Raw genomic sequence first — 144,179 nt, forward strand, 5'->3', positions numbered from 1 at the left:
TCAAACCCAGGGCTCCTAGTCTACCTCTTTCTCCTAACACTTGTGCCTACTTTGAAATTTACAAACATGCCCTGTGTTGGTTTTATAGATGACCCTTAACTTAATCACCTATCATACCTAGGATGGACTTTGGGAAAAAATAATTTAAGCATTACCTAGAATTTTCCCCAGGGTTACTTTTAAAGCCACTCTTAAAAATGTAAACAGGTGATCAATATCACTGTCATTTCTTAAAAAGTTAGTTATTGTCCGTATGTTGACAAGCAGCAGTACTAGTTTTCAGTGAAAATATTTGGCAACACCTTGGAGATACAAGGTTTAGTTGGCTATTGCTAACAACATCTGTGCAAAATATCTCTTTCCCCTTTCCTCTTTCCTCATTGACACAAGCTTGCTCCAGGATTAGTTCTGAATTTAAAGACTGTGGAGAACTACATAGTTTTAGTGAACATAGTTAATTTGTTTGTTCCATTCACAATCGTCTTCTAAAATGCAGGCAGGAAGGCACTCTGCAGAAGGAAGACCAAACCCTACAAAGCAAGTGGTTCAAGGTCACTCAGTGACTCTAAGACAGCTGTCACCCTGGCCCTACTCTGATGCTGCCCATTTTTGACCTGGCTTTAACGTCTGACCTGAGGCCAGGCAACAGCGACAGCCTCTGCTGGATCTGGAGGCCAATGAAGACAGACTTTGCTCACAGCACTTGGGAGAAGGAATTCTTCCTCTCCCTTGTAAAATTGTAATTTACAATTACACTTACATGTTTTAATGTCTTACAAAGTTTTAACTACATTATCAAAGGCTTTTTCTTTTTCTTCCCCTAAACCCATAGCATATGCTGTAGAACACAAATGCTGTAATTCTACAGAAGGAAGTTTCCACAATTAAATGAATTGGAAAACTGTATACTATATGTCTACTGCCAACATTCTTGGTACATCAGGAAACATATTCGTATGTAAAGGATTGAACAGTCCTGTAGTAAAGAAACACCTTTTTGTTTAACGCAAAAATAGTCCCTGAATTTATTTGGTTATGAACCATTTTTCCCCAAAGTAGTCCCCAACCATGTTTTATAGATCACACTTTTTGGGAAAGGCTCTTTTAAATGTTTATCAGCAGAGTACTCTGTAAATGTGTTACATTTAAAAAAAAGTTAATATTCTAAAATAGCACAAAAAGTTGCTAACAATGAAGAAAACGTCCAGGATATAGCTTGTAAAAGTAAAAATTTTATTTTGATTGATTTCTCAATGAATGGTTCAATATAATGCCAGTTTTTAATGGCAAAAATTTGGTTTGAAACTCCATGATGCTACAGAGAGCTACTACTTTTTCCAGGAAGTAGGTGAACAGCTGGAAACAAAGCACGACTTTAGCAGCATGGCAACTTCTTACACTGCAGACCTACCAGGCCTGCACCTTTCGTATTCAAAACGGCACAAAAATGAGCTGATGACTAAGATGAGAAGTGAGGAACAAGATGTGAACACCAAAAGGAGCAATATATGTACTGTAAAGACAGTACCAACAACAACGAAACAAATACAACTACAAGGATTTTAAGGGATAATTATAGAAAAGAGAACCAAATGTTTTACTCAAATGTTTCTTAGAGCCTTTCTGTAGAGATACAAATATATATATATTTTTATCCAAAAATATGTTTTATACAGATAAATGCTTCTCAATTAAAGATGGGACCAAAGCTATAGTTATAACATAAAGCACTGTCTTTTTTAAAGACTATTTATCCACCTGAATTTTCAATTTCTTTAAGGTTAGTGCATTAAATGTTTTCCAAATATAATTACCTGACATTCTTTTTATAGATATAAATCAAGTAGGCATTATTTTTAAAATGGGTTTGCAGGTTAAACAATGCTTTTTCTAAGATGCTGTGCATATCGAACTTATGACAAGCCCCATTAAGGATCATTATTAACAAACATATCAAAAAGGGCTACATTAGATTTTTTCTTTATAGTAAATATTTAATTTTCTCATCTCCTGTTTACAAGTGTTGAAAATGCACAAGAAAGATTTTACTTTACAAGTACTTTTATGTTAATAGATGTTTTGATTCAACAAATATGGCAATAAATCTCCACATTGTAACCAACAGCATTTTTTTTCCCCTTAAAAAAATGGGATGTAACACTAACAACCACTACCTATAAACTAAAGCAAACTATTATTTTGGTGAATTTACAAATCTTTTTTCCCTGGTGTAAAGACTACAAAATTCCTAAAAATTAGAGAACACTGAAAACATTAAAGTTTAACACCCAACCTTGTATTATTTCCGTTTTACTCTGAAAGATAACTTAAAAAATATGACCTGGCTGGAAGAGGCCATCTTGCTAATATAAAAAAATCAGTGAGAGCAAGAAATTGTATCATTGATAGGTAGAATTTTTGTAAATAGTTATCTTTCCAAATCATTAGAAAAATGTTCAAAGTTAAAAAAACAAAGTAAAATATGGTGGTGGTCCCTAAACTGTTTTAAAGGCAAGTAGCTTAGTCTAAGCTAAAATATTTTTTTTCACGCACAGTAATTATCCTCCCCCTCATTTGCCCTTTAAAAAAATGCATGAAACAGTACACCAGCAAGAACCAAAGAGCACAGACTGCATCTTAAAAACAGGAAAAAAAAAAAAAAAAAAAAAAAAGAAAACCTCTAGTGCTGAAAGATACAGTAAAAAGCAGATTTCTTTGGGGACATTAATCAATTAGATTATAATTCATTATGAAGATTTCTCTTTTCTATTACGTGGAGAGTCTGCTCCATTTGAAGTTAATGTTCCATTTACACCATTTTCTGAAAAGAGAAGAATCAGTGTCACTCTCTTTCATGAAGAAACACAAATGTCTTTATACATAAAGGGCCTTCTGAAAAGAAAATTTTAAATTCAATATTTAGTTTTATGCTCACAGGTGAAACTCATTCACCAGTGCTCAATCTTTTCTTTTAATAGTTTAAAAAATTTTTTAAGTTATTATTGTTTTATCCTTACCCTAAGACATGCTTATTGATTTCAGGAGAGAGGGGAAGGGAGGAAGAGAGAGAGGGAGAGAAACATCAATGTGAGAGAGACATCGACTGGTTGCCCTTCCAATGTGCCCTGACTGGGGACCAACCCACAACCTAGCTATGTGCCCTGCCCGGAAATCAAACCCTGTGACCTTTCGGTTTACGAAAGGATGCTCCAACCAACTGAGCCACACTGGCCAGGGTACCAGTGCTTAACCTTTACTAGCATTCAACCAATCATAAAACCTGATTTAAACACAGAATTGAAAGTAGCAAATTAAAAGTAATTATAAACATTAGATCTCAATACACAAAGAGAGAAAGTAATACTGAAAGCAGAAATACGTGAAGATAAAACTCTAAGAAACAATTACAAGAATCTGAAAATAGTCTTTAGAACAGTGCTTTTAGGAGAAATAAAGAACCTTTCACATTTGAGCAAAGTTCTTGGGAATATATTTTCTTAATACATACTAAAAGCTGGCATTTAGAATGATAACTTTTATGTTTAAGAGTGTATCATGGCCTTCTTTTTCAAACTATGATGGAATTACTGATGTCAGACTAACCTTCCCTCCAAAAAAACCTATTAAAGTTGAATACAAAAAAGGCTCTTTAAAGGTGCTTGAAAAAAACCAAGGCAGCTATGTGTATTTTTCCCTCAAGGTATTTTCCAATTACTAAATGTGCATGTACCAAGTTAGACTCACAGAACTCAAGCAGAAAGCAACTCCTAAGGAAAGTACAAAACGACACAGAGATTTGGGGAGGCTCACAAATGACAGGAAGACAAAAACCTGAATTCGGGGTCCATCAGGACGAAAGCCCTTATAAACAGTTTATGTCCTAGAAATGAGAGCAAACTAGAAACAGATCAGTTTTGATGAGACAGAATGATTTACCCAGACTCAACCCAGAACTTCTATAAATTTATCCTGAGCGTCCACACATTTTACACAAAATTTATTAGCAAAAATTAAATATTAGCAAGCATGCCAGAAAACAAGACCAAATGACTAAAAACTAAGAGGAAAAAAGTATCAAAAATAGGTCCTCAGGAGATTCAGACCTGTAGTTGTCAGATAAGAACAATGATTAATAAAAATAAATTAAAAGGATGGAGAATTTCACCAGAGAACTAAAATCTTTAATTGCAGAACTTATAAAATACAGTGATTAAATATAAATTTAATAAATGAGTTTAATAGCAGATTAGGCCCAACAGAAGAGGTTAGTGAACTAGATTAATTAATACTCAGATCAAAATAGATGAAAAAAGGATGAGAAATACAGAAAGTTATAAGAAGATATTAGTTAAGAAAAAGGGTAAAAGGGTTTGTTTAACATGTACATTGGAGTCCCAGAAAGACAGGAGAAAGAGGATGAGGCCAAAGCAATATTTGAAGAGGTAATGGTCAAGGATTTTTCCAAATATCATAAAAGAGACCAAGCCAAGATTCAAGAAGCTCTACATAACACAGAGCAGGATAAAAACAAAGAAAATCACACCCAGGTACATCACAGGATAACTGCCAAAAACAAAGACAGTAATTATTAGGCTGAGTGAAAAAAATCCAATTATATGATGTTTATAAGAGACACAAGTTATATTTAAGGACAAAGAAAGGTTTCAAGTAGAAACATATATGGAAAGATACACCATGATAATACTTTACCACAACAAAGATGGTGTAGCTCGAGTAAATTCAGACAAACTAAAGAAAGGACAAAGTCCACAGGAATTTATAAGAACCCTAAATTTTGATGAACCTGTAACACATCTTCAAAATATTTAAAGCAAAAATACAAGCTACAAGGAGAAATTGTCAATACCTTTTGCAGTAACTGGCTGAACAAGCAGAACTCCTTCCACAAAATCAGTAAAGACAGAAGACTGAACAACACAATTAAATTGGACCTGACACCTAGAGAAATATTACCCAACAAATGCAGATTATGCATCCTTTTGAAGTACAAAACTAAATACACGGTGAGCCATAATCAGAGTCTCAACAAAGTCATTCAGAGTATTTTTTTAACCAAGGTGGAATTAAGCTAGAAATCAGTAACAAAAAGAAAACTAGAAAATGCTTATATAGTTGTAAATTTAACAAGGTACTTGTATCATACATAAGCCATGGGTCATAGAAAGAAATCACAATTGGAATTACAAAATATTTTAAACTGAATAATAATGAAAAAGACCTATCAAAACTTGTGAAATCTACCTAAGCAGTGCTGAGAGGGAAAGTCTGTCCTTAACCACAAGTAATTCACATAAAGGGATAAAAATCAAAGACCTAGAGATCCATCTCAAGAAGGTAAACAATAACAAAGTAGCAAACGAAATCCAAAAAAGGAAAAGAGGAACAAAAATAAATGACACAACTAAGAAAAATCAACAAAAAAAGAGACAGGTGTTGGTTCTTCTCTGATGGAAAAAAAGAGAAAGGTATAAATTACTAACACAAGATATGAAAAATGGAAATCGCTGCTGTCCTACAGGCAGTAATAAGATAGCAAGATGATATTATGAATAATTTTACATCAATATATTTGCAAATTCAGACAAAATGAACAAATTTCTTGAAAAACACAACTTACCAAAAGAGATACACTGATAGAAAAATCTGAATAATCTATTATCTATTAAAGAATGTGAATCTGTTGTTAAAAACCTTTCTATAAAGAACACTCTAGGTGACGGAAGGAGACTCCACGGGCAGTGGTAAACACACAATACAATGTAGAGAAGACATATTATAGAATTGTACACCTGAAACCTATATAATTTTACTAACCAAGTCACCCCAATAAATAAAAAAGTTTAAAAAAAAATAATGAACACCCTAGGTTAGACAGTTTCACTGGTAAATCTCTCCAAACATTTAAATAAAAAATAATACCAATGTTACAGAAAGGACAGACTGCCCAAGATTTTCTGTAAAGCTAGCATAACTCTGGTACCAAAACCAGACAAGAATATTACAAAAGAAAAGGGATGGGGGGATGGCTCATTACAGACTCATTTTTTACATGAACACAAATGGCAAAATTCTCACAAAATATTGAAAGAAATCAATCCAGCAAAGGGGATATATTATCATCATCAACTTGGGCTTATGCAAAGAATGCAAGATTGGATTTATATTTGAGAATCGATACATTACAAAAAATATACATCAGTATTCTTTGTGAATATAGACATAAATGCTCAAAAATACTAGCACACCAACTCAAGCATTATCTGAAGATCACAGACCATGACCGTGTGAGATTTACCCCAGGAATGCGCTGTTGGCTCAACATTCAAGAATCAAACACTGTAATCTTTGACAGCAATAGAATAAAAGACAAAAGTCATTTGATGATCTCAGTATATGCAGAAAATGCAAGTGACAAAATCTAACAGCCTTTCATAATAAAAAATGCAAACTGGGAATAGAAGGGAACTTTTTCGACCTGAATAAAACCATTTAAGAAAAACCCACAGGTAACATCACACATAGTAAAAGACTGGATGCCTTCCCCCTAAGATCAAGTCCAACGGTAGAAAGTCCCCCTGCTCTTGACACTTCTATTCAACAGTTTTCTGGAGGTTTCAGCCAGGGTAATTTGGTGGGAAAAAAAGAAATAAAAGCCATCCGGACTGGACAAGAAGTAAAACATTCCCTATTTGTAGATGACACGATCCTGCATACTGAAAATGCAAAGGTATCTTCATAAATACTACTATTAAATAATAATTTAAAAACCTACTAAGTTCAGCAATGTTGCAAGAAATAAGATCAATATGCAAAAATCAGTTATATTTTTATGTACTGGTAATGAAAAATCCAAAACTGATATTAAAAAGATAGTTCTATTTACAATGGCATCAAAATGAATAAAATACTTAGAATAAATTTAACAAAAGAAGTGCAAGACTTACACAGTGAAAACTACAAAATTTAACACAAAGAAATGAAAAACCCCCTCACCCACCAAATGGAAACACATGCATATTCATACTTCCCCCCGCAAGTCAGTCTACAGATTCGAAGTAGTCCACATCAAATGCCCAAATGGTTTCTTTGCAGAAAGTGATAGGTCACTCTAAAATTCATATGGGTGCAAAGAACCCAGAATAACATGAAAAAGAACAAAACTGGATAACTCGCATTTCTTAATTTCAAAACTTACTATAAAGCTATGGTAATTAGGACAGTATGGTACTGGGATAGGAACAGATACACAGATTAAAAGAACAGAATTGAGAGTCCAGAAATAAATTCTTACTTTTATAATCAACTGATTTTCAATAAAAGCATCAAGACAATTCAAAAGATTGGTCTCTTCAACAAACAGTGCAGGGACAAATGGATATCAATATGCAAAACAATGACTGTAATAAATACCTCTATTTTTCATATTACATGGCTGGATACCTTCTGGACAGATCTCATACATTGGTCTATAGTGGCTCAAAGCAGTCAGGCAAGGAATGCTTCTGAGAGAGAAACTGAGTGGACAGCTTTTGAGAGAAATAACTGACACTTAGGGAATCACCAAACTGTAGAATGGGGAAAGATTACCTTGCCTCTAATTTTGCGTAGAAGTAGAATAAAATTTTCTTTATAGGACTTTTAAATCTTAGTAAGATATTAAATAAGACCTAAAACATTTTTTAAAAATGTTTTCTATCCCTCACTGGCGTGGCTCAGAGGATTGAGTGCCGGCCTGTGAACAAAAGGATCACCAGTTCAATTCCCAGTCAGGGCACATGCCTGAGTTGCAGGCCAGGTCCCTAGCAGGGTGCATGAGGCAACCACACATTGATGTTTCTCTCCTTCTCTTTCTCCGTCCCTTCCCCTCTGTCTAATGATAAAATAAATAAAATCTTTTAAAAAAGAAAAGAACTTAAAATGTTTTCTACCCCAGGTTTTTCACTGTTTACTGGATACAAACCTGTTCCTTTTCTAGAAGATCTGCCTTTTGTCACTGTTGGTTTCTTCTTCACAGTTGGTGCCTGAAAAGTAGAATGTTCCCTCCACCTCCGAAGCTGAAAATTAATGAACTTCCACATCATGAATGCTTGGGTAATACAAATTGATGCCAGAACAGCAATTCTGAGAATATAAAGTGGAAAAAAAAAAAAAAGTAGAATGCATCAAAACAGTGCTATTGCATAGTCTATCTTGTTTTGATAGTATTAATTTAGTGCTAAATTCCTAAGATTATGTTAATAAATAATTATCCCATTAATAACTAATCCCAGTTAAATAAATGCTTTGGTATTTAAATATGGACATATAAAACAGGTATAAATTCAAATCAAATGAGCATTTTCCCTAACCTCCGTATCTGTATGCAATTCGTATCCTTAACTACACACTATACAGCTGTACAAAGGGAGAAAGATGTTAAACTGACGTACCTTACAGCCAACACATTGAAGTTTCCAGTGCTGAAATCCAGCTTCTGGTTCTCTGCTCTTGCAAGGCCAAAGCCAACAGTGAGTACAGAGAGAATTAAAGTCAGAAGTCTTCCCAAAACAAACAGAACTGCCCACAGAGAAAATCTGGAAGAAAAATGTCATAAGTCAAATTCATAAAATTGCAACAATAAGAAAATATTCTAGTAGGAATCAGATTCTATTAAGTAGACAGCATTTCTTATTTTTCTACAAAAAGGGTTCTGCAAGTAAAATGTTTGGAAGATGCTATGTTTTATCACACTCTCACAGATAACATGTCAGCCTATTTAAAGTTCTAGAAGTCCAGTAAAGAAATGTTTATTTTTGGTTTAGCTGATCATTTTAAAAAATATAGCTACTATTAATGACCCTCAGAATTAATGGTATATATTGTAATTTTGAAAACTGCTGGACAAAACACAACAAAACCTGTGCTGTGAAAAGGACACCAATTATCATTTAAGAGTCCTAGTTTTACTCTTAAGATTTTACACTCTTTACAGTCATACCGCTTCAATTCTGTTTTCAGATGAATTTTCCCATCAAAATATTTTAATATCTTTAAGGTTATATACCTATTATTTCATTTTCTTCTCAAAGTTCACCTTCCTACTATTTCTTGTCCAAAAGAAAAACATGCATTAAGATTGGAAAAATTAGAAAAGTAAACCCCAAATGCCTTCAGAATTATAACTTCCAACATAATCTCTCTCTAGCCTAAAAAAGACTCCATTTTAGCCCTGGCCAGTGTTGCTCAGTGGATTCGGCGTCGGCCTGAGAACCAAAGAGTTGCTGGTTTGATTTCCAGTCAGGGCACAAGCCTGGGGTGCGGGCCAGGTCCCCAGTTGGGGAGGTGCAAGAGGCAACCAATTGATGTATCTCACACACTGATGTTTCGCTCCCTTTCTCCCTCACGCCCTCTCTCTCTAAAAGTAAATAAATAAAATCTTTAAGGCTGCTACTAACAACTAATAAAGTGATATAACTGCTCACAGCATGGCCCTTGGCAACACAGGCACTGGCTTTAATTACATGAAAAAAAGAATGGCTAGCCAACTTACCCTTTCTGGTACTTTTCATCAGTGAAATAAAACAGGCGGGAAATGTGGAAAAGAAATTCAACAAAATAATGTGGCACCAAAAGAACAAGTCCCAGATGATTCAAGCTGTTAAAAGAACAAATTTAAAATGTAAAAGTTACTTATCAGATAAGACAGTTTAGCATACTGTCTACCCAGTCCATATGCACAACCAAGAAAAATCCCAACTTACTTCAAAAGATAAGCTCCAGCAATGTGAAAGAGGTAAAGACCTATGTAGACAAGTTGCCGAGGAATATCCTCCTGTAAATAGAAAATTGCATCATAGATGAAACATGCTGAAACATTTCTGTTCTTCAGGAGCAATGTGATAGGGTGAAAAGCATACTATCATGGAAGACCTGAAGGCTATTCTGCCACCATACCCTACCCCAGCTGCTCATCCCAGTTAACAGCATGGTTTTCACAAGTCATTTAACTCGCCTGGCTTCAGCCACCTCATCTGTAACATGTGAAGAGTACTTGGGTTTGCTTGAGTTAGATGAACTCAAAATCCCTTTCAGTCCTAAGATCTACGGTTCTTTTTATAATAAACGTTTATTAAACGACAGTACTAATACCCATGAGAATGTCTAACATTAAAATTACTATGCTTAGCAGTAGAGATGCTTTTATGTAAAACAGTATTTACATTTTTTAGCTTATGTCTTTATTTTATTTTTAGATTTACTGATTTTAGAGAGGCAGGGGAGAGAGGGAAGGAGGTGGGGAGAGAGTGGGAGACTGATTTGTTGTTCCACTTACTTACGCACTCATTGGTTGATTCTTGCTTGTGCCCTGACTGGGGACTGCACCCATGACCTTAGCTTATCAGGATGATGCTCTAACTAACTGAGCTACCTGGGCAAGACCTAGCTCATGCCTTTAATCCCTTTAATTATCAGTTATAGTCATTAAAATCAAGGGTTAATATTGTATCTTCTCATGTAGATCCCACCTAATTATATATTCTTCCTCTTCTTAATAACCTTGTCAGCTAAATACCCACATTCTGGTTTTGTTTCTTTTATTCTTCCATAGTACCTAGCAACCTGGTTATCTTAGAAACAGTGTTGTGTTTTTTTAATGGATAATGAAATCAATTTAGGGGATCACAGTAACCTCTTTTAAAATATGAAACAGAATAGAAAACGCTACAGTGTACAGCAAGCACATTGTATTGTCTCATGAAAATTTTATTCCAGATTTTACACACACACAAACACACATACAAACACAGGGCTGTGATATAAAATCTAGTTTTCATCTTGGGTTGCAGTAAAAAATGTTCGCAAAATACAATGATGAGCCCAATACAGTTGTTAATATGAGATGCCAGTGCCTCGCATTTCTACTCTCTCTGATCTTGGCCGTTTTCCACACACAGGCGTCCCCCTGCTTTTCCGAAGGTCACTTTGTACCACTTCGCTTTTACAAAGGACTACATCAGTATCTGTTTTTTATAACTGAAAGAAATCCAAAGAGGATTGTTCAAAAAAAGGCAAGATGTGAAAAGGACGTTCAGCATGTTTGGCAGTGAGGCATGAGAGAAAAGCGGGGGCCCCACCAAGCCCTTCCCTGGGAACTACGGCCGGCACCCAGCAGCGGCTGCTGTGGCTTTGAACTGCATCTGGGAGCATCTGTACTTTATCTTGAGTTACGTTGTGCATCCGTTAGCAAGGCAAATTGCTTCTTTGCTGTATGGCATTTCATCCGATGAAGGTTTCGTAGAAATACTCTATTTTTGTAGAGTGGGGGAAACCTGGACATACATTGCTGTGTGTCATTTCAGTAGATAGTTACTTCATTGAGTCTTCTGAGAAGTAGTGTAGTTTTGAAATGGAAAACACTCCTCTAGTAACAAGGGTACAAAGATCAAGTGTTAGACGACATTAAGGCAGTTGAATAGGCCTATAGATAGTACTATGTTTGGAGACTCTCAGGGAAAATTCCCAAGACGCAATACCAAGTAGTGTTCTTCCAACTGGAGATAATTATCTCTGTGAATAATCCATCTTAAGATCCTCTCCACATAATGTTCAAACTTCGGATGAAATATTTCTCCTTACCAAAGGAGAGAGGGGAACCTCTGTCTTCTCTCATAATCATTTCGGAACTCAGTTGTAGTGTAATAAAAGTAATTCAATATGGTATATACATGCTCGAGACATGATTTGCTACAGAAGATTTTGTTATGTAAATAAACTTTTCCTACCAGGAGCCAGAAATGATGTTTTGCTTGTTTGTTTAAAGGTTAAAAGCTTTTTAATACTCAAATGGAAAAATATATAACAAAAATGAGTCATTAGAAAAGCTTTGCCAACTGCTTATATATTCTTTTTTTAAAAATCCTTACCCAAGAACCTTTTTTTTTTCATTGCTTTTAGAGAGAAAGGAAGGGAGACAGGATGTAGGGGAGGGGGAGGAGAGAAACACTCATTGGCTCTCTCCCACAAGGGCCCAGACTGGGGATCAAACCGGCAACCCTTCAGCCACAGGATGATGCTGCAACCCACTGAGCCACACGGGCCAGGGCTGCTTATATATTCTTAATGTTAATGTTCATGCAGTTTATGTAAGACTGAAGTCATGGAACAATGGTTTACAATTCTGATATTCTCATTTTCCAAGGAAAATCTATTAACTATAGAACACTAAATCAAACCAAATGCTAAAATTATAAATAATTTCAAGTGACATTTTGGTTGTTATTCCAAGAACTTTTTATTAAAAAGTTCGGCCATATACTTTAGTGAATTTCTGTATTTTTCTTAAAAAATGCTTTTCTTGCCCTGGCTGGTGTGGCTCAGTGGACTGAGCCCTAGCCTGTGAACCGAAGGGTCGCCAGTTCAATTCCCAGTCAGGGCACATGCCTGGGTTGTGGGCCAGGTCCCCAGTGGGGGATGCTTGAGAGGCAACCACGCATTGATGTTTCTCTCCCTCTCTCCTTCCCTTCCCTTCTGTCTAAAAATAAATAAAATCTTTAAAAAAAATACTTTTAAGTATACTATACTAAAAAAAACAAACTTTAAAGTGAGCATCACATATATGCCCAAATATAAGGCAAAGAGATTCCTCCTAAACCACAGATGAGCCATCTCATATTTATGTTTTCAAAGCTCTCACATTATAATAACCTATAAAACCTCAGTCAGTATCATTTCTAAATGCTTAGAGTTCTAGTGAAGAATCAGTAAGAAGATGTTACTTGGAAAAACTGAATTAGATGATTCAAAAAGTGGCTCTAGTGATAAATGATATATTAATAAGGTTGCATATGAAAAGTATAAATATAAGTTTCATGAAGTACGAGTGGGGAAAAAGGTATCATTTCTAATTTAATATACTTCATATAATAGTTTTTGTATGTATAATTAAATTAACTGAATAGCAGAAATAACACATTTGACTGTCTCATCCACATTTCCCTGAAACTTCATACATTCAATTTGGCTAAGAAATTACATTTTGAATCTTTTCATGGGCAAAATGGGGGATTGTTTATATCGAAGTGTACATATTATATGTAATTAAAATATTCTTAAGAAAAACTGAGTTATTCATGACTCAGTTTTGGTTGGTAGCACCTCTTGAACTGCTACCAACAGTGTTCCTTTCTGTCTTCATTTCTCTGTAGGATCGGCTCAACACAATCACTAGTTTCTTTCAGTAAAGAGTTCTTCCAAAAATAATTTTCAAAGTAAATTTTAGGAAACTGTTTAACACATACGCAGCTGTTACTTTCAAGTTATGTTAATTACTTGAAACAGTTACTTTTGACTGTAATATGTAGGTGTTAAAAATAGTTTCAGTTAAGTTCTAAGTTATGCAAATTATTCCATAAAAATTAGATTGCGTTTCTGGAGAAATGCCATCTGGCATGAACTGATAAGAAAAGAGCCTGGAGAACTAAAATGAACAATTACTTTGAGAGATCCCTCTTTACTAACATGGTCAATGAACAAAATATAGGCAAATGAATTAATAGCGAAACCCAGAGGTATTACAGTCCATGGGTATAAAAGTGCATGAGAAAGCTTTCAGCGTTTGAACCATGGGACTCAGACACTGAGACACTATATTTTCAGCAGCGCTGTCCCAATAACTCTCCGCAGTGATGGAAACATTTTCTATCTCTCCTATCAAAATGGTGGTGTAGCTACGTGATTCTAATGAGAAACTGAGATAGGCCTAGTGTGACCAAGAAAGTCAATTGTTTTTATTCAATTTTAATTAATTTAAATGCGACTAGTGGCTACTACTGTTTTGGACAGTGCAGCTTTAGGATATCTATGGTTCACATTGGGTGCTTATGAATATGGAAGGACTACTAGAAATTTTGAGTTTAAGAATTTTATCTTAAGACTGTTTTACATCAGCCCTGGCCAGGTGGTTTAGTTGGTTGGAGCACTGTCCCACACACCAAAAGGCTGCAGGTTTGATTCCTGGTCAGGGCACATACTGAGGTTGTGGGTTCGATCCCCAGTTGGGGTGTGTATGGAAGGCAACTGATACATATCTCTTTCCCCACCACCCCAAAAAATCAATAAACACACCGTCAGTTGAGGATTGAGAAAAAGCAAAAAAAAAAGGCAGTTCTAGATCAAAGGTTTTATGTCATTATCCTAATTCTTACAATCAATTTAAACTAGAAAAAAATTCTACTTTTTAAATCAACATAAAAAGAACTTTCGCGCCACAGTATGTGAACTTTAATTTGGTGCTATTTTTCCACCATAGCAGACAACATCAGTGATGAAAGACACATATGATACAAACACAAAACAGCAGTGAATCAAGAAACTACACTCATGAATTAACAATTTGCAGCACACACAGAAGTAAGCGATGGTGTCATTTGTGAAGACAGAGGGAAACTGGTCATTGGTTGTTAACACTTCTACTTGGGAAATCTTAAAATAAGGCAATTAAAAAATGTGTTAAATGTAGAAAAATGTAAATATGTACACAACAAACAGGGAGGTAAATGAATCCCTGTGTATCCACAACTCAGCTTCAATAGTCATTAACTCATGAGCAAACTTGCCTATCCACATCCTCACTTACGTATAACTTCATATATGGGAACTTAAAAATAATCTCTCCCCCTAAAAGGAAATAAAGGTGCTTCATTAATCTATCATAGGGAAAAGCTAATCCAGGAGAAAAAACTGATGTGCTAGCATTATAAAATTAGAGACTATTAATGTAGATCAGAGAGAGCAGAAGAAAACAGGACCAGAGGAGCTGGCACAGACGAGACACCCTTAGAGCACAGGTCAGCAGCTCGAATTTAGTTTAAAGTAACAGGGAGCTTTCTCCTCTAAAGAACAGACTTTAGAGGAGAAAGAGTTAAATAAAGTTGCTTTGTGAAATTATGGAAGTCTGACTTCAGAAGTACTGAGGGTAAAGCTAGGAAAAAGAACATTGCAGTGCTCTAGGAGTTTATTTGTCCAAATAAAACAAACACCATTCCCACATGCTAAAAAGGGAATTCTCCACCCATTTCAGGAAAAGCTTCACTGGTGAATATTTACCTATCGTTTACTTTTTTCGATACTGAATTTTTCTTTGGGAATTACACACAGAACCCTTGGTTGTAGTAAATCTGATTAATACTTATACCAATAATATGAAATTAATATCACATTGCAAAATTTACTTTAAGTTACTACTAATATAACTTCAAAATGAGCAATTAGCATGTCAAACATAGGAGGGCCCTCCTCCCAAGTTAAAACAGTGACAAAAGTTCCCCCCCATAAACACTTCAGGATACCTAGTGTTTGTGGAAAGAGAGGAGCTAGGACGAAAACGGGGGAAGAGCTGAAGTTAGAGGGAGGTTAGAGACACAAAAGGGAAAAATGACATGATAATTTAAAAATCACAAAATCCCAGCTTACTTTTTTAGTTTTCTGGAAGTAGAGCTCAGGAAAAGCATGAAACCAGTAAGCCAACTGTAATATGTAGAAAAACTTCACCTGAAATCTGTGTAACACGAGAAAGTAAAAAATACATTTTAAAGCCTGATATTTTTAAAGAATAAAGTTAAAAACAAACACTGGAAATGAGGATATACTAAGCAGTTACCTTTGTGTTCTCATTTCAGGTGCCCTTACAATAAATACTGTTTACCTTTCAACAACTCTCCCTCAGCCACTTCCCCTGTCACAGTTTCCACCATCAGTCAGTTCCTCTAGGTTAAACTGCAGGAGCAAAGACAGCGCCTGAAGAAAACCTGTTGACATGCCAGCTGGCTGGGAAGAACCAGAGTCCCTCGTCTATTAGTTAATTAATACTGATTTGTGTCATGTTAGTTACTGAACACATAAGGGACATGACTGAGGGAACCAAAGCGCAGATCTATAAGGTTTCCTCAAAAAGGAAGAGGGAAAGGCACAAGGCTGACACAAAAGCAAAGGCACACTGATTACAAGTCACCTGAAATGAGCATAATCCCAATTTAAAATATCCTGACTTTGTTTCTTAGTGAAACATGGTAACTGTACCTGGTTGGAACACTGAGAGCTCCCAGTAAGTGGAGGCAAACCAGGATTAAAGGGAGGAATGAGGCAGAGGAGGGTTCCCTGGCAGGTATATCCTAATCAGTCTGGAATCACCAGTCTCCTCTTTACACTGTACCCCTCCAGTTCTTCCACTTTCTCTTTATTCTCCCTTCTCCCTCTCCTCCAGAAGTCTAAAATAGGAAACATGAAGCTGATCTAAAATAATTTCCAGGAGAGTGAGGGAGAAATACAGTCCCACATAAATATAGTGACTACAGCCCTGGCTGGTGTGGCTCAGTGGACTGAGTGCCAGCCTGCAGACCAAAGGGTTGCCGGTTGGATTCCCACTCAGGGCACATGCCTGGGTTGCAGGCCAGGTCGCCAGTAGGGCGCGTGCAAGAGGCAAGCACACACTGATGTTTCTCTCCCTCTCTTTCTCCCTCCCTTCCCCTCTTTCTAAAAATAAATAAAATATTTTAAAAATTAAAAAAATAAATGTTTATAACCCATTCTATAAAAGTTCATTGAATTAATATAACTTTAAAGAGTTAGAATGAGTCAGCAGAGTGGATATTACTGCTGGACTGGAAGATATGCATGGTCATGGTATTCCCTTCACATCTTTTCTCCAATGCTCACATCACGGTGCATTTACTAAACAATGTGTAGATGATAAGCACCTACAGCTTGGCACGACAAAGGGCATAAAATAAAAAGCGAGAGTTTCTGTTGCAGTCCAGGCAGACAGACAGTCTCGGTGGGCATGGGCACAATGTAAGACATAAATGACACAATTATGGGACAGTCAAGAGGATGCATGGATATGACATAACATATACACCACAATAACAAATTCAGAAAAGGAAAAGATAATACAGACTAAGTACAAACAAATCTCGAATAGCTGTACTAGAGCTGGGCTTGAAGACTGAACAATTAAGTTAAATGCCTTTACAACCAATAGGCTTCTTATAGCACTGTATAAAAACTCTGGGGACTAGAAGGTGAAAAAAGAAACACCCCTACCCTCAAGCTCACAGTACAAGAGAATGAAAAATGGGAGGAGTGAAGAGAAGACAGCAAAGGTGCAAACCTATGGAGGAAACGCAGCAGTGAAGAGGAGAGAGAATGAGGGAAAAGAAAGCACAGAGAGTACTAAACTAGAGATTATTATAATCAGTATTCTCAAGCTAATAAACATACTGAAGATTATATTCATGAAAAAAAAAAACAGGAACTTTTTTTTTTTTAAATGGTAGTGGGTCTGCAAAGACATACAATTTATGAATTTGCCCAAGGTGCAAAAGAGAATAAGAATAAATTCTGCTTCAAAGTGACATGACCATGGTCCTTAACTATGAAAAGTCTGCTAGAAATGACTTACGTCATCAGGTTTGGGGGATAAGCCCTCCACAAGATAGTTGGGTCTGAGATGTAGTTTTCCTAAGAAAGAAGATATAAAAATTAGTCTGAGAGTATAATGCAAACTTCTTGTAAAATAAAGACGTATTTTTACTTCTCGCACATTTACAACTCCCCACACCAAACTCCAAAGAACCCCTGAAGTCAAACTTTTTAGTCATTGTCAACTCAGTTGAATTGCTTACTTCAGTGAAGTGAAAATGAATGAGACATACAAAGTCAAATGAGACAATTCCTGGCTTTCTAAATTCTTTCAATCCAGTGGAGTAAAAAATACATTTATACAAACAAACATGAAACAGCCAAAAAACAGAAATGGTATATAACAGAGGTATACCAGCTGTGGGAGAGATAAGATTTTATCTTGGGTCACCAGAGAGGGTTTGAGGAAAGAGGGAGCACCAGCCAGGAGACAGAAGATCAAGGTGCTGCTAAGTTTTATAGGATTATGTCCACATACTCACCAAATGAAAATTAATTTATATCTTAATCTTAGATCACAAAAGAGGGATTTTCTAAGGTTCAGGGTTAGCTTACATTAAAAAACAGGACATCATTTTCTGTTCTTGGTATATAACGTAAACACTTTAAGAGACGAAAATTTAAGCATACTTACAGATACCAGAATGAATGTGCCCCAAATACAAGAAAATAGGTAGAATGCACTAAGCTGACCAGATTCGTTAAACTTGCTGTGTTTCGTTTTGGAGAAGTGCATTCGCCTGTTAATTTTCTAAAAATAAAAACAATCAATAATTAAGATTATAAAATATATTTAATCTATGACAATCACAGTATGGAGAGCTAGTATTTTACAAAGTATAGATTTCTAAGATTGTATACTTACATCCAACACATACTCTTGAATTATGGCATGAATAATTATCGCCACTAGCATGTAGAAGAAAATTGTAGCCAAATCTTTGATACCATAGTAATAAAAAGACGCTGATTCAGTAGCTTGTTCTTCTGAAGGCCAAAAAGGACATACACAAAAATATACATGAGATTATAAAAACAGCACTAAGTACAACATAGTTATGGAAACAAACAAAAGATGACTAACCTAATAAATAAGTATTACAGAAACATTATGGTAATTTACTTTTGGACATCTTGAGTCATGGCAACAATGAAAATTGAGGAGACTATGTAGAAATAAAAAGCTTCCGAAATTACTTACAAAGATTTGACACATGTTAGTCACAGCCATTAAAAACCAAAAAACATGGGAGGGGTGGCCACACTCAGCAACTTGGGAAGACTGTAAAATTGACATTATCCCAGGCATAGAGATTAGCCCATTTGCCTGTATTTTTAAAAAACTTTGAAACTTTTTACTTTCTGCCTCTACTTTCCAACTAGACACATTATGATTCTGAAGGAAAAAGTGATTTAACCTGTATTTGATTGTTTATCTATTGGGTTGTCCAAAGTTTGCTTAGTTTTTTCCCATAAGATGGCTCTAGTAGTACTTAACTGTCTTTAATGCCATTTGAAACAATTCTGTTGATTGTATTGTGATAGCTGTCATATCAACTTGCATTTAAAAAACTTTCCAAAACTGGTGAACTTTTGTGCAGCCATTTTAACATTGAAGATGGAAGAAGATACACAACATTTTTGGTGTATTATGCTTTATTAAGAAAGGGAAAAATGCAACTGAAATGCAAAAAATATTTGTGCAGTATATGGAGAAACTGCTGTGATTGATTGAACATATCAAAAGTGGTTTGCGAAGTTTCTTGGCACTACTGACATTTGGGCCAAATGATTCTTTGCTGCGGGGCTGCCTTACGCAGTGGAAGATGTTGAGCAGCACCCCTGGCCTGTACCCACTGGAAGCCAATAGTGGGAGATGGTGAACGTACTCAAAATACCCAAATCAAAAAGTTCAGCCTGTCTCCAGCATTAAGTGTTGTGCCCTGGAAAATTTACTTTGCCTATTTACTCACTGGTGAAAATGAAAAAAAGTGCCTTTTATGGAAAAAAATTAAACGGGCTTTTTGGCCAACCCGGTATATACAGTAGAGATAGCGACAACTGCCACTTAAAATTGTTTTTAATCCTTTAAATTGTTCAGAACAAAGCTTAAATACTTGGGAATTGGTAAAAGTGCTTTTAAAATAACTTTGTGGCTTCCAGTTATTTTATATCTAACTCAAGCAAATATTTACAACACTATATAATGGAACAAAAATCCAACTCAATGTTATATAAGTTTGCTACCTGATGTGTTAATATTTTATGAACTGAATATCCCATTCCTTACCCATGTTAGTTTATTATATTACTATTTTCAACTACAATCAACTTCTGGTAACAACCTGTTTTTCACATAGTGTAATTTAGAATACTTTTTGAAATAAAACCTGAAAGTGTAGTTTGGGTGCTAATAACATCAAGAACTTACTGATATCTTCTCTAATTAAAATAATGTTATAGCTAGAACACAACAAAAAAATGAAGATAAAATATGCTTAACAGGATTGTTATTGTAGTCTAAAACATAACTCAGTTGGAAAAACTGAACCTAAACATTGTGTCTTCAGAAACCTTAACTGAACAATGATACTTAACAATGTAAAATACCTATGCTCAGAATTTTCTTATGAAAAGATCAGAGGGAAGAGAAGGTAAAAAAAAAAAGTTCTCTAATGAAATTTTAAGCCCATTTACAAAAATATAAAAAAAAACATTAAACACATATGAAACTGATTTCCATTTAATATATAGGGTGAAGTCAACCAAAAATATTAGATCTTACATTACAAAATCACCAAAATAATGTTCTAATCATGAATGAAATTTGTGAAAATTAATGAAGAACCTAGTGTTTTCATGGAAATTTCCCCATTTGTCCAAGGGAACTCCTCCACTCAAGTAGAAAATTCTAAAAGGAAACTACCTACCTGTTGCAGGGAGGGTAACATTGTACTGAAGAGTAACGAAAATGATAGCAGCTTTTGCTGTTACCTAGAAAGGAAAAGAAAAGATCAAGTCAATTTGTGACCTCCCAGATAATAGTTTGGGGGAAAATATTACAACTTCTGTCCCCAAATCTAAGAACCAAGAGCACCATAGCTCCTGTGGCACCCTGACATGCACAAATGGAATTCCTGATCACCAAATTATTGAGGGTGGTATTTCATATGATTCATCTGAGCATTCTGTAATTTAGATGAGATTGTGTAATTCACTCCTGTGTATTGTGTAAGATCGTGTAAGATTTCAAAAGAAATACTCTCTGCAGTTCTATTAAATAGTTATTTGACAGGTAGTTTCTCTAATCTAGACCTGTACAATGAACACAGTTCCTATCAAGAAAAAAACTTTAATGTAAATTAATGAAAGAAACAGAAGCACAGTTGCCATAATAAAAACGGATCAAAGGTAGGGTCTGTGGCGTGGGTGCGTGCGCGTGTGCATTCTTCTCCCACACACCTGGCATAGCTAAGTGGTCAATAAATATTTAACTGACCTGACTACTGGTAAAAGGAAAGTGGTCAGAACAGAAAACTGGAATGCTTACTGAATATTTATAGGCACCAGGGCTGTGCTAGACTAGAAAATATAATAAAGATGAATGATATAACCCCTGATGACTAGGAGCTTACTTGGGCCAGGAAGACAAAATTATCATACTGTAGAAGCATTGCCAATGGGTATTCAGTATAAGCAAACATTTTTGGTTTTTGGGTTTTTTTCCTGGGTGGGGAATGAAGCATGTTCTGGAAAGGCTTCTCAGAGGATGTGGTGACGGTGAGGGAGCTGTCTTGCTGGAAAAGAAAAGCTGACTAGGGGGATGAAGAGGGCAGCACAGGTAGCAAAGACAGAAAGTGCAAAAGTCAAGGAGCAGTAAACACAAGGCCTGGCATGGGCACAGATCAGAAACAGCAGAAGCCTAGAAAATCTATCATGTGCTAGCAAGGACCTTGTTGGTTAAGCAGTTTGGATTTTATGTGAGCATGACCAGAGAATTCTGAGAAGAGGGGGGGAAGTTCATATGTGCTCTTTGGGAGAGGGCCGACTATGGCTTACTATGTGGTCTCTCAAGCCCCCTCAGATCTATATTCCACATTGCAACCAGAATCATTTTTTGATCATGTGAACACCTCCCCCATGCTCTCCCTCCACCTGAAAATCCTTCACAGAACTCCAGTTCTTTCTAGGATAAACAAAATCTCCAAAGCGGCCCGTACAACAATACATGGTCCGACACTTCTGCTGGGCCTCCAGCCTCAACTCGGACCATTTCCTCCTGCTCCCTTGCTCCTTACATTCCTCCTGCCACAGGGTCTGATGTGCCTGTGCAACACTTGAAATACTGTTGAGAAACCTTCCCCCTTGAGACTCGAGTTCTATCATACCTTTTCACGGAAGCCTGCCCTGTCTCTTAGAGCAAGCCATGTGCTTTGTTAGATCATCTGAGTACTGCCTGACTTTCAAAACACATACTCTTGGTGTGATTATTTCGATAATTTCTGTCTCACTCACTGGAAAGTAAACCCCATTAAGAGCAGGGACTATGCCTGTTTCTGCCCATCACCATATGCTTAGGCAGCAGCGGGAGGCCTGGCACGTATTAGGTGATGGATGGATCAACATTACTGAATAAATATTAGATAAAATATAAACTGGATTAAGTATGTGAGTCAAGTATAAAATTTTTATAAGCACATGAAAGATAATAAAGCCCAAACAAGGGCAGTAGTAGTGGGACAGAGGTGGGACTTTTAAGGCAGAATAAGCCTTGATAGGTGAGAGTCAATGATTATGTATTGATGCCTGTAGCCTAACCAACTAAGTGAAGAGAAACATTATTAATAAAAATGTGGAATACAGAAGGAACAGCAGGTTTGGGGGAAAAAGAACTGAGTTCTAGATAAACTTAGATTTCTGTAGGTAGCTAAAGCCTAAGCCTGGAACTCTGCAGGGAGACTCTAGCTTAAAGATTTGGGCATCTCTATTTACAGGTAGCATTTACATGAAACTGTGGAAGTACATAAATCTATGGACAGGGTATAGTATACATACACAAGTAGGACATCAAACTGTGGAGCGGGCAGAGAAAAAGCTGGTGGCAAAGACAGAAACGATCAGAGAGGCAGAAAGAGAATGTAGAGAGTGTGACGCCCCAAAAGCCAAGGACATTTCAGAAAGGGATGGTTAATAAAGACATGTGGCAAGAAAAGAGCGCAATGGACTGGAAAATTTAAGAAGTTATCAGTGGTCACAGCTTGAGTAATTCCAACAGAGTAGTGAGGGTGAAAGCCAATCATAGCAGACTGAAAAACAGAAAAGGAACAAAGTGGTACTTAGCGACAGATGCCAGGTCAAGATTTATGTTGTCGTGTGGGGGCGACATGATTGTGTGCATTTCTCAGGCAACTTTTAACAATCCATGAATAGGGAGACACAGAAAAGGCAGATGGCAGGCTGGAAGGATGGCTGGGTATTTGCAGGGTGAATGAGGAGAAAGACCAGGAGGGAAAGGAAGCTGACGGCCTGAAGAGAGTGTGGTAAGTCAGGTCTGCAGGGAAAGCAAAGCAATGAGGGGATTAATATACCAGAGAAACGAAAAAGGGGCCAAGGGACCACAGAAGCTTGAAATAGCTGGACAGCAAGCATATGAGCAGTAGAATGAGACAAGTGATCAACAGGAAAGTTATGGCTGAGCCTCTGCTATACTAGAATTCAGGATCTGGAAATAAGTCAGGTCTGTGTGATAAAACCCAGGGCATGACACTAAAGTGAGTCGCTTACACTGTGGTAGATATATAAAGGTCACTTGAATGGTCAGTAAGGCTTCCTGTTACAATTTGAGTCATGGATGCATTAGAGTAGGATGATGGCATGAATTTCCTGGGTAACACTGCTTTCATGCAATTATTTTTAAATAAACTTAATTGATTAAGCCTCATTTTCTTAGCCTTTGTTTAGGTTTCATACACACACACACAGACACACAGATGTTTCTAGTTTAGAATATGAGGTTCTCACTTCATAGTTAAGGATCTTTTTAAGAATCCCTTACAACCCTGACTGGTGAGGTTCCAGCTGGTTGGACATCATTCCTCAAAATGAAAAGTCACCGGTTTAATTTCCGGTCAGGGCACATGCTTGGGTTGCAGGCTTGGTCCCTGGTCTGGGTACATCTGGATTGATGTTTCTCTCACAGTGATGTTTCTCTCTCTTTCTCCCTCCCTCCCTTTTTTCCACTCCCCCCCCCATGATAAGTAAAACCTTTAAAAAAAAACGATAAGTCCCTTACAAATGACAAGTACAATTCTTCAAAGGAAGATTTAGTAACAAATTCCAAAAGCAAATAAAAAAAAAATTATCCTTTAATGCTAGGCTCCCAAATAAAATTTAAAGCCTGGCCTCCAGCTAGTTTAGCTTGTGACATTAGGTAGAAAAGAGAAACAAATACAAATTACACATCCCCAAGAAGTTTATAAAAAAATTAAACCAGTTATCACATTCCTAGGCCCACTGAGCCACACACTGCAGCCAGCAGTGTTTTAAACTAATTTTACAGTTAATTAACAGTAAGACAAATTAGTTTGGAATACAATATACCATAGAAATATGTAATACATTAAAAAGTAGAAATTGCTGTTTATGACAGTTCTGGACATTTATAGCACTTTTCTCCATTCACACACACAAAAATGGCTTATTCAGATACATCCTGTGAATAGTTTACCACATTGAACTGTATTGAACTGTTTAATTCTATGTTGTATGCAACATCAGGAATATCTTAATTAAGTAGTCATCAATGGGGTTAGATTTTTTGTTGTTGCTGTTAAACAGAGACATTAACTATTTTGTACTTGTTAAAGGTTGGTGTGTGATTACTACATTGACTGGGTGCCTAAAAGATAAAAGCACAATTTCTTAAATTCCACTTGCCTACCAGTTTATATAAAATTGTTTTTCTTTAAAAAAATAAAAAAAGAAAATGTTGGCATCAAGACAAGTCATATTTAACAATAAACAAACTGCCCTAGCTGGTGTGGCTCAGTGGACTGAGCGCTGACCTGAAAACCAAAGGGTCGCAGGTTCGATTCCCTGTGTTAGGCACATGCCTGGGTTGCAGGCCAGGTCCCCAGCAGGGGGCGCGTGAGAGGCAAACACACATTGATGTTTCTCTCTCTTTCTCTGTCCCTTCCCCCTCTCTAAAAATAAATAAATAAAACTTACAGAACTATTCCAAGGGGCTTATAATTGTAAATATCTCCCAAACCTGCATGGCCCACACAACCTAGATTCCTGTACCTGGAAAGTAACTCCCTTCCAGAAGAAAATATTCATTCCTCTTCAAAACCCACAACTCCTCTTCTGTAGCCTCAGTTTTGGAAAGCTTCCCAAGTATCCTTACATTTTTCAACCTTCCTAATTCAAATATGAAGCCATTAACTATAAAACATGATTTGCACTATGCGGACAGATGTCTAAAACATGATTTTATAGTAAAAACATGATTTCAAAATTCTTAAGTAATTTTTGATAACATGAAGTTTCCTGGAAATTAAACTCTTACATTTCCCCCAAAGAGACTACTACTTCATCAATATTTTCAGTAAATGCAGGGTGGGGCAAAAGTAGGTTTATACCTGTGAGTACCCAAAACACAATTTATTCTTGTATCATCATTTATTAATTATTGTATTATTTTCCGTACAAACAACTGTAAACCTACTTGTGCCGGCCCTGTATAATCTCTTTATATGCTTATTGTTGGGTCCTTCTCTCCCATAAAACTTCTGTCTTGTATTGCCCGACTTTGACAAATATCTAAGGAATAATGAGAGTTACAATTTACAGCATATCTCCTGTATGCCAATTAACTAGGGAGGCTTTTTGTATATTAGTTAACTTTATTCTTAGAGTAAGCCAATGAGCCCATTTCACAGACAAGGAAACAATTTCTGAGAAGTTAAATGACATGCCTTAAGTCATTGCTTTATCAATTTCACCATAAATTCTGACATTTCCTCAATATAGTCACATAAAAGGCTTAACAGCTCTACTGTAAAATCATCAACTTCTCTTTCATTCTAGTACAATTACTGTTATTCTGTAACTATGTTAGCTTTTGAGATTTATCAGCAACTATTTTAAAAGTCAAACAGCAAAACTTAGTTCATTTTTTCCCATATGTAGTAATATGCTTTCAAACCCTAAAATGTTAACATATGGTGAGGAGAAATGTTCAACTTGCCCAAACTTCCTTCTCTTGTAAACTACTTTAACATTCTCTTTTGGACTGACTCTAAAAACTTTTCAGACCTCTGTTTATCTTTTTAGCTTTACAAATTTTACAGATTTACACAAAGGTGAAAATCCACTCACTGGTAACAAAATCATTAACATGTGAGAGAAAACGATACAGGTGGTGAACTTCCCTAGAAAGGCGATAAGACAATGTCTATTTTACATAAAAGCAAAGTTATATCATTTCTTTTCTTTTTCTTTTTAATCCTCACCCAAGGATATGCTTACTGATTTTTTTAGACAGAAAGGAAAGGACAGAGGGAGAAGAGGAGAGGGACAGGGCGGGAGGCAGGGAAATACTGCTCACTTGCCTCCTGCATGTGCCCTGACTGGGGATGGAACCAGCAACCTTCTGGTGTACAGGATGACGATCCAACCAACTGAGCCACCCAGCCAGGGCCAACGTTATAACACTTATTTTATTATTTTTTAATTTTATGTATAATTTTTTAAAAATTCACACCTGAGGCTATTTTTATAGATTTTTGAGAGAGCGAGGGAGGGAGGAATCAGTTGCCTCCTGTACGTGTCCCAACCAGGGATCAAACCTGCAATCTTTTGGTGTCCTAGACAGTGCTCCAACCAACTAAGCCACCTGGTCAGGGCAGGCTGTACCCTTTCTAAGTGCCAGTATTTCTGATTTATATTCCGTTACATTCAAAGCATTGTAAACGTATCTTGCAGTTAATAATACTTGTAAATTTTATATATATAGCTTGTATTTTTAAATCCTCACCCAAGGATATGCTTATTGATTTTAGAGAGAGAGAGGAAGGTGGGGAGGGGGAGAGACAGAGAGACATCACTAGTGAGAGAGAAACATGGAGCAGGTGCCTCCCTTATCCTGCCCAACCAGGGAATGAACCTGCAACCCTTTCCGTGTACGAGAGGATTCGCCAATCAACTGAGCCACCCGGCCAGGGCCTAAATTATATTTTTAAAGCCAGGAATTCTTACCATATTGGATATGGGTTATGGCAAATTTATTTTATTTTTGGGGGGAGGGTTATGGCAAATTTATACAAAAGTACTATTTTTAATAACAAAACACCTAGTATAAATAGAAAATTCAGAAAGTGAGTATAAATGTTGAGCATTCCATTTTTAATAATACCATACATTGATATAGTACTCATATGGTGCCTTCACACCATATTGTCTGAGCCTTGCATCACCAGCTGTGAGAATAACACAGGTGATGTTATTTCCTTATATAGAGCAAAAAACTGAGGCTTAGCCTTGGGCCAAGCAGTAGGTAAGTGGCGCAGGCCTAGCCTGAAGTGAGCAAGCATATGCATTGGTTAGTTCCCTTCGACCTCTCCTTCCACTGCACTTACTCCCTCCTTCACCAGGGGCTGAGTGGACATAAATGACACTATCAGGAATTTTTTAAAAAAAAATTATATTTAGACTTAGAATAGCTCATTTGAAGAAAGCAAAAATAAATTAGTAATCCAATAACAACATATACAAACCTACATGAACTACATTAAAAAATTTTACTCATCCTTCGGTACTGGCAGTCTTATTCCACTAGTTTTTTTCAAGAATTCGTAATGTAACTCATTCAACAGATTATTTTTTAAGCAGTTCCTACACCCAGGCACTGAAAATAGACTAGTAAAAACCAAAAATGTCTGCCCTTACATTCTAGGAGTGGGGGGAAACAGACAATAAATAAGTAAAATAATTAGTACATTGTTGAATAGGCCGTAGGGGCTATCGAGAAAAATGAAAAAGGGAAATAAGGTAAGGAACGGGCGTGTGTACTGGGGAGAGGAAAGAAAAACCAAAGGATGCTACGCGTTCACCTCGCAAAGTTTATACCCACATTCAACAGCTGTTAAGTCTTCAAAATACGTGGGAAGAGAATTTACACACGCCTGACATTTCCAGCCTTTCCTACTTCAAGAAACAAAAAGAAAGTCCATCACTGGACTCCTTGGCACTGCTGTTCAGAACCTCGATTTATGTATGAGATCTTAAGCAAGCGTCAGGGCAAAAAGTTCGGATAACTGGCCGGTGATACTACCAGTTTGGAGACAAGAATTTAAACAATCGCTTTGCCTTCGTGTGCCCAACCCGCGCGATCCCTCGCTTCCCCACGGGCACCGCCCTTCCAGTGGGCAGCACACGCCGGGCTCCGTTTGTTTCTCGTTCACCCTCAACTAGGTGCTACCGGGACCCCCAACCCGCACCCCGGGCCCGCGCGTTCTCCGGCCCCCGAGGCCTGGTCTCCACTTGGTCCAGCTTTCGCCAGCGGGGCGCGCCCGGGGGCTAGGCCGGCCATCACCCCCACCAACCCGCCCACCGGCCCGCAGCCAGCTCGGCAGAGCAGGAGCCGCCCCCGCGCCGCCGGCCCCTCGCCGGCTGCCACGTAACCCTTCGCGGGAAACCAGGAACTGCGCGGCCGGCGGGAGGGGGCGGCAGCGGCAACGGGAGGGGAGGGCAGCGCGTCCGAAGATGGGGCGACGCAGCGGCCCCGGGCCAGGCCCGGCTGGGCTCCGCGTCCCCAGGCCCGAACCTCAGGGGGCCAGCACCTCCTTCTGTCCCAAGCCACCGCGGTTCCTGGCCGACGGTGGCCCGGGAAAGCGGCTCCCGAGCGACTGGGATGCAGATCGGGCTCACCTCGAACATAAGCCCCAGCAGGAAGACCATCGCCACACAGGAGACGATGTCCGCGTGATTCTGCACGATGAATTCATGGCTCAGGATCGGAGGGCTCTTGGTGCTCTTCCTGCGAATCGCCATGGTGAAGCCGCCGCCCGCGCTTGCAGGTGCTCTGCCCCGGCTCGTCTCTTCCCAGCAGCTCACCGACCAGCTGCTGCCGCCGCCTCCCCCAGGCTGCTCCTCACAGCCCTGCCGCTGCCGCTCGCTTGGGCTTCACTTCCCATCCCACAGCCAGTACGCAGCCGCCGGGGCCGCCCGAAAAAAAAAAAAAAAAAAGAAAAAAAAGAAAGCGAGCCCACAGCGGGCACGAGCATGCGCGGCAGGGAGACAGCGCTCGCTTGGACCGCGGCCTCCCCTGCGAGGCCACAGCGCCGCCTGAGGATGGGAGGCCGTGGGCCCTGGCGTAGGGAGGGTAAAGGAGCTACGCGCCAGGCGGAGGGTTGAGGCGCGAGCCTCCTGTGCGTATTTAACAAGCTGAGTCTGGGTCGTTGGCGGCCACGTGCTGCGGCATGCTTTCTTGCCCTGCTGGCCACCCTGGGCTTGGGTGTCAGTGCCTGCTTCCGTATTGATTGTCATTTTTTAAATAGTTTGTTTTATTCCATTATCATTTATCCTCCTTATACCATCTTTCACCTCCGCCCACCCACTCCGATCCCCATTGTCACTTTCTTGAAAGCCACAAGCACCATCAAGGCAATATGAACGTACGACTAGAACCTAACCACACAAGAGTACTGTGATTTCTTCTGTTTTAGCATCTGCCTTACAAATTAACTTAAATTATTTTCAACATTCCTGGGGACTTTTTCCTATTCTTGGTAGGCTTGACCTAGTTTTTTTTTTTTTAAAGAACAATTCGTATCCGGTCCCACCTACTCACCCCCATCATCCACTAGGCCTCCGACTGAAGATGACCAGATCAGTTTGGGTTTACTTGCTTTATAATTATTATTAACAACACTTCTTAGTAATTTAGGGAGATGGTAAAAAGGTTTGTGGCACCTGGCTGGTGTGGCTCAGTGGATTGATGCCTGCAAACCAATAGGTCGTCAGGTTGATTCCCCATCAGGGCAGATGCCTGGGCTGTAGACTAGATCCCCAGTAGGTGGCGTGGGAGAGGCAACCGGTGGATGTACTCCCACATCGATGTTTCTCTTCCTCTCTTTCTCCTTACCTGCCCCTCTCTCTAACAATATAGGAAAGAAAGAAAGAAAAGAAAGGAAGGAAGGGAGGGAGGGAGGGAGGAAAGGAGGAAGGAAGGAAGGAAGGAAGGAAGGAAGGAAGGAAGGAAGGAAGGAAGGAAGGAAGGAAGGAAGGAAGGAAGGAAGGAAGGAAGGAAGGAAGGAAGGAAGGAAGGAAGGAAGGAAGGATCTTTTTTGGTAAACGCTTGTGAATTAGACATGTCCTCCTCCGTCTTTCTACTCAAACCAAGGCTCCTTTGCACTCTTTTTCCTGATTAATTGTACCACCATTTATTTACCCACTTGCCAAATATAGAAATCAAAGTCATGCTGGACTGATCCCTTTCAGCATCTTTCTACATCCAAATTATTATGAAACCCAGGCAATTCCGTCTGCTACCAACCCTCCCCAGCCCCCGCCCCAATGCTGCAAGAGGGGCTTACCCCTTGCCTACAATATTACAACTCTGGTTAATCACTCAGTGGCATAAGAATGTGGGTTTTTGAATCAGAATTCTGCCGCTTATTACCTGTATGATCATGGACAAGTCACTTAAACTCTATGAGACTCTATGTCCTTATTCATTTATTCAAAAATATTGGGTATCTATGCACTGGGGATATAGCACTGAATGAAAAATACAAATTAACCTATTCTTATGGGCTTTCATTCTAGAGGTGGGGAGGGAATCTTTAAACAAGATTTACAAAGTAAACCGTTAAACTGAGATGAGGGTCCCAGAGAAAAATAAAGGGGAATAGGGGCAGTTTTGGGAAGTTGCATTTGTCTAAGGACCTGAAGGAGGTAATATCATCTATAAAAATATCATTGTAGTTCCTACTTTAAAAATTAAATGAGATGATTCAGGGAAAGTGCTTAGTAGAGCATTTGGGCTCTATAAATATTAGCTATTATTTTTTCTTCTTTGCTGGTCAAATGATTACTAATTTCAGTCACTTGCCTTCCAATTTTTACATTAGAATGATGCTTCAAACAGGCTCAAAATTTTCCTGTGGTTTCCCTTTTTATTCAAGAAATGCTAGCATGTCTAGCTCATTATGATTTCGCCTCTGTCTATCCAGCCAGGCTCAAATTTTGCCTGGATAAGCCCCAGTTTCCCAATCTCCTCATACCAGCATTACTGACATCACATCCTGTATACCCTATAGCAGCTCTCTTTCTAGGATCTGGCCCCCCACCCTGGCTTTGTGTTGTGCGCTACTTTTGTCTGGAATGTTTTTTCCTCTTCCCTCAGGGCACTCGTCCTGTTCTTCATGTCTCATTCACTTGTGACCTCTTTGAAACCGTCACGGACTACTGTGACTATCTCTTATGATTTAATTGTATGTTTTAATACTTTATTGAGATATAGCATATCACATTGTTCACCTATTTTGGTTATATAATTTGATGGTTTTTAGTGTATTACAAAGTTATGCAACCATCACCATGATCTAACTTCAGAACATTTTTATTATCCCCAAAAGAAAGACTTAGTCTTTGTTCTTGAAACTCATATGCCTGGAACGGAAGACAGACAGTAAACGAGTAATTACCAATGTGATGGGTATTTTCAAGACTTGCTTGGTAAAGAGTGCAATGGGAGTGTTCTAGCTCACTTGGCAATTATTTGTCCCATTAAAGTTGTTTTTAATCCAAAATCGGCTCTTTCATACCTTAACATTTAATTATGTTTTACTTTCTTGTGAGAAAACTGGTCATTAAGTTGTATTAACCTACCATACTCTGGTCAGCCAGAGGGCCCGAGATGACCATTTGTATTTGGCAAAGTAGAGGATGTGAGGTTGTGTGATTGGGTTTTCCAGGAAACAGATGCCAAGACAGACTTAGAATGGTAAGAGATTTATTGGCAATAACCTTTGTGAATTATGAAGGGGCAAGGAGTCTGTAGGGAAAGCCTTCAGACTGCAGTGCAGCTCTGACACCTGTGAAAAGGAAGGAGGACTGGGCGGGATGAGCCTCAGACTGAGGTGCAGTCTGAGAAAGTTCCGGCCAGCCCAGCGGGGAGCTCTAGCATGCTGGGCAGAAACGGTGGGTCCTTGTACTAGTGATGTGCTCAGTCAGGGACCGCACGCTTGCCATCTTCCAGAGAAGGCTGCAGCTTGTGAAGAGGCCCTGTCCCCACAGCTCTCTCAGGCTCTGGTAACCACTCTTACTCTTGACCCTTCAGGTATGCACGTTAATAGCCTCAAGTACTGCACTATCCCTTATGGTTTCCTTACACCCTGCCCATACTTTTGAAGAGTGCTTTTATGGAAATTTCCTCAAATTACCCAATTTGAAGATGCCATTTGCTCCTGCTAGGATCCTGACTTATTGCTAAGGTTATTAGTGACCTTGAAGAGTTTTTTCTTTGGAATGGTAGAAATCAGTGGCTGATTGGTATGGGTTCAAGAGAAAATGGGAAGTAGTAAGATGGAGGCATGAGTATAAGGGGATATTTTCCTATAAGAGGAGGTAGAGAGATAGGCAAGTAGCTGGAGAGGGGTCTAGGGAAGGTTTTTCTACAGTTATGTCTTCTAAATGCAAGTGACTAAAAGTTTATCAGATTCAGAAGAAAAGCTCTAGTAACTAGGTGCACTGTGGATCATAGGAACTAGAACCAGGCACTTAACCTCATCGGGACTATTCTTTTTTTTACCCTGCATTTATTTTTATTAGCATTTATTTGATGCTGAATTTACTCCTGGGCCACAAGTTTTTGTTTCTTCAGTTCCTTCTGGAATATATTTTTCTTCTGTGCAACCTCTGCTTCTGCTTTAGGACAATCTGCTCTTTTTCAGTAGGATCCTCTATCTCAGTGTGACAGGGAGAGCTCATGGGTGGGTTTTAATCCACCCATGAGCTCTGTAAGTTCTGTCCCACATCTTGAGGGCTTTGTTCACCTGCATGTGCTCAGTGACTAGAGAATCTACATCTAAACCCTTAAGTTCACCCTTACTCTGGATTTTTAAGTGTGTGCAGCAAAAACTCAGCACTCTTTCCGGGGCTACTGACCCTGTGTTCAGCCCCACTGTTTGGCCCGGGAACACCTACCAACTCTATCCTTGTAATGACAGAATGGCACACATCACTTCGGTAAAATGACATCCTTCAGCTACTTGGTGGCTTCAAATACTTGATGGCTTGGGCAGTTTCACGAGTGTTCTTAAAGTGAACGTAAAAATTTAAACCTTTCGATTTGCATGTTTGTGGGGTTTTCTGGGTCAAGTGAAAAGTGAACCATTTTCAGAGGCCACCTCAGGCCATTTACTGGAGAGGAGGACTCTATTTCTTCATCTTTTTCTCTTTTTTCTTTCCTTGTTTTAGTTTGGCTTCATTTTTCCCTATTGTAAATGAATGTTATTTATGTGGCAGAGAATATTGTCATTTTAAGTGCTATCAGAAAAATCACAAGGGAAGACTTAGACCAGGCTGGCTTGGTTGCTTGATCATTTCTGAGTCAACTTTTATGGCCCACCTTAGTCACATGCTTTTCCCTATGGAGGGGGTGAACCTATTACTATAAGGTGTGGAAGAAGGGGCGATAGGCATTAGGGGATTAGCCTGGGAAGTCAGAGAAAAACATGAACCAACTGGTGGAAAGTTTCTGGAGGTAGAGGAATAGCAACAGCTGGCTGGACCAGGGGAGAAAAAAAAAATCCACAGTAGCATGAATATGAATGAATGAGAATAATAGATGGGTGGAGTGACCTGTATGTGAGGGAATGGCCAAGGACTTTGAAGATGTATGGTAGGGTGGACATCTGAAATAATCTCAGCATACACAAATGGGGGGTGGGATCTTAGTTTGAAGTTGTTGTTTTCAAGAGGGTCCTAAAATGGTGGTAGGTCAGTGGCTCCTGGGGTGGTTGGCACAAGCTAGACAGAGCAGCATATTTGTGGATGCTTCAAAAGACAACTGGATATTTATCTGCCAGTAAGGCCACCCAGTACATCACTTTCACCTGAAGGGAATGAGTCATTCTCTTTTTGCATCATTCTGTGCAAAATGCTTTCGTAAACTGCTTCTATAATTAGGAGGTCTTATGCCTTAGGGCATTTGTGACTGGTTGAAGTGAGTTGATATCTCTTAGCCATCAAAAAAATGGTGCATGGCTCAGTGCCTAGTAGAACCAAGGTCTTGGGAAGTGGCCAAGGATTCTTTGGAGCTGTTTTCTTGATTGCATCAGCCTAAGACAAAGCTTACAGCACAAGTGAAAACAACTGAAATGTAGACAATTCTTTGCAGTCCTCTAAACACTGTTGATATATATTATTAATTTTATCCTCACATCAACCTGGAACATAATGTTATCCTTATCTCAAATAAGGAAACAGAGGCTATGTAAAACAACTTGTTTAGGATTTTATAACTGTTACATTTTAACTCCCAAGGTGAGAATGTGAATTTTCTTATAAACTTATAGTAAGATTTTACTAAAGAATAAATACATTATTTTGTGGAGTTTAATGGTATAAGTCAAAGTGAAATAGTCATAGGGAAATATGTAAATATACTGTTAACAACAATGACAAAATAATAGCAACTAGTATTTACTGAGTGCCAAGGGTCATACTAAACACTATGAACATTTACTAACTCATTATGTTACTGGACAGGGGCCTGGTCAAGTGGGTGTGCCTAGGGCCAGCTGCAGTGTGTGGGTTCTTGACTTCGTGTAGAAAAGACTTCATGAGTCCAGGTGCCTATGAGGGTCCATTTATTAAACGGGGACAGTGAAACAAGTAAGGGCTTAGCACAGAAGCAGCAACGGGAGAGCCTGGGCTGGGCTGCCTGAGCTCACTGGGAAGTTGGAGAAAAGGGGGCCTTGGGGACGGGTTCAGGGGATTAGTCTGGGACAAGCTGCCAGCTGTCTATTGCCTTAGAGTCTAGGAAACTGATGCCTGTGAAGAAAGAAGTTGGGGGGTGGGTGGAGGGCAAGAAAAAAGTGAGAGGAGGAGGGCAGTGAAAAAGGGAATGGCTAGGGCCGCTCCCCAGAGGGAGAGCTGGGGCAGGGTTCTTTGTCTTGAGGCTTTTATCTCTTTCTTGAAGACAAGAATCTTAGGGGAGGTCTCAGGGGAGGGTTCAGTGGAATAGCCATCAGTTCTCCAGGCGCGCTCTTTCAGGGTTGTGGTCTCCAGAGAACGGGAAGCAGCAGAGCAGGGGTTCTTTAGCTGCTGTAGGGGATCCTGACATCGCCCACCTGGTTGTGCTGCTCCTCTGGGCCTGGAGCTGAAACACAACTGAGGCCTGGATGTGACCTCCTAGATGTTGTCTCCAGGGAGAAAAGGTCAGGGGTAGGGTTGCCTGGGGGTGGGGTCCTTGTTTTCCCAGTGTTGCCCCTGTCTGGCAGGAGGCCCTGGCGACCATCTGCACCTGGCTGTAAATTGCTCGGCCATTGGGTTCAGCTGTCTGTCTCAGTTTCCCTATTCCACTTGCCAAGGAATTTCCTAGCTTCTTCCCATCCTATCTCAATAACAACTCATTGAATTATTTATTATCATTTCTTTTTACAGATGAGGAATACTATTACTACACTGTTACTATCACCACCATTATGATGAATGGAAATGGGAATAGGCCATATACAAGAAAATCAATTATTAGTTTAATTTGGGAAATGAACACTAGGCCAGCGAAGAAGAGAGAAAAGGATAAGTCCCTGAGACTAAGACAAATGATAGCCTCTGTCCATATGAAGCAAGCCACCTGCATTTCCTAGGCAATTTATCACTCCTTTTGAGCATCAGCACTTTCTTGGTCTTCAGATTGAGTCTACATCCTCAAATTGTAGCGTAAATATTGCTGTGCTAAGTAGAATGGGGATTAAAAGAAATAGAAGTGACCAAGGACTAATACAGCTGGGGATATGGGAGAATGGTGATGCTATCTACCCATGAGTTGGGAAGGGCGGTAATAAGGAATATAAAATTGTGAAATAAGCAGAAGAGGTTTTTTTTTAAAAGATTTTATTTATTTACTTTCAGAAAGACAGGAAGGGAGGGAGAAAGGGAGGGAGAGAAACATCAATGTGTGGTTGCCTCTTGTGTGCCCGACCCCCGCACCGGGGACCTGGCCTGCAACCCAGGCACGTGCCGTGACTGGAAATCGAACTGGCCAACCTTTGGTTCACTGGCTGGCACTCAATCCACTGAGTCACTCCAGCCAGGGCAAGAGTTTGGTTTTAGATGTACTGAGTTTCTTCACACTGATGTTTGGACTTTGGGAGACAGGCAAATGGAGAGTTCCTGCAGATAGCAAACGATTTAGGCCTGGGTTAAGGTGAATGATTCAAGCTCAAGCACACATCTGGAAATTATTGAGCAGGGTGGTAATGGTTAACACCACTAACATGGATTTGATCTTTGAGGTGGTGAATAACAAGAAAGAAGAGCAATGTATTCAGTCTTAGGGGTGCCCATAGTGAAAGACTAAAGGGATGCCAAAAGCTTAAATATGTACATGGTATGTATTTATTTGTTTGTTTGCTTATTTCTTTATTTAATGTTACATGGGTAATGTGCCCATGTTGTAATAAGTTTTGGGGGAGGCACAACTCATACAACAGCGTGAACACTCAATCATCATGTGTATGAACGACACATTCAGTACGTATATGGCATTTAGTTGCAATGATTTTCAGAGTGCTTTTCAAACAATAATTTCCCATGAAGCCGCCATAAAATCTGAATGACGAAACTATTAGGTTCACAATATTCTTTTACTCTGTAATAGTAATAACTGATTTATTTTAGGCTTAAATGCTATTGCAAGAAATGTGATGGCCTGAAAGACAGTATTTTTTCTTTTGATTTAATTATTATTGTATTGTTTTCCATTACCATTTAATCCCTTATACCCATGTCCCTGAGTCCTTTTCAAAGGACAGTATTATTGTAAGTTATTTCCTCTGAAGTTGAAATTCATTAAAGACATATTAAATGAGAGACAATAAAATGGGGGAAAGAAAAGGAGAATAATTATATTAAAGAACTGAATTGCAAGAAAAGATGTTTTAAGACTAGCTTCCAGGAAGCCAAAGCAAAAAGCGAACATAGTGAGTTAACCAGGTACCGTCCCATAGAGTTTCTGAAACATGATTAATTGTCACTCTCACAAGGGCCCTCCCTAACCTGGAGATTCGGATAAATGGGTCTGGCTTGCAGTCTGGGAAGCTGTGCATGTTTTAAAAGTTCCCCCGGTGACTCAGAGAATTTGACAAGTACTAGTCCAACAATGGAAACACACCAGTTCATAGAACAGAAAAATGTTTTTTCCTAGCTCTGAAATCTGTTATTTTGTCCCATGGACACTGAGGGACATTGAATAATAAAACAGAACTGTCCTCAATAGCCTTAAAAAACAAAAAGCAGGTAGATATTTTACATGTGTGTACCTCATGCTGACCTTCAATACAATAAAAACCCACACAATGTTAAATTAGAATTGATGTAGGAAAAGAACCAATGGAAAAATTACATTCCTTGGTCTTCTTCAGAAATTCAGATTCAGTAAATCTGGGTAGGGACCAGAAATTTGCATTTGTAGTAAGCACTCCAGTTGAGAGTGATAAAAATGGCCCAAGATCACATTTCTGCTCTGAAAGAATGAATGGTTAACAGTATTTCTTAAAGTTTCAGGTTTAGATATAAAATCTTGAGATATGCTATTTGTGGTATACATTTTTGCAATTTTTTGAAAATTGAAGCAAGGGAATGAAGCAGGATTAATATGGTCCCACAAATTAGGCTGGGAAAACTTCTGTGATATAAAACCAGAGAGCTTTTTCTAACGAAAAATTTTCTTCAGCCCTTGGGAAAATATCGACAGTGTAGATTGTATTATATGCCAAAAGAATAGTCTCACCTTAAAAGGAAGAAATTGATACTCAATGGATTAAAATCTTACAGCATAATGGGGGGGAAAAACCATAGGAAAACTAATTAACTAGTAGTCTTTTGGTAAAGATGCATTTTACTCACAACACATAAGTACCAGAGATACCATAGTATTAATATAATCATGCACAAAATAGGGTCATATACTTGAACCCTGAATTGCTGCAGCCTAACTTATATTTGGAAACGACTGATTTATAGCAACACATGTTTTTTTCTAGATTGGTCTTCAATTTAAGTATATCAAGAATAAAATTGTTTTCTTCAGAGGCATACTTCTTTGGTTCTTTGTGATAATTAACCACCCCAAACTTCTTAAAAACTTTAGTAAAAATAAGTGAGGCGAGCCGTCATACATGTTAGCTTTCCTGCAGAATTTGTGGTGGGTAACTTCACCGACCACAGAGAAAAAGTGGTGTTGGCTGAACACTCTGAGAGAAGACAAGTCCTCTCTACTTTTTACATTGGATACATACTAAATCCTAAATTCAGTTTACATCTCAACAACAGAAATAAACTATGATAGATCTTTAATAATCTACCATATTGTGACTGGAAAACAAAGTCGGGATCTGCTTTAGAGCTACTTGCTGGATACACTAAACTTGGGTCTAGTTCTCTTTAGATGGTTTTCATACTACAGTGAAACTTTCAAACTCTCCAGTTCACCTGAATTCTCCAGGTCCTTCAGTCTAGATAATAGGTAAGGATAATTACTCTTAGGGAAAACTTTGTGCTTGAAAATTGTATCAATTAAGGAATACAAACTTAAAGATTCTGATTTTAAACCTAAGAGAACATTAAATAAGCATGTACCTCTCATTGTTTCCAGTTCCTGATAATCTTTCAGGAGAAAATTCTAGTATGAAGGTGCTTGCTCCATTGGACTAATGAGCTGGAAACTACTCATCGTGTAATGTCAGTATTTTTTGCATTATTTTATTTTTTAAGTATGTTTTATTATGATATTACAGTTGCCCTAATTTTTCCATTTGCCCCACTCCACCTGGTACCCCTACTCTCTCCAGCAATCCCCTCACTTAGTTCATGTCCACGGATCATGCATATAAGTTCTTTGGCTACTCCATTTCCTATACTGTTCTCCTCCTCCTCCTCCTCCTCCTTCTTTTTTTAAGTGATTTTAGAGAGAGGAGAAAAGAGGGAGAAAGAAAGGGAGAGAAACATGATGTGTGAGAAAAAGTGATCAGTTGCTATTCTCACACCCCCAACTGGGGACTTGGCCCACAACTCAGGCATGTTGCTTGACTGGGAATCGATCCAGCAATCTTTTGGTGTGAAGGCCGGTGCTCAATTCACTGAGCCACACCAGCCAGGGCTCCTATACTGTTCTTAACACCCCTCTGTCTATTTTGTACCTACCAATTCGTGCTTCTTAATCCCTGCACCTTTTCCCCCTCCCAGCAGTAACCTTCCAAATGATCGCCATGTCTATAATTCTGTTCCTGTTCTGCTTGTTTGCTTACTTTGTTTAGATTCAGTTGTTGATAGTTGTGAACTCATTGCCATTTTCATGTTCATAGTTTTGATCTTCTTTTTCTTACATAATTTCCTTTAACATTTCATATAATGGCTTGGTGATGATGAACTCCACTAGTTTTACCTTGTCTGGGAAGCACTTTATCTGACCTTCCATTCTAAATGATAGCTTTGCTCGATACAATAATCTTGGATGTAGGTCCTTGTTTTTCATCACTTTGAATACTCGTTGCCAGTCCCTTCTAGTCTGCAAAGTTTCTTTTGAAAAATCAGCCTTGTCATATGGGAACTTCTTTGTAGGTGACTCTGCTTTTCTCTTGCTGCTTTTAAGATTCTCTCTTTGTCTTTAACCTTTGGCATTTTAATTACGATGTGTCTTGGTGTGGTCCTCTTTGGGTCCAACTTGTTTGGGACTCTGTGCTTCTTGGACTTGTATGTCCATTTCCTTCACCAAATTAGGTATGTATTCCTTCATTTTTTCAAATAAGTTTTCAATTTCTTGCTCTTACTCTTCTCCTTCTGGCACTCCTATGATTTGAATGTTGGTACATTTAAAGTTGTTCCCGAGGTTCCTAAACCTATCCTCATTTTTTTGAATTTTTTTCTCCCTGCTCTTCTGATTAAAAGCTTTTTCCTTTGTGTTCCAAATTGTTGATTTCCTTCTTAGCTTCATCCCCTCCACTGTTGGTTCCCTGTAGATTTTTATTTCACTTGATGCAACTTTCATTTCTGCCTGGGTCTATTTTTATGCTGTTGCAGTATCCACTGGTTTTTTAAGCATCCTGATAACCAGTGTTTTGAATTCTGTATCTGATAGGTTGGCTATCTCCATTTCACTTAGTTATTATTTTTTTTTTTTTTTGTAGTTTTGATCTGTTCTTTCATTTGGGCCGTATTTCTTTGTCTCCTCAATTTGGCAGCCTCCCTGTTTGTTTCCGTGTATGAGGTAGAGCTGCTTTGATTCTGTCTTAGTAGTGTGGCCTACTGTAGAAACGGCACCTGTAAATTGTGTGGGGTAGAGCCTTAGATAATTGCCTGGGCAGGGCAACCTGTTTCACTGCTTTGTGGCTCTGTGTGGGATGAGGACTGAGAGAGGGGACAATGCCACTGCCTGGCCTCTGGAGACTGCCTGGGAGGAAGCTGTCTCCTGGCACTCACACTTGTACTTTCACCCTGTATGCCACTAATGCCCTTCCAGCTGTCGCCCTGGTACTGAATCCCAAAGATGGTGGGTCGGCCTGAGTCCTACGTCTGTTGTGGGCCCTTTAAAAGGAGTCTTTTGAGAATTCTGCAGTTTCATTGGCTGCCCTAGCCCCCACTGGTTTTTACAGCCATTAGTTATGGGGACTTATCTTCCTGGTGCTGGAACCCTGGGGCTGCATGGTCTGCCCTGGGGCTGGGATTGCTCATTCCTGATGTATCCCTCCCGATTTTTATCCACCACACGTGAATGTGGGGCTGCCCATTCTGCTGCCTCTCCACCCTACTCCATGTCTCCATGCCTCTCCACATCGCTGCCCCTCCTACCTGCTGGATTAATGTGGCTTCTTTAAATCCTTGGTTGTCGGACTCCCATAATTCTCAGCTTTCTGATGGTTCTGGGTGATATCTGCTTTGTAGTCTAGGTGTAATTTTTGCTGTAGTTGTGTGTGGAGGCCAAGTGTGTTTAGCTACCTTCTATCTTGACTGGAAGCCTCTGTGGTATCAGTATTTTGACATTAAAATGTTTGGTTTATATCAAATTAGTAAAATGTACCTAATTAAAAAAATTAAAGATTACCAACAGGAAAATTCATTCCCCCTTTGTCTTTTAAGAGTTTAACCTGATATGCTTATACTTTCATTAATTTTAGACTTCATTGACTTTGTGCATCATACGTGATGTTTTAACATTCTCAAGCTCCCACTTCCTTTTCTCTAACATAAATTTTAGTCAGTGTTTACATTATTGCCAATGTAAAAATGCAGAGGCAGATGGCATTTCATAATTATTTCCTTCACTGAATACCCTTTGTTTTTTGGAATTATTGCCTCGTTTTTGTTTTTGTTTTAAATGGGAGTATGTTCACTGGTCCTTGTTTTAGTTGCTCAGCGAGAGCTGTTTCAGGACCACCAGCAGTTTTTGCCCCCTTCAAGGCTCAAACATGCTAGGTAATCTCAGTTCCATTTCCCACCCTGGAGTACCCTGGCTGAAGCCCCCACTTGCTCCTGCCCCTAAATGAAGCACAGACTTCAAGCACACCTTTGTCTCAGAACTTCCTTTTGACATTTTTTCTGTTGAGTTTACTATTTTAATGATGCGACTTCCTTATTCTTGTTTACTTGGAGTATACTATCCAGCAATTCTCTAAAAAGAAAATAGGGGGAAAAGACTGATAATGACAAGTTTTTCTGCTCCAACAAGCCTGGAGATTGGTAGCAAGTTTCATGCTTATCCATTGCCCTGGTAAGCACACACTTGTAAGGGAGGGGTCACTGATGGATAGCACAGGCAGAATACAGAAGCAACTGCAGCTAAATCTTTTTTCATTTTCTTCGGGATTCTAGCTTCCCTGCTACTAGCCAACTTTACTTTTTCTTGAAGTGCTAATATGGAGATATACAAATACTCCCAGATAAAAGTCTTATGGAAACACTCAAAAGATTCAGGTTGCACAGAACTGGCCCAGTCATTCTGTGAGCTACTGCAGAGAATTCTATGAAGGGAGACCCCCTACCCCTAAAATAGAATTTCTTTATAAAATATTGTGTATTTATTCTTACAAGTTCAAACTTCATTCACCTTCAAAGTACTCTGCATTTGATGCAATACATCTACTGAGACTTTTTCCCACTGCTCAGAAGTTTTAACTCATTGATTTTGATGCCTTTTAGCACTTCTGCTGTTTTTTGTTTCACCTCTTCCACATTGGCAAAGTTTCCGTTTAAGGACTTCTTTCATCAGAGAAACAAACAAAAAAAAAAGTCGCTTGGGGCAAGATCAGGTGAATAGTGAGGGTGGGGCTTGGGCATCATGCCATTTATGGTCAAAAACGGCTCAATGCTCAGCAACGTGGGCAGATGTGCTCATAAATCACCCATCATTAAATGGGCAAATGCTTTGAGAGTCTTCCAACAACAAGAAAATCATCACTGAAGCCCAGCGCAGCTTCTCACGACGACAGCTGGTGCACTGAGACAAGATGGGTTCCTAGAACACTCACCTACTGGGCGAAGCCTATACTACAAGGGGCCCACCATCCAGAAGATAATTCTGTTTTTTTGGGGGGGTCCCCCCTCATATTTTATACACATTGGAAAGAAAGGAAAGCTATTCAGTAAGGAATTAATATTCGTTGAGAATCTTCCTGTGATACTCTGCTGCATCTGAGAACAGACCTCACCCAATCTGGCCACAGGGATAGGCATGAGACCGAAGCTGAGCCAAATTCACCGCTGGTTTTCTTGACCACAGGGACTGGCCTAAAGAATGGTAATCAGTTAATATAAATCACTGAGTCCTTCCCCCGGATTTTCAAAACTGAGGTTGGAAGACCCAGCTTTCCCTGCTGGTTATGGATTGGTTAGGATATGTGTCCAGAGCTGCCCATAGCCATGTCCCCTGCTGTGAGAAGTAGCCATGGTGTTTGGGGGTCTCTACTCCAAAAGAAATGAGTTGAGAGTTTTGAGGTTATATTGCTGGGAATCCAAATCCTTGCTTCTCTTCAAGCCCGGCTCCACCTTCATCCTTCTCCTATTGGGTGCTAACCAACATTCCCTTTTGCTTAAGCTAGTTGAAACTAAGTTTCTGTCACCTGCAACAAAATATATCCCATTTATGTAGCTCTAGCTCCATATATCTTAAGTGCCTACTAGTTATCGCCCTCTGGATGTTCCTTGGTACTCCAAACTCCTATCTATAGCGCAATGCATCTTTCCTCTTTTGCCCACTCTGTGCACCCCATTTCCTATATATTCTCATCCTGGTCATCAAGTCAACATCTACCCAACTGTGTAAGCCAGAAATACCGTTCTACTAGACTCGTCCCTTTCTATTTCATCCTCACCGCTCAAGATCGCCTCAGTTTCTAAGTGCTATTCCTTTTCTAAAATATTTCTCATACCTGCCACCCTGTCTTCTACCTTTGAGACCCTCCCAGTTTCCTCCTTTTTCCTTCCCTCTCTGTACTGAAAAGGCCAAGTCTCAGAATGCTTAGCCTATCCACTGCCTCTGTTGAATGGGGTACCCACCTAAGAGTTTCCTGTGACCCTTCTGGTCCCAAGTGATTAATTACGCCAATCAGGTCCTCTTCTATGAGGATATCGAAATCGGAGACACATAGAGGACCCTTCAGTTGTTGGGAAACAGAAGCTGAACGTAGAGAAGGTAGAGATGATGACAAGAATATAGCAACTGCTGAGTAAATAGTAAGTTGGTAAGCAGCGTATGAGTGACCCAGCCTTACTGGGTATACTGGAGGACAAAGTAATGGCTGCAGTGATAGAAACAAAAAGAGGAAGGACTCATGGACATGGACAACAGTGGGGTGACTGCAGGAGGAGGGAGGTTTAAGGGGACTAATGGTAATGGGAAAATGCAATAAAAATTAAAAACAAAAAACAAAAAAACAGAAAGAGGAACGAAATCACCATGACGGTTGGAGACAAACTCTTGCTGTTGAGGCGGCAACATGATTCCTAAATTATGTGTGCTCCAGCCTGTGTGAAGTGTCTCGGTGTCAGGTGTCAGCATATTAGTTCCTGTGAGATTTCTGTGTTCCCACAAGATTCTTCTCTAGGACCTCAACTCAAAGACACCATATAGGTTAGCTATATTGCTTCTTAACCATGTGATGCTCTGCTGTATCTCTGATTATGTGCACATACTATTCCAACTGGAACAATTCTCATCTCCCAAATATCCTTAATTTCTTCACCTGGCTACCACTTAACCATCTTTTAAAACTGAGCTTAGGCTTCTCTAAGCAGCTTTCTATAACCCAACCAGGTTAGATACTCTTCCTTTACTACAAACAAATTTAATGACACTGCATATTGGAAGTGTGTGTCTCCACAAATAGAATGTGAATTTCTTGTGAGATGCTGTTTTGTTCCCCTTAGTATTCCCAGTGCCTGACCCAGCACAAAGTGGATATTTAATGAATGCCATTCTTTTTGTTAAAGCTAAATTGCCTAGATACTTTCAATTACCAATGTTTGATAATTTTCCATTATCATCCCTCTTCCAATATATCCACTTGCATCTTGACATGTGTTATGGTACTTAAAAAGGACAATAGTATGGAATTATGGCTTTGTGCATGAGATTTCCTCAGTTTAGAATGCCCTTCTCACCGTTGTCCCCTCCCTCCCTCCAGGAATGGAAGCAGGAAGATCAGAGTTCAGAGTTAGTGCAGTAGTCTAGGCAAGAGAGGATGATGGCCTGGACTAAGGAGTGTCAGTGGAGTAGGAGGTAGTGATAAACGGTAGGGATGGAATAGTCAGTACTTGGTGGAAGAACTGGGTATGAGATGAGGGAGAGGAGTTTAACATAAATGAGTATGAGGTTTTCCGGTATGATCAACTGAAAGGTGTTTTTATTCAGCGATAGGAAAGAATGGAGGAGAAGCAAGTTAAGAGGTAACTAAACATTCCCATATTTATATAATAAGATTTCTTATCTAAATTTTGCTGATATGTGCTATATTTAGGGAATGGGAGTACTCATTTTTTTTTTTTTTTTTTTTGGTGCTGGTGTTGGGGAGGATATTTGCAGTTACTGTTTTTAAACTTACCATTTAACCATTTTAAGTGTATCATTCAGTGGCATTAAGTACATTCACATTTGTTGTATGTATAATCATGACCATTATCTACCTCTAAATTTTTTTTCATCCATCCAAACTCAAATTCCTTAACTTCTGAACAATTCCTCATTTCTCCCTTCCCCCAGCTCCTGACCTCCACCATTCTACTGTCTCTAGGAATTTAATTATTTTGGGTACTTCATAAATGTGGAATCATATAGTATTTTTCCTTTTGACACTGGTTTATATCACTTAAGATAATGTCTTCAGCTTCATCCATGTTGAAGCATATGTCAATTTCCTTCCTTTTTAAGGCTCAATATTACTCCAGTGTAGTTTATATAACATTTTATTTATCCATTCATCCTTCGATGGACACTTGGGTTGCTTCCACCTTTTGGCTATTGTTAATAATGCTGCCGTGAATCTGGGTGTACAAGTATCTGCTCAAGTCCCTGTTTTCAGTTCTTTTGGGTCTATAACCAGAAATGGAATTGCTGGATCATACGGTAACTTTATGTTTACTTTTTCTGAGGAACTACTATAGTGTTTCCATAGAAGTGACACCATTTCACATTCCCACCAGAAGTGCACAAGGGTTTCATTTCTCCATATCCTCCCTAACACTTGATATGGAAGTTTTCTTTCTTTTTTCTTTCTTTTTTTAAAAAATAAGTCACCCTAATGGGCATGAAGTTGTATCTCATTGTGGTTTTAATTGGCATTTCCCTAATCACTGGTAACGTTGAGCACTTTTCATGGTTTATTGGCCATTTGTATATCTTCTTTGGAGAAATTTCTATTCAAGTCCTTTGCCCATTTTTGAATTGGGTTGCTTGTTTTTTTGTTGTTGAGTTCACAGTTATTTTGTAATATGAGGTGGTTTCAGGAATACAACAGATCTTTAGGGCATGAGAATAAGTGTTTAGAATAGTATGGAAATACTAGGGTCTTGGGGAAAAGGGCAGAAAGAGGAGGAGGATGCCAAAGAAAGTAAAAAATTTAAAGTCTTATTTTTAGGAAAGAGTAAAGAAGTACACTCTTAGCATTCTGAGCTCATTTTAGTATTGTAGTTTGGAAACCAAATGGGTTCATTTTTTTTTATTTATTCATTTTAGAGAGAGAGAAGAACGAACAGAGAGACAGATACATTGATTTGTTGTTGCACTCATTTGTTGATTCTTATATGTACCCTGACAGGGGACTGAACCTGCAACGCTGGGGTACTGGGATAATGCTCCACCAACTGAGCTACTCGGCCAGGGCAGCCTTCTGTGTTAAATAAGCATTAGTGGCTACCCTGAGAGCCTAATCACCATTTAGCAACATTAGTCATATAAAAAATGCCCTGCTTTATAATACTCTAATTAAAAAAAATTTCGTACATAATTCATATATTTGATGACTATTTTTATACCAAAACCTAAACCTGGAAAGTAAGTTGTTTGTACCATGGATTACAGAAATAATTATTATATAATGACTTTAACTGGGAATGTAATATTTTTTAATTACCAAAAGCTGATGTGCATGAATCATTTACAGAATACCACTGTAAGAAAATAAACATTATAAAGAGCTACAGAATACATAATCATGACATAATTAATAGAAACATGAAAACAAAGCTGTTTTCTGTAGATATAGACAAGGGTTGCAGAAAATGTGAATTACATAGAAATGTGTGCTGTTACTGGAGAAGCTAGAGAAAATAATATTTTGGCCACTGGTAATAGAGAACCAATCTCTAAGAATAATATCCAGTTTAAATTACATAAATTTTATGATTTTTAAAGTAACCATTTTACTTAATCAATTGACAGTGGATAAATTTTTGGATCCTGAATTTTTGGTAAAATGTTGTAAGACTTAGGTTAGATAGAATATTCTAAATTTTAGATGAAAATGTAAATTATATACCTGAGGAAAAATATGTTATTTTAAAGTATATCAGATTATTTTCAGTGTTATATACTTATATTCTCTATAAATAATAGGTAAGAAGACATACCATTTTCTAAAAAAACAACAAAACTTCCATTACTCTGAAACTAAAGATGAGCTTTCCATTTCTTGTTAGGATCGTTGTTGCTGACTGTGGATAGAAAATTAGCAAACATTTAGCAGCAGATAAGCAAATTCACTGGATTTTATCTTCTGGCTAGAACAAACATTCATTGCTAAAATAATGTTATTGCTCGATATAAAGTTAGAATTGTGTTTGTAATTTTAAAAACACTGCTGAAGCTTCTACACAAAATTCAAGCTTTGAACCAGTTGATTTTAAGGATTAAGCTTCTATAAAGATTCTTAATTTGACAAATTAACCTAACACTAGCCTAAACAACTGCAGAATTACTGCTTTAATATTTTTGAGTTCACTACATCTAGTGCTGCTAAAACCTCTAGCTGTTCCCAAATCTTCTACATGTAAAATTCTTCGTGGTCTTGTGGTCTGGGAGAAGAAAAGCTATTTTCCACTACATGTCTTCGATTGTCATTCTGGTGGTTGAGGACTGGAACCTCCAAGCAAGATCCTAGTTCTTGTGGGAGTGTCTGGTTCCCACTTGTGGTGGTCCCTTGGACTTGCACTGACCTTTCCTAGTGCCTGTCTCTCCAGTGATATTCAAAGGAAGACTCTGATGGGTATTGTTTTTCCTAAAGAAAACTAATTCATATAAAAAAAAAAATTAAATGCTGTCAATAAAAGAACTAAAATTTCTAAGTATACTTACATATCATTCCATCTTTTTCTAATTTTTTCAAATGAAGCAAGAGATTTTGTTCAGCTATCCTATGTAAAGACTCAGGAGTATTCTAAAAGAAAAGACAGTAAAAGAAAACATTCCTTTTTTTAAAACAGAGTTAATCCTTTGAAACTTTAAAAAAGTGCAACAAACAAAATTTTAACTTAAATTCATTTTTATATAGAAAAGCCAAAATGATTTCAGTTTGTATATGTCTGCTTTAGGCACTATATTCTTATCTATATTCCTTTGGATAAAATAGAGTGTAAGCTCTGTAAAGATAGTAACGGTATGTTTTGTTCACTACTGAATACCCAATACTTAGCATAATGCCACACAGTAGAAATGCAGTATTTTACAAATGGATGAATAAATAAATGTAAACATTACTCTAGATAGCTTTCATGATGATATAGACATTGACCCTATGGTTTATTTATTAGGTTACATGGTAATAACTTTTCACATTTCCCTTGGTTATTCTACTTCTTTTATCATTTAGTTTTCACCTTGAATACTCTTCCTCGGACTTCTCTTAAACATTAATGTTTACAGTGCATTGTATCACTGACTCTCTTCTGTTTTTACTCACCCAATTTGCCACAGCAATATCATGCATTAATGATTCCCAGATATGAACCCCTGACCCTAAACTCTCCCTTAAGCTCCAGTACCATATACTCTCTCCACCAGTGTGATCTTCTAGATCACATTACAGGACTTTCCTAAGACCTTTGAGTGGTGGGTCATTCCCAGGTATTGGCTAAAGCTCAAATTTGTTAGCTTGACAATCAAGGCTTCCCATGATCTGATCACACCTGCCTATCCTGGCTCATTTCCTGTTATTAGAATAGGAAAAAACCCCAATGTACCAATGAATAGTCTAGAGTGACTCGACTCTAGTGTTATGAGGAAATGAACTCTTTCACAGAATTTACTATATCCTTTTGCTAATGGAACTTTTATCTTTAGCCATTTTAACCCTTCAGCCTTCCCTTTTCTTTGTTTATTTTTTTAAATCATCTTTACCTTTTAAGATAAGTACACTGAGTATGATCTGACTATTTTCTGATACTTGGGTCTATGGGATATTAAAGGTCCTGTACGAATTCTCATTGGCCCTAGGTACCTTTTCAAGCTCATCTTTAGTTACGCTCTCATGTATTTTCTGGCTGTACAGGTTGTGGTAGTGGGGTATTTAAACCCATTTAATCTAATACCAGAGCCTACATTCTTAATCTCTAAGCTATACGGCCTGCATAGCAGGTACCTAGTAAACATTCAGCAAAAAACTGAATTAAACTAATTGACCACTATATAGTGTTGGCATATAATGATGTGCTCAGAGGCCATTGAGCTGAGGGTTTCTCTCTATACACTCGATTTCTCTACTCATGTTCTTTTCCACATCTTTTCTCTGTTGTCAGGCATTGTTGCTACTGCTCATTGCTATTATCCTAGTTATCTAACAGATCATCTCTTCTCACTTGCCACCAGCTAGGACACCAGATAATCAAGATGGTTAGAGTAATACGTAAGTCATTAGAAATCTTGATCATCAGGCAGTTGGGAATGGTCTCTTCTACAGAATATAAGTATATGGTTTAATGATGGCTCTGAATGGTTATTTTTGGTTTTCCGGGCCAGGTATTCTTTAACTTTTGTGTTCTAGAAAGTTGAGGTTGCTGGTCTCAAATCTATACAAGTAGCATTATTTATAAAATTAACAGTGTTCTGGGAGGTGATAAGCTTATCATATCTATAGCTTAGCAAACAGATTATTCTAATAAAATTGTGGCTATGTACAAATAAGCTAAACAAAAAATACCTTGTAAATAATTTTTACAAGCTCCATTACTGTAAATGATTTTTCAAAATTGTCATGAAATATTGTAAGAATTTGCTTTTCTCGAGTGTTTCTGTGAGAAATGTATTCTTGAATTTTAGCTTCAGCGTTATGGATGACTGGGCCATGTCCTGAATTAAAACAATTACAAAAATTATTTCAATCAGATAAAAATATTAAGTATAACTGAAGTTAATTCACTCTGAAAATAATCCATACGATATATTGAAACAGCATACTAAATATACAACAAATAAGAATTATTTGGAAAACTACAAAACATTACACAGGTATGATACAAAACATTAGACAGTTATATCAAAATCTATACAAAATACTATTGTATACATTAAAAGGTATAAAATAAAAATATAGCAGTAATAACACGAATCACAACGGTAATGATAGGTAATAGTTATAGAGCACTTATTATTTGCCAGGCACTGGTCTAAATGCTACACATTCTTCTTATAGGAATCCCAAGAGGTAGGTACTATTATCCCTTTTTAGAAGCAGGAACTGAGGCACAAGTAGGGTAAATAACCTGCACACAGTATCAAAGCTCAAGAGTGTGGCTGGGATTCTGACTTGGGAGCTTTTAATGACTTTAGGCTCTTTCCACTTTGCAACACTTATATAAAAGATTGAAAAAGGGAATGTAAAAGTAGCTTCATGTAAGCGACCAAGAGCTATTAAAAATTCACAGGAACCACAGCAGAACTTGAAAAATCTTATGTATAGGCTTATAATTCAGAAATGTGGACAACCCAGATAAAGTTGTATTAAAATTTACATGTCCTTTAACATAGTGCAAATTAATATATAACACAAGTTTGCCAGAGGGATGTTTAAAATATTTGAGGACAAAAATATCCAGAAGCAGGCTAACCTATTATCATGTAACAAGCATGGGCTTTGGTTAGAATACCGACCATCATTTACGAGCACAAAGGTCTCTGAACTGCTTCTTTGCTATGCATGAGGACACCACTGCCTTCTGCACTGGCTTTCTGTGAGGACACAGCTAGCTGGCTGTAAAGGTCCCTGCAGGTACCTGATGGGTAGCAGGCTTTAATATATGGTAGCCATGGCTACAGAACATAATTTACATATAAGCTCCTGCTGTGCTAATAAGCCAGGTCATGGGATTCACCAAAGCTAACACTCTTAAGAGCCTTTAGTAGGCAGCCTCTTATTAGCATTGCTTGAATGTGAGTGCATTAAATGTCTATTCTCTTTGCTTTAAAAATAGCTGTCAGTTTCCATTCCTGTTATATTATAATATTAATCCACATGCCCAGGGTATGTTTCCTACCCCCTCAGAAGTAGAAACTCATGAGAGAATATGAGGGTACTGAAGATACTGTATTTACAGATCTTTCCATAACTCTTTGGTTAGGCACAAGTTAGAAGGACTTCAAAAATTAGTAACCTAGTCTCTTTTCCCTTCCGGGCCCTATTGTTGGGTCTAGTATGTTTCTTAGCTTTCATGATGGAGGGGAGATTCATATTGCAGAGTAGCGCAGTGATAGCTGAGATACTAACAACAGGCTTCTTCTGGAGAATCAAAATAAATACAGGACTTTACAGTTCATACAGAAGCTACTGATAATTGAATAGTGTGAGTTAAAACAACTAAAGCTCAGAGGTCAAATGCTATCCATGGTTACATAGCTAAAATGTGGTCCATGACAGAAATCAAGTTAACAAAGTTGAAGATAGCTTATGGGATGAAAAAATATTCTTGTTTCAATGTAAGTTATTTCAGTTGTTTAATAGTTCTACTAATAGCTGTTTAACTGTTAAAAAAAATAACCCTTTTATAAGGAGTTATTACTGTAACTGTTGGCCTTTTAAAAAATTGCATGGCTAGACAGGACTTAGGAGTGGCATTTAAAGAAGCAGTTTACAGGTTTCTCTTTAAGGCTAAAAACACAAAGAACACACACACGCACAAACCAAAATGAACCTTCCTCATTTGACACAAATGGTTTACTAGATTTAAAAAATTACTCACCTGGATATATAATACCAGCTTTGATTTTCAGTAACTTTTTTAGGGAGTTCATGTAATCATAGAGGTCCTCAAATACAGTTGTTCCTTCCCCTAGGATGCAATCTCCAGAAAAGAGAGCATTTTCTTCCTCTAAAAGTAGAGCCATATGATCATCGGTGTGGCCAGGTGTGTATATAACTCTGGGCAAAAGAAGAAATAAAAGCAATTATGAGCTTTTAAGCTTAGGAGCAATCTTGAGAAGCAAATTATTCTCTATCCTTACTTCTGGACAAGACACAAATAATGTCACTGAGTTAAAAAGCTCCTTTTTCTCTTGTCCATTGAAAATTATCACCAGAAATTTCTCTCCTTTAACAAAATCAAATTTCTCATTCTGAAGTGCAAGTTTAATACTTTTCTCGCTTTTTTCTTATAAGTAATAAACACTGATTACAACAAATTTGGAAAACAGAAAAGTACTTAACGTAGATAAAAATCACCAATCTTTCCACTATTTAGAGATAGTGCTTGTATTTTTTAAAAAAGATTTTATTTATTTACCTTTACAGAGAGGGGAAGGGAAGGCAAACAGAGAGGGAGAAAAACATCGATGTGTGGCTGCCTCTCATGTGTCCCCTACCAGGGACCGAGTCTACAACCCAGGCATGAGCCCCAACCAGGAATCGAACCAGCGACACTTCAGTTCACAGGGTGGCACCCAATCCACTGAGTCATACCAGCCAGGGCGTGGTACTTGTATTTTTTAAGAACATAGATTTTTTTCAATTTTCTTTGCATGTCAGGAAGTACATTTGATAACACATTTTATGGCAATACTATACCAAAAAAGCACTTTCATATGTTGCTGGTGAGGTAAGCAAAAGGGTATAACCCATAAAGAGGGGAATTTGACATTTTCTAGCAAAAGAGCACCCTTTGACCCATCAATCCCACTGCTAGAAATTTACCCCCAAAATACACGTTCACATACACAAATAATGCGTATGTTATCCAATACATTATTGGCAGTAACAAACATTAGGGATAACCCAATGCTGACCCATAGGGCACTCTGGATAAATGGTGGTATATCCACACAGTGAAACACTATACAACCATCAAAAAGAATGAGGAAGATCTCTATGAATTGATGTACAGAGTAATTTGGATATACTGTCAAATGATAAAAAGCAAAACACCCAAGAGTGTACATAGTGTGCTCTTTTATATATAAAAGACGGGGAAAGTAAAACATACATGTATCTATTTTATTTTGCAAAAAAGAAAGTCAGGATAAATAAAAAACTAATAAACACAGCTGCTTATAGCAGGTAGATAAGTGGGGTGTAGGGAGTAGAGGTGCATGTAAGACTTCTCTCATTAGAACTTTTTTAGTAGTTTTAACTTTTAAGCTATGTAAATTTTTTATATATTCTAAACAAATTAAAGAGATAAAAAAATCTTAACACTGAATACAGAAAGAAGTAAATCTTACTGTACACTAGATAACAATGCCGCAGTAAAAGAATGAATTAATTCAAGTAAGTTTTAAATATAATACTAAGACTGCACATTCTTTATGGAATGTATTTTATCTTAAGATCAAAAGAATTGCAAAGATATCTTGAACCTTACTTAATAGGTTTAACTTTGGCAGTGTTATTAGTTATTGTTTCTGAAACTATTTTGTGTTTATTATATGCTAGTTTAAGCAAGTAAATAAACTGATGTCAAAAACCAAGTTTTTGTTTGTGAGATAAGGAAAAAATATGTATAATCAGGGAATTAAATTTTGGGTTGTTTCTTATTTGAATTGAGGAATCATGAATTCAAAAGTGTTTTTCTAGCTTTGTCTATAAAAAGCCCCAGAAGCGACGATACTCCAGTAGCAATGAGTACGACTCACACTCAGTTCTTTGTTTCTAAATACCACTTCCCACTCAAAGAGACCAGGGTTTCCTACCGATATGCTGGCTCCAGGTTGGGGCAGGGAAAATAGATTGTGGTATTGAGAGACCCTGTGTCAGACAGCAAGAAGGTGCTGATAGATTAGGGGAACTATGCCAAAAGGACAAAGAAGCAGTGAATAAAAAATTATAAGTCTGTAGTAATACTCAAAAAAGAGGAAGGGATGGAATCTCTTCTTTAACAAGAATGTAAGCAAATAAAGAAAAAAAAAAAAAACCCAGGAAGTAGAAAAAATAGAATAAGAAAATTCACAATTATGCCACCTTCAATATATTAATTGATTAAGGCAAGTATCATTAATAGACGCTAAAATCACTGGATGAAAGATTGTTGGAAAGCAGCACATAACCTAAAGTTATTTACAGTGAGCTTAACTCACAAGACCATATTACTAATAAGCAACAATGAATCTCCACTAAAAAGGCATGTAAATGTCATTATCAAATAAAGGCTCAGTATTCTCACTGGATAACTCTACCAAACATTTAAGTCAGAGGACTTCACTACCACTTAGCCTATCCCAGAGCATACAAAAAGAAGGAAAACTTACAAATCCCAAATCTGACAAAGGCCGCACAAAAAGAAAACTACCGCCTGATCCCACTAACGAATATTGTTATGAAAATCTTAACTAAAATTTTAACAAACAGAATCCAAAAGCATATTTACAAGTAACAACATCATGACCAAATAAAGTTTATTCCAAAAATGCAAGTGTGTTTTAATATTATGAGATCCCTGCAAATCACAATAAAGCTATGGAGAAAACTGGTAAGATCATTCTGACATTGCAAAGACATCTGACAAAATTCAGCTCTTAAAAAAAACAGAAAATACATTTCAGTATTTAAGAAAACTGAAACGACTGTAACTTAGAAGACTTTCTCATTTGCCAAAAAATCCAATCAAATCCTCAATGCTAAATATTGAAATTGTAAAGCCTTTTTAAAGAATCTGCTAAAGATGAAGAGATATAAGTTATAAGAACATGAGATACTTGTGTAATGGGAGCAATTATTTTCGACAGGCATTAAGAACTGACTTTAGGTACTACTATGCTTTTATAGTCTCCAAGTATATGCTTTACACATTGCAAATGATTACTATATTTAGTAATGGTGAGGTATTAAAGAGATGTTAGAAATAATCTCTTTTGTTTGATTAAACCTGCTGCAACCTGAAGGTATTCCATGTTATATTAAAACAATTTCAGGAGGTGTATTTCCAGCGACTATAAAAATACGTGGTGCGGGTGTCTGTCCTACCTTGTGAACAGTCACACACAGAATGTGCTTACAAACGGAACCTCAATCTTTTTTTTTTTAAATATACAAAAACTCATTTGAAGAACCATTCTTTCAGAGTCTGCAACCTCTCTCACCCACCCATGTGCGTGCAATTCCTCCTTAATTATTTTCCTCCCACTCCCTATGCCCTATCCTGAAAACCATTCAGTAATGGTTTTCCTCGATATTTTCTAGGCTGAAAGCAGTTAAGATTTCTTAAATTAGGGGATCAGTATTTCCAATCCTCCAGTCACCTGGGTGGCTAATGGTTTAATCTGCATAAAAACTGTGTTAAAATTCACTTCACGGCTGCAGGAGGAGAAAAGGAAATGACACGAGAAGTGCTTTGCTGAAGAGCAGAGGAACTGCAGCTGTGGCCTCTCATTCATCAGGTAGAGCATTTATCTGCTTCTGCCGCTTCTGTGGCACAGTAGACTTTATACAAGAATGGCTCTCTCAGAAATTTAGAACAGTCAACAAAAGATGTCAGATTAACCTTGAGAAATTAAACTTAGTTTTCACTAGAAAATTCCTGAGGGTTACGACCAGAATCCTTACTGAAAATCTTGCTAACTTTCTATTTTTCACTAATGGGTTCTTGGTGGGTTTTATATCTATCTCCATTGTGGTTTTTTTTTCCCCCCCAAACTGGCAAGTAGACAAGATCCATTAGACATCACTTATTTGGGACTTCAGTAAATTTTGCTTAACGAGTCTTTTTGTTAATATTTAAAATTGCATTTTACTGATGATAAAAATGGAAATTGGAAACGACGTCAACAGTAAATTAAATATTTTATTCAGATTGTAGCATAATTAGAATATGCATTTTGAGAAAAGATTTACTAAGTCATTTAAAAAAACTGTCTGCTTTGTTAGTTTTTCTCTTAAATCTTAAAATAGATTCCCATACTTAATAAGAATACAGTAAAACAAAAATTAAATGGAGTTCACGTAATATTGAGATCCTTGGCGCCAATTCACTCCATGAAACGAGAGTGTATCCAACTGAGGGGGGCGGAGGTAGGGACAGGAAGCAAGTAAGTATGTGGCAGCTTTGGGTTACTGCTGTTTCTAGATCTGCAGGCTGCTCATATGGTTTGTTCAGTTTGTAACAATTCACTGCCTCGCACCCAGATGATAGGTACATTTTTGTTTTTATACTTTAAAAGCTTAAAAATATGTGGTCTGTTCATGGCAGATGGATGGTTGACTTCTAAGGGCTGAAAAGCCTTAATCTGTACATTAGGTATAGATCTAATACCATGCTTCTGTGGTAACTGATAAACCAATACCGTGGTTCCCAACCTCTGAGACTGAAGACTCGATGAACCACCTCCTGTCTCTACCCCTTTCTGTAACTTGGCCTAGAGCTGGTGTGTGATTGGGGACATTCAGTATTGCCAAGCATACTTTTTTGAGAAGTAGTAATGTAATGTTTGGTTTTCTGTGGTATCATCAGCAAGTTATGCAAGAGATGATCATATTTTGAACAAAACCATTTAAAAAATTAGTTGGTTGGTGAATTAAATTTTAGGAATCACTGGCATAGCAGAAATAGAGGACACTGGTTTGAAAGGGGGCATGGATACCCATTACTTCATTTCCTCTCTCATTCACCTGTTAATCTACTTGCCTCTTTGTAGACATTTACCACATGTATGATGAATATTCACTGCCTTCTGTGTGTCAGGGACTGAAGATTTGAAGAGGAATCTCGTATCTGCCCATGTCAGAGAACGGCTAGCTTATCGTCAAACCGATTTTCTTTTTCCTGGGCATGAAGTTGAACTACATTTCCTGGCCTCCCCGCAGTCAGGAACGGCACACGACTGAACGGACGGCCAATGCAACAGAAAGCCTGGCCCATTAAAACCTCTCATATTTGAGCCGTTAGACAGTTCTGGGGTGGTTTGCTATGGCAACTGACATTATCTAATGTTGTGAACCTAGGGAATTGATTATCTTTTAAGGAGACACCTTCTTACACACCGAAATATCTGTAATTTAATAAGTGCTATAATGAAATTACAAGAATAATATAAAAGTTGAAGGAAGCAGTAATTTGCCCAGAAGGGGTTCCTGCAGTAACATGTGAACTGAGGTTTGAAGAATAAATAGATAATAATTTATCATGGAGACAAGTAGTGGGGAAGAGGTGGGGCCTACTAAGGGGGAGGGTATGAGCAAAGGCACGAGCGGACAGAATATGCTCAGGAGTATGTGGATATGGCTAATTGCATTTGCGAGGGGAGTGGCAGGAGCTCAGACCAGAAAGGTGGTTTGGGGCCAGGCTGTGGTAAGGAGAATAATCATTATCTTGTTCGCACTACGTTATTCAAGGTTTCAAGTGACAGAGCATACAAAGCGTAGGTTGGAAAGTGGCGAGCCTGGAGGCAGGAATATTACCAAGAAGTGGTGGTAGTGGACATGAAGAAAAAGGGATAGCAGTGACAAATATCTTTCAGGTAGAAACTGACCTGATTATACGTGGTGGGCAAGGGGAGGGAAAGTGATGAAGCTGAATAGGAGTCAGCTTCTGTCTTAGAATAAAAAAATAAATCTTAAGTACTGACAGAAGTAGATGTTCTGAAATCAGAAAGCCAGGCTTAATCATGGGGGAGAGAGGAGAATCATAATTAGTTCAATTTTGAAATTACTAAGTTTGAAACACATTTTTGAATCCCTAAATAGGCCACAGGGATTATGGGCCTGGAATAAAATGTATTTACTTTAGGTATGGATCATCTCTTGGAAGTGAGAACATGAGAAGGCCCTAAATTTCCTAGCAGGAGATGATCATCTATTTTTTAATTTAAGTTTTACTCATTAAATAATGGTAATCGTATAATTTAAACAAATAATTTTAAAAGGTAAGATAGGAGAATCTTTCTTTTTCCTCACTTCTCAAGCAAACCATTCTCTTTTCCCAGAGTAACCCCCATTATCAGATTTCTTACATCCTTCCTGAGACAGTTTTCACTCATACAAGCAGATATGCGGAAATCTTCCCTTTCCTCCTTTTTATAACACATACACACAGATTCCCCCCTTGCCCCGTGCCTTCCCGAGCCACAGGCCATTTACGTACCTCAGAGTGGCACCCTCAGTCTTAATCACATCTCCATCTTTTACATAAACATAGCGCTGCTCTCCATCTCCGATAACTTCTTCTCTCTGAGGATTCCGTGGGAGTTTTTTAATGCAGTATGTGGTGTCTAGTGACAAAACATGTAAAATATTTAGGTCACACTTTACGTGCTAATTCAGGCTTTTAAGAGACCAATTTTCACAGAACGCTTGTGAGTAACTGCGAAAAATATTAACATTAAGAGACAACGGAAAATGGGATGAATTATAGCAGCATGTCTCTGGGATGGTAACTATTTCTTCTACCTCAACGAAGGAGCTTTTTACTCTCTAATGCCCTTCTAAGTCTACATAAAAGCCTTTGTGTTTTTCTAGTCACTCCTATTTTATACAATAATTTGAAAGTTCTTCATAATCTTAGCTTTGATACCAAGATGGGTGTTAAAGAGGGAGTAATACAGAACGTAGCAACTTCTCTCTGTCTAGGTGCCTAACACGTAAAAGAAGTCATGACATCATGGCAGTAGTTAATAATAAAAGGGTGCTAATACACAGTCCTTTCTGGGAACGCTAAGAGTCCGTCCCAAACCTAGGGCTAAGATGTTAAAACATTGTAATAAACTGAACCCATACTACCTGTCATCAACACAAAAAAATCAATTAATCACCCAATCAATAGCTGATTGCCAATTATTTAACCAGTATAGTGAACACAAGCACCATGACATCGAAACGCATTAATAGTCATAGCTGGGGAAGTAAAACTTACAAGCAGAAAATAATTAAAGAGCTATACTCAGCACCATTAAATGAATACTAAGTGGACAATTCAGCCAATAAAAGCAAAATGAGTTTAGAGAAAGGAGAAACAATTAGGAAGTGATGCATAAATACAGGACAACTTAAGGTGTGGCTTACAGGATGAGCATAGGAAAAAGGTTCAGAGAAGTAAGGGGGGCAGCATTAAAAAAGTCACAGAAACAAGGATGAACATGGTATATGTGCACAGCCAGAATGCTGCCAATTTGTCTAACACAAAATACTGGCTGGGAGGAGTAGAGATAAAGTGGGATTAGTGAGCTCAGATCCTTGTTGTAACTTAAACTGTAAGTGGGTGTTGGGGATGGAGGGGAATCACTGTAGAGGGTCACACAAAGGGACCTCTTTTTGGGTGAGTGTTCTTTACCTTGATTGGATTAGTCACATAGGTTTATAACTATACACTTAAAATGGGTACATTTTATGTATGTAAATTCAAGCTCAATAAAGTTGATTTATGAAGGAGAAAAAGTGGTCCATGAACAAAGTTTTAAGTTTTCAAATTGACCCTCAGGCTAAAAGAGTTGACCAAAGATAATTAACAACACTTGGCATAGTTTTTATGCCAAGTCAGAATGGGAGAGAATGACTTCCTGTGGCATTCAGTCCCCTTGGATTGGAAGAAAGGAGGTAACAGGGTAAGAACGTTAGGTTAGACTACTTTTTATAATGAGCAGCCTGGTGTTCTTGACTGCTGTAGCTGAGAATATCCTTCTGTTCCAATTATAGTCTTAAGGCCTAAAAAGAAGATACTTAAAAATATTAGTTGTGAATGAACGTTCTTTACCTCCTTGTCCTTTATGTGCCTTGAACATGTCAAGCACACCCCTATTTTAGTACCTACTCTTACAATGCCCTTTGCCTGGTATTCTCTCCTCTGACACCTTTATAGCTTATTCCTTCTCCCTGGGCACCCTAAGTATAATAGCTACTGCTCTCTTTCACTTTATATTCTCTCTCCTCTTTTTCTTTCCTTAGCTTTATTTTTCTTTATAGCACCCATCACCCATCTGACCTATTATATTTACCACTTACTTTCCCTACTAGAATGAAAGCCCCATGAGGGCAGAGTCTTTATTTGCCGCTACATCCCTTGTGCCAAGATCAGTGCGTGGAAGTAGCAGCATCTTGATTATTTGTTAAAGGAATAAATGAATGAATCTATGCGTGATGGTGGGATGAGGAAAAAAGGAGGGAGATGGTAAAGCACTAGTACCGAATAGGTTTCAGGAACAAAGGATTATCAATACAATGATCTTTCATTAGCATTTAGTATATCGGAGTCACTGCCTTACAGTTATGGGAGGCCTGAGACAATGTTTAGAACGGAGATAGTAACAGCCACTACCTCAGATGCCCCTGTAAAGTGTATAGCCCAGTGTCTGGCATATAGTGAATCCTCAACAGTGGTTAGTTATTAAGAAATTTGAAGTAGTAATTATCACACAGACTAAATTAAAAACTGAAATGTATTCTGTTTACCATTCTCAATGTTTTTACAAATATTTTCTATGCCTCCAGAATGATCACGATGCCAGTGAGTCACTACGATTTCCTGGATTGCTGTGTTAAATTCGTTCAGAGCCTGCTTTAAACAGGTGATATATTCTGGAACTGCTGGTTCTCCAGTGTCAAGGAGGATTCTCCTGAAAGTTAAATGGAAGATAATCACACAAGTGGAACAGTTAATATTAGCATATTTCTCACAGATACTGCATAAATTGCTTTGCTTTCAAATCCAGGTGTTATTTCATCTTAACCACAGTAATCTCACTTTAAGAAACTTCTGATAGCTAAAAGTAAGTCTGAATAAGGAATAATAGCAATAATATTGAACACTTACCTAGCACTTAAATATAGCACTGTTCCAAAACATAACTTTAACAATTTTATTCCTCATAACAACTATTTCAGGTAGGTATTTCGTTATTATATGTGTATGTAGAAATCAAGTAAATTGCCCAAGGTTACTCTGCAAATAAATGGCAGAACCAGTATTCAAACCCAGGTATTCTGGTGCCAAAATATATGCTTTTATATACTCTGCCTTCACAATTCTTTTATAGTATCCTCAAATGTGTCGGAGACATGAAAGAATCTGATTCAGTGGAAGCCCTAAAGATACCTAGTCTTCTGCACTACATACAAAACTTACCCCTGAAGCTTTACATTAGCTCCCTTACACATGAAAATGAAAGCAGGAGAAAAGCATGGGGGAAATGTCTAAGCTAATTTATTTCTTTATTTATATAACTCTGTTAGTTATTACTTTTCCGCTTATGGTTCTGAACCTTCGTATACGTCTCTATGAAGTTTTCCAGAACTATAAGAAATAAGGGTGCCCTGGCTGGATGGTTCAGTCGATTGGAGCATTGCCCCATACATCAAAAAGGCTGCAGGTTCAATTCCTGGTCAGGGCACATATCTAGGTTGTGGGTTCATTATCTGGACGGGGTAGGTAGGGGATGCAACTCATCGATGTTTCTCTCTCTGAAGTCAATAAACATATATCCCTGGTTGGGGATTAGAAAAGAAGAAATAAGGGTGATATTTCTTCCTCAAGAACCAATTGGTAAACCTCGTAATTCAAGTTGTTTCATAGTAACACCTCCCTAATTCAGGCTAGAGGAGAGATGATTAGTCTTGAGAAAAAGGCTGAATCATTCAATAATTTATAATTCATCAATAACTGTTCCTAACTATCTATTGTATGACACACTCTTCTTACAAGACACAAGCCTTACTTACATTCAGGTGGAAGGTGGGATGGGGGAACTGTGAAAACAAACAGTAACAGTGAAGGGTAACAGAAAGCATTTTGCAGACCATTAAAATGGGAGTAAATGACAGGAAGTAACTGGATGGCTATTTTACATTGGATGGTTTGTTTCTCTGACCCCATTCCCTTAGACCCAACAGAGAGAACCAACTGATGCTTATCTCTGTCAGGGGAGGAGGGCAGTGGCTTTTCACTCCACTGGCTTCTATCTACATCATTAGTTCTGTAGAGCTGTGGCTCTACCTCACAAGTACAGTGTTATAACTGTCCCTTCTAGAGACAAGGAAACTAGATGATTACACTGGCCCAAGGGTGATCTTGCTGGCAGTGGAAATGCAAGGAAGAGATGATGTATTTATTTATTTTTAATAGCAAGGTTTTTATTTTTAAGGTTTTATTTACTTTTAGACAGAGAAGGGAGGGAAAAAGGGAGAGAAACATCAATGTGTGATTCCCTCTCACATGCCCCCTTACTGGGGACCTGGCCTGCAACCTAGGCATGTGCCCTGACTGGGGATTGAACTGGTGACCCTTAGGTCCGCAGACTGGCACTCAGTCAACTGAGCCACACCAGCCAGGGCATGAAGAGATAATTTAAAGAACATTTATGAAGTAAGTACATACCTATCAGTAATCAGTTTAAAAGTAAATGCTCCAATCAAAAGACATGGGGTGGCTAAACGGACAAAAAAATCAAGACCCACATATATACTGCCTATAAGAGACTCACCTCATATCTAAAGACACACACAGACTGAAAGTTAGGGAATGGGAAAAACATTCCATGCAGATAGAAATAAAAAGAATGCTGGGGTAGCAATACTTACATTAGACAAAATGAAACTAAGACAGAAACAAGAGACTGAGAAAGGCCTTACATAATAATAAAGGGATCAAGCCAGTAAGAGGATATAACACTTGTAAATACCTATATAACCAATAGAGAAGCAACTTAATACATAAAGTAAATATTAACAGACATAGCCCTGTCTGCTGTGGTTCAGTTGGCTGCGTGTTGTCTCACAAAGTGAAAGATCTCAGGGTTTAATTCCTGGTCAGGGCGCATGCCTGGGTTGTGGGTTCGGTCCCTGATGAGGGCCCTTGCGAGAGAACCAACTGATGCTTCTCTCTCACACTGATGTTTCTCTCCCTTTCTCCCTCCCTTTCCCCTCTCCCTAAAATAAAATAAAAAACTGAAATTCTGCTGTTTAGAAAATATATATACTTCCATTTGAATAAAGAAAATATCACATTATACCAGTTAGAATAATAGAGAACATTCCATCTAAAACTGCAGAATACCCATTCTTTTCAAGTGCACATGAATCATCTCCAGGTTAGATTACATGTTAGATCATAAAGCAAGTCTAAACAAATTTAAGACTGAAATTATATCAAACATCTTTTCTGACAACAATATAAAACTAGAAATTTTAAGAAGAAAACTGAAAAAAAGACAAACACTTGGAGGCTAAACAATGTGCAACTAAAAAAGCAGTATGTCAAGGAAGAAATCAAAGAAGGAAAAAAATACATTGAGACACATAAAATAGAAACACAAGGTTCCAAAATATGTGGGATGCAGCAAAAGCAATTCTAAATGGGAAGTTTATAGTGATACAGGCCTACCTCAAGAAACAAGAAAAATCCTAAATAAACAACTTATCTTTACTTCTAAAGGAACTAGAAAAAGAAGAACAAAACCCAAAGTAAGTAAAAGGAAGGAAATAATAAAGATCAGAGTAGAAATAAATGAAATAGAAACTAAAATAAAATAATAGAAGATCAAGGAAACTAAGAGTTGGTTCTTTGGAAGACAAACAAAACTGATAAATCTTCAGCCAGATTCCCCAAGAAAAAGAGAGGGGCCAGACAAATAAAATCAGAAATGAAAGAGAAGAAATAAAAACAGACACCTCAGAAACACAAAGAATCATATTGTTATGAACATTATACAGCAACAAATTCAATATCCTAAAGAAACTGACACATTTCGAGAGCCAAAAAATGTTCTAAGACTGATTCAGAAAATACAGAAAATCTCAACAGACTAATTATTAGCAATGAAATTAAATCAGTAATCTAAAAACTCCCAAAAAGCCAAAGTCCAGGAGCAGAAGCTTTCACGGGTGAATGCTGCCAAACATTTAAAGACAAGTTGATATCTATTCTTCTCACAGTATTCCAAAAACCTGAAGAGGAAGGAATACTTCTAAAGGCATTCTATGAGGCCAGCATTACCCTTATACCCAAAACAGAAAAAGACGATATAAAAAAAAGATAATTATTGGCCGCTATCCCTGATGAACTTAGATGCAAAAATCCTCACCAATATATTAGAAAATCAAATTCTACAATACATTAAAAGGATCGTACACCATGATCAAGAGGGATTTATTCCAGAGAGGAAAGGCTAGTTCAACATCCATAAATGAACTAATATGATACACATTTACAGAATGAAGGATAAAAATCGTATGATCTCAACAGATACAGAAATAGCACTTGATGAAATTAAACATCCATTTATGATAAAAATTTTCAACGAGGTGGGTAAAGGAAACATACCTTATCATAATACTAGCCATATATGACAAATCCACATACTCATTGCTGAAGAACTGAAGGCTTTTCCTCTCAGATCAGGAACAAGGCAAGGATGCCCATTCGCATTATTATTTTTCCAACATAGTTTGGGAAATCCAAGACCTTGCAATCAGAACAACAACAAAAACAACAACAACAACAAAACAAAAAAAAGAAAAGAAAGGCATCCAAACTGGAAAGGAAGAAGTAAAACAGTCCCTATTTGCTGATGACATGATATCATTTATAAAAAACTCTAAAGACTCCACCAAAAAACCATTAGAACTAATAAATAAAGTCAGCAAAGTTGCAGGACACAAAATTATTATACAGAAATCTGTTGCATTCCTAAACAATCACCATGAACTACCAGAAAGAGAAATTACATTCTGGCCAAGATGGACGCATAGGTAGACATGCTTTGCCTCCTCACACAATCATCAGAAGGAAAACAATTAACCTCAGAACAAAACTGCCAGAACACTGAACTGTATGGAAGTCTGACAATCAAGGATTTAAAAAGAAATATTCATCTAGACAGGTAGGAGGGGCGGAGATGGGGAGCCAGGATGTAGAGGATGTGGGGTGGCAGAGCAGGACAGTGGCATGATGTGTCGCCCTACATTCACATGTGGCAGACAATAACTAGGAGGGACAAGCAATCCCAGCCGCAGGCCAGACCATGCAGCCAAGGGTTCCAGGGCTGGGAGGATAAAGCCCCATAACTTCTGACTGTAAAAATCAGTCCGGGTTGGGGCAGTGGAAGAAACTGCTGGTCATTGGGGATGAGTCCATTTAAAGGGCCCCCACAGTCCTAGAAAGGATGCAAACCCACCCACTCTGGGAACCACCACAAAGCAACAACTAGAGGGGTGCCAGTTGCACATGGGAAGTGGGTGAAGTGAATGGAAACCAGGCAATTGCTGAACAGGTGGCATTGTTCCCTCTCCGACCCCTCCCCCACATACAGTGCCACAAAGAGGTGAAGAGGGTTGCCCTGCCCTGGTGAATACCTAAGGGTCTGCCCGTTACAACGTAACAGGTGCACCAAAATAAGGCGTCGAAGCAGCTCTACCTAGTACATAGAAACAACACAGGGAGGCTGCCAAATTGAAGAGACAAAGAAATATGGCCCAAATGAAAGCACAGACCAAAACTCCAGAAAAAGAACTAAGCAAAACGGAGATAGCAACCTATCAGATGCAGAGTTCAGAACACTGGTGATAAGGATGATCAGAGAACTCACTAAGTATGGCAAATGCCCAAGGAAGGAAATGAAAGTTCCACTAAGTGATATAAAGAATAATCCACAGGGAACCAACAGTGAAGGAAAGGAAGCTGGGATTCAAAATGATTTGGACCATAAGGACAAAATAAAGAGTAAACCAGTACAGAAGGAAGAAACAAGAACTCAAAAAAATGAGGAGAGAATAAGAAGACTCTGGGACATCTCCAAAAGCACCAACATCTGAATCACAGGGATGCCAGAAGGAGAAGAGGAAGAGCAAGAAATTCAAAAGTTACTTGAAAAAATAATGAAAGAAAACTTCTCTAATTTGACAAAGGAAATAGACCTACAAGTCCAGGAAGTACAGAGAATCCCAAACAAGTTGAACCCAAAGAGGACCACACCAAGACACATCATAATTAAAATTCCAAAGGACAGAGATAAAGAAAGAATCTGAAAAGCAGAGAGTCTCCTACAAAGGAGCTCCCATAAGAGTATGAGCTGATTTCTCAAAAGAAACTTTGCAGGCAAGAAGGGACTGGCAAGAAGTACTCAAAGTCATGAAAAGCAAGGACCTACAACCTAGATTACTGTAGCCAGCAAAGGTATCATTTAGAATGGAAGGGCTGATAAAATGCTTCTCATGCAAGGTAAATAAGCCCTTATTATATGGAATGTTAAAGGGACTTATTTTAGAAAAAGAATAAGATCAAAACTATGAACAGTAAAACGGCAACAAACTCAAAACTATCAACAACTCAAGCTAAAAAACAAAAACAAAGCAAGCAACCACAACAAGAACAGAATCATAGATATGGAGATAATTTCGAGGGTTATCAGGGGGAAGGGGGAAGGAAGAAGTGGGGGGAAAAGGTACAGGGATTAAGAAGAATAATTGGTAGGTACAGAACAGACAGGAGAATAGTATAGAAAATGGAGAAGCCAAAGAACTTACATGTACAACCCATGGACATTAACTAGGGGGCAGGCTTGCCGGAGGGACAAGAGGTATTAGGTGGAGGGGGGCAAAGTGGAAAAAAAATTGGGCCAACTGTATTAGCATAATCAATAAAATATACTTTAAAAAATGAGTAGCTCAGAAGATAGCACCAAGGTACTTGTCTTTCTCTTTTACATATTTTTCAAGGTAATATTTCTTACTGTTTCTTTTTCAGTTTTTAAGACAAGCTCTGGCCAGTTTATTTAAAAACAATTTTACATGAAACTAAAAAGAAAGAGAAATTAAGAAAACAATCTCATTGACAACTGCATCAAAAAAAAAATAAAATACCTAGGAATGAATTTAACCAAAGAGGTGTTATTTGTTCTCTGAAAACTATAAGACATTGATGAAAGAAACTGAACATGAAGCAAATAAATGGAAGATATACTAGCCTCATGAATTAGCAGAATACTATTAATATGTCCATACTACCCAAAGTAATCTACACAGGTAATACAATCCCTATCAAAACGACAATGGTATTTTTCACCGGACTAGAACAAATAATCCTAACATTTGTATGTAACCACAAGAGACACTGTATAGTCAAAGGAATCTTGAGAAAGAAAACAAAGCTGGAGGTATCATGCTCCCTGATTTGACTGCAAAGTTACAGTATTCAAAATAGCATGGTACTGGTACAAAAAGTGACACACAGGTCAATGGAACAGAATACAGATCCCAGGAACAAATCCTCGATATACTGTCAATTAACATACAAACAAAGAAGGCAGGAATATACAACGGGAAAAGACGATTTCTTCAATAAGTGGTATTGGGAAAACTGGACAGCTACATGCAAAAGTATGAAACTGGAACACTTTTTTGTATGATACACAAAAATAAACTCAAAATAGACTAAAGGCATGAAACCATAAAATTCATTGAACATAGGCAGTAAACTCTTTTGACATCAGTCTTAGCAATATTTTTTTTGATCTGTGTGATCAGGCAAGCTCAGCAAAAGCAAAAATAAACAAACATGACTACATTAAACTAAAAAGCTTTGTATAGTGAAGGAAACCATCAATGAAATAAAAACTGTCAGCAAAACAAAAAGGGAATCTACTGAATGGGAGAACATTTCACAATGTAATATCTTACAATGACCAACATAGCAATTTAAACTAACATTTGGTGCTTTCACATATTTATTATCCTTTTGATCCTCAAATCAACTCTAGGTAGGTATTATTATTTATTACTATTTTATTTTACAGTAGAGGAAACTAGTCTTCAGAAAGGCTAAATAATTTGCCCCCAGCCTCAGTAATAGGTGGTACTGGGAAGCACTAAATATTCAGATACAAGGTCCAGTGACTTCTCCATTCAAGACATACTGCCTCTCTCGTGGAAGGGTACTGCTTAGCAAGCACACAGAATCATTCCTCATGCAGCATAAATGAAACTTCAGCTGTAAATTAGAAAAACAATTTCTTAGCTTCCTCCTTAGCATACACCATGCTCTCAATAATGTCTGTGAATAGTTACTGCAGAGGATTAGGCAGTGTCATCTCTATGTGGGCTGGCTGGCTTTGTTCTTCACGAATACAGTCAATATCTCATTTCAGGAGGCCATTTTACAAATATAAGTTATACTAATGACGGGAATGAGTGCAGAAGAATCTGTACAGGTCTACGACAATTTATTCACCAGAGCATAGTGCCTGGCACATAGTAGGGACACAGTAACAATCTGCTATGTGAATGAAGAAAAAAATTCTCCAACTGATAGAAATTAGTGAAATCAACTTCCTCTTTTAGGTAGTTTATATCAATTTTAAGATAGTTATTAAATGGACTCTCTGTCAATTTGTTGTCATTCTTACAAAATTATTAGTCATCTTCTGAGCGCCTGCTGTGAACCCAGAATTGCCTGGATGCTATGAGAGAAGCAGAAGTGATCAAAATAATAATACTGTATGCTTCCCACATGTTATAATTTGTTTTTTTCTTTTAACTTTTATTTTTTGTTCAAATACCTTTGTCTCCACCTTCCCACCACCACTTCCCCCTGCCCCCGCTCCTTCTAGAATTTTTTAAGTGCTTTGGTAAGATTTTTCACTTAAATTTCACTGAAACCCTGTAACATCCTTATGAGAAAGGTACTATACAACCCTTATTGTATAGATAAAGAATCTGAAGTTTACAGAGTCAACTTTCTCTTACAAAGTCATAAGCCAGGACTGGGATCTACGTAATCAGAGTCCAGAGTCTTAACTCTACTCCACTAGATTGCCTTTTATTATTAATTGGAAATAGTATATTTGCATTTAATGTACTTACAGTTTTGATAGTAAAATTAAAACTGCAGTTTTTTTAGAGGTTCTTAGGCAGAAAAGAAACCATGACATACTCTTTGGAAAAGTTGGCTATTACTTGTCTATTCAAATGTTTATTGAGTACAGTAGATCTCATTGTGCTTTAGGGAAATTCCTTTGGCATGCATGGGCTAATCAGGATAAGGACAGAAGACCAGGTAAAATTGCAGTTATCCAGCAGTTCTGGAATCGTAACAAAGAAAACAAAGAAAGAATGTGGAGAACACTCATTCGTTCAGTAAATGTTTACTGTAATTCTTGTACTATGGTCAAGGCTTTGTGCCAGGTGGTGGGGATAAGGTAATGAATAATCCTTTATTGAACTTTATATTTTATGGTAAATAGAGGTGGGAAAGATCATTAAGCTGCTTTTTACATGCACAAAAAGCCATTTTATTATCAAGATAAGGGCTATGAAAAGAATGAAGTGCTAAGGCAGTCTATTACATTAACCTAACATAGTCTAAGGGGTTAAGGGAGGCTTCCTTGAGGAAATGATGTATTAACTGAGCTCTAAAGGATGAAGGAGTTTAGCTAGGTAAAGAGGAGAGGGATAGTTGGAGATAGAGAGAAAAGCATGCATAAATGTCCTGAGGCAGAATGGATACAACCTCTCTGGCTGGGATAGGAGAGAGGCTTGTGATCAGGGTGATAGATGGGCAGAAGCCAGAGAGTGCAAGGCCTTCTAATTTTCATTAGGGAAAAAAAACAAAACCTCCCCAAAACCACTATTCTGGCTATATGGGGGAGAATGGATTGAAATGGGACAAAAGTAGATAAAAAGAAGTCAGAAGCTAATTTAGAAGCCTAAGCAAGAGTTGTACTGGTGGGGACTGGGTGGCAGCAGGAGAAATGGGGAAATCTTAATGGCTTGGATGTGTGTGCAAGAAACAAAGACGAATGTCAAGAAGTATACTTAAGTATTAGCCTTGATCAAGTGTAAGGATGGTTCTACATACCAAGATATGGGTGACTGAAGATCAGGTTTAGCAGGAAAGCCCATGAGTTCAGTTTGTGGAATAGAGTTTAAAGTGGTTGTAAGTCATCCAAGCAGAGATTTAAGAGAGCTGTTGGCTGCCCTGGTCTGAAAATCAAATTTGGATTTTGTTTGACCTGGAGTTCTAAATTTCGGAGTTATTAATGAACATATAATAGGTGGAACCAAGTTAGCAGGCAAGATCACCTAGGTAGAGACTATAGAATGAGCACAGAAGACCAGGATTGAATCTTGAGGAAATCAAACACTTAAAAGATCTGGTAAAGAGAAGAATTCTATGATGGGGACTGTGAAACAGTAGCTAGGAGTCGCTAGGGAGGAAGCCAGTAGGAAAGTGGTGTTGGCAGATCAAGGAGTGGTCAGCAGTGTCAAAAGATACTAGAATTCAAATAAGATGGGAATGGAAAAATGCCATTGGGTTTAGCGATGTAGGAGCCACCTGTGATGTTAGAACTGTTTTGTGCAGTGGAACGGGTAGATACCAGTATCAGAAGCTCTTAATTGGACTGTCAATATTCATTTCTGGCCACCTGATTTCTACTTCATACAGCAGAGTAGCGTGGTTTGTATATTAACTTATTCTGGCTCAACTATAGGGGCTCATCATATATATCTCTCATATACATATCACTGATTGCACTGGCTACTCCACTTCATGAGTTTATGTGAGTAGGTAGTGCAAACATTCTAAGATGGGGGACTTGAATCTACTCTTTAGTCAATTTCAGGTTCTTTATATGCCTTTTACCAAAAACACTTTGCTAAACCTGAGTGTGATTCTACTGTTTAAAGATGCAGTATGTATTTTTCATACAACATGTCCCTCTAAACACAAGCCAACTTCTTCATCTGGTTTGCAGAGAAAACCAGCCATCTGTTTCATTAGTAGGAGAAAAGGAGGCTATGTTGACCTTATTGAGAAACAGCACAGTGATTTCTAACATAGACTTTCTGGGGTAATTTTGATTATACCCAATTTTCATCTTAGGTACTGACTTTAAAACAAGTTTAAGATGACACACCAAAGAGAGATGAAAACACCTATGGACTTCTTGGTGTGAGGGAGTCCCATCCAAGACATACTCTATCCTAGGCATCAGGTATTTTTTTCTGCCTAATTATCTATTCTCCTAGATTATGGAGGCAGCCTAAAGCTTTCCTACCTAACTGACCCTGCCTTGTTTGCTCTAGACTTCATCTCTTGCCTGCCTGACTTGCAATACTTCAGTTCCTTCATACTGCTGCCTCTGACTGATTTGCTGGAAAAAAGGCAAATACAGTACTGCACATAAAAACTCAATATACTATACATATTAAACTGTGTTTAGTGTTCAAGTTTATTTTACTAATTGTAACAGGTCTTGACTGCACAATTAAATTCTATACTCATGGAGAACAATACCTTATTTCTACTTTGCATTATCTACACAAAAATTGTCCTATGCATTTATTGTGCAATAAACCACTTCTCTCCATTTCTGTACAAAACGGAATGCAGCTGAGCAAGAGAAAAAAAAATCTTAGAAACAGAGATACGTTATTCCATCAAAAACATAACCTAAATAAGGCCACACAATAGTAACAAACAAAAAGTAGTAAGCTCTTCCTTCCCAAGGGCAGTGGGGGTTTTTTGGGTTTCAAACTCCAGCAATTCAGACGCAAAAAAACCTTGCCCTATGCTGCTCAGTTAAGAAAAAAGCCTCAACAAAGTTAACCGCTTTTGTGAAGGGGAAGTTACACTCCGGGCAAAACACCAATGAACGTCAGAGGGTAAGCCATGTCAACGTTTTCCTGGATTCTTAGAAAACTCCAGGCGACACTCATTTTTCAACCACTTAAACATGCTCACCCTGGCATTCAACATCAAACAAAGTAAATTGGGTTTCAGAAACTGTAAGTTTTGTTTCTTCAAAATTATTTCTCCCCCAGCCAATTGTAACTTAGGTTACCATCCCGGACAGCCGTGATTTAAGGGAGGTCCACCATGGGGACCTCTGCGGATCGTTCTATGTGGGGATGCCCCGCCGGGGCAGGACGACGCAATCCTGTACGATGCGAGCGGCGGGCATCGATCGCAGTCCCAGGTCCACGCGTTCGGCGGACCACTACTTATATGGCGGAGTAGGGGGATAGGGGACGTTTACCTGGGGCCAGTCCCTATCAGGTAGGTGTTGGTGCCCTGCAGGGTCATGGGACCTGGGTTACAGCCCAGGACGCGCACCACCCGACTGGATAGGCGTTCGACGAGCTGCAAGGTGGCTGCCATCTCCGCCTAAGCCACCGTAGCCGCGTAGCTTCCGTTGTGACCAGAGCGCAGAGCTCTTCAGTAGGCCGGGGCGGAACCAGCCGTCACCTGACTGGAGGCGGAGAGGGATCAGCCCCTAGGACGGGGGCGGGGCCAGAGGTCACGTGTTGTGCTAGAGGCGCGAGGAGGTGGGGCCCGGAAAGTTCAGTTTCTGTAGGGGGGACTAGACCGGGCCAGAGGTCACGTGACGCTGCGCGGGGCTCCCAGAGCGAGGGAGTTCACCCGCCTGAGGCTTGAGTCAAGTTGCGTGAGGGGAAGCTGGGTGTGGGTGATGCTAGTGACAGAGCCAGGTGCCTTTATAGGAGTTTGTTCTTGGGCGGGTGGGAGACGTTTTAACCTGGGAAATCTTGTGATGGGACAAACGGCAGACTGGTTGGGGGATAGATACTGAGTTCTAAATCCCTGAAAGCAGGACTCCTCCGGTTTGTAGGCAGTGGGGGGTGGGGGGAGTGTGTAGTAACCTGTTTATCTTTGATAATAACTGTAAGTAGTATGCCCCAAGCATTTTCCATCTGCTACGTACTCTTTACGAAACCCTTATTTAATTCTCACAGAAACAGTTCCTGTGCTACCGGCCTGCCCAGAGCGGTAGGTCAGCTTTAGACGAGAGAACTATGTTTAACGGATTAATCATCCCATTGGTAACTACCGCTCCCTATTTAAAAAAATTGAGTTATGGTTCACTTAAAAGAAATCGCACAGATCCTATGATCTGTTTCATCGAGTTTTGAAAATTGTACGTAACCACTCCCCCCAAAGAAATGGTAGAATATCCAGTATCCCAGCCCACCTCTTTTCAAAACGTGAGGAATTGACACACGAGATGCTTGCAGTTAAAAAATTTAGTACAAGCATTTTTAACCTTTTTTTTTTGCAGGTGTTTCTAAAGAAAGTCTATATCAGTTTAATATTCCAGGTTTCTTAAAAGACACCTGTATTATGTGGGACACATTTCTTTGCCTTGTGTTGTAAAGATGTACTTTTAATGGCAAAGGGTTTCAAAAAACTTCACTGGAATAATCATGTAAATTATCGCCTTTGCAAACGGAAGGCAAGCAATATGATCTTTAAAAAAATGCTTGGAATAACCATCAAAACTCCCTATGTGAGACATTGTCAACTCACCTATGTATGTATTTGTGGTCATGAGTTAATGGCTAGTCAGGCAGGAAGCTACCTTTGTCTTCCCTCATCCTCAGAACTCTCTGCTGGTAAGTCAGCAGAACCTTTGAGAAGACCATAGAACAGGAATTTCTGGACCATAAGGCTCTTTCTGAGACTCATAGGAAGCTCTTTATCTCTTAGCTTTTTAATTTTTCTAAATTTACTTCGTGCCTACCGTTTTTATTTCATTTAATTCACTGTCAGTCTCTTCATTTGGCAGATGAAGAAATGGGCCCAACAAGTAATTTAAAAGTTAAGTGATTTGAGTAGTCAAACAAGGAGACACTAGTAGAAGAGCAGGAACAAGGGTAGATAGTGAACTTGGTTTAGATTAAGTTGAAATTGAGGTGATTGTGGGATATCTTGGTAATGATATCTATAGATGGATATGTGAGTTGAGCTCAGAAGAGAGATCTAGGCTACTGATACAAAATTGAGTTTTTGTTGATAGGTTTAGCAATGTGACTTGAAGGTTAATTTCCTCTCCAGGAAATAAGACCAAAGATTTTTACATTCCATTCAGTGGCATTTACAGTCATTTATCATTTGCCTACAACATGCAAAGTATTCTCGTAGACATATTGTGGGGGCTGTTAAAAAATGAAAGATAGGTCTTCCTAGATGCTCATAACAAGAAAGGAGACACACATGGCCTTTTTTTCCATTCACTCAATGCCAGCTAGATTTTTTTTTTTAAATGCTCACCTGAAAATTTGTTCATTGATTTGAGAGAGAGAGAGAGAGAGAGAGAGAGAGAGAGAGAGAGAAACATCAGTGTGAGAGAAACATCAATTGGTTGCTTCTCCTATGCACCCTTATCAGGGACTGAACCTGCAACCTAGGTGTGTACCCTGACCAGGAACCAAACTTGCAACCTTTTGGTTTATGGGACTGATGCTCCAAGCATTTGAGCCACACTGGCCAGGGGATACATAGCTTTATTTTGATGTATATTTGGGTAAATCCTAGAGGAGAAGCTAAAGTGATGGGATTGGAAGGAGGAAGGGGAGAATCAAATTGATTAGGAAATATGGGAAATTTTAAAGGTTTTGAGCTGATTCTTAAAGGATTGTTAGGACTTCATCAGGTTCACAGGGTGTCCAGCCTTTTGTTGTCTCTGGCCCACACTGGAAGAAGAAGAATTTTCTTGGGCCACACATTAAATATATTGCGACATGTAATCACAGAAAAAAAAAGAACAAAACATTTCATGTTGTAAGTAAATTTACAATTTTGTGTTGGGCCTCATTCATTGCTATCCTCGGCCACAGGTTGGACACCCTTGGTAGATGAATGTAGAAGGGCATTATAGGCAGGCTTGGAAATAGAAGAAACGTTGTGGGTGTTTTTGGGAACAGAAATCAACAATCAGATGGCCTTGGGGTATAGAGTTTGAGAAATGCAGGGTTTAAAAAACCTAGGTCTAACAAAATGATACTTTGTAAATTCTTCGGAGTATTTAAAATTCAAGAATCTCTCTTGCTTTAAAACATGACTTGTTCATTTGGATATGATGTGAGGTAAGTTGTATTTTTTAAAAACGCGATTCATAAAAAGAGTAAAAGCTTATAACCTAGTCAACCTGTAAAAGGAGTCATGTTATTCTTGTACCCAATGTAAGAGTTATAAAAGGTTGTACTGTAGTCACAATGAGTCACATTGCTATCACTAGATTAGAAAATCCTACGTATGACTAACAGCTGATTTCAGTTTCATTTTAGTCTTCGATCTTAAATGTTTCCAAACCCTTTAATGATACCTGTTTTCAGTGAAGAAGAAATAAAAGATTCCGAGGATGAAGAATTTTTGATGGGACGCTGAGTTAAGGAAGGCGTTTTTTATTTGACAAGTAAGTTTATATTTTATGTGTGTTAAATCAACAAATGAAAGTTTGCTAGTTTTTACTTCTAAAACCTGCTTTTATCTACTTTATTGCAAAGAGATCATGTACAGTGGGCAGAGGTTGTATATTTTGGCTGGCAGCCAGGAAGCCACACAGCTGGGTTCGCCTCTGAATGAAATTGGATTGAAACTGTTCTATGAAGGTAGTGTCACAAGTTCCCTAGGAAGTCAAATTTTGTAGGTGGTATTATTTTTCAAAAGAGGATACTGGAATAGTGATCAACTGTAGGGATAGAGATGAACTGTCCTTCATACAAGTGATACAAGTAAGTGGTTACTGAAAGAGCCACAGGTTCTCTTCATGAGAACTACTGGATTTATTATCATCTTGCTATGTAAGTTTCTTTCCAATTGACGTTATGTCCTGCCTCACTAATTAGGAATATATAGAAGTTGTCATATCAGAGTAGTCTATCAAATCTGATATTCTACCAGTAATGCAATTAATAAGTTTCTTAGAAATTATTTTTCCCATCTTATAAAACTGTTAGTGTTTTCCATATCCATGTCAGGTAAAGGAAGCTTTCTTTGTGGGAGAGTGATTAAGAAATGAATGCATCAAGTGCTTAGGTATTATGGTCTGTAATTTTAAGGAAATCATCTGCAAATAAAAAAAGGTTTGCTCATCAGAGGTAACTCATGTAAACATCCAGCATCTCTAAACTTCAGTTTTCTGATTTGTAAAATGGGGCCAATAATACCTTTCTCATAAGGATTTTTAAGGATTAAATTAAATAATATATGTAAAACACTTTACGAGGAGTAAACACTCATAAGTGGTGGCTACTATTATTACTATTTGTCCTTCCACTACATGTACAGTGTTTTTTTTTTCCCCTACATAGTAAAATTTAAGAAATTGCACTTTTTAGAATGATGTTAGAACAGACCTTGGATTTACATTAAACACAGCCAGTAAAACTATGCTAAGGAATCTCCGCCAATATTTTGTGGAACTTTTGTTTCTGGAGGACACATTCAAAATGTAGCGCATTATACTTTTGAACTAGATGTTCCTTCCACCTGGAAAGATTTTTCATATGATATCCACATGACGGATTTCATTACTCAAACGTCACCTTCTCAGCGAGGCCTGCCCTGACCATTCTAATTAAAATTGCAACTCATGATGTGCCTGCCTGTACTCAAACTCCTAATCTCTCTTAACATGCTCTATGTTTTTTTCCTAGCACTATCATGTTTGAATATAATATTTAATTTACATATTTATTTTATTGTTAATTAACTGTGTTCCTCTACTAAGATGTACGTTCCAAAAAAGCATGGATTTTTGTCTCTCATCACTTGATATACCCCAAGAACCTCAAATAACACATGATGGGTTCCAAGAAATATTTAATTCAATTAAACATAACTTTCTGATTAAATTTCATGTTCATGTTGGGCATGATATCTTTCATTTTAGGATAAGAAACCCAATGCAGGGAAATTCATGGCCTGCTAGATTAGGAAAACATTTTAAAACTATTTTTTTTATCCTATTGGCCACAACATTCTCAACAGGAAAAGTAATGATTATGAACTTTTGTGTTTTTTTTTCTGTAAGAAGTGTGAAATAACTTAATATTGTTTCGAAGACTTTTTAAGAAAATACTTGTAAGTGGTTAAATGACAAGAACACTGTGTTAGATTGTGTGTGTTTTTAGTAACACTTCACCCTCCTAGCTTTTAAACTAATAAATGTCCTTTATAGAACATATAGTGTGTTAGTCTACCGAGGCTGTCATAAGAGAATACCACAGACTGGGTGGCTTAAGCAATAGAAATTTATTTTCTCACAGTTGTGGAGACTGGGAATCCAACATTAGGGTGTTAGTAGGGTTGATTTCAGGTGAGGCTGCTTTCCATCCATTTTAGATGGCTGCTTTCTTCTTGTGTCCTCACGTGTCTTTCCTCTGTGTGTATGTTGGGGGCTGGGGAGGTAGGGAGAGAGATAGATCTCTGGTGTCTGTTGCTCTTCTTATAAGGACAACAGTCTTATCGGAGTAAGGCCCCATCTTAATGACCTCTTTTAATCTTAATGACCTCCTTAAATGTCTATATCTAATTATACTCGTATTGGGGATTAGAATACTAACATGATTTTGCAGGGAAACAATTCTGTCCATACATATAGAAAAGAATGAAGAAGAAGAAAAAATTAATCTATAATACCATTAATTCAACAAACCATTGTTAACCATTTTTATATTTCTCTAGTCCTATTTTCTTTCCATTTCAAAGCTTTGAGATCCTACATAGTACATTTTTAGTTAACATTATTGAAGGTGAAATCATTGCAAACTGAGTTGCTTACAGGGATTAGGTATGCAGGTAAGGTACTGATGATGACTGACTTTTCTTGAGTGCTGTGTGCCAAATACTTTTTTCCTAGACTTTTACACACGTTACATGTGTTATCTTTCTTAACCTTCAGAACAACCCTATATGAGGTATATACCATTATAATATCTATTTCAGATGAAGAAAATAAGGCATAAAGAGATAAAAGAGCACATTTAAGGACACACAGCCAGTAGGTAGTTGCACTAGCATTAATACCTAGCTGTTGGGATCACTAAAGTGGGGTGGCTGGTGAACTTGTGGTGAACTTGAGAGGGCATGACCTCTTTAGGGGGAACCCACTGCTAATGAAGAAATGGTAGTCTAGCATAGCAGATCTTTGTTTTTTCTTTTAAATATTTAACTTATTTATTTTTAGAGAGAGGAGGAGGAGAAACATTGTTGTGAGAGAGAAACATTGGTGGATTTCCTCTTGTGATGTACCCCAGCTGGGCACCAAACCTGCAACCCAGGCATATACCCTGACCAGGAATCGAGCTGGCGACCTTTAACTTTGTGGGATGACACCCAACTAACTGAAACACATAGGTCAGGGAGTTTGTTGTTTTTTTTAATAGTGAAAAATCCGAATTATTTACACGAAATATTGGTTATTAATTAGGAAAACTGAAAAAAACACCACTGAGTCAGACAGATCTCATTGGCAGATTGCATTCAGCCCATGTTTATAAAACAGGAATCATGATAGTAATATCTACCTCCCTAGTTTGATGTAAGGATTAAATGGGGACATTTTATATGCAACATTTAGTTCAGTTCCTGGCACATTGTGCTAAGTAAATATTATCTATCATTAGTAACATGAACATTTTCTCCAGTCAGCAAAATTCTTTATAAGTATCGTATCTGTTGTTCATTTTAAGAAGTTATGTAATACATGAATACATATCTGTTGTAAAAAACTCAAACAATGTAAAAGTATATTTAACTGAAGTATTGAAGTTGCATTTGCCTCCTATATTCACTCCTTACCCCTTTTCATATGTAATTAAAAACCATAAATGCTATATTTATCCTTCTGGCACTTTTTTTTCTCCCCATTAATACGTCTTGAAGATCTTTTGAAATCAGGTTATACAAAGCTACTTCATTCTTATTAAATGTTGTATATTCTTTAGTATGCATGTACCATAAGTTGTAGAACTAGGTCTGCCAATTGCATTAAGGTAGTTTTCAGTTTTTTGCTGTTGTATAAAAAGTTCTGCAAAGGGCTTCCAGTCAAGATGATGATATAGGCAGACATGGCTTGCCTGTTCAGACAACCACAACAAAATTACAACTAAAATATAGAACAACCATCACTCAAAACTATCAGAAATTGAGCTGAATGGAAGTCTGACAACTATGGAATTAAAGAAGCCACATCCATCCAGACTGGAAGGCGGGGTGCAGATGTGGACCAGTCTGGTCCTACACTCATGTGTGGCGGATAAAAGTTCAGGACAGTTGTCTCAAGAGTGAAGAGTTCCGGCTCCACATGAAGGCCCCCAAGCCCAGGGTTCCAGTGCCTGGAAGATAAGTCCCCACAACTTCTGGCTGCAAAAACCAGCAGGGATTGAGTCTGTGGAAGAAACTTCTGGAGCTCCAAGCAGTTCCTATTTAAGAACACGCACACACAGACTCACCTACTCAGTCTGACCCCCTCTGAGCTCCAGAACGGGAGTAGCAGCTTGAAAGGCATCATTGGCATATTGGTAGAAACTGAAGTATCTGTCATCAAGGTGAGCAGAGGCCATTGTCCCTTTTCTAAACCCTCCCCCCACAGAGCTGGCAAGCTGGTGCCATATCTGAGACTCCCATCAACCTGGCTAACACTGTTTGACACGCCTTGGAGATCTCCAGAGACTATGTACCACCCAATTTAGGGGCCCACCCAAGCTTCTTTTCCATATGAATGGCTGGTCTTGGCTTATACAGCACAACTTCCTAAATCCTCTCAAACTAATGACAGCTGGCCTCAGTGAGCCTCAGGCCCCGCACTAGCAACAGCCAGCCTAGATTCACAGCTTGGCCTCACCTGGAAATCTCCATGCCCAGCACAAGTTGCCACCATCTCAGATTGCTTTATAGCTTAGGGTGGCCATTGGCAAAAAAAAAGATGGGAGCTGACCTTGGCTTGAAGCACCTGGGAAACCCCAGGGCCAGCACATCCAGAAGACAGCTACAGACCACGTTTGAGCACCACCACCCTGCCTCTGTGCAGCTGATATTCTATGGAGCATGGAGGTTTGTGGTAAGAGGTCACTGCCAATATTTGCAGCTGACTGGCCTGGATAAATCCCCCACGTTGATCTGCCAACAGCACCTAAGGCTCAACTACAAGAGGAGAGTGTACTCAGCTCACAAGAAGGGTGCACCTCGAGTACCCAGCATGGGTAATAGGGGAGTCTGTGCCACTGGACCCTACAGGACACCTACTATATTAGGTCATACTACCAAGACAGAGTCAAAGCAGCTCTACTTAGTACATAAAAACTAACACAGGGAGGCTGCCAAAACAGGAATACAAACATGGCACAAATGAAAGAACAGATCAAAACTCCAGAAAAAGAACTAAATGAAATGGAGGTAAGTAATCTATCAGATACAGAGTTGAAAACATTGGTGTATGGATGCTCAAGGAACTCAGTGAGGACCTCAGCAGCATAAAAAAGACCCAGTCAGAAACAAAGGATACACTGATTGAAATAAAGAACAATTTATAGGGAAACAACAGTAAGAGTGGATGAAGCCAAGAATCAAATCAACAATCTGGAACATAAGGAAGCAAAAACAATCAACCAAGACAGCAAGAAAAAAAAAAAAAATCCACCCCCCCCCCCACAAGGATAGTGTAAGCATCCTCTGGAACACTTCAGGGGTTCCAACATTCACATTGTAGGGGTGCCAGAAGGAGGAGAGAAAGTAAGAAATTGTAAATCTATTTGAAAAAATAATGAAAGAAAACTTCCCTAATTTGGTGAAGGAAATAGACGTGCAAGTCCAGGTAGCAAAGAGAGTCCCAAACAAGATGGCTACAAAGGGCCCACTCCAAGACACATCATAATTAGAATGCCAAAGGTTAACTTCTGGTCAAGATGAGGGCATAAGTAGACACGTTTTGCCTCCTCACATAACCACAGAAAGAATTACAACTATTTCTCAAAAACAGATAATAACCAGAACTGAGAAAATTGAGCTGTATCGAAGTCTGGCAACCAAGGATTTAAAGAAACCACATTTCTCCATACAGGTAGGAGGGGCAGAGAGGTTCAGAGACACAGTGTAGTGGTGCGGTGCTATGGCACTGAGGGGCAGCAGCCATGGTAAAACTGACGGTCCCACATTCATGTGTGCTGGTTATAATTGGGAGGGATACCTTGGGAGTAAGCAATCCCAGCACCAGGCCAGAACGCACAGCTTAGGGTTCCAATGCCAGGAAGATAAATCCAGTAACTTCTGGCTGTAAAAACCAATGGGGTTGGGGTGGCAGAAAAACTGCTTGAGTTTCAGGAGAGTTTGTTTAAAGGGCCTGCACAAACTTAGAATGTACGCAAACCCACCCACTCCGGGATTCACCACCAGCACAAAAGCTGGAAGGGTGCGAAGTTGCATATGGGAAGTGGGTGACATGACTAGAAATGGGGTGAGTGCTGGGCAAACTTCCAAAATCCAGGCCGTGGCATTGTCTCCTTTCCAAACCCTCCCCCCACACAGAGCCACAAAATGGTGAAGCAGGTTGTCCTGCCCTGGCTAGTACCTAAGGCTTTGCCTCATACAATTTGTAGGTGCCTTCTACAGGGAGTTGAAGCAGGTCTGCCTAATACAGAAACAAACACAGGGAGGCTGCCAAATTGATGATACAAAGAAATACAGCCCAAATGAGAGAACGGAACAAAACCCCATGAAAAGAAAGAAATGAAATGGAAATACCCAATCTATCAAAGGCAGAGTTCAAAACATTGGTGATCACGATGCTCAAAGAACTCATTAGTATGGCAAAAATATTAAGGGAAGAAAAAACATAAGGGAAGAAGTAAAAATGTACAGGGAACCAACAGTGGAGAGGATAAAGCTGAGAAATCAATGTTTTGGAACACAAGGAAGGAAAAAGCTTTCAGTCAGAATAGCAGGAAGGAAAAACAGTTCAAAAGAACAAGGACAGGCTTAGGACTGTCTGGGACAACATTAAACATACCAACATTCGAATCATAGGGGTATCAGAAGGAGAAGAGGAAGAACAAGAAATTGAAAACTTACTTGAAAAAATAATGAAAGAAAACTTCCCTAATTTGGTGAAGGAAATAGGCATACAAGTCCAGGAATCACAGAGAGTCCCAAACAAGGTGGACCCAAAAAGAACCACACCCGGACACACCATGATTAAAATGTCAAAGGTTAAAGATAAAGAGAGAATCTTAAAAGCAGCAAGAGAAAAGACTGAGTTACCTACAAAGGAGTTCCTGTAAGACTGTCAGCTGATTTCTCAAAAGAAATTTTGCAGGCAAGAAGCATTCAAAGTGATGAAAAGCAAGGACCTATGACCAAGACTATTCTACCCTGCAAAACTATCATTTAGAAAGGAAGGGCAGATAAAGTGCTTCCCAGACAAGGTAAAGCTAAAGGAGTTCATCATCACCAAGCCATTATTACATGAAATGTTAAAGGGGCTTATTTAAGAAGAAGATCAAAACTATGAACATTAAAAGGACAACAAATTCACAATTATCAACATATGAATCTACAAAACAAACTAAAGCAAACCAGAACAAGAACAGAATCATAGATATAGAGATCATTTGAAGGGTTATCAGCTGGGAGAGGGGAGGGGAAAATGGGGAAAAATGTGCAGGTATTAAGAAGCATAATGTAGGTACAAAATAAACAGGGGCATGTCAGAAATCATATGGGAAATGGAGAAGCCAAAGAACTTAACATGCATGACCCATGGACATGAATTAAGGGGTGGGAATTGGTAGAGAGAAGGTTGGTAATGGGTGGAGAGAGTCAAAGGGGGAAAGTAGAGACAACTGTAATAGCATAATCAATAAAATATATTAAAAAAAATAAAATGCCAAGGGTTAAAGATAAAAAGAGAATCTTAAAAGCAATAAGAAAAAAGAAATTAATTACCCACAGGGGAGTCCCCATAAGCCTGTCAGCTGATTTCTCAAAAGAAACTTTGCAGGCTAGAAGGGATTGGCAAGAGATATTCAAAGTCATGAAAAGCAGGGACCTACAGCCAAGATTGCTCTACCGAGCAAAGCTTTCATTTAGAATCTAAGGGCAGATAAAGAGCTTCCCAGAAAAGAAAAAACTAAAGGAGTTCATTATCACCAAACCATTATTATATAAAATGTTAAAGAGGCTTATTTAAGAAAAAGAAGAGGATCAAAACTATGAACACTAAAATGGCAAAAATGCGTATCTATCAGTAAATGAATCTACAAAACAAACTAAGATAAGAAGAACAGAGACAGAATCATGGATATGGAGAGCATTTTGATGGTTTCCAGATGGGAGGGACATGTGGGGAAATAGGTGAAGAGGTGAGGGGATTAAGAAATACAAGTAGATAGTTACAGAATAGTAATATGGATGTAAAAAGTACAGTATAGGAAATGGAGTAGCTAAAGAACTGATATGCATGACCTCTGGACATGAACAATTGTAGGATGATTGCTTGAGAGAGTGGGGCTGCTGGGTGGAGGGGTGGTAAAGGAAAAATTGAGGCAACTGTAATAACATGATAACATGATTAATAAAATATAATTATAAAAAAAGTTCTGCAAAGAGCATGTGTATCTTTGTACACATTTGTGAATATTCCCTAAGCTTGATTCCTAGATGGAACTGATGGATCAAAAGCATATTAAATCTTTTCATAGCTATTGTACCTGTTAAATATATTTTTAGCAGCTTTGGGATATTTCATTTTATGAATCTACCATTATTTACTTTACCAATTCCTTATGCTGACACATTTAGAATGTTTCCAAATTTTTGCTACTATAAATGGTCCTATTGTAAATATCTTTGTGAGTAGTTAAGTTTCTTTAATTTCATTATTTTTAAATGTATATAAAAATCCTATATAAAATGCATGGATTAACAGTACATACACCCACATACATATATTGTAGACATGGCTCAAAATTTATTTTTTAAAAAATTTTGTTTATTCATTTTTAGAGAGGGAAAGGGAGGAGAAAGAGAGGGAGAGAAACTTTGATGTTGCGAGATGCATTGATTGATTGCCTCTTGCATGCCCCCAACTAGGGGCCTGGCCTGAAACTCAGGCATATGCCCTGACTGGGAATCAAACCTGCAACCTCTCAGTTTGCAGGCTAGCACTGAAACCACTGAGCCACACCAGCCAGGGCATCAAAGTTTGTTACTAATAAAGATGTATAATCAAAAGTGTTTGGAGTCCTAGACTCTGTGGCTCGGTTGGAGCATTGTCCTGTAGCACAAAAGGCCAGTTGGGTCCTGTACAGAAGGCAACCAATTGATGTTTTTCTCTCACATCAATATGTCTCTCTCCCTTCCTGTAAAAGCAATAAAAAATGTCTTCAGGGAAGAATAAAAAAGAACAAAAGTGTTTGGAGACCACTTATCTATTGCATTCCTTCAGGACTTTGATAGTTACTGATTTGAAAAATTACAAGTGCTGCTAATTTATAGTCATGTGTGACTTGTATTAGAAGATACCTGTATTTTAATAGAGGGCAGTGTTTAACCTGGAAGAATCCATCTCTACTGAGTTTCAGGCTCTCTGTTTGGCAAGTAGATGTGATTTAGAGTACAGAAGCCTTTTCCAGGAGAAGCATGTCTGAGAAGAAACTTAGTTTTGGAGGCAGGAAGTCCAAGATCAAGGTGCCAGCAGACCCAGTGTCTGGAAAGCGCCCACTTCTTGGTTTGCAGATAGTTATCTTCTCATGCAGAGAGCAGAGAGAGCTAGGGTAAGCTTTTTAAAAGGTAAATAGGCTGAGAGGAAGTTGTCAACTTGTTAGTATGTTGCTGAGACTTTACTTTCCCAACGTTATTGTAAGAACTATATTTAGTAGTAATGTATTTTTTTTTTCTAAAAACAGAGCTTTGATAAATTCAAAGCTCAGTCTAGGGTTTATGAATATTATACTCAAGAGTTTTAGAATCTTATATATATATATATATGTTTTATTTTAGGTGTTGTCATCTGCAATGAAGATCATTGTGAAACAAGATTGAGTAAAGCCTTGCAACATTGAAACTACATTAGAGATTTAGAAAAGAAAATTAAAATTAGTCACTTTGATTTTAGTGTTCCAATTTCATAGTATTTATTCTCCTAAATAGATTTAGGGAGTAGAAAATAAAACTTGGTGCTATGCTAAAGGATGCACTAATATTTGTTCTTTTTCTTTTTGTGTAAGAGAAGAAAGACAACTAAGAGCTGTAGTGATTCATAATGAAATATACTAAATTTAATTTTATGATGTCAGTTCTTGGCATTATAATCTATATAACTGATTTAATTGTGGACATCTGGGTATCCGTTAGGTTTTTCCATGAAGAACAATATGTTTTTGGTGTTTTAACAGTAAGCTTTATGCTCTTTGGAACCCTTGTGGTCCAGTGTTTTAGTTATTCTTGGTTCAAGACCGATTTGAAGAAAGCAGGCCAAGAGAGCCAGCATTATTTTCTTCTACTTCACTTCTTGCAAGGAGGAATTTTTACAAGGTGAGCATACACTTTTGATCATAAATGCTATTTTTCTTTTATCCAAATAGGAACTACCTTTCTGTATAGGTCATCAAATGTACAAAGTCCCCCTATTTGCATGTAGCACAAAGGTTACTTGCTCCTTATTATTGGTACTTGTATGAGTCATGGCTGTACTGCCAGAATTCCAGATTTATTAATAGAATGTTTTAGTTTATCTAATTAAGCTACTTTTTTCTGATATGTACTCACCTTTTATGGGAAGGAATAAGACTCATTTCTGTGTCTTGTGATCTTTTGTTTTATATTCTAAGCCTGATAGTGCAAATATAGCCTACTACTTGCAACTTTGTTAGAACACTTACTTTTTAAGTTATCTATACCATTGATTTAACTAAGTGAAAAATTTACTTCAGCAGAAGCCATGTGGTTAACTGGTGCAGAATCAGGCATAGAACTAAAAACGGCATTATAAATCATGTTCAAAACCTTATTTTACTAGTGAAAAACTAGCATGTAAATAGGCTCTGAGAATTCCATGATTCTCTGTATATCTAATTTCATATGACTTTTTCATTATTACCTTAAGGGATTTAATTCTGTTAAAAGCAATATAGATAGATAAATAGATATCTTAAAAGGAAAGAGAAAAATTTAAAACATGAGGATAACATACTGTTTTGTTACAGTTAGATTTGGAATTTGAACTATTTTAATAGCCTACATAAAGGTTAATTTTTTATTCTATCCTGTTAAAAAGCACCATATTCATGGCGATTAGTCGAAAGTATTAACTTTTTATCAGGCTTTTTACATGTTAGTAATAATAATAATAATAAATGCCATTAAATTTGCATGGAGATTTATAGTTTTCCAAGTCTTTTCACATACTTTGTCTTTTTAAAGGTAGAGTTGTTAAGGTTATAACATGTAAGAGAAACAAAATATGCAGTGAGAAAAAAGTACAGATTTTAGGGAAGCTGGAAAGTACATTAGATGTTAATACTGGGAGTTAGTTTTGAAACTGTATGTTCTCAGTAAGATGAAAATGTTTAAAAGGATGGAGTAAAAGTTAGTGCTGATAAGCCTATATGTATAATAAATAAGATTTAATGAATGTTCTGTATGAGCAATAATGATAATTATGTAGTTATGATATCTAGACAAAGATAAAATTTGCAGAGAGGTTAGAAATATGGTAGATTTTTTGTTATTTGCCATTCTATAAATGTAAAATTTTCATATCTACAGATTGATTTTTATTGGCATTTCAAGTAATGACTAGAAAGTACTGCAAGACATTATGTTATAAATCATAAATTGTATTATAAAAGAAAGGCAAAATTGCCTTGATTTTCATTGTCTTTTGACATTCCTAATACTTTTTGATTGAATGTTAGACATATATAAAAACTTATGGAGTCTTCAGATAGTACTATTATCCTTTTCTGTTCTCGTCATTTATAGTAGGGGTCCGTCTGCTCTTGGTTTGCACCTGGAGTGCAGCCTTCTAGGGCATTGTGGGCCTGGTGTGGTCTTGCTCCCTTCACCATGTCCTGAATACTGCTGGTCCTTATTTCCCTGGCACCACAGGATTGCCAGAAATTCTGCTTTGCTTTTTCAATATTTTCTGCTTAGCCTTTAGCCTTTATCTTATAGTTTCAAAATTTGGCAAATGTTTTGGGGGAAAAACTGACTGTACTTTTGAGGTCCTTGTCTTCAATCCTACAAGATCTTTAAAAGCTCTGCTATTTTTTCTGTTTTCTAATAACAGCTCTCTGCCTGGGAAAAATCTGGATTTTTAACATCTTTTCCCAACAAACAGAATCAGCAAGTACCTTCAGGCAACAAGTATGTGCAGAAACATTAGCTTAGTTTCCAGTTTCTTCAGTTGTTTTGGAAGGAGCTCCAATATACTACATCCTACATAGAAACGTAGTCCATAAAGTACAATCTTGAGTTATCCCATAATGTGCAGTCTTAAATTATTCCAAGTGTAAAGTTGAACAGAACCTTTATTGCTTTCAGAAATAATATAAAGACCTCAAAACATTTGAATTTCATGTATTGGTACTATGTTGCTTATATTTTAATTCTTGTGTTTAGTCTTAGTAGATCCTATTTTTGTGTTATTATTTCTGTTTTACATACTTAAATTTTATTAAATTTTGTTTATACTTAGCCATATATTTTTACTGTTTTCTTTATTTTTTTTTTTGCTGTTTATGTCTTTATTTTTATTTCAAAAATAGCATTTCAAACAACACAGAACAATATCAAGAAAAAATATATATTTTTCCAATTCACCCCCCATAACTATTAGCCATTTACATCCTTTTCATGTTTCTTTTTTTTTTTTAATTAATTTATTTACTTTTTAAATACATTTGTTCTTTATTTTTTTTATTGCTTCTTGCATCTTGGACTTTCTACTCAGGATCACTTTTCTTCTGCCTCTCTGAGGTCCAGAATTGCTACTGAGAGCCTGTTGGTGAAACCATCTCTCAATTTTTGGTTGTCTAGAAATATCATTATTTCTTCATCTTTCTTGAGAGATATTTTAGTGGCTATAGGATTCTAGATAATTACTTGATTATTTTCTGTCATTGTTTTGTACTCTCTTGGCTTTGGTTTTCATTGTTTCTCTTGATGTGTTAGGTGTCAATCTTTTAAAAATTTTTTGGTTTTCCCCCCTCTGGTTGCTCTTATGATTTCTCTCTCTTCATTTTAGCTATATTATTTTATTTTTATTTAAATATTTTAAATTTGATTTTTCTCTTTATCTTTGGTTTTCTACATTTAATTATGATATATTGAGGTATAGATTTATTTCTGTTGCTTGGGATTTGCTACTCCTCGTGATTCTTTGAAACTTCTATCAGTTCTGCACAATTCTAGTCATTACTCTCTAACATTTCCCTGACCATATTTCTGTGTTTTTTCTTTTTCCTTATGGGACTGAAAGCAAATGAGAGACCTCTTATTGTATCTGATGTGACTTTTACATTTTAGTTATTTTAAATTTTTATTTTTTAACTATGGTACATTCTGTGTAATTTTTTCATAACTTTTATTTTACTAGTACTTTGTTGGGGTCAAAATGTTATATCTAACCATTGAGTTTTAAATTTTAATTATTACAGTTTTATATATTTAGTTCTTTCAAGTCTGCTATGTCACTTTTTATAGTTCCCTGTTCTCTGTAGATATTACAGGCTTGCCATTTATATCTTTAAACATAGTAAGCATAGTTGTTTCATTTACAATCTTAATATCCAAAGCTTTTTTAGATTTGTTACTACTGGCTTTGCTTTGACTATTGGGTGCTCATATTGCCTTGTTTTCCTAGTATCAATGATTATGTTCTGGTCATTGCCCTTGAAAAATTAATTGTGAGGCCTTCATCGAGTCATGTGTAGAAGCTTTGATTTTATTCTTAGGAGATGTCTAGAGTTTCTTTAAGATGAAGTCTACACTTAAATTCATGGCTTGAGGTGCTTCCTGATTTAGTCTTGAAAGCTTGTATCTTTTTATAAATCCGTGCATTTCTTCTAGGTTCAATTTGTTGGCATGTAATAGTCATATTCTTTAATGGTCCTTTATATTTATGTTGTCAGCTGTGATTTCTCTTTCATTTTTTATTTAATTTATTTGGATCCTCTTTCTTTTCTTCTTTATGAGTCTGTCTAAAGGTTTGTCAATTTCATTTATCTTTCAAAGAACAAGCTCTTAGTTTCATTGATCTTTTCTATTTTTTTTTTTTTTAGTCTTTTTTTCATTTGTTTCTGCTTTGGTTTATTATTTCCTTTCTTATACTTTGGATTTTTAAAATAATTTTTAAAGAGGATTTTATTCATTTATTTTTAGAGATAGGGGAAGGGAGGGAGAAAGAAAGAGAGAAAAACATATATGCATGAGAGAAACAGTGATAAGTTGCCTCTCATGTTCGCCTCAACTGGGGACTGAACCCACAACCCAGGCATGTACCCTGACTGGGAATCTAACCGGTGACCTTTTGCTTTATGGGACAACACTGAACCAAGTGAGCAATGCTGGTCAGGGCTTACTTTGGATTTTGTTTGTTATTCTTATTATAGTTCTTTTAAATGTACAGATAGGTTGTTTATTTGGGATTTTTCTTGTTTCTTGAGGTAGGCCTGCATAGCCATGAACGTCCTTCTTACAACTGCTTTTGCTGCATTCCATAGGTTTTGGAGAGTTGTGTTTTCATTTTCATTTGTCTTACGTATTTTTTGATTTCCTCTTTGATCCATTGGTTGTTTAGTAGCATGTTGTTTGTCTCCATGCTTTGTATGTTTTTTTTTCAGTTCTTGTAAACTTTCTAAATTCATAATGTTGCTGTTGAAGAAAATGTTTGATATGATTTCAGTCTTCTTGAATTTATTGAGACTTGTTTTGTGACCTAATATCTTGGAGACTGTTCCATGTGCACTTGAAAACAATGTGTATTCTGCATTTTTTGGATAAAATATTCTATAAATGTCTATTGAATGAATTTGGCCTGGTGTGACTTTTAAGGCCTTTGCTGCTTTATCTTTTGTCTGGATAATTTATCAGTTGATATGAGCTGGGTATTGAAGTCCCTTACTATTGTCATATTGTCAATTTTTCTCTCTATGTTAATTTTTTAATTTTTGCTTTATATGTTTGTGCCCCTATGTTGGGTCGGGTGGCCCAGTGTACACATGTGTGTGGCTGCTTCCTGTTAATTCAATTGTCTGTGGCTGGAGGAGGGCGTTGTTGGGCAGCCTGGTACATGTGTGCTGTGGTGCCCTTTTGGTCTCATTGGAATAAACTCAGGACATGGTGGCTGCTCAGAATGCACTGTGGTGATCTTGCAGGTTAGCCAGAGCACCTGGGTAGAGCTCTTGCCCACACTGTCTAAGTGGAGGGAGAATGTAAACAATGGCTTTCACAGGTTTCTCAGATCCTGGAGAACTCTCACAGTTCCCCAACCTTCTCTATGTTTCTGTTTCTCTCCCTTTTTCTCTCTCACTCGCTCTCATTTGTTATGCAGAAGCTGTTCAGTTGGCCCTTCATTGTCTCTTAGGAGGAATTGCTCTAAATGTGTATTTATATTTGGTGTGTTCCTTGGAAGGGTTGAATCCTCCTGTGGTGCCATCTGGGACCCACCTCCTGGTAGTTGTTTATCCATTGTTTTTTTGGGAGTGGGGAGATGTGCATTGGAACTCTCTGCTCCATCTTGCTAATGACCTTCTCCTTTTCTTTTGAAGCATGATTTTGTAGGATGCAGAATTCTATATTTCTCTCAGTATTTTAAATATTGCAGTCCACTTCTTTCTTGCATGGTATCTGATAAGTTGGATGTGATTCTTACCTTTTCTCCTCCATGGGTAAGGTTTTTTTCTCTCTGATATTTTTCAAGGGTTTTAAATCCAGCTTTTATTTTCTTCATATTGAATATGATAAGCCTAAGTGTGTGTGTGTGTGTGTGTGTGCGTGTGTGTGTGTGTGTGTGTGTGTGTGTGTGTATATATATATATATATATATATATATATATATATACTTTTTGCATTTACTTTGCTGTTCTGTGAGCTTCCTGGATATCTGGTTTGGTGTCTGACATTAATTTAGGGAAATTGTCAGTTGTTATCATTTCAAATATGGCTTCTGTTGCTTTCCCTTTTTCTTTTCCTCCTGTTATTCTTTTCCGTTACAAGTGTGTTACACCTTTTGTAGTTGTCACACAGTCCTTGGGTAGTCTGTTTCTTTTTTTGGTCTTTGTTCTCTTCTCAGTTTTGCAAGTTTCCACTGAGATACCTTGTATCTCAGAGATTCTTTCCTCAGCTGTGTCCAGTCTAAGAAGTCTATCAGTGATTCTTCATTTTTTATAGTGTTTTTAATCCCTAGCATATCTTTTTGATTCTTGCTTAGAATTGCCATCTCTCTGCATACATGAACCATTTGCTTTTGCATGTTGTCTATTTTTTTCCACTATAGTCCTTAGCATATTAACCATAGTTGTTTTACATTCATGTTCTCTTATATCCAACATCCTAGCCATTTCTCATTCTTGTTTTGATGCTTGATCTGTCTCTTCAAACTATGATTTGCAGTATGCCTGGTAATTTTTGTTGAAAATAGGGCATGATGTATGGTAGGTCCTTAAATAATGCCATTATGCTGAATGTTGTTTTGTTACAATGTTGATGAGATACCATAGGAATGAACTCTTGTTTATATCAATGAGCCAACTAGAAGATTAGTTTTGATATGTCATTTCACTTCAGTGCTAAGAACCTATTAATGAAAGGGAGGACTTACTGTACTGGCTGAAAGGAACTGCTGTAAATAGGCTATTATTAATGTGGTAGTGAAGTGTGGGAGGAACACAACAGTTCTATGGCAGATGTCAGTCTTTTAGTGAGCCTTTGCCTCTCCCGGGTCTGTAGACTTACCAAGTGCCTCTCAGTCCCATCCCTACTAAAGCTGTATTTCAGAATGGTTACTTTCATTTAACCCTGCTGGATGCCTTTTTCCCCCATTTTTATTGTGAAAGTCAGAGCTCCAGGACATAAAACTCATAAAAGTGCAGGGCCCTTTCTCCAGTTTTAACTAACAGACTTGTCTACACTTTACTTCCAGCAATTCATCAATTACAGTTCAAGTTTTTCTAATCTGGTACTAGCTTCTAAGGGGGTTTCTTTGGGCATTCTGCTCCTGTTATTTGTGATTCGTTGTATACGTCTGTATGTATCTCCGATTTGGGGAGAAACAGTTTGCCCTGTGTCCTTACTTCTCTGTCAGATATAAGAAGTCCTTGTATTTTTCGGTGTAACTTTTACTTGTTGTTAGGAAGGAATGACAACTCCTAAGGCCCCTTATATGACAGACTGGAAACGAGAAGTCAAGTCATGTATTCTTGAAGTCATGTATTTGTTAGTTATGATCTTTTTTTGATACTGTTTTGGCTATTTTAGAGGATTTGCATTTCCACATAAATATTAGAACCAGCTTACCAGCTACTGTAATTGGCATTGCCTTTTAAATTTCTTTTTTCAGTTGTTTCCATGGAATAGAAATATAATTCATTTCTTTTAATAATATTTTCTCAGACCTGATGGACTCATTATTTATATTAGTTTTTTGATTGTTTTCCTCATATTTTCTGTGTCAATCATCATGTCATTTGCAAATAGGAATAGTTTGATTTTCTCCTTTAAAATGTTTATTCTTTTATTTTTTACCTTGCTTCATTTCCCTAAGTCTTCCAGTAAAATATTAAATAGAAGTGATAAGAGTGACATTTTTGATTTGCTCTGATCTCAGGGGTAAAGTGTTGAATATTTTGCCTTGAAGTTTGGTGTTACCTGTAGGTTTTTCATATCAAATTAAAGAGATTGCCTCCTCTTTTAATATTCTTGAGAATTTTTTTGTTACTATGTATGGATGTTGAATTTTGTTAAATATTTCTACACTTATTAAGATGATCATATGGTTTTTCATTGATTCATTCTTTCATTGATTAATTTAATGCTGTTAAACCAACTTTGCATTCCTGGGGTAGACCTTAATTGATTATTATTTTTTATACATTGCTGAATTCCAGTTTTAAATATTTCATTAAGAATCTTTGTGTCCATGAGGTATATTGTTTTATAATTTTGTTCTTTTAGTATCTCTTAAAGGTTTTATATTAGTTTTATGCTAGCCTGCTAACAGAAGTTGGCAAGTATTTCTGCTTTAGTTTCTGAAGGAGTTTGTACAAGATTGGTGTTTTTTCTTCCTTAAATGTTTGATAAAGTGTACTGGATAGTTAATGCTGTGTGTAGATTTTTGAAGTGTGATTTCTTTGAAACTATAGATTTATTCAGATTTTCTTTCTTTTTAAAAATTTTTTTTATTGTTCAAATACATTTGTCTCCATTTTCCCTCCACCACTTTCCCCTGCCCCCTCCCCCACCTCCCTCCCACAGTCCTTCCCCACTTTGTCTATGCCCATGGGTCCTTTATATAATTTTCCTTGATTTGACCCTTCTCCTTCCTTTCTCGTTTACCACCCCCTCCCTCCTTCTCTGCTGTTGCTTTCAGTTTCTTTTTGCTTTCAGTGTTGCTGGTTATATTTTCCTTGCTTGTTTGTTTTGTTGATGATTTATTCAGATTTTCTAATGATCTTGTGCCAATGTTAGTAAATTGTATTTTTCAGGGATTCTCTCCATTTCATCAGTTTCATTTATTGGTATAAAGTTGTTTCTAATATTCCATTATTATAGTTTTGATCTTTAGTGATGTCACCTTTTCTGTTCCTGATACTGGCATTTTTTTGTTCTCTCCCTCTCTTACTTCCTCTCTGTACCCTTCAGCATCTTATTTGAAGTTCATGTATTTCTCTTATCTCTTCAAAGAGCCAAATTTTGGCTTTTTAATTTCTCTCTATTGCTCGTCTATTATTGCACTGATTTAGGCTTTTATCTTTATTATTTCCTTTCTTCTATGTAATTAGGGTTTACTTTGCTTCTCTTTTTCTAGGTCATTTCTATGGAAGTTACATTATTACTATTAACTCTTTTTTCTAATAAAAGCATTTAAACTATAAATTTTCCCTAAGCCTTTACATTAACTGTATCCTAGACATTTTGATATGTTATGTTTTTATACATTAGTTTAAAATACTTTTTAGTTTTCCTTGTGATTTCTCTTTTACTCAAATGTCAGGCTGTGTTTAAAATTTTTTATTTTAGGTAGTTGAATCTTTTATAGATATTTTAATATTAATTCCTAATTAATTCTATTACGGTCAGATAACATACTCTTACAATGTCAAGCTTGAAATTTATTTAGCCTTGTTTTATTGCTTAGCAACTTTATGATTTCATGTGTACCTGAAACATATGTTCTCCTGCAGTTGTTGGTTGGTTGTAGTAATTTAGAAATGATATTTAGTAAAGTGTAGTTGATAGTGTTATACATAGATTCTATATTCTTATTGATTATTTTGTTTAGTAGTTAGGTGTGTTGGGACAACTGGGTAGCCATTTGAAAAAAAGTTATGTAAATTATCATTGAACCATCATAGGAAGATCAGGCTTAGCCCATGCCCTAGCACATGTCTTGAAAAGAACTTAGCCTGTTCTATGATGTGGGTGAAATTTTCAGAAGTATATTGATGGAAACATAGAGATGAGTACAAAGAGAATTGTAAAATTTTGCAGTTTATATATATTTTTTTCATTTAATTTATTTTCCTTATTTTTTCAAATACATTTGTCTCTGCCTTCCCCCCACCACTTCTTCTGCCCCCTCCCCCCTCCCTCCCTCAATCCTTCCCCTTTGGTTTTGTCCATGAGACCTTGCTACACATTCCCCGACCCTCCCATTCCCTTCCTTTTCCCCCGCCCCCCCATCCCTCTTGTTCTGTTCATTTCTTTTCCTTTCAGTGTTGCTGGTCTTATTTTCCTTGCATCTTTGTATTGTTGGTTAGGTTCTGCTTATAGGTGAGATCATATGGTATTTGTCTTTTGCTGACTGGCTTATTTCGCTTAGCATGATGCTCTCTAGTTCCATCCATACTGTGAGAAGTTTAGTAGTTCTTTTTTTCTTTCTGCTGCATAGTGTTCCATTGTGTAAATGTACCATAGTTTTTTGATCATCTACTGATGGGCATTTAGGTTGCTTCCAACACTTGGCTATTGTAAATTGTGCTGCTATGAACATTGGGGTGCATAGGTTCTTTTGAATAGTGTTTGATGTAACAAAATTTGGATTCTAATTTCTTCTGAAGAGGAAGAGGAAGTAATATATGAAGCATAAGAAGAGTAATGGTTAAAAGAAAAAAAACAGTAAAGATTTCAATTAACTTTAGAGTTGGGATAGTTTAAGATTGAATGTTATAGACTATACTTCTAGGTAATCAGACGCTGGATAAATTTCAAACAAATCAGGTAGCATGGAGAAAGTCTTTCTAACCATAAACTCTGTAAGATATAAAAATGATATATTTGAGTATTAAAAATGCATGCCAATAAAAAAGTGAAATTCCCCTAATGTACAAACAAAAACAAAAGCAAAGGTAAAAGGAAAACAACATTACCAGGGAAAAATATTTGTGACTTATAACAAAGATCTAGTTTTCTAATATTTAAAGAGCTTTTTAAGTCATGTATCCAATAGAAAAGTAGAACAATAATAAGGATAATTCATAGGAAAGAATATGTGAATGCTCTTAAGTTCTATGAAAGATGCTTCACCTCATTTGTAATAAAAATGCCAATTGAAACTTTACTGAGATATTATTATTCGCTTACAAGATTGGCAAAAATCCAAGTGATGATATACTCTCTTGGTAAGGCATGGTAAAACACATGCTGTCATACTTTGTTGATGGGAGTGTGGATTGGTACAATCCTGGTGGAGAGCAGTTTGACCGTATTTCTGATGTATGTACCTTTAGGGCAGAGGTTTTCTTCTGGGAATTTATAGTACTTGTTTAAGTGTAAAGTAACATATGCACACCTTTTTAAATGGTAGCATTGTTTGTAATAACAACATATTGGAAACAATTTGAATGTCTGTTGATAGAGTTTATGGTATATGTATGCAATGGCAATACTACACAGCTATTACAAAGAATGATAAAGTACTTATGTACTGAAATGAAAAGAGCTCCAAAATGTATTTTTAAGTCTAAAGACAAGGTTTAAACAGCAGGTATAATATACTCCAATCTGTGTAAAAAAAGGTGTTAAAAAGGAAAATGTGTTTATGTTTGCTTGTATATGCGTATAGAGACTCTAGAAGGGTATGCATGAAACTAGCAATGGTGATTTCTTGTGGTCGGGGGTGGGGGTGAAAATTGGGTGCTTGGGTAATAGAAGTGGGATTAGTTTTTTTCACTGAATAGCTTCGTATTTTTGATTTTTGACTTATGTGAATTTTTTTGCCTATTTTAACAATTAAAAGAAAGAAAAGGAATAATTGAATTAGGTTGGCTATTAGCAAAAATGCCAGGTAGGTAAACAAAGACACTTTCTTCTTTCTGTCTTTTTCTTCTCCTGTATATTTTCTTAGTGCAGAAAGTGGCATAATACTGATACAAATAGTGAGAAGTAAGCAAAATTATAACAGTTCATAAAAATGGGCCAAATTATTGAAGGGTTTGTTCAGATTAAGTATGGAAAACTTTGAGATTTGCTTAATTATGGATTCATTTCCCTAGAGAATAGGTAAATTGAGTTTGAGTTGGTAGATGAAAGACAATGCATATCAACATGTATTATTTATCAGGTATAAGAGTCTGTTGCTAATAAGTATGCTGTTTCTTCTCAGGAGTCTTTGGAATGGAATGTTTCATTTTCCAGAATATAAATTAGATGACACTTTTGCATTTCAATTTTATGCATAACTTGTAATAAAACCTCTCTCTTTGCCAAAGGAGATTTCTCCTTTGATTGATATATGATAGGCATTTGGATTACATATTTAAAATATGGAAGTTATTTTTTCCTCTTTTAACTTACAGGGTTGAAAGAAGTTCAAGTTGTATAAAAGAGTATAATGGGAGATAGGTCTCCTTCCTCTCACAGGTCTCTATGCCCTTCTTTATGGAGTTTCTTAAATGGGAAGTAAATACTTGAACCCTCCTTCCTGCCTATTTTTCTATTTAAAGCTCCTTAAAGAAAGGTCACCTAGTAATGTTCAAATATCCTAGGGTGCAATATTTATTCTGGGCCATGTTCCTCAATCTCTAAATATTAGGGGATTTTCCTAGATATCTTGTTGATTTCTCATTTAATTTTGTTTTGGTCAGAGAACATTTTACATGATTAGTCTTCTTAAATTTGAGACTTTTTTTATGGCCAGCATATAGTCTAACTTGGTGAATATTCCTTGTATATTTGAAAAGAACTTGTAATCTGCCATTGATGAGGATACTGTTCTACATAGTAAATTAGGGCAGTTTGGCTGGCAGTATTATTAAAATCTTGTATATCTTTACTGATTTTTTGTGGGGGAGGGTCTACTTTTTTCTTCCAATTGTTGAGAGATGAGTGTTAAAATTTTCAACTAAGATTTTGGATTTATCTTTCTCTTCCTGTACTTTTGACAGTTTTTGCTTCATGTATCTCAAGGCTTCATGAAGTTCGAGTAATAATTGTAAAAAACTGAGGTTGAGAGAGAGTAGTAGCAAGGACAAAAGCCCTTATGTTGGCAGAAATAGCAAGAAGAGTGTACTGGAAGTGTGGGAGGAATTGGATAGAAAGGTAGTGGTGGCAGTGTGAGCAGGTGGCAGGTCATGGAGGGCCTTATAATATATCTTAAGGACTTTGGGTTTTCTTCTAAGTGATGGAAATCATTGGAACATTCTGAGCAGAGGAGTGACGTCTGAATTACTTTTAACAGGTTCAGTCTAGATGCTGTGTAGAGAGAAGAATGTGTAGGAATCAGGAGTAGAATCAGAGGGACCAATTATGAGTCTATTGAAGTAATTCAGTCCAGAGATGTTGGCTGCCTAACCTAGGCTGATAGCACTGGAAATGATAAATGTTTAGATCTAGGTATATTTGAACCAAGGAACCTGCTGAGAAATTTTTATAGGGTCTGAGGAAAAAAAGGGGGTTGGAAATTATGTCCGTGTTTTTAGTCTGAGCAACATGGTGAATGTTAGTATCATTTACTGAAATGGGAAAACTGATAGAAGGAACAGGCTGAAACAGGATATAGAGAGGTGGGTAAAAGTAGGTTTACAGTTGTTAAGTACATGAAACAATTTATTCTTGTATTATTCTCTACTTATTAATTATATTATTTGTATTATTAGTCTTATTACTGTTATTATTTTGTATCCTTATGATTTATCTTTTGGGAAATAATGGCTGGTAATTTAACCAATGACCAATGAAAGTGGATATTTAAACTTATTTTTGCCCACCCTTGTATATCCACTGCCCTTATTTTATATATGAGGAAACTGAGGTGTAGGTGAAGAGTTTTTTGTTTTTGTTTTTTTTAAAATTTATTTACTTTTTAAATACATTTGTCTCTGCCTCCCCCCCACCACTTTCCCTTGCCCCCTCCTTCCTTCCCTCCCTCAGCTCTTCCCCTTTGGTTTTGTCCATGAGTCCTTGCTATATGTTCCTTGACTTTCCCCTTCCCTTCCCTTTCCCTGCCCCCCCGCCCTTCCCTCTTGTCTCTGTTGATTTCTTTTCCTTTCAGTGTTGCTGGTCATATTTTTCTTGCATCTTTGCATTGTTGGTTAGGTTCCGCTTATAGGTGAGATCATATGGTATTTGTCTTTCGCCCCCTGGCTTATTTCGCTTAGCATGATGCTCTCCAGTTCCATCCATGCTGTCGTAAAGTTTAGTAGTTCTTTTTTTCTTTCTGCTGCGTAGTATTCCATTGTGTATATGTACCATCACTTTTTGATACAATCATCTACTGATGGGCATTTAGGTTGCTTCCAACACTTGGCTATTGTAAATTGTGCTGCTATGAACATTGGGGTGCATAGGTTCTTTTGTATTGGCGTTTTGGTGTTCTTAGGGTATATTCCCAGCAGGGGAATCACTGGGTCAAAAGGCAGTTCCATTTTCAGCTTTCTGAGGAAATTCCACACTGCTTTCCATAGTGGCTGCACCAGTCTGCATTCCCACCAACAGTGTACTAGGGTTCCCTTTTCTCCACAGCCTCGCCAGCACCTGTTGTTTGTTGATCTGTTTATGATGGCCATTCTGACCGGTGTGAGGTGGTACCTCATGGTGTTTTGATCTGCATTTCTCTGATGGCTAGTGATGCTGAGCATCCTTTAGATGAAGAGTTTTGATAAACTTTGACAAGCTAGAATCCTTGTTGCTTTATTGCTAGACTCAGATTTTTTCTGAGTGTCTCAGTCTTTTAAAATTAATTTTATTTGCATGATGATAACTTATGTTCATTTTAAGATTCTTTCAAAAGAAGATCCTGAGCAAAGATATTTTTTGTCTGAGATTTTATATATTTTTTAGGATGGTAATAGTCAAGGAGAATAGCACCATGCAGAAATTGAGTAATTTTTTGCTAGACTAAACTGAAAGAAGGCTCAATCTCATCATCAACATTGACATTGTCATAAGGGCATGTATCTGTCTTGTATATAAGATAAATTGCACAAATTGAAAATTGCAGTTTGTATTTCAGAACGTAATGGTTAAGACTAGGAATCATAAGACCTCAGTTTGGACTTGACATCTACCCTTTACTGTCTCTGTGTAATGCTCAGTGAATCACTTTACTGTTCACAGCCTTAGTTTCCCCACCTGTAAAATGGGAATAATACATACTCATCTCACATAATTATTGTGAGGATGAAATGAGATCATGTATGTTTAACAGTGCTAGCACAAAATGGCACATCAAACGTGGAATAGAGTTTATGGAGTCCTGCCCTGACTGGTGTGGCTAGGTTAGAGCGTTGTTCAGTAAACTGAAAGGTTGTGGGTTTTATTCCCCATCAAGGCACATGCCTAGGTTGCAGATTCAGTCCCTGGTCGGGGCATGTACGAGAAGCAACTGATCGATGTTTCTCACATTGGTGTGTGTCTCCCTCTCTCTACCTTCCTCCCCCTCTAAAATCAATAAGCATGTCCTTGGGTGAGAATAAATGAAAAGTTTATGGAGTCTGAATCTCAATAAAGCAACCATGAGAAGAAATTTGTAATAGAGAAAGTTTGTGGGAAAAATCTGTAAACACGTGTTACTTTTTTTCAAAATTACTATGTATATTAACATACATGTTATAAAGTGTATATTACTGAAGATAAATGTTCATGTTTACTTTACAGGTATTGGTTTGCCTTGAAAAAGGGTTATCATGTGGCTTTCAAATATAGCAACAAAACTGATAACTTCATAGAAGAACAAATTGATCCACATAAAGAAGCTATAGATAGAATGACTGATTTGAGTATGCTCAGGCTATTTGAAACCTACATGGAAGGCTGTCCGCAACTTGTTCTTCAGCTCTATATCTTTCTGGAACATGGTCAAGCAAATTTCAGTCAGTGTAAGTCTTTCTTAATAGCCTTTGTCAGATGGATGCCACTGAGATCTTATGTTAACTACATAACTCTTTGATAGGTTTTAGAATTTTTAAATTGTTTTTTGGTTATAGACTTATTTATTTTTTAAACGGAAGTACATGGTTTAAACATTTAAAAGTATATAAAGATATGTTGCCTTCCTCCCCCTTCATCCATTTCTTCCTTTGCTCAGAAAGGAAACTATTGTGAGTGGGGTTTTTTTTTTTTTTTTTTGGTGGGTCTAGGAAAAAGAGATTGGGATTTTATAAAATTTTTATTTTCTTTATTGTTCAGATAACATTTGTCTCTACCTTCCTGCCACCATTTCCCCCTGCCCCCCTCCTCCACTTCCCTCTCTCAATCCTTTCCCACTTTGGCTTTGTCCATGGGTCCTTTATACTCTTGTCAGTTTTTAATGATTCTTCCAGAAAAGTTTTAAAAAAGCCTATATTAATTCTTTCTCTTTGTCAGTTTCTCTGTCTCTCCCTCTCTATTCCCCCCTGATTCTCTCCCTCTCTCTTCCTCCCCCCTCTTTTACAGAAATAGTAAATAAAGTAAATAAAATAAAAACTGTCTTTGGTTTTTGCATTGAACATTATACCTTGGAGATCTGTCTCTAGCAGTACAGAAGGAGCTCCCTCATTCATTTTTATTACCTGCATAATATTACAAATTATGGATATACCATGATTTATTTAGCAAGCCCCTTTTTATGTTAATTTAGGTTGTTTCTAATATATTACTATTGCAAAAATGCTGCAATGAATAATCTTAGGTGTGGGTCATTTTGCATGCTTGAAGTATATCCATAGGGTATATTTCTAGAATTGGAATCATTAGATGAAAGTGAAAATGCTACAGAAGTCATGAAAACTGGCCAATATGTTGTTCTTTTACAGTATATCTCATTAGGGTAAGATACTCATTTTTAAAGGACAGTTTGATATTTCCATTAAAAAACTTTTAATAGGTGTTTAATTCGAGATGCTAAGAAACTTTTTTTTTTTTGCTAAATAATAGTTTCAGTTTTCATTAATGACTAAGGTTGCATGTGGACTTGGATTCATCAGAGAGGACCAGATTGTCATTTTTCCTGGAGTTGCGCTATGTGAGACTCACCTGTGAGATCAGTTCATTCCCCTAAATAGTCTTTCTGTTCCTAATTTTCCATAATCCTCTAGACTGTAGCCTTTTCTAATATTATTATTTTTACTCTGGTTGTTAGTAAGACACTGAAATGAATGTACTATATATGAGACCTCTTTTTCCTTGCAATGCAAATAATTTGTGGGTTGGGACTTAGGTGTTCTGTGTCATACAGTTACTGAAGCTAGAAATTCAACATTTCAGTTTATAGCCTGTCTTAATGATAGATTTACTGGTGATTTCAAATAGTTCATAGCATCCAAATCAGCAATGGGATCCAGTAACTGTTATTTTCATATTTGAAAGGTTCTACCTTCATTCATAGTTTCTCCTGGAAGTAAGATGTTGATGTATTAGTTAAAAATAGCAAAAAATGAGAAATAATCTAATTATCTAACAATAGAAGAATTGGTAAATAAGTTACTGTACACTGTTACTATAAAAAATTATGTAGCCAGTGGAAATAGTAATAACTTTTAATGACATAGGAAAGTAATTCTAAAATAAAATTCAGGCAAAAAAAAGCAGTTTTAGAAGTTTCTATCAGCATACTTTTAAGGATACAAAGAAATTATTATACAGAACAATGTATAGAAGAAAATATGAAAAATGTTAAGTATGATTGCTTATGAGTAGTGGGATTATGAATATATTGATTTAATCTTCTCTATGCTCATTTGAATTTCTAAATTTTCTACAGTAACCATGTATTGTTTTGACAACCAGGAAGAATAACTCAAAACGTTTTAAAAAAAAAAGGCTACATGTAGAAGTACTTCAGAAGACTGAACATATTCTTTTATCTTTGCTCTTTCCTGAAATCACACTAATAAGGAGAATGAAGGAATAAAAATAATATGAATCCACAAGAAAAAAGAGAATGCAGAGTAGAATAGCAGATTAGAAATATCAACAACTTGAATATGGGAGCAAGGGTGGGCAGGACAGGGGAGAGCAATAGGGAAAAATGGGGACAACTGTAATTAAACAACAACGAAAAGAATTTAAAAGAATCGACAACTGTTTAGAAGATGGAAAACAGATGAAAAACTTAAGTTATTCAAATCAACTTTACCACTGACAGGCTAAATTATTTGAATCAACCCTCTCTCTGAAAATATCTACAACTATTGGATAAATATTTTCAAAAGCCTGAATAATACAATCTGATATAACAGGCCACAATATGCATTACAGTGGGAACTCAGAAGGGTTAAGTGGGATTCTGAAGGCAATTATACCCTGAGGTTTGTACAGAACCTTATAAACAGCAGATTCAGTTTTGCTGGCTTCCCAGAGTGTTGAACGACTGAAAACAAAACTCAGGGTCCTCACAAGGGAGGGATGTCTGGTAGAAAATTTTAATCCATAAAGCTGGATTAATTACTTTTTCATGGCCCTTTGTCAAAATACAGTCACATTGGTCAATATAGGCATAGTCTGGATATATTTAGCTTTAGAAAAGTGTCAGTTTTGGCAGTGGGATTAATGACCATGCCTTTCTAAAGTAGTAATGAATTTATTCTTGTTATTTGTTGGGGGAAAAATGGGATAATGATGTCAAACCTGTAGAAATTTGTAAGTTTTTTTTAGAACATATTTGTTTGATCCGTCATCTTAAAGATATGGAAAATTGAGCTTGTTGCTACTCAGCTCACACTTATGTTAAATTTTCCCCCTCCCCTCCCTCTCTTTCTCGATGCTCTCTTAGGGAATTAGATACATGCCCAGGGCCAAAGCTAAAAAGACTGGAATAGCTAAGACTATAACTGTAGTGTCTCAGAGAATTTCGAGAGGATGTAGTTTTCATTATACCAGTTGCTCAAAAAGAAAAAAAAGTGTCTAAAACTTGTACAATTTATTTAGAATCTTGTAAATCCATCTAATGCATTGGTTAAGTACACTAACTTTGGACTCAGGCAGATTTAAATTCAAATCTCAACTGTCTGCAGCTTGCTAGCTGTATGACTTGGATCAAGTAATATATATTTTCCAAGCATTAATTCTTCATATGTAATATGAGAATACTAATATATATCTCAAAGAATTGGATGAGATGAGTATATAAAGTGCCTGGCATGTGTTTTTGGGTGTGTGTAAATATAGATAAGCATGTATGGCATATAGTAATTTAATATTGCTATTATTATTGCTTTAACAATATACCTTTAAACATTTTTTTTGTTTGTTTTATAGATGCAGCCATCATGGTCTCTTGCTGTGCTATTTCTTGGGCGACTGTTGATTTTCAAGTAGCTTTAAGAAAATCCTTGCCTGATAAAAATCTCCTTAATGGTCTCTGTCCCAAACTCACATATCTCTTTTATAAGTTGTTTACATTATTATCTTGGATGCTGAGTATTGTACTTCTTTTTTTCTTAAATGTTAACATTGCTTTATGTTTGTTGTTATTTCTTTGGTTTTTAGGTATATTGTGGGCATTTAAAAACCAAACTCAGTTTTGTGTTTCTATGAGTATGGAGTTCTTATACAGGATTGTTGTTGGATTTATCCTTCTTTTTACTTTTTTTAATATTAAGGGACAGAATACCAAATGTCCAATGTCTTGTTATTATATTGTAAGGGTACTGGTGACATTGGGGATATTGATTGTGTTGTGGCTGTGCCCACTTTCCATTTTTAATTCAGACTATTTTATATCTATCAGTGTTGTTATAGCTCTTACTTTTCTCCTTGGAATTATTTTTCTAATTGTTTACTATGGTACTTTGCACCCAAAGAGAAGTAAAGAAATGAAACCTGATGAAATTGATGGAAAACCAGTGCAAATAGATTGTAGAATGAAGTATTTCCTAATGGAATAAGCTATTCATTTATGAGACATATTTTCTTATTTTTTGTTTCATTGATTAGTAAAGAAAATGTTTGTTTATGTGTGTTGTTTCTTAGTTTTGCTTTGAGATAAGTTATGGCACATTATTTATGAATGTGAGTATATTAATATTTTTATTATTTAAATTAACTTCTCATTTGGTTTTGAAAAATCTTCAGAACTTAGATATATTTGCCTGTTGTCTGGCAGAGTAGTCATTTTGAGCCTGAATTGGAAAAAATGGTCTAGTTCCCATAATTAGAAGGCTGGAATTGACCTTTCCTTCAACATTCTGCCCATTTTTCTGAAGTAAAACTAAGGTATCTGTTTTGAAGAACTGCAAACGGAAGAAGTAAGCAGAACACTCATTCCTCTCTCTTGTATGATCCTTGATTCAGTGCATATATTGAGTTGGGAACAGACTGAATTGAGGAAAAGGGAAAGGAGGGAAGAGGGAAAAAAACATAAAATTTACCATTTTTAACCATTTTTTTACTGTATAGTTCAGCATTGCTAATTATATTCACCTTGTTGTGCGTCTCTGTAACTTTTACAACTTATAAAATTGAGACCCCGTTCCCACTGAACAACAACTTTCCATTTCCCTCTCTTTTCAGCCCCTGGCAATCACAATTCTGTTTTTTGTTTCTATGAATTTCACTACTTTAGATACCATATGTAAGTGGAATCATACAGAATTTGTCTTTCTGTGACTGGCTTATTTCACTTAGCATCATGTTCTCAAGATTCACATATATTATAGCATGTGACAGGATTATCTTCTTCTTTAAGGCTGAATAATATTCTATTGTATGTATATGCCACATTTTCTCTATTTATCCATCAGTGAGTTGCTTCAGCCTCCTGGCTATTGTGAATAATACTATAGTGAATATACGAAGTAGCAATTTGTGTAATGGAAAAAATGATTATAAAACTATATACATCTACTAACGAGCTTGACTATTAAATGCCCCACACAAACCTGGTTTGAATAGTCATTCTATTCAGTAAACATTTTTCCATTGATTTATAGCCAAGAAACTAATGGGTAGATTCTGGTCAGATGCTTGGCTAGTTAGCAAGTTCTTAAAATGAATGTTTAATATCTAATTAATTTACTTTTATTTATTTTCCCTATGGCATTCAGTCATATATATATGCCAATAAGAACTAACAGGGAAATTAAGAAGATAATCCCATTCACAATTGCTTCAAAAAGAATAAAATATCTAGGAATAATTATAACCAAGGATGTAAAAGACCTGTATTTGGAAAATTATAAGACACTGAAGAGAGAAATTGAAGATACAGATAAGTGGAAGCACATACAGTGTTCATGGATAGGAAGAATTAACATCATTGAAATGTCCATGATACCTACCCAAAGCAATCTATAGAATCAATGCAATTCCTATCAAGATTCCAATGACATATTTCACAGAACTAGAACAAATATTTCAAAAGTTTATATGGAACCATAAAAAGCCCTACATAGCAACAGTGATCCTGAGAAAGAAGAATGAAGTTGGAGGAATCAATGGTACCTAATATCAAACTATACTATAAGGCTATAGTAATCAAAACAGCATGGTATTGGCATAAAAACAGACACATATAAGGTCAACATAATAGAACAGAGAGCCCAAAAATAAACCTGCAACTTTGTATCCAATTAATATTCAACAGAGAAAGTAAGCACATACAATGGGCCAAAGACAGTTTATTCAGTAAATGGTGTTGGGAAAATTGGACAGCTGTGCAGAAATATGAAACCAGGCTACTGTCTTATACCACACAAGAATAAATTGAAAATGGATTAAAGACTTAAATATTAGACCTGTAGCCATAAAGATCCCAGAAGGAAACAGGCAGTAAAACCTTGGACCATGCTCCTCGCAATATTTTTTCTGAAGTATCTCCCCAGGCAAGGGAAACAAAAGAAAAAATAAACAAATGGGACTACATCAAACTAAAACGTTTTTGCACACCAAAGGAAACAATGAACGAAATAAAAAAAACCCCCACAGAATGGGAGAACATATTTGCTGATATATCTGATAAGGGGTTAATATCCAAAATATATAAAGAACTTATAAAACTCAATGCCAAAAAAAATCCAATTAAAAAATGGGCAAAGGATATGAATAGATACTTTTCCAAAGAGGACATACAGGTGACCAATAAACATGAAAAGATGCTCAACGTCACTAATCAGAGAAATGCAAATTCAAACCACAATGAGACATCACCTCACACCTGTCAGAATGGCTATCATCAATAAAGCAATAAATGACAAGTGCTGACAAGGATGTGGAGAAAGGGTAAGCCTTTTATACTTTTGGAGGCATGTAGATTGGTGCAACCACTATTGAAAGCTGTGTGGAAATACCTCAAAAAATTAAAAATGGACCTGCTTTTTGACCCATTCTACTTCTTGGAATATATCTGAAGGAACTGAAAGCACTTGATTTGAAAGAACATAAGCACCTCTATGTTCATTGCAGCATTATTTACAATTGTCAAGAGATGAAGCAGCCCAAGTGTCCATCAGTAGATGAGCAGATCAAACAACTATGGAACATTTGCACAATGGAATACTACTTGGCCATTAAAAAAGAAAATCTTATCCTTTGCAACAGCATGGATGGACCTGGAGAACATTATACTAAGTGAAATTAAACCAGTCAGAGAAAGACAAATACCATATGGTTTCACTCATATGTGGAATCTAATGAATAAAATGAATTAACAAGCAAAATAGGAACATTCAGAGAGCAGAATGACAGTTATGCTGGGGGTAGGAAGTGGTGGGGTGATTGAGCAAAAAGGAAAAAGGGCTCATGGACATGGACAACAGTATGGTGATCGTGGGGGGAAGGGGGTATAAGGCTAAGTGATAATGGAAAAATACAATAAAAATTAAAAAAATATTTTCATAAAAATACCTAGTGAGTTTATTTGATTTTTTTCTATATCATTCAGTCATGGATATATAGCACTTTTAAATCTCCCCAACTAATTGTATGTTTTTTCTAGATTATTTTGCACATATCAAAGGCCTTTTGAAATTAAAGAAAAGCATGGGAATAATTACGAGCAATACTCCTGGAAAGAAGACTCATATGCACTCTACTAGTCAGGATTCTCCAGAGAAACAGAACAAAGTTTATGTACACATACATACATACATACATACATAGGTATTTTTTATAGGAATTGGGTCAGGTGATTATGGAGGCTGAAAAGCCCCATGATCTTCTGTCTCCAAGGGGAGAACCATGAAAACCCGTGGTGTAATTCAGTGCAAGCCTGGGAATCGTGGGGCTAATGGTGTGTCCTGCCCTGAAACTGAAAGCTTGAGAGCCAGAAGCACCCATGTCTGAGGGCAGGGGAAGATGGATGTCTTAGCTCAGGCAGACAGAGCAATTTTGCCCCTCTGCTTTTTTGGTTCTATTTAAACCCTCAACAGATTGGATGACATTACCCACATTTAGGAGGGCATTTACTTTACTCAGTTTACCAATTCAGATGCTAATGTGAGAAAAAAACACTTTCATAGACACACCCAGAAATATGTTTACCAGCTAGCTGGGCAGCCTTTAACCCAAACTGACACATAAAGTGAAGGCTCACATACACCCTGTATATTTTCGTATCTACTTGAAATACAAATAGACTTTCCTTACTTCAGTGGTTCTCAAGTTGTTAGTGTGCATCAGAATTATTGGGAAGATCAGTTTCTTTTCAGTAGATCTAGATGGGGCCTGAAATTTCTCTGTCTAAGAAGTTCTTGGACGTTGCTGATGCTCATCCTGCTTTGGAACCACTGCTGACTTTTTAAAAGGCTATTATTAACTATTAATAACTAGTTTCAAAGTAGCCACTAGAGGGCAATGGAACCACAGACAAATTGGATGTGCTGCTTAACAAGTTCTCAGGTTTATGCTATCAACTACAGTATTGCTACAAGCCACAAGAATACTAAAGCCAAACATTAATTTCCTGTAAAATATCTTGAGGCACATTCTCAATTATAATATAAATCAGAGCTTGTCCTTATGATTGTAGGGGTCAGAGATGTATAATGAACTCTTAACTCTGGCTGATGCCCATTTCATGATCACAATAAATTAAAAGCTGGATTTTTCTAAATGGGGAGAGACTACATTTTGATAATATGTTCATTTTGTTATGGAGAAAATTTTACATTTAAGTGGTATTCTCTTAAGACATGTACCTTTTATTTTGTGAAAGTGGGACCTATGTACTTTAAAAATATATGTATTAAACCTCAATCCACAGACCATAAAGATTAACAGAGTTTAGGGAATTTGTAATTCCTTTCTCCTAGATATAGTGCTTTGATGGTAGAAAAGAACTAGAGAAAAATCAAAATATATAATTTGCAGGGATGTTGTTATACTTTCTTTTTGCCTAATCAGTACAGAACTTGAGCTACCTTTACTGTTGCCGCTATTGCTCTTTAAACATTTCTTTTTTGTTACCTAGTATATAGGCATAAACACTTTTCTGAGTAGTCCCAGTTCTTTGCTGGAACCAGCAATTACTTTTCACCATATTGTAGAAATTTTGATCTGAAAGCCCAATGAAACCTGAATTTAATTGCCTTGACATTATTACCTGGATGACCTTGATGAGTCATTTAATCTCTCTATGTCTCAGTTTACATATCTGTAGACTGAGAATTACATAATAACAACAACTATCTTCCTGGGCTGTTGTGAAAAATCAGAAAGATATTGTATGTGACAGAGTTTTATAGATTATAAGTATCCTTGAAATTTTTAAAAAATTTCTTACATTCTTTTGCAGAATGCAGTATATTTTGAACTTGGTTTTGATGTCATTTTTTGTAAAATTGCTTTCATGTGTATAAAATAGCAATACTTATATAAAAATTTGGAATTATATGGCAAAGAAGTTTAATCTTTTTGCATAAAATCGCTTAGTTTCTCATTAGAATCTTGTGTCGTACGTATTTTTCCTGACGTGTAGAAAATATAAGCCACAGAAAGTGCTAAATACAACTATTTAGTACTAAGATCAGGATTAAGGCATAAATAGGAAACAATTTTTGACCTTTGGAAGTATGGGTGAATGTGTGTGTGCGTGCATGCATTTATATGAATTTTATTAGATATTTATTAGTAAGTATAATTTCTCTTATTTTTTTCTGGACCAGAGAACCCCTTAGCTATGTAGTTGCTTTAAGATTAAACAATGGTTTTACTTTTTGTTCTTGTTTTGTGTCCAGTAGTATGTCTTGCTAACTAAACTATAAGCTTAAATAAATCAGGGATAGGGATTGTACTTCTTTGCCCCTCAAAAGGCTTTGCACAGAGTTTCCAGGAATTTCCAATAGCAGCCCAGTACTGTTCTTTTTCTAACCTCCTGGAAAGTGAATAGGATGCATTTTATTCCATAGACCACTAGGAAAATCATCTGATTCATTTTTGGGGCAGTGAATCAATCCATCAATGCTATCTGTGTGTTCAGCACTGTGCTATGATAAGGTTTTGTAAATGCCTGTTGCTTAATTGACTGATCACCACTCAGGAGAGTGATCTGTGTTTTCCTGGTGGTCTATGGATGAAAGAGCATTAAAAAAAATTGTGGTTATAGTAATTTTTTGCATTCTGCAAGCATATGAAGATTACTGTGGTAGTCTATTCTTTTTTTTTAAACACAGATTTATTGAGATATAATTTATACACAACTCACTTATTTAAAGTGTACATTTCAGTGTTTTTCAGTGTGTTCACAGACATGTTCAACCATCATCACAGTCAATTTTAGAACATTTTTATCACATTAAAAAAAGCAACCTTGTACCTTTATCACTTCTCATAATTAATTTGTGTGTCAACTTGGCTGGGCCACAGTGCCAGATGTGGGGTCAAATATTATCTGGGTGTTTTTATGAAGGTGTTTTTGGATGAGATTAACATTTAGAAAGGTGAACTTTGAAAAAAGCAGATGTCCTCCAAAGCATGGATGGGCCTCAGCCACTCAGTTACATACCTGAATAAAACAAAAGACCTCTCCTGAGTAAGAGGGAATTCTGGCCTTTGGACTTGAACTGCAAAATCAGCTTATCATGGGTCTTTAGGCCATCAGCCCACCCTGCAGATTTTATACTTACCAGCCTCTATAATTGCATATTAATTCCTTAAATCTTTTTCTATTTATATACGCATCTTATTGGTTCTGTTTCTCTGGAGAATGATAATCCCCCATCTTCCCTTCTACTGCTCCCAGCCCTAAGCAACCACTAATATACTTTGTGACTCTATAGATTTCCCTATTTGGACTTTCATATGAATGAGATTATATAGGATGTCATCTTTTGTGACTAGCTTCTTAAGATAATGTTTTTAAGGTTCATTTAAGTTGTAGCATGTCTTAGCACTTATTTTTTTTATGCAGAATAATATTCCATTGTATGAATAGACCACTGCTTGTCTGTTAATAGACATTTGGGTTGTTTCCACTATTTTGCTATTATGAATAATGCTGCTACAGACATTTGATACAAGTTTCTATGTGGACATATGTTTTCATTTCTCTTGGGTAAATAAATACCTAGGAGTGGATTTGCTGGGCATATGGTAACACTGCATTTAATCATTTGAAGAACTACCAGGCTGTTTTCCAAGGCAGCTGCACCATTTTACATTCCTATCAGTAGTATATAAAGATTCCAATAGCTCCATATCTTCACCAACACTGTTGTTATCTGACTTTTTTATTGTAGCCACCCTAGTGGGTAAAAAATGATACCTTATTGTGGTTTTGACTTGTATTTAGACATCATTTCATATGCTCACTTTTGTCCATCTGAATATGTACTTTGGGGAAATGTCTTTTCAGAACCTTTGCTCATTTCTTTTTATGGCTTATTTATCTTTTTATTACTGACTTGTAAGGGTTATTTGTATATTCTAGATTCCAGTCTCTTATCAAATACAGGATTTGAAAATATTTACTCCCATTCCATGTGTTATTTCACTTTCTTGATGTTCTCTGAAACATAATGGCTTTTAAATTTTGATGAAGTGCAATTTATTATTTTTTTCCTTTGCTACTCATATTTTTGACTGCATTTCTAAGAAAACTTTGTCAAATCTAAGGTCATGCATATTTGCCCCTACATTTTCTCCTAAATGTTTTATAGCTTTTGTTCTTATATATAAGTGTTCAATCCATTTTGAGTTAATTTTTGTGTAGGGTGTGAAGTAAGAATCCTACTTCATTCTTTTGCATATGGCTATCAAGTTGTGCTAGCACCATTGGCTGAGAAGATTATTCTTTCCCCTCTGACTGGTCTTGGCATGTTGATGAAAATCAGTTGATCACATATATATGGGATATTTTTGGACTCTTAATTCTATACTACTGGTCTATGTGTCTACCCTTGTGCCAGTGCCACACTGTTATTACTGTTGCTTTGTAGGAAGTTTTGAAATTGTAAAGTGCTAGTGCTTCTAGTTTATTCTTATTTTTCAGGAATGCTTAGCGTTTCTGGGTACTTTGCAATTCTATATAAATTTTAGAATCAGCTTGTCATTTCTACAATGAAGAAACTGAGATTAGGATAGGGATTGTGTTGAGTCTGCAGATTAGTTTGTGGAGTATTGCCATCTTAATATGTTAAGTCTTCTAGTCCATGAACATGGGATTTTTTTTTCCATTTTTTTAGATCTTTAATTTCTTTCAACAATGTTTTGTAGTTTTCAGAGTACAAATTTTCCATTTCTTCTGTTAATTTTTTTCCTAGCCATAATGCTTTATTCTTTTTGATACCGTTAATGAAATTGTTTTCTTGATTTCACTTTAAGGTTGTTCACTGTCATATCTAGGAATAGAACGGATTTTTGTGTACTCTTCTTGCATCCTACTGCCTCATTAAATTCATTTATTAAGTTTTAATAGCTTTTTAGTGACACTTAAGGATTTTCTATTCATGTCATCTGCAAATAGAGATAGCTTTACTCCTTCCCTTCCGGTTTGGATGCTTTTTATTTCTTCTTCATGTGTAATTCCTTGGCCAAAACTTTCAATACAATATTGAACAGAAGTAGTGAGAACAGATATCCTTGTCTTGTTTTTCATCTTAGGGGGAAAGCTTTTAGTCTTTTACCATTAATTATGATGTTAGCTGTGGTTTTCCATAGATGCCCTTTTTCATGTTGAAGAAGTTCCCTTCTATATCTACTTTGTTTAATGTTTTTATCATGAAGGGTGATGACATTTTAAAATTTTTTTGAGAGGATTATGTAATTTTTGTTTTTTGTTCTATTGATATGATGTATTACAGTATATTAGTCCCCCCCCCATCTGTGGTTTTGCTTACCATGGTTTTAATTATTTGCTGTCAATTGCAGTCCAAAAATATTAAATGGAAAATTTCAGAAATAAACAACTCATAAGTTTTAAATTGTACACCATTCTACGCAGCATCATGAAATCTAACGCCATCCCTCCAACTCCTTCTGGCCAGGGATGTGAGTCACCCTGTTGTTCAACATATCCATGCCATATATATGTATGCTACCTGCCCGTTGGCCACTGAGTAACTGTCTTAATTATGAAGTCACCTGTTGTGGTATCTCAGTGCTGTGCTGAAGTAACCCTTACGTTACATAATAATGGCCCCAAAAGCTTACACAATAGCTATCAATCTGTCTTCAAGTTCACCGGTTCTTTCTTCTGCCCGTCCGAATCTACTATTGAGCCCTCTAGCAATTTTTAAAAGTTTGGTTTCACTTTCAACTCCAGAATTTCCATTTGCTTTTAAATAATTTCTTTATTTTTACTTATATTTCCTATTTGTACAACATTGTCAGTGTACCTACCTTTACTTTTTTAAAGGCAGTTTGTATTTTTTAGTTCTGTGAACATATTTATAGTGGCTACTTTGAAATATATATATATTTTTTTGTTAAATCAGATATCTGCTTGCTCTCACAGGAAATTTCTGTTGCCTGATTTTATTTTTTCCTGAAGAATGGGTCATGGTTCCCCGTGCTTTATAGTCTTTGCATGTTTTATAGTTTTTGTTGGAAACTGGACGTTACAGATAATATAGCAACTCTGGACACTAGTCCCTTCATTCTGGAGCTTGTTATTGTTATTTGCTTACTTGTTTAGTGATTGGCTGAATTATTTTAGTGAAGTGTCTATTCTCCCAGCCCCTCATCCCCACGCCCCCAGTGTTAAGCCTCTGATGTTGCTCCTCTGGGAGGCACAGCTTTAGGTGTGCTCACAGTCACTTTAGGATGATAGCAGCACTGTTAGGGCTCTCTTCCACTCTTGCTGACCCCATTCATCTGTTCGAATTTCACTAATTGCTGGCCAGTTAGTCTTTTTCTTTTTTTACAAAAATGCCCCAGGACATAAATTCCTCTACATATGAATCCAAACTTTCTGAGATCAGTGTTCGGTATTTGTTCTGACCCCAGGAAGGCTCCTTCCAGTTGTCTTATTCCCAGCTCCCTCCTGCAAACTAGCCAGCCTACAGACTAGGCTTTTTGACAAATCTCCTCCCAATTGCTTTTAACCTCAACCTCCACTGTTCTTCAGGGTGCTCTTAGGTTAAAATTTTCCAAACTCTTTTGCAAATGAAGTCAGTTTTTTGGGGAAGAGATTAGGAGCTATCTGTTTTATGACATCTTTTCCCATAGGCAAAAACCTCTGAGCCAGGGCTCTGGAGCTGGGATTGGGGACAATGGCAAACTTCTCTCTGGGTGACATCCCACAGTGGGAAACTCAGTACCACCATAGGAGTTGGGGGAGAGGAGAGAACCCCCACCTCTTGACTGCACCTGCCTGCGACTTATCCCCAGAAACAGGCAGTGGGGATTAGATGAGAAACACTGAAGTCCTCTGGACTCCAAGAAAGCAAGCCCTCCCTCTAGGAACTGGAGAATAGGAAGCTCTGTGTCCCTGGCTGCAGCAGTCTCCCGTGGGGCGTCTGCCTCACTGCTGGGTGTGGGGTAGGGAGAGTGATCTTCATTCAAATACCATAGACTTTCACGTTATAGAAAATTTCTTCGTTTTCTTGAATAAATGTTTCTTCGTTTGCTGTTTACACTTAGGACCATTTCCAAAGGCTTTAACTGCTTGCTTTTTAATGATTCTCACCAGTTTCACTAGGGAATGGGTCCATGGAGCTTTTCCTGCTGTCATGCCACTATTCATAACATCTTTTGTCTTGACAACTGTCCACTAAGCTGATATTCTGAAGGTTCATACAATTCAACCCAATAAGAGAGTCTCTTGATTCATTATGGGAATTCAGGGCCCTTCAGGTACTCATTTAAACAGAACTCTTCTTTTATGAGGCTATCCAGACAACTCCAAATCAAAGGTGCTCTAGGAGACCCAGTTGCTAGTTCAGTTCTTTCTAAACACCTTTCTATGACACAATGCTAACATTTTTCATCTTTCACAAATAACAGCTGTATTTAGACATTGTCCTTTTTAAGTCATTCTTGATGACATGATTTCTTGGGTTTAAGATTAGAGTAGATCAACAGCTAGCATTTTAAGTTGTCACTTACTCCTTTGTTTGTATTATCACCGAAAGCTAAGCCAGCAGGCGCGGGGAGTGCAGTTTTGGAGTAATAGCAGAGCTCTGCATGTGTGGCCTTACCCTACTGGCACTTACATGGGGCTGCCTGGCTGGTCTGGAGGCAAATCTCTGATGTGCTGGACTGTGTTACCTGCAATTGTTTGGGATGAATTATGCACAAGTGTGTCTATCAATCTGTGATAAAGAGATCCCTCAGTTTCCACTGCTAAATAATGATGTATAAACAAGAAGGACAGAAGCCCCTTTTAGCTATATTGTACAAGAAAGCATAAAATTTCTATTTCCCACAGAATATACTCAAATATTTTAAATCACACATATAATTCTTTCTGTAAAGGAAGAGATACTTTGCCTGCATAGGAGTGAAACTGAGTCAGTCAGTTAAGGACTTACTATAAGGAAAGATTGAAAATAGAGATAATTAAAACAAATTTGGCAATATTGATGAAACCATTGGCAATATTGATGAGACTTAATTCTTAGGTTTTATTTTATATATCATGCTAATCACTCAGATCTCATATTTTTATACCTTTCACTGTGGTGTAAACAATAACACATCAAGAAAATTTCTCACTTTTTTTCATTTTTATTGTTGACTTGCAGATGTCTCCATCCACCCCGCCCCCCACACCAGCCTTTTTCCCTTCCTCCCAGTCCCAGCTCCCCCTTCCCTCTGACTATCACCACACTGTTGTCTGTGTCCATGGGTTATACATATATGTTCTTTGGCTACCGGTAATCCTTTCACCTTCTTTCATCCAGTCCCCTCCCATCCTGCCCCCGTGACAGCTGTCAATTGTTGTATGTGTCCATGCCTCTGTTTCTAGAAAGTTACCACTTTTTGCTGTAATATGCAAATACATGCTTTCTTTTAATACCTCATTCCCCTCCCTTTTTATGGTCAGTATATTTGGGTTATATAGGGACTTCCAAAAGTCTTAAGAGTAAAAAGTGTTTCCAATTTAAGTTTAAGAAATGTCTTGCCAACTGTTTTCTTTTTGGTAATGAAGAATGCAATCTTCTATGATGGAATTTTTCATACAACCCAGTCCATGCAATATGCAGCTGCATGTACATTGGTCCAGGTACACTGGGCATTATTAATAGGACTTTCTTCTTCAGGAAATAACAGCTATTTTAAAAGCAGAGTGGGGGACAAGGAATGGAAGAAAAAGAAGAAAAAAAGAAAAAGGAATAATTCTTCTAAAGACATAGTTCAGTCATGGAATACATGAAGATGATTCCCCCACCTCCCGCCGCTTTTTATTGTGGGGAATGTTTGAAAATCATCTATCTGACATATTACGCATTATTCTTGATCTTGTCATTTTAATTCAGTGTAAATAGCAAACAGTTTCCTTTTCTTGAAGGAATGGTCATGACATCTTGTGAAAGCATTTTCAGTTAGTTAAAGATAATAAGCCATTTCTTTCTCTGTTTTGTCTACTGTCATTGTAAAGGAGAGGGACAGCATTCCATGGAATTGTTTTAATTACCCTATCAATATGTACCATGACATCTGGTGGCATTGGTGAGCTCACCTGATGGGCCACAAAGAGCCCTGATTTATGAACCCATAATTGGGTTTCCAATAAACATTTGTCAAAATAATACATTAGTTCAAACCAATGCCTTCTTTACTTATTCATATAAAAGAGCACTTAACTTTCAACAAAGAATTGCCTATCATCAAAAACACTCTATAAATGAATCAAATTTATGAAGACACAGTTCTAGAGCATGACCGCTCAAAGGCTACAGCTTATTTTAACTCTTTGGAGGACTTAGTGTTCTAACTTGCTTGTTTTCACCATACTCTTTTATATTTTACATTCAAACAATATATGTTTTAATATTAACTTGCTAAGGTTCTTGTTACAGAGTCACTCTAGTAACTTTTAAAAATATTTAATTATGAGACTAGCATAAAGAGCAGCTGTCATTCTAGACCTATTTCAAATTCTGTTATGACAACATATTTTTATACATTTTTATTTAGTTTACTTCTAAGTAAGAATAAAATGTATACCGACCTCAAACTAGTTTGTAAAATGGTAAGGCTTCTGGTAAGAAAATTATCTTTCATCTTCATTTTAAGTATTTCAGCTGTTTTATCTGTTTTTTCATTAGCAGATTAGTCTTTGTTTCTGTTGGAGGTTTACATTAATAAGTAAGATATTAATTGATACAGCATGTATGCCTTAGAGCCTTCACTTTGTACAGTACATTATTACAAAGCACTTTATAAATATATTAATATTTAATAGTCATTATCTTTTTTATTGTGGTATAATATATAATATAAAATTTATTATTTTAACAAGTTTTAAGTATAAAATTCAACAGCATTAAGTTCATTCACAATGTTGTACAACTGTCATCACTATCCATTTCTAGAACTTTTTCATCGTCTCAAACAGAAACTGTGTCCGTGAAACATTAACTGTCCATTACTCCCTCCCCCTAGTCCCTGGTAACTTCTCTTCTTCTTTCTTTGTAAGTTTGTTCTAGGTACCACATATGGTTGAATCATATAATATTTGTTGTTTTGTCTGGCTTATTTCACTTATAGCATTTTCAAGTTCCACCTATATTGTAGCATATATCAAAATTTCATCTCTTTTTATGGCTGAGTAATATCCCATTGTATGTATATACCACATCTTGATCATCCATTCATCTGTCAATGGACACGGGTTGTTTCTGTCTTTTGGCTATTGTGAATAATACTGCTATGTACAAGTATCTGTTTGAGTCTCTACTTTCAATTCCTTGGAGTGGGATTGCTGGATCATATGGTAATTCTTTGTTTAACTTTTTGAGGAACATCCCTAATCCCTTTAAAGATTTATGAAAAGTGTCATTCCTTCTGTTAAGTATTGGAATCATTGTAAGTCATAATTTAAAATATATAACCAGGTTAAGTTCAGCTGTTCATATGAATACATATTTAAAAAGCAGCGCCTGTGTTCCCAGTACAGCGATAGTCACTGAGGTGACAGATAAGTAAGATTAGGTCCCTGATCTTAAAGGACCCTTAATAGTCTCCAAGTCTTAGGAGAATTCAAGCACTTGTAATAGTCTCAAGTCTGCTGTAAAATTTGGTGAGCTTTATTTATTTGAGAATGAGAAATTAGTTTTTTAAAAAAGATTTTATTTTAGAGAGGGGGAAGGGAGGGAGGAAGAGAAGGAGAGAAACATTGATGTGTGAGAGATACATCGATCTGTTGTCTCTCGCATGCCCCCAGTGGGGGACCTGGCCCCCAACCCAGGCATGTGCCCTGACTGAGAATCAAGCCACCAACCTTTTGGTTTGCAGGCCAGCGCTCAATCCACTGAGCCACACTACCCAAGGCAAAAATAAGTTTAAAAAAACTAACAGCACTTTGTTATCCTTTTAACAACAAATGTAGAAATCGCTATTGATATTATGGACCATATTTTGTTAAAGACAAGTTGAACCTGACCATTTTATGGTCAGATCGTGGATAATTTTATGATTGTGTTGGTGGTGAAACAACCACCAGGTGTTAGACCAGTGGAGTCAGACCAGACCTTGGTTCAGCAGCCTTGAGTTTTGGCTAAGAAAGAATTCAGAGACAAAACTCAAACTATGAGAGAGCTTATTTAGAAAGTAACAGGTAGAAGAAGTGAGCTGTAGAAAAATGGGTTCAGTAAACAAGTTACAGAGGCAAGAGAAGGGCTCTTGCAACTTAGGAGAAAGAGAGGGGCCAGGAAAAGAGCCTGGGGGAGGGAGTGGGGAAAGTTGTGTGTGCGCTCCATAGAGAGAGCCACACTGCATCCTCCATTTTGAGGATATTTATCTGAAAGTCTCAGGACAATCCCAATAAAATATTCATCGGCTTTCCAGGTGTGTCCTTTCAGGGTTGTGGTCCCTACTGATTGGTTGGTGCCAAGACAGGGGGTCATTAGTCAATGCAGCTGGCCCCGATGCCAGCCATGCCATTGCTTGTCTGGTGTTGCTGTTTTTTTGGGCTTTGGAGCTGAAACACAACTGAGGCCTAGATATTATCCCCAGGGGTTAATGCTTAAGGGAGTGGTCATGCAAGGGTCTGCATGGGAGCCACATAAGGCCACTCTTTGGCCCCTTGTTCCTTCTCCAAGGGGCTCTACCGCATGATTAGCAACATGCCAGAGGAGGAAAGATGAGGGGAGGGGCAGAACCATATGACCAGAGATATGAAAGGTCAAGGGGTCTAAACCACATGATTAGCAATATACTAGGGGAGGAAAGGTTACTGGGGGCAGGGACCTTGTTTTCTTAGTTTTGTCAGTTGCTAGGCTCTCGGTGCTTTCTACCATGGTGACCTTCTGTATGTGGCCCATTCTCCTTGGTCTGTTCATGTCTGTCTAATTGCCTACCACAATTAGAGATGTAAAAAGGGATTGTAATTGTGATAGTAATTCCTACCATTTACACGATCTGAATAAGAAGGAATCTCAGCCTGGGGTCTGTGAGAAAGAGGTTAGAGAGGGATAGCTGTGAGTTGTAATGTGGACTGAGGGATTCCCACTGCCTAGACTTTGAGTGAAAGCTTAATACGTGTCGGGGTGGGACAAGGTTCACCATTACTTAAGAAGAATGGTGATTAATTTAGAAAAATTGTTGAGAGGCAGTCGTCTTTCTTAGTCCACTTGTTGAAAGGACTTTCTGGGCCTTTTTGCAAGACAGAGCAGGGGTCATCCAGCTAAAATTCTATAAAAAAGCTTTTGGATATTTTGCCAGTTTGCATTCTGCTGCTTTTCAGCATTTCTGCAGATTTGGGTTTGAGATCAGAAATCCACTACAGGACTTACTTGAAATAGAATTTAAGAATTCATGGTTGGCTGCTCTGGCCCTTGGGAGATCTCAGTAACATTTTCTTTCTACTTACACATCACTTTTATAAGCAATGCATATATTGAATTTATAGGTGTTTGAACTTTTTAGCCAAATGGAAATTTCAGATTAAAAAGCACACCTAGCACTCATTTTTGAAGAAAATAAGTTCTTTTTCCCTGTCATAGTAGATATAAGGCCAGTGAGTTATCTCTTCCTACTATTTGAAGCACAAATGTAAGTAATGGTGTTGCTCCTCTTCAAATTAGTATTCAGAAGAGGGATGGGGACTTGAACCCTGGTCTTGTGCTGATACTTTAGTGTACACTGGCAGATACCTAGTGAACTAGATAGAGTGGCCTCCATTTCTAGGTAATATATTGGTATCTGCACCTAAAGTCTGCCACTGATATCACTCCTGGTGAAACTTAAGACTCAGCTGTGTCAGAACCAGATGGTTCATCCTGTCAAAGCTTTATCTTGGCTCTCACTGATGTTGCGTTTGTCCTAAGTCTCTGCCATGTACTGCAAATAACACAGGCTGCCTCCTATATGGCTTCTTCTCTGGGGCTCCTTGATCCTCTCCGTAGAAGTCCCCACATCATGACTGCTATCCTGTCACCTTCTCATTGTTTCTCATGGGTATGTAGAAACCTTTGGGTTACTGCGCCAAGTGAGAGATTAGGAATGACAATTAGGCCCTCTTTCTGCCTGACTATCCATTCCTGCTTTCTTTACTCTATTGGTGCTATTGGTGCTGTACTGTATTAGCATAGGGTTGCCTTGGGTCTCAAAGGGCAAAGGCCTCCATTGCCCTCAATGTTTCTTCCTCTTATCTAAAGGTTTCTTCTCTCTGGGACTTCAGCTTAGAGAAGGGAGGCAAGTAAATATTTATTTTTATTTTTTTAAATTTTATTTATTTATTTACTTTTAGACAGAGGGGAAGGGAAGGAGAGAGAAACATCAGTGTGTGGTTGTCTCTTGTGTGCCCCCTACTGGGGATCTAACCTGCAACCCAGGCATGTGCCCTGACTGGGAATTGAACCAGCAACCTTTTGGTTTTCAGGCTGGCACTTAATCCACTGAGCCACACCAGCTAGGACTAATATTTGTCTCTTTTGGTGCTTCCCTTCCTTCTGTTTCCCTCTATCTTCTCAAAATTCACTTGCAAAGTAAGAAATAGGCTTTCATATTTCTTACGACCTTATCTGAACCCTTTTTATGTAAAAATCTATGATCAAGTCTATCAGATCTGCCTCTTCATTTGCTAAGCAGGGAGATAAGGAAATTTACAAAATCCTCTTCTCTCATACAAAGCCTGACTTTCAGGGATATTTCCTATCCTTGTTAACTTGAAAATTTGACAAGTGATTACTACCTTATATTTCTCTTTATGTTAATACTGCAAGAATTCTAATCTCTTCACCCCAATTCTCAAGGAAAATGGATACCTTAGGATGCCTATATGATATACAAAAAGAGGAAAGCCTGTTAACATACTTCAAAAATATTATGCTTGTTATCTATGGATCAAGTGACTATTTTAGTTAATTTCATTTCCATATGACTGTAGCCTATAAGTGAAGATAGAGTTAGACTAACTCATAAGAAAATAGAGGGGATTTCTTGTCAAGATGGAGGTGTAGGTAAACATGGCTCACCTCTTCGCACAACCACATCAAAATTACAACTGAACTATAGAACAATCATTATTCAGAACCATCAGAAACTGAGCTAAATGGAAGTCCTACAGCTATGGAATTAAAAAAGAAACTACAGCATGACTGGTATGAGGGGCTGAGATGTGGAACGGGCTGGTTCCACACTCATGTGTAGCAGATAAAAATCAGGAGGAATATTTCAGGAGCAAAGGGTCCCGCCCCCACACCAGACCCCCAGTAGCTGAGGGTTCAGTGCCAGCAAGAGAAGTCACCATAACTTCTGGCTGTAAAAACCAGTGGGGATTGAGGCTGTGGAAGGCAGAAACTGCTGGACTCCTGGGAAGATTCTCTTAAAGGGCCTGTTAACAGCTTTGCTCAGACTCATTCCATTTGAGCTCCAGAGCAGGGGAAGCAGATTGAAAGCCATCAGAGGTATAGAGGGAGGAAATGAACTGTCTGGCACCAGGGCAAGAGTTGGGAGGCCAATTTCTCCCAGACAGAAGAGCTGGCAGAGGATATTGTTTTTTTTTTTCCTGAGCTGTCCTCCCACAGAGCCACAGAGCCAGTATGTGGGAGCCATGTCTGAGACTCCATTAACCTGGCTCACAGTGTTTGCCCCACCCTAGTGATTCCTTGAGACTCTGCCCCACCCAACTTCTGGACCCACCCAAGCTGTTTCCACTAGCTTTTCCATATGAATGCCTTGTCTTGACCCATGCTTCAGATTTTCCTAAGTTATCTCAAACAAGGAGCATCTGGCTTCAGTGACCCCCATACCTCTCATTACATTGCTCCAGGTTTGGCCTAGCAGCAGCTGGCTTTGGTTTACAGCTTGGCCTCACCTGGGCAACTCCAAGCCTAGCAGATGTAGCAGTCATCTACAGATCACTTTGTAGCTTATGCTGTGTGACCCCAAATAGAACACAGGTGATGACTGACCTTGGCTATACCAACAGCAATCAAGGCTCAACTACAAAAGGAGGGTATACACAGCCCTCACAATGTGTGCATCTTGAGTACCTAGCTTGGATAATAGGGCAGGGTGTGCCACCGGACCCTAAGGATACCTCTTACAATTGGTTTCTCTACAAAGCCTTGGATATATAGCAGCTCTATCTAATACATAGGAACAAACACGGGGAGGCTGCCGATATGAAGAGACAAAGAAACATGGCCCAAATGAAAGAATAGAACAAAACTCCAGAAAAAGAATTAAAAAATGGAGACAAGCAAGCTACTAGATGCAGAGTTCAAAACGCTGGTTATAAGGATGCTCAGTGAACTTAGTGAGAACTTCAACAGCATAAAAAACGACATGGAATCTATAAAAAAAGAACATTGAGAAATGAAGGATACACTAATGGAAATGAGCAATTTACAGGGAATCAACAATAGAGTGGCTGAAGCTGAGAATCAGATTAGCAATTTGGAATATGAGGAAGCAAAAAACACCAAATCAGAACAGCAAGAAAAAAAAAAATAAAAAAAAAAATGAGGATAGTGTAATGAGCCTCTGGGACAACTTCAAGTGAACCAACATCCACATCATGTAGGTGCCGGAGAGCAAGACATTGGAAACATATTTGAAAAAATAATGACAGAAAACTTCCCTAAGTTGGTGAAGAAAGACATATGAATTCAGGAAGTGCAGAGAGTTCCAAACAAGATGGTCCCAAAGAGGCCCACCCCAAGACACATGGTAATTAAAATGCCAAAGGTTAAAGACAGGAGAGAATCTTAAAAGCAGTAAGAAAAAAGTAGGTATCTGTAAGGGAGCCCCCGTAAGATTGTCAACTGATTTCTCAAAAGAAAGTTTGGAGGCTAGAAGGGATTGGCTATGTTTAATATACTATAAAACTATACAGTAATATACATATTAAAAAAGTTAAAGGACAAGTAATAGAATAGGAAAGTATTTGCAACACATCTGAGAAAGGGTTAATAGTTCCTTTTTTTAGGGAAAAAATTTCTACAAACATTTAGTCAAAAAATGGATAAAGAATACCAAAAAGTCACTTAAAGCTTTTTAAAAGTAATAGAAATAGGCAAGAAATATACAAAAACAGGTTTAGTTTCAACAAAGAATAAAGTAACAAAATAAACACATCATTGTCACAGATTAATAAGCATTAAAAATATTGGTAATATCAAGTATTGGTGACTGTGAAAGGAACTGGGTATTCATAAACTCTTTTACTTCATCTTCTTAAAGCAGTCCCTTTAGCATATCTTGCAATGCTGGTTTGGTGGAGATGTATTCTTTTAGCCTTCTTTTGTCTGGGAAACTCCTTATTTTGCCTTCCATTTTAACTGAGAGCCTTGCTGGGTAGAGCAGTCTTGGTTGCAGGCCTTTGCTTTTCATGACTTGAAATATTTCTTGCCATTCCCTTCTGGCTTGTAGTGTTTCTGTTGAGAAGTCAGCGGCAAGCCATACCGGGGCTCCCTTATATGTTACTACCTCTTTCTCCCTTGCTGCCTTTAGGATTCTCTGTCTTTGATATTTGCCATTTTAATGATGATGTGCCTTGAAGTGGGCCTCATTGGTTTCCCCTTGAATGGGACCATCTGTGCTTCTTGGACTTGTGTGACTTTTTCCCTCACCAAGTTAGGGACGTTTCTGCCATTTTTTCAAACAGGTTTTATGTTCCTTGCTCTTTTTCCTCTCCTTCTGATATTCCTATGATATCAACGTTGTTGCGTTTCATGTTGTCATGAAGCTCCTTTAAACTACCCTTATTCTTTTTTAGTTTTTTCTTTTTGTTGCTCTGACTGGGTATTTCTACCTTCCAATTCGCTGATTTGGTCCTCTGACTTATCTAGTCTGCTTTTACTTACTTCTAGGGTATTTTTCATTTCAATTATTGTATTCTTCATTTTTTCCCTCATTATTATTCATAGTTTCTATGTCCCTTTTCATGCTGCTGTAGTTACCACTAAGTTCCTTGTAGCTCCCATAAAATTTCTTGTAGTTCTTACCAAGTTCCTTGAACATCTTTATAACCATTATTTTGAATTCTACATCTGATAGATTCCTTGCCTCAATTTCATTTAGCTCTTTTTTGGAGGGATTCTGCCTTTACTTTCAATTAGAGGTTGCTTCTTCGTCTCCCCATTTTAGGTGACTCTTTTAGTTTGTTTATGCACCGCAGGCTGCCCTGCTTTGCCGGCCTGTTTTTGTGGGGTCGACCTCTGCAGTAGGAGTTCTGTGGGACTTAGTGGTGCAGTCTCTTTGACCTCGTATCTGGATGCTGAAGGGTTGCCCTTTATTCAGTTTATGTGGGTCTCCTGCTGTAGTTCGGCTTTGATTATTGATGGCTCAGTTTTTTGTGGGTTTTCGCCTCTAGCTGACTGACTGGGAGTCAGTACCCCCACCATGTCTTGTATACTGTTGTACAGGTGCTAGTTAACAAAGCAATACTCCCACCAAAACCAAACCCAGGCCAGCAAAAATACCACCCATCACATCAGCAACATCAACAGCAACTGTACAAATATTAATAAAAGTGGAAAGAAATTAGGAGTATTTTAAGATAGGAAAAAGGCATATGAGATAACTAAAGGACAGCAAAATGATTTTGAGAGGGAAAACAAGGAGAAATAATAAGAGTATGGAATAGAAACAAGGCAAAGAAAGGGAGAAAATAAAATTTAAAAAGTAATTAAAACAGTGAAGAGCAATGTCAAAATGAAGTGAGGAAATAGAAGAGTATAATATGTGTTTTGAAATAAAATTAAAAATATAGTGAACCAAAGGGAACAAAATTGCAGAAAAAACACAACAGGGTCTATAACAATGACAGCTGAGCACAGGTTAATAAAGGTAGAAAGAGAATAAGAATATTATAAGAAAGAGAAAAGAGAATATGAGCTGTCTACAGTAAAACTTATTTTGAGAGGATAGAGGGATGAGAAATAGAGTAAGGAATAGGAGCAAGGTGTAGTGTAGGGGAAAATAAAATTTACAACGAAAATAGAGAGGACAGGAAGAAGGCAAAATGGAGTAAGACATGGGAAGGGTACAATGTGAGTTTTGAAATAAAAATAAAATAAATAATATAAAAATCTAAAAATAATAAAAAATAAAAGGCAAAAAACAGTGAATTAGTTGGAATACAATTGAAGCAAAAGAAGAAATATTAAAAGGCTATGTGAAAAGAAAAAAATAACATAAATTCTAAAGAAGAAGGAGGAGGAATTCATCTCAGCAGAGTTTGGTGTTTGCCTTTTGTCTTCTCCTCCTGAATCCGCCTCTGGCTTTTTATCAACTTAAGGTCCAGGGGTGGGTTGTTCAACTTCCAGCTGCACCACCTGTATCACCTTCACCTGCCTCTAGAGGGGACTTCTTATGTGATCGGGATGGTGGGACACCTGGGTCTCCCCTAGGAGGCACTGTTCAGTCTCCTGGGAAAATTGTGGGTGTGTTCCCCCTGCTCCTGCACTACTTGTCTTGGTATGTCCCTGCCTATTTCCAATAATGTATAGTTTCTGATAAACTAGCTGTTCATTTTAAGGGAGGGGCCAATCTGTGTAAGAGGGTCAGCTCTTTCCTTCTTGGTGCTGATGTCAGCTCTGTGTCTGAGACAAGGCTGCGTGGGGTCCTGATTCCCCCTTGCTGCACGAATTTCTAATTTCCCTGCCTGGTGTCTTCAGTGGAATAGGGCCCTAGGAATCACTGTATTTTGTCTCCCTGAGAGAAGTTCCAAATGGGCCTTTTAGGTGCGTATTGTTCTATCTTTCTTTTTCGGATATGCACCTTGCAGGGGGTTCTTGAGCCTGTCCTGCTTGTTTTGCAGAGCTTCCGTGTTGGATGCCGTGGTGCTTGCATTCCTGCTGCAGGTGGAGGCTGGGTGCGTCCTTCTTTTCCTGGAGGTTTGGTCTCTGCCAAGGAAGGGGGCTCTACTTGACATAAATAATCTCAGCTGCTCAATTCTTGCCTATCCAGTTCCAAACCAACTGCCGCTGCGGCAGACATAGTCCTGTACTCTCCACTCTGCGCAGCCTCTGGCTTGTTAGCTATGCTGGGCTGAGGTTGAGAAATCCCCTTGCTGTGCACCTGTCTGATTTCTCTTCCCAGCTGTATTCAGTGGGAGCAAACCATGCTTTCAATCTTTTCTCTTTGCTGGCAGGGCAGTTGCACATGGGGTCCCTGCACAGCATCCTTCAGCTCCCCTTTTAAAAAGTCTTTCTGGGCACACTCACTGCAGTAGTGAGTCACTGTCCAGTTTTCCACACGTACCACCTCTCCAAAAAGCCAAAAGTCTCTCACAGTCATGGCTGGCTGTGGCCTGCCTCCTCCTGACCCAGGTGCAGACAGAATCCCTCTCTCTGGCATTCTCCTGGTTGGTGTTTGCCACTGCAGCTATAGATACGCTGTTCACTGTGTCTTTGGGTAGCCTGGATCTCCCGAACATTGTGTATCCAAATTACTCCCAGCCTGGGTCTGGGGGTTCTGTGCCCTGGGAGGGGAAGGAGCCACAAAACACAATTTCTGACTAGGCTCTCTGTGGCTGCAGGCACCACACATGGAGTATTTCCCCTCCAACCTATAAAATCTCCTTACCACTCATTGTGAAATGTCTTCTGTATTCCTTGGCTTCCAAACTTCATATTAGCTAAGATGCCGTTGAATGTTCTACTTGCCAAAAGATCAGCTGAGTATTTGAGTTGGGGACAAGAGCAAATGCCTTCAGCTTCCACTTACTTGGCCACCATCTTCCAAGCCCCTATTTATTTATTTTTAGGGAGAGGAGAAGGGAGGGAGAGAAACATCAATGTGTGGGAGAAACATTGATTGGTTGCTTCTTACATGCCCCCAGCTGGGGACCTGACCCCCAACCCAGGCATGTGCCCATGTGTTCCGACTGGGAACTGAACCAGCGACCTTTTGCTTTGCAGGCTAGTGCTCAATCCCCTGAGTCACACCATCCAGGCAACAATTTATTTTTGATCCTTCCTTTTTTTCTCATATGAGCATTTAAAGCTCTAAATTTTTCTCTAAACATTGCTTTTGACAACTCCCACAAATTTTGACGTTTTGTTTCATATACTGTTAGTTCAAAATATTTTCTAAGTTCTCTTGTTATTTTTTCTCTCATAAAATCAGAGTGATTTTTTGAACTATGGATTATAAAGAAATGTGTTGCTCAGTTTCCATGTTTTTAAATATTACAGATATTCTGGAATTGATTTCTATTTTAATTCAGTAATGGACCTAGAATATACTTTGTATGGTTTTATTTCCATTAAACTTATTGAAACTTGTTTTAGTTATTTAACTTATTGAAAATTATTTTGTGTCCCAGAATATGGTCTATCTTGGTCAGTGTTCCATGTGTATTTGAAATGAATGTGTATCTTGATGATGATATGATGAAGTGATGTATAAATGACAGTTGATACAAATTGATTGATAATGTTCTTTAAATCTACTTTATACTTACTGAATTTTTCCTACAATTTCTACCAGTTATAAAGACAGAAGTGCCAACGTATCTGACAACAATTGTGGACTTGTCTGTTTTTTCTTTTAGTTTTGTCAGTTTCTGCTTCATGTATTTTGAAGCATACATAAATACATAAATATACATATCTATTTATGGTTATTGTGTCTTCTTAGTAAACTTACCACTTTATTATTATGGAAAATTTCCTTCATTCCTGGTAACATTTCTATTTTTCTGAAGTCTACTTTGTTTGGTATTAATACAGCCAGTTTTCCAATGAATAGTTTTTGCATGGTATATCTTTTTTCACGTTTTTAACTTTTAGTCTATAATGGTATTTAATTTAATGGGAATTTCTAGTATACAGCATATAGTTGGGTCTTGCTTTTTATTCAGTCTGACATCTCTGTTTTTTAATTGGAAAGTCTAGACCATATACATTTAATGTGTTTATCACTATATGTGGTTTTAGTTCCACCAATGTGAGTTTGTTATTTTTAAATTTATTTTTCTATGCTTTGTTCCTTTATTGTTTATTTATTTATTTATAAATAATTAATAGATTTTATACTTTTAACTATATTTTAGATTTACCAAATAATCTATGTGATAGTATGCAGAGTTCCATATTCTTTGCCCCCTCATCCCCCCTATTATTAACATCTTACATTAGTGTGGTACATTTGTTACAATTAGTGAACCAATATTGATATATTATTACTAACAATAATTTATAGTTTATATTCAGGTTCAATCATTATGTTGTACAGGTCTATGGATTTTTTACAAATGAATAATGTCATTTATCTACAGTATGGTTTCGTACAGAAAAGTTTTACTACCCTAAAAATGCCCTGCATTTTACCCATTTATCCCTTTCTTCCTTCTACCCGGACCCTTGGAAACCTTTGATATTTTTACTGTCCCTATAGTTTTGCCTTTAAAAAAATGTCATATAGTTGAAATCATGCAGTATGAATCCTTTTCAGACTGGTTTCTTTCACTTAGCAATATACATTTCAGTTTCCTTCATGTCTTTTCTTTGGCTTAGGAGTTAATATCACTTTGTTACTGAGTAAAATTCCATTGAATGAATGAACCCTCGTTTGTTTACCCATTTAGCTATTAGAGGACATCTTGGTGTTGACTTTGATCACCTGGATGAAGAAGTATTTGAAAAGTTTCTCCACTGTTAAGTTAGTTGTTACAACTTTTTTTGTATACTTTACACTTTGGGTGGAAATCACTGTTGTAGCCCACACTTAAGGGGTGGGGAATATGCTTCCTCTCATTAAGGGTAGAATTTCTATATTATTTATTTAGATTATTTTCTCCAGGAGATTGATCTCTTCTTCCCATTTATTAATTTATTAGTTATTTATATATAAGTATGGGGTAATGGATATTTCCTTAAAACTTGGTTTATCCAATTGTACTTTATTTATTTTGTTGCTTAAATTACTTTAGCTCTGGCCTTAAGGTCTTTCAGTTATCATCACTCATGTCCCTGTGATATATACCCATCGATGTGGTTTTTTGTTGTTTTTGAAAAATTTTGAATTAAATTTTATTTTGTAATAGTTGGAGATTCACACTAAGTTGTTTATCAACTTAGATTTATGAATATTGTATGATGCAGTTGTCTTTTAAATCAGATCTATATCTATGCTGCCTTTTATATTTACCTTTTGTAGCTACATTTGCTAGTGATTTTTATTTCTTTATGTGGATTAGATTTACTGTCTACTGTCCTTTCACTTCAACCTGAAATACTTTTTTTTAGTATTTCTTGTAAGGCAGTTATATTAGCAACCAATTCTTGTTTTTGTTTTTTAGATTCAGTTATTGGTAGTTGTGAGTTTGTTGCCATTTTAATATTCATAGTTCTGATCTTTTTCTTAAATAAGTCCCTTTAGCATTTCATGTAATAATGGCTTGGTGATGATGAATTCCTTTAGCTTTATTTTGTTGGGGAAGAACTTTATCTGCCTTTCCATTCTAAATGATAGCTTTGCTGGATGGAGTAATCTTGGATGTAGATCCTTGCTTTTCATTACTTTGAATCCTTGTCGCCAATCTCTTCTAGCCTGAAGAGTTTCTTTTGAAAAATCAACCTAGTCTTATGGGAACTCCTTTGTAGGTGACTCTGCTTTTCTCTTGCTGCTTTTAAGATTCTCTCTTTATCTTTAACCTTTGCCATTTTAATAATGATGTGCCTTGGGGTGGTCCTCTTTGGGTCCAGCTTGTTTGGAACTCTCCGTGATTCCTGGACTTGTATTTTTATTTCCTTCTCCAGATTAGGGAAGTTTTGTTTCATTCTTTTTTCAAATAAGCTTTCAACTCCTTGCTCTTCATTTTCTCCTTTTGGCACCGCTATTATTCGGATGTTGGCATATTTAAAGTTGTCCTAGAGGTTCCTAAGCCTCTCCTCATTTTTTTGAATTTTTGTTTCTTCTTTTTGTTCTGGTTGAATGTTTATTTCTTCCTTTCATTCCAAATCATTGATTTGAATCATGGCTTCCTTCCCTTCACAGTTAGTTTTCCATATATTTTTCTTTATTTCCCTTAGTGTATCATTCATTTCTTTATTTTGTGGCCATACTCAATGCGTTCTCTGAGCATCCTGATCACCAGTGCTTTGAACTCTGCATTTGATAGGTTGACTATCTCTGTTTCGTGTAGTTCTTTTTCTGGGGTTTTGTTCTATTCTTTCATTTGGGCCATTTTTCTTTGCCTCCTCAGTTTGGTGGCCTCTTTGTGTTTGTTTCTGTTTATTAGGAAGGGCTGCTTTTACTCCCTATTTCCTAGTGTGGCCTATGTAGGAAAGGAACCTGTAAATTGTGTGGGACAGAGCCTTAGGTAATTGCCAGGATGGGTCAACGCACTTCACTGCTTTGTGGCTCTGTGTGTGTTGGGGTGGGGGCAGGGCAGTGCTTGGAGAGGGGCCTATGCCACTGCCTGGTTTCTAGAGACCTTATGGGCACATCCCAATTTCCATCATCTCACCCACCTCCTCACCCACCTCTCGTATGTGACTGGCACCCTTCCAGCTGCTGCTGTGGGGTTTGCATATGTTCTAAGCCTGTGTGGGCCCTTTAAGTGGCAAAAATCTGGCAGTTTCTTCTGCTGCCCCAACCCCCAGTGATTTTTTACAGCCAGAGGTAATAGGGTTTTATCTTCCCTGTGCTGGAACCCTGGGCTGTGTGGTCTGGCCATGGGCTTCAATCTCTCGCTCCCAAGGTGTTCCTCCAAATTTTTATCTACCACATGTGAACGTGGAACCATCAATTTTGCCACCACTGCCTCTGTTTCTGCTCTGCACCATGGCTCTCTGACTCTGGCTCTGTGACTGGCTCTGTGATTCTGTCCCTGGTTCTGTGACTCTGCCCCTCCTACCTGTCTGGATGAATGTGGCTTCTTTAAATCCTTAGTTGTCTGACTTCCATAGAGCTTGCTTTTCTGACAGGTCTGGGTGTTATTTGATTTTGAGATCTGGTTGTAATTCTATGGTTCTGTGTGGAGGCAAAACATGTCTACCTAAGCCTCCATCCTGACCAGAAGTCAGTTTTTTTTTTCTTTTTACGTAAGTACCTACATAATAACCTTAATTTTTTCTCTTGGTTGAGAGCTTAAAATATTTACCATCGCGTCCTTTACAAAAAATGTTTGCTGACCTAGAGATATAGAGATTTTTTTTATATCTTCTAGAAATTTTATAACTTTAGTTTTACATTTAGGGCTTTGCCTCACTTTGAGTTAATTTTTGTATACATTACAAATATAAGTCCAAATTCACTTTTTTATACATGGACATGCAATAATTTTATCACAATTTGTTGGAAAGGCTGACTTTTTCCATGCCATTGTCTTTGCATCTTTGTCAAAAATCAGTTGTCTACATATGTGTGGGTTTATTTCTGGCACGCTATTCTTTTCCATTGATTTGTCATATTTTTACACTAATACCATGATGTTTTGATTGCCTAGCTTTACAATAACTCTTGAAATCAGGTGTTAGCTCTTTAATTTTACCACTTTTTTCCCCAAAATTCTTTAGTTATTCTAGGTTGTTAATATTTTCATATGAAATGTAGAATTAGACTGTCAATTTCTACAAGAAAGTCTTGCTGAGGTTTTTTTGTTTTTTGTTTTTGTTTTTTTGGTTCTTTTTTTTTTGAGGGTAGAGAGTACTGTTTTGAATCTGTAGATCAATTTGACAAGAATTGAAATATTAACAATATTGAGTCCTTGGACCTGTGAATGAAGCAGAGGTCTCCATTCATTTAGATGTTTTTTGATTTTCTCAGCTATGTACTGTTTCTAATCCTAGGACCGTGGAGCTTAAGGACTACACTTACTACAGTGCAGGATATAATGAGCTCGGACTCTTGGTCTAGGTTGCCTGGTTTTTAATTCCAGCTTTGCTTCTTACCAGCTGTGTGATCTTAGAGGACTAAATGACCTCTCTGTTTCAGTTTACCATTTAAAAATTACTACTTATTTAGTACTTATTTACAGGATTAATATGAGTTAATACATATTTATATATATATATATAGTTGGGGAGTGATAGTACTTATTTACAGGATTAATATGAGTTAATATATATTAATTTCTTAGGATATTTCCTGGCACAGATTAACTACTATGTAAAGATCAGCTTTTATATGTTGTGATAAGCAATTCATGTACACATAATTTGACTAATACTATCAATGCGGAGTGATGGATATGCTCAAACTTTCTTATTGTATAGGGGTAAATAAAAATAAAGTTTCAGCCAAGTGGCAATACCTGCAAAAACATTTGCTGTGAGCACAATCTTCAAATTTATTGGATAGTAATGAGTTTAGGTGACATAGTAAAGTCCTTTGAACACTCTGGATAAAATAATAATAATCTGTAGTTTACCATTGTAAAGAGCTTTTAGCCTTTAACTACTTTCACATATTATTTGATCACACAATAACTGTGGTTGGCTTATAAACTATTCAAGTAACAGAAGAGAAATGCTAGGTTGCTAGCCAGACAATATGATTTAGACTATTTCTCATTTTGACTTTTAAGTAAACACACAAATATTTTTAACTTTAATTAATGAATGCTTTGTATATAACAATAGACTAATAGGCTATGTGATATATAGTATATATAGTGTAATGGTTAGGAGTACAAGACTCTGATGTCTGAATGACTGGGTTAAAATATCTGCCTCATCTCTTTCTGGCTGTGTAAGTGTGGTCAAGCTACTTAACTTCTCCATGCCTTGGTTTTCTCATCTGTAAAACAGGGATAAGTAATAGCACTAATCTTCATTTGGTTGTATGATAAATAAATTAATAAGAGGGGGACCACCCTAAAACAAAAACATAAAAAATTGTGTATCTATTCTTACATATATGAAGCTTAAACTTCAATCACTTTCAAAGTACTCTCCATTTAATGCAATATACCTATTGAGATGTTTTCTTCCACTGCTCAAAACAGTTTTTGAACTCGTCGATTTTGATACCTTTAGTGGTTCTGCCATTTTTTATTTCACCTTTTCCACAACGGCAAAATTTCCCTTTGAGGACTTTTTCCATCTGGGGAGACAAAAAAAGTTGCTCAGGGCAAGATTGGGTGAATAGTGAGGGTGGAGCACAAGGATCATGCTCTTTTTGATCAGAAACTGCTGAACACTCACTGTGGCATGGGCAGGTGGGCTTGTAAATCACCCGTTATAAAATGGGCAAATACATTGAAAGAGTCTTAAAAAAAAATTCACTTGAATCCAAATACAGCCTCTCACAACACCAGCTGGCACACTGATACAGATGAGCTCCTAGAACACTCATCTAGTGGGGAAAGCCTAAACTATAAGGGGCCTGCCCTCCAGAAGATAATTATAGTTTTTTGGGTCCCCCTCCTTATATTTGTAAGGTATGTTTACATATTATTAGTTACACACAGTTATTATTATTAGGAGTAGCAGCAGTAATAGTTGTTTTTGTAATTGTTATCTATTATTTATTTTTAATTTTTAATTAAATTTACTGGGGTTATATCAGTTAATAAAATTATATAGATTTCAAGTGTACAGTTTTGATACATCATCTGTATATTGCATTGTGTGATTACTGCCCAAAGTCAAAACTTTTCCCATCATCATATATTTGACTCTGTTTACCCTTTACAACCCCTAGCCCTCTTCCCTCTGATAACAATAATTGTTGTCTGTGACTATGAGTTTTTGTTTGTTTGTTTTTATTGTTTGTTCATTTGTTGCTTTCAGTTTTATATCCCACATACAAGTGAAATCGTACGGCTCTTGACTTTTTCTGTCTATTTCACTTAGTGTGATATTCTCAAAGGTCCATCTATGTTGTCACAAATGGTAGTATGTTATGTTTTCTTATATCTGAGTAGTATTCCAACTTAACAAAAGATGTGAAGGACCTATACATTGAAAACTACAAAGCATTATTAAAAGAGACTTGAAAAAGACACAAATAAATGGAAAGAGTCTGTATTCATGAACTGGAAAAATCAACATAGTTAAAATGGCCATATTACCCAAAGAAATGTACAGATTTAATGCACTCTCCATCAAAATTCCAATTACATTTTTTTAAATAAATAGAACAAAAAATTACCAGATTTGTCTGTAACCACAAGAGACACCAAATAGCCAAAGCAATCCCGAGAACACAAAATGAAACTGGAAGTGTCATACTCCCTGACTTCAAATTGAGCAACAAAAATAAAAACAGCATGGTATTGGTAGAAAAATAGACACACAGACCAATGGTACAGAATTGACAGCCTAGAAATAAAGCTACGTGTAAATGGGCAAAAAATTTTTGATGAAGACCCAAAAACACAATGGAGAAAAGAAAGTCTCTTCAGTAAATGGTTCTGGGATAATTGGAAAGCCACATGCAAAAGAATGAAATTAAACTACTGTTTGATAGAAAAATTAACTCAAAATGGATCAAAGACCTAAATATAAGACCTGAAACTATAAATTACATAGAAGAGAACGTTGGCACTAAACTTATGAAACTTAGTCTTAGAGAGATATTATGAATTTGACTCCGAAGGGACGGGAAGTAAAAACAAATAAATTAGGGCTATATCAGACTAAAAAGCTTCTGTACAGCAAAAGAAACCACCAACAAAACAAAAAGGCATCCAGCCAACTAGGAGATGATATGTGAAAACAACAGCTCCAACAAGGGGTTAATATTTAAAATATATAAAGGATTCATACAAAGCAATACCAAAAGTATAAACAACCCAATTAAGAAATGGGCAGAGGACCTGAACAGACACTTCTCTCAAGAAAACATGCAAATGGCAGAGAGAATCAAGATGGCAGAGGAGTGAGTGGAAGTCACACTGACCTCCTCCCAGGACCAATCTGGACTTACAATTAAATTGTGGAGAAATCACCTGGAACAAACAACTGAACAATAACGAGGAGCCTTATAACCTTGGACAGACAGAAGACTCAGCTTTAGCACAACCTAACTGGTAAGGAGTGTGGTAGAGACTCCAGAAGGTGGGCGGGGCACTCACAGGTGGCAGCACCAGAGGGATATTGAAATGACCAATTGGATCCCCTGATAAGAGTGGGGTCTAAATAATAAGCGGGGATCACCAGCCTACAGCACCAGAGCCCAAGAAGTACAGACAACAGCCAGCTGTGAAAAGCGGCAGGGTTGCTCTTTACCAGAGACGGGGGCTGGAGATGCAAAGAGCTGTTTAAAGGGCCAACATGGTGGAAAAATTCCCCTAATTTGAGGAGAACACGCAAATCCAGGAAGCACAGAGGGTCCCATTCAAGAGGAACCCAATGAGGCCCACTCCAAGACACATCATCATTAAAATGGCAAATATCAAAAACAGAGAATCCTAAAAGTAGCAAGGAAGAAAGAGGTAGTAACATATAAAGGAGCCCCAAAACGGCTATCCGCTGACTTCTCAACAGAAACACTACAAGCCAGAAGGGAATGGCAAGAAATATTCCAAGTCATGAAAAGCGAATGCCTGCAACCAAGGCTGCTCTACCCAGCAAGGCTCTCAGTTAAAATGGAAGGCGAAATGAGGAGTTTCCCAGACAAAGGAAGACCGAAAGAACACACCTACCTCAAACCAGCATTGCAAAATATGCTAAAGGGACTGTTTTAAGAAGATGAAGTAAGAGTCTATGAATACTCAGTTTCTTTCACAGTCACCAATACTTGATATTACCAATATTTTTAATATTTATTAATCTGATTGTGACAATGATGTGTTATTTTAATTGTTACTTTATTATTTGTTGAAACTAAACCTGTTTTTGTATATTTCTTTTACTTTTAAAAAGCTTTAAGTGACTTTTTGGTATTCTTTATCCATTTTTTGACTAAATGTTTGTAGAATTTTTTCCCTAATAAAACTCTATTAACTCTTTCTTAGGTGTGTTGCAAATACTTTCCTATTCTATTACTTGTCCTTTAACTTTTTTTATATGTATATTACTCTATAGTCTTAAGGTTTAATATAGTCATATGGTCAATATTTAACTTTATAGTTTCTGGGGTTGAATATTTTACCTCAGAGTAAGAAAAATAATATTTTGTACTTTCTCCTAGAACTCCTTAGATTTTACATATTGATTTTTAACTCACCTGAATATTTTTGTATGTGTGAAATAGGGCTCTATATTTATTTCAAGTAATAGTGGTCCATGCATCTTATTTGTTGATTAAACCTTATTTTACCCATTGATTTGAAATATCAATTTAATCATATATTACATTGTTAGACAGATATATACATTTGTTTCTAGAATGCTCATTTTATTTCATTGATCTTCTTGATTATTTCTGTGCTGGTGTCATGTTGCTTTAATATCTAAGAGTTTATTGGATTTAAATTTTTTAATATTTAATAATGGATTTTGACATTTAAAAAAATAAATAAAATCAATCTGCATTTTTTTTTAAAAAAAGAAAAAATGAACCCCTATGTTTTACAACAACATGGATGGAACTGGAGAATATTATGCTAAGTGAAATAAGCCAGTCGGTGAAAGACAAATACCATATGATCTCACCTATAAGTGGATTCTATTCAACAAAATTAACTAATGAACAAAATAAACCACAGGTACAGAAACGTGGAGCAGACTGAAAGTGACCAGAGGGGATGGGGAAGGAGGACAATGGTGGAAAGAAGGAGAAGGGACTAGACAAAGGACATGTATGAATGACCCATGGACATGGACAACAGAGTGGGAACTGACTGCGGGAGAGGGGGGCAGGGTGGGATGGGTGGGGAGGGCAAAGGGGAAAAATGGAGACAACTGTAATAGAAGAAGGATGACTTAAAAATAAAAAAAATTAAAAAGACAAGAAAGTGGCAACAGATACATGAGAAGATGCTCTAATTTACTAGCTATTAGGGAAATGCAAATCAAACTTATAATGAGATACCACCTCACACCTGTTAGAATGGCTATTATCAGCAGAATTGTAATAAGTTTTGGAGAGGGTGGAGAAAAGGAACTTTCATTCACTGTTGGTGAGAATGTAAATTGGTACAAACACTTGGAAAACATGGATGTTTCTCAAAAAATCAAGAATACAGTTACCATATGACCCAGCAACCACTCTTCTGAGTATCTACCTGAAAATTTTAGAAACATTTATTCACGAAACACATGCACCCCTATATGTTTATTGCAGCATTATTTACAGTGCCCAAAATATAGAAACAACCAAAGTGTCTCCATAGATTGGATTAAGATGTGGTACATATATTATTTTTTAAATAACCTTTTTTTTTTATTATAAAAGTGATGCTGTTTATTGTGGAAAACATTAATATTTCTTGAAAAGGAAAAAAAAATCATGCAAAGTCCTCTCCCTTGAGATACTTGTTACTAACGCTTTAGTATATACATCTAGAGTTATTTCATTATTATCATGTGTTTACTTTTTTCTTGTAAAAAAATGTGGAATCAGACTATATATGTTGTCTTTTTATTGGTTGTTTCAGGTGTAAACTTCCAGAAGAAAGTAAATTTTGGTCTACTGAATTCCCAGCTTCATTGGCTACTAATTATATAGCCATAGACAAGATTCATTCTCTTTCTGTCTGCAAAATGGGGTGATCATTAGGTGAAATTAGGTGATATTGTATATGTAAATGTCTTAGGATACACTTGGTATAACATACACCTGGTATATTGCTGTTGTTAGATAACAATTTGGAAACAACTTGGAAATGGAGCGCATCGCAAAGGCAAGTGGTAGATATGTTTTCCACGGATAACAAATGGGGCCAAAGAATTTTAAAACATACAATTTTCTCTAAAAATGTTGTGTTCTAAGAGTTTTTGTATAGTAGCTGAATCTAATATGTGTGATTGCCAGGCAAACTACAGGGTCCGGCAGAAGTAGCACCTGCTTGAGTGTGGTCGGTAGGGTAATAATATGGGTGTAACCATTTATAGTTTTAATTTGAATATTTCACCTAAAATGTCATATGTTGTGCTTGAGTGTGATATTGTTATGTTACAGAATTGCATGCTTATGATTTTATAATAAAAGATTTTGTAATAAAAAAGGGACATTATTTGTTCTGGACCTTGTATGTTGGTAAAGAAGCTAAACGCATTGGCTGGTCAAATAATATGAACTAGTTATTTCTTATCTCAATTTGAGCAACTAGAGAATCAGTGAGATGGACACACTTTAAAAATGTTTGGTGAAGAAAAAGTGTAGGAGCCCAGCCTGTTGGGGTGCCCTTGATATGAAATTGGAAAGGTGACGTGTCGAGCAATGACAATGGTTTGGGAGGCTGGGCGCTGAGAAGTGAAAGAAAGGAGGGGGGTGGAAGAGACGAATCTGGCTCACAGTATCAGTAGATTCAGAAACCTTGGTTTCTCTTACTGGTGGATATCAGTTTGGTTCTCTGCAAGCATCTCTTCTGTATGCTCAAATCCCAGGCCAGGTTTTTGGGTAGTGGAGAGGTGTTTGTGATAGAAAGTTTGGTTTATAGATATCTGCTCTGGAAACCAGTCGGTCTTAAAAATACGAAGAATTTCTAAGAGAATAAGAATGATCAATATCTACTGAGAGCTTTTTTTTTTTTTTTAGTATAATGTACCATTCTCATTTATTAGGACATTCTTAAGAAGTATGAATTGGTTTAAACTTCACCTCTGTAAGATAGCTATTATTGTTGTCTTTATTTTTAGAAAAAGAAACTGAAGCATATACAGATTAATCAACTTACCCAAGGGCACACAGTAAGTTTAAAAGTTTGAAGAGAAATTGCATAGTTTGGCTCCAGAGCCACCCTCCTAAACATTGTTCATGTTTCAATATGGTTTGAAGACCCCTCTAGTTATTCAGCTCAATATCAATTCTCTTCTCACTCCTTAATAATAGAATGCCATTATTAGCTGAGCATATTGCTGCCCAGATTTAAAAAACAAAAAACAGAACAAAATAAAAACGTCCTTCCCTTGCAGTTATCTGTGACCACATTGCCTAACTTCTAGCCAAATAAACTTAAGTGGAAGCCTTGTATGAGACTTATTTGAAGAGTCATTAAAAGGGAGTGGGTATGTTCTTAGTGTCCTTCTCCTTTTCCTCTTACTGTTTTGCTGAAATACATGAGATGGCTGAAGCTCCAGCAGATATCTTGCACCGAGAGGTCCCCTGAAAGTGGAAGCAGTACTCTGGGGACGGCGGAGTGACACTGGACCTCCACAGCAGCTGCAGGCTGCTGCTTCTGCACTTCATTTATAGACTTCATTTAGAAGAGTGAGAAATAAATTGGTTATGTGTTCTTTTTATTTTTTTAAGAAGTGAGGAAATACTTTACTCTGAAAAAGCACATGGCAGCTCAAACAACAGTGTGTATGATAAGATGGGGTGGCATGACTGGAAAAGCCTATTGAGCATGTACAGTTGTAATTCTGACTTTGAGAAACTTTTTTTGGAGAGATGTCTTTACTCCCATGTTCATTGCAGCATTATTCCCAATAGCCAAGATACGGAAACAACCTAAGTTTCTTGTTAACAGATGAGTGACTAAGATGTTATATTTACAAACGCACATACCCACGGGCAGTGTGGTATCGTTCAGGTATGAGAAAGAAGGAAATCCTGCTGTTTGGGACGACATAAATGGACCTGGAGGGCATGCCACTAGGTGAAATAAACCAGACAGAAAAAGACAAGTACTACATGGTACCGCCTATATGTGAACTCTAAAGAGAGAGAGAAAAAAAAAAAATAGAACTCATAGAAACAGAGAGCAGAAAAGCAGTGACCAGGGGTATGGAGGTAGGGGAAATAGGGAGAGGGTGGTAAAAGTGTACACACATTTGGCTATAAAATAAATACATTCTGAGCAGCTAGTGTATAATGTGGTGGCTATAGTTGACTACATTGTATTGTATAACTGAAATTTGTTAAAAGAGTTGAACTTAAATATTTTTACCAAAAAATAAATAAGTGAGGTGATGGATGTGTTAAGTAGATGGGAGGAATCATCTCACAGTGTAGACATATATCAAATCATTATGATGTATACTTTAAATGTCCTAAAATATTATTTTTATTTCTTATCTTATTTTAATTTTTTTGAGTTTTTTAAATTTATAAATCATGTTTATTCTATTACAATTGTCTTGATTTTCCCTCTTTTAACCCCCTCCACCCATTTCCCGTCCCCCACTCCCACAGTCAATTCCCACTCTGTTGTCCAGGTCCATGGGTCATTCATACATGTTCTTTGTCTAGTCCCTTCTCCTTCTTTCCATCATTGTCCTCTTTCCCCCTCCCCTCTGGTCACTTTCAGTCTGCTCCATGTTTCCATGCCTGTGGTTTATTTTGTTTGTTAGTTTATTTTGTTGAATAGAGTCCACTTACAGGTGAAATCATATGATATCTGTCCTTCGTCAACTGGCTCATTTCACTTAGTTTAATATTCTCCACTTCCATCCGTGTTGTCTCAAAAGGCAGGAGTTCCATCTCTCTTTCTTTCTTTCCTTCTTTCCCTTCCTCCCTCCTTCCCTCCCTCCCTTCCTATTGATTTTATTTTTTTAAATGTCAAAGCCAATTATAAAATATTAAAAATTTAAAACCATTATAAAGTCTCAGCAATTAAACCAACATGACACCAGCACAGAAATAATCAAGTAGCTCAATGAAATATAATGAACACTCTAGAAACAAACATATATATTCTTCTAGCAATGTAATTCATGATTAAGTTGATATTCCAAATCAGTGGGTAAAATAAGGCTTATTCAACAAATAAGGTACATGGACCATTATTACTTGACATAAAACAAATATAGAGCCCTATTTCACACACTGTACAAAAATATTCAGGTGAGTTAAAAATCAATATGTAAAATCTAAGGAGTTTTAGGAGAAAATATAAATGAATATTTTTCTTATCCTGACGTAACTGGTTATGTTGTTTAACCAATGTTATTTTGATTTTTTAAGTAAGGCGTAGTTGAATTTAATTTTGAATGATACAGGATAGAGTGGTATATTGATAGGACACAACTCAGCTATTACAAAGGGCTTTCTGACATTGACCAAATGAATTAACCTCTACTTGGATTTCTCTCTATCTCTGATAAGTAGACATTTGGTTCTGTTCAAAATGTCCGTGAAACATTTGACTCATCCCAAAAGGTCCTTGAAATTTGGTCCTATCTAAAACATCCATGCTTAGAAAACATCCCTGGGTTCAAAGAGCCTTTAACATTTATTTGTACTTTTGGTTCACAGGTTGCCTACATAAAAGTATTCTTATTTTTTAATAATTGTGTTGTGGTTGTATTGCCAATAATACCTCTTCTTGCCCCTGTAGCCTGGGTAGTAATGGCACATGGGGTGAGGTCAGTGGGATGGCATGGACCAGATGTCTCCATGGACGTGTTGGACAGAACCAAACATTTTGCAAAGCTTTCCTTTGACACCTTTGTTGTTCTTGTCTTCTAGGTCTTTGGGTTCCTCAGGTCTTGGTTTTAAGTCTCATTCTGTTGTCTAGATATTTTCTTCTTAGGTGATATCATCTAGCCTGAAGACTTTACTCTGTTATGTTGGTGATTCTCAAATTTATATATTCAACATAGACTTTTCTCTTACATACATAGCTGTCTACGTGGTATCTACTCTTGAATGTTTCACAGGCCTTGCCAAGTTAACATGAACAGGAATTTGAATCCCCACCCCCATTTTACCATTCTTGCTGATACCTGTTCTTCCTTTAGTCTTCTCCTTCTAAGTAAATGGCACTCATTCAAGCCAGAAACCTAGCAGTTATCTGTGATTCTTTCCTCTCCCTAAACTTCCACCCCCTTCCTTCAATCCATCAGTAAGACTTTCAAAGTTTATTTCTAAAATATATCTTAAATCTGTTTACATTTCTCTATCTCTGCTGACATTATCTTAGTCAATCCACTATATTTTTTTGCATAAACTGTAACAGTAGCAACAAACTGGTGTTTTTCTTCTTGTTTTATTTCCTTTCAGTCTATTTCCACATACCAGTGAGAGTGAATGGTCTTTTAAAAATATAAGTATGTTTATGTTAATCCTCAGCTTTACACACTTGACTGATTTCCCACTGTATTTATTTATTTGTTTGTTTTATTTTATTTTATTGGTGTTCTATTACAGTTGTCTGAATTTTCCCCCCATTGCTCAGCCCTGTCCCACCCCCCCCTCCCACAGACTCACTGTATTTATAAATAAAATAAAAACGTTGTATCATGGACTACGAAGTCTTACATGTTCTACCCTATGATATTTACCTTTCTAATCTCAAAGTTCTTTTCTTTGATTATTATGCTACACCCACCATGGTGTCCTTTTCTAAAAATTAATCCCCATCCAGGCACTACTATTTCTTAAAACAGTGTTTTATTTATTTCTTTTTCTTTTGTATTACTTTCCTTACTTTGTAATTATATTCTGTTTATTTACTAATTTACCTGTTTATTGACTATTTCTTACCTGGACTATAACCTTCATGAGTGCAGAATTTATGACTTTTATTTATTGTAATATAACCAACATTTAAACCTATGAGTGTTTACTACCATACAACTAGTGTCAGTTGAATGAGTGAATGAATTTATCTGAAGGTCCTCAGAGATTCTGGAGAAATCTATGAATTCTGGGTGCAAGTGGCCATACCAGTTGTTCACATTAGACAGCATTTGTGCTGGGTTGTTCAGGATATATTTGATGGTCTGGGACATTTGTTTTCGCTAAATTGCTATAGGGAAATGTCACTGGGGATTGAGTGGTCTTAGAGACTATGTCATTTTGACATACTCTGCTAAGTCATTACTAGAGAATTGGGTTACATACTAGCCTATTTACAGTGTGGTTGCAATTTGGCAAGGCCAAGTCCATGGCTGGCCATCTGTGTTGTAGGTCCTTCTTTTGCTCTGGAATGGTGAGACAAAAGCACTCCTGTCTTTCTAAAGCTGATGAAGAACAGACTTCTTCCCTGGAATAGGGCCGAATGGTAATGTGCCTCCAAGGACTGCACTGAGTAAACCTTTAGAGCAAGGTACAGTCAAAGCTGATTAAAATCACACTGTTTCATAACACTGCTTACAGGCAAAGACGTACACCAGGAAGCTATGAAGAGAGGGAGCTCGCTGCCCAGGGACCGGCAGCCTGGATCTGTTCTCTTACCCCCTTGAGCTGTTTGTTCAGTACTTCATGGAAACAAGATTTCCTGGTTTGTCTATCATACCTTCAGCTTTCTCTCTGTCTAACTTATTGATAAGATGCCTATAGATGTCTCAGAGTTTGCCACCTTGAGATTGAGAGTTGAGACAACACTGTTTCTCTGTTGCTTCCTTGAAAGAAAATATTTAGTGATATCTCATGAAAGTTGATAAAAAGAATCATATCTCTTAGAAGTCTTAAGTATGTTACTAACATATAGAGTTGCCATTCTTCCCCGCCCCCCGCCCAAGGGATCGGACTATATTTAAGAAAGCTGTCCACTGGTTTTCTGGTATTCAGTCTTTCCTGAATGGTGCTGAAAAGAGTGTTGTTCCTGGAATTCAAAGAAGGGTTCAAATTATGACTCTGTCACTTAACAATTTGAGACTTTAGGAAAGTCACTTAACATTTCTGAGCCTCAATTTCCTTATGTAAAATAAAAATAACAGCTGCTCTATGTAGCTTATAGAGTTGTTTTAACAATCAAATAAAATAATGAATGTGAAGGTACTTTGTATCCTGTGAAGCTCCTTGCAAATGTAAAGTACTATTGTTCTTGCCAAGGTTTTTTCACCCCTTTCTTTAAAGAAAATGTTGACATTCTCCAGCCATTAGTTAATCATTTCTCTAGGGCCACAGTTTATTTTTGCAGACATAACAGGTGTCAGGCAATGTGATGAGATTTGGAGGAAAGTGAAGAAAGAAACTCTAGAGTCTTTTAAGTGACCTTCCAGCCTTCAAAGAGAGGCTGGCTCATATAAAACTCTCTTCCTTGTCATGTCTCTTCTTAACAAGGTCCCTTTGGAAGTTCAAGCTTCTGATATAGAGCATATAGTTAGATGAATGTTATTAGTATGTATTAAAGGGGGTTATAGATGCATTAATTTAAAGACAATCTATTATTTCATTGTAAAGGAAATCAGGACCATCTTGGCATGTATATTGACCCA

At 37.2% G+C, this 144,179-nt stretch overlaps 3 protein-coding genes and 1 non-coding gene across 4 annotated transcripts; 1 reads left to right on the forward strand and 3 right to left on the reverse strand.

Annotated features, from left to right (window-relative positions):
• Window positions 1–1,212: 1,212 nt before the first annotated feature.
• On the reverse strand, window positions 1,213–28,716 carry TRAM1 (translocation associated membrane protein 1). Its single transcript, XM_054590241.1, has 11 exons — window positions 28,408–28,716; window positions 20,409–20,472; window positions 18,344–18,465; window positions 18,113–18,229; window positions 17,459–17,517; window positions 15,472–15,556; window positions 9,762–9,832; window positions 9,551–9,655; window positions 8,451–8,594; window positions 7,982–8,142; window positions 1,213–2,821 (listed from the first exon to the last, which is right to left on the reverse strand). The coding sequence occupies exons 1-11, from the start codon at window positions 28,528–28,530 to the stop codon at window positions 2,748–2,750; spliced, it is 1,125 nt and encodes a 374-aa protein (XP_054446216.1). The 5' UTR covers window positions 28,531–28,716; the 3' UTR covers window positions 1,213–2,747.
• Window positions 28,717–35,610: 6,894 nt separating this feature from the next.
• On the reverse strand, window positions 35,611–71,833 carry LACTB2 (lactamase beta 2). Its single transcript, XM_054590242.1, has 8 exons — window positions 71,627–71,833; window positions 60,051–60,214; window positions 57,751–57,877; window positions 51,427–51,605; window positions 49,392–49,540; window positions 47,552–47,633; window positions 46,828–46,911; window positions 35,611–35,883 (listed from the first exon to the last, which is right to left on the reverse strand). The coding sequence occupies exons 1-7, from the start codon at window positions 71,746–71,748 to the stop codon at window positions 46,868–46,870; spliced, it is 867 nt and encodes a 288-aa protein (XP_054446217.1). The 5' UTR covers window positions 71,749–71,833; the 3' UTR covers window positions 35,611–35,883; window positions 46,828–46,867.
• LOC129084500 (small nucleolar RNA U13) lies at window positions 36,141–36,240 on the reverse strand. Its single transcript, XR_008530623.1, has one exon. It is a non-coding gene; the product is annotated as a small nucleolar RNA U13 (small nucleolar RNA).
• Window positions 71,834–84,646: 12,813 nt separating the features above from the next.
• Window positions 84,647–103,907, forward strand: XKR9 (XK related 9). The gene is made up of 3 exons (XM_054590047.1): window positions 84,647–84,918; window positions 99,700–99,920; window positions 103,279–103,907. Exons 1-3 carry the CDS (start codon window positions 84,647–84,649, stop codon window positions 103,905–103,907), a joined length of 1,122 nt encoding a protein of 373 aa, XP_054446022.1.
• The last annotated feature ends 40,272 nt before the right edge of the window (window positions 103,908–144,179 follow it).

This window comes from Pteronotus mesoamericanus, unplaced genomic scaffold (genome assembly GCF_021234165.1).
Source record: "Pteronotus mesoamericanus isolate MK-2021 breed Mesoamerican mustached bat unplaced genomic scaffold, CSHL_Meso_final scaffold_174, whole genome shotgun sequence".
Lineage (NCBI taxonomy): Eukaryota > Metazoa > Chordata > Mammalia > Chiroptera > Mormoopidae > Pteronotus > Pteronotus mesoamericanus.

Excerpts from the sequence above, each read along its gene's own strand:
- XKR9 (XM_054590047.1), top strand. The coding sequence starts at position 84,647 with ATGAAATATACTAAATTTAATTTTATGATGTCAGTTCTTGGCATTATA. Across the intron at positions 84,919-99,699 it reads CAAGGAGGAATTTTTACAAG|GTATTGGTTTGCCTTGAAAA; the intron begins GTGAGCATACAC and ends TTTACTTTACAG. Across the intron at positions 99,921-103,278 it reads TCAAGCAAATTTCAGTCAGT|ATGCAGCCATCATGGTCTCT; the intron begins GTAAGTCTTTCT and ends TTTGTTTTATAG.
- LACTB2 (XM_054590242.1), bottom strand. The coding sequence starts at position 71,748 with ATGGCAGCCACCTTGCAGCTCGTCGAACGCCTATCCAGTCGGGTGGTG. Across the intron at positions 60,215-71,626 it reads CTGATAGGGACTGGCCCCAG|GAGAATCCTCCTTGACACTG; the intron begins GTAAACGTCCCC and ends TTTAACTTTCAG. Across the intron at positions 49,541-51,426 it reads AGCTGGTATTATATATCCAG|GACATGGCCCAGTCATCCAT; the intron begins GTGAGTAATTTT and ends GTTTTAATTCAG.
- TRAM1 (XM_054590241.1), bottom strand. The coding sequence starts at position 28,530 with ATGGCGATTCGCAGGAAGAGCACCAAGAGCCCTCCGATCCTGAGCCAT. Across the intron at positions 9,833-15,471 it reads ACTTCCAGAAAACTAAAAAA|GAGGATATTCCTCGGCAACT; the intron begins GTAAGCTGGGAT and ends TTCTATTTACAG. Across the intron at positions 8,595-9,550 it reads GATGAAAAGTACCAGAAAGG|ATTTTCTCTGTGGGCAGTTC; the intron begins GTAAGTTGGCTA and ends TTTTTCTTCCAG.